At 42.5% G+C, this 115868-nt stretch overlaps 10 protein-coding genes and 1 long non-coding RNA gene across 20 annotated transcripts; 4 read left to right on the forward strand and 7 right to left on the reverse strand.

Moving 5' to 3' along the window:
* Positions 1-906: 906 nt before the first annotated feature.
* On the reverse strand, positions 907-12244 carry LOC102783481 (myosin-6). The gene is made up of 39 exons (XM_035916242.2): positions 12119-12244; positions 11993-12034; positions 11531-11742; positions 11263-11406; positions 11006-11162; positions 10887-10914; positions 10675-10780; positions 10504-10596; positions 10210-10273; positions 9913-10011; positions 9609-9712; positions 9377-9515; positions 9171-9289; positions 8615-8764; positions 8348-8518; positions 7961-8270; positions 7796-7872; positions 7506-7711; positions 7038-7161; positions 6822-6958; positions 6480-6735; positions 6151-6393; positions 5624-5800; positions 5392-5537; positions 5209-5299; positions 4728-5117; positions 3974-4100; positions 3752-3870; positions 3473-3669; positions 3193-3376; positions 2943-3108; positions 2729-2853; positions 2310-2618; positions 2004-2207; positions 1633-1929; positions 1437-1541; positions 1247-1342; positions 1027-1161; positions 907-921 (listed from the first exon to the last, which is right to left on the reverse strand). The coding sequence occupies exons 3-39, from the start codon at positions 11732-11734 to the stop codon at positions 907-909; spliced, it is 5814 nt and encodes a 1937-aa protein (XP_035772135.2). The 5' UTR covers positions 11735-11742; positions 11993-12034; positions 12119-12244.
* A 9077-nt stretch (positions 12245-21321) lies between these two features.
* On the reverse strand, positions 21322-39279 carry slc22a17 (solute carrier family 22 member 17). 2 transcript variants are annotated; one of them, XM_006809414.3, is made up of 10 exons: positions 38726-39279; positions 36622-37182; positions 31970-32073; positions 30017-30171; positions 29486-29651; positions 28915-29039; positions 26818-26923; positions 26372-26595; positions 25587-25698; positions 21322-24071 (listed from the first exon to the last, which is right to left on the reverse strand). In XM_006809414.3, exons 2-10 carry the CDS (start codon positions 37093-37095, stop codon positions 23795-23797), a joined length of 1743 nt encoding a protein of 580 aa, XP_006809477.2. In that variant the 5' UTR covers positions 37096-37182; positions 38726-39279; the 3' UTR covers positions 21322-23794. The 2 variants fall into 2 exon arrangements, with proteins under 2 accessions (XP_006809477.2, XP_087702158.1); XM_087846032.1 differs by lacking the exon at positions 38726-39279 and adding an exon at positions 38267-38495.
* A 2843-nt stretch (positions 39280-42122) lies between these two features.
* Positions 42123-44855, reverse strand: cebp1 (CCAAT/enhancer binding protein (C/EBP) 1). The gene is made up of 3 exons (XM_006809423.3): positions 44780-44855; positions 43771-44070; positions 42123-43667 (listed from the first exon to the last, which is right to left on the reverse strand). Exons 1-3 carry the CDS (start codon positions 44780-44782, stop codon positions 43362-43364), a joined length of 609 nt encoding a protein of 202 aa, XP_006809486.2. The 5' UTR covers positions 44783-44855; the 3' UTR covers positions 42123-43361.
* Positions 44856-46527: 1672 nt separating this feature from the next.
* Positions 46528-50123, forward strand: ngdn (neuroguidin, EIF4E binding protein). Its single transcript, XM_087846033.1, has 11 exons — positions 46528-46666; positions 46937-46996; positions 47104-47175; positions 47412-47549; positions 47640-47724; positions 47873-47925; positions 48057-48171; positions 48370-48544; positions 48998-49151; positions 49723-49786; positions 49894-50123. The coding sequence occupies exons 1-11, from the start codon at positions 46646-46648 to the stop codon at positions 49911-49913; spliced, it is 957 nt and encodes a 318-aa protein (XP_087702159.1). The 5' UTR covers positions 46528-46645; the 3' UTR covers positions 49914-50123.
* Positions 50124-52243: 2120 nt separating this feature from the next.
* pabpn1 (poly(A) binding protein, nuclear 1) lies at positions 52244-66920 on the reverse strand. Of its 3 annotated transcripts, none has more exons than XM_006809410.3 (7): positions 66438-66920; positions 62893-63001; positions 61846-61913; positions 59539-59645; positions 59183-59270; positions 58391-58542; positions 52244-52960 (listed from the first exon to the last, which is right to left on the reverse strand). In XM_006809410.3, exons 1-7 carry the CDS (start codon positions 66570-66572, stop codon positions 52765-52767), a joined length of 855 nt encoding a protein of 284 aa, XP_006809473.1. In that variant the 5' UTR covers positions 66573-66920; the 3' UTR covers positions 52244-52764. The 3 variants fall into 3 exon arrangements, with proteins under 3 accessions (XP_006809473.1, XP_006809475.1, XP_006809474.1); XM_006809412.3 differs by lacking the exon at positions 66438-66920 and adding an exon at positions 66000-66149; XM_006809411.3 differs by having other exon boundaries at positions 52817-54174; positions 66438-66919.
* A 387-nt stretch (positions 66921-67307) lies between these two features.
* Positions 67308-80844, reverse strand: zfhx2 (zinc finger homeobox 2). 2 transcript variants are annotated; one of them, XM_006809409.3, is made up of 5 exons: positions 80765-80844; positions 78477-78635; positions 75966-76023; positions 71460-75637; positions 67308-70869 (listed from the first exon to the last, which is right to left on the reverse strand). In XM_006809409.3, exons 1-5 carry the CDS (start codon positions 80768-80770, stop codon positions 70465-70467), a joined length of 4806 nt encoding a protein of 1601 aa, XP_006809472.2. In that variant the 5' UTR covers positions 80771-80844; the 3' UTR covers positions 67308-70464. The 2 variants fall into 2 exon arrangements, with proteins under 2 accessions (XP_006809472.2, XP_006809471.2); XM_006809408.3 differs by lacking the exon at positions 80765-80844 and adding an exon at positions 80183-80388.
* A 682-nt stretch (positions 80845-81526) lies between these two features.
* thtpa (thiamine triphosphatase) lies at positions 81527-84463 on the forward strand. Of its 2 annotated transcripts, none has more exons than XM_006809406.3 (4): positions 81527-81644; positions 83325-83394; positions 83663-84142; positions 84243-84463. In XM_006809406.3, the coding sequence occupies exons 2-4, from the start codon at positions 83325-83327 to the stop codon at positions 84341-84343; spliced, it is 651 nt and encodes a 216-aa protein (XP_006809469.2). In that variant the 5' UTR covers positions 81527-81644; the 3' UTR covers positions 84344-84463. The 2 variants fall into 2 exon arrangements, with proteins under 2 accessions (XP_006809469.2, XP_006809470.2); XM_006809407.3 differs by having other exon boundaries at positions 83666-84142.
* LOC118455956 (uncharacterized) lies at positions 83678-88871 on the reverse strand. Its single transcript, XR_004844297.2, has 4 exons — positions 88642-88871; positions 85930-86206; positions 84203-84358; positions 83678-84108 (listed from the first exon to the last, which is right to left on the reverse strand). It is a non-coding gene; the product is annotated as an uncharacterized LOC118455956 (long non-coding RNA).
* On the forward strand, positions 88262-102602 carry dcaf11 (ddb1 and cul4 associated factor 11). Its single transcript, XM_087846034.1, has 15 exons — positions 88262-88483; positions 88770-88971; positions 90129-90256; positions 90837-90955; positions 91073-91137; positions 91332-91432; positions 92043-92189; positions 97038-97092; positions 97451-97519; positions 97772-97829; positions 99002-99187; positions 99381-99534; positions 100083-100235; positions 100349-100455; positions 101456-102602. The coding sequence occupies exons 2-15, from the start codon at positions 88784-88786 to the stop codon at positions 101564-101566; spliced, it is 1641 nt and encodes a 546-aa protein (XP_087702160.1). The 5' UTR covers positions 88262-88483; positions 88770-88783; the 3' UTR covers positions 101567-102602.
* A 775-nt stretch (positions 102603-103377) lies between these two features.
* On the forward strand, positions 103378-107420 carry fitm1 (fat storage inducing transmembrane protein 1). Its single transcript, XM_006809401.3, has 3 exons — positions 103378-103402; positions 103704-104094; positions 105255-107420. The coding sequence occupies exons 2-3, from the start codon at positions 103808-103810 to the stop codon at positions 105922-105924; spliced, it is 957 nt and encodes a 318-aa protein (XP_006809464.1). The 5' UTR covers positions 103378-103402; positions 103704-103807; the 3' UTR covers positions 105925-107420.
* psme1 (proteasome activator subunit 1) lies at positions 106115-113498 on the reverse strand. Of its 5 annotated transcripts, none has more exons than XM_006809405.3 (12): positions 109847-109896; positions 109675-109718; positions 109421-109453; positions 109270-109332; positions 109093-109191; positions 108340-108397; positions 107932-108029; positions 107742-107810; positions 107591-107658; positions 107094-107148; positions 106809-106895; positions 106115-106358 (listed from the first exon to the last, which is right to left on the reverse strand). In XM_006809405.3, exons 1-12 carry the CDS (start codon positions 109857-109859, stop codon positions 106278-106280), a joined length of 768 nt encoding a protein of 255 aa, XP_006809468.1. In that variant the 5' UTR covers positions 109860-109896; the 3' UTR covers positions 106115-106277. The 5 variants fall into 5 exon arrangements, with proteins under 5 accessions (XP_006809468.1, XP_087702163.1, XP_087702164.1 ...); XM_087846037.1 differs by lacking the exons at positions 106115-106358; positions 109847-109896 and adding exons at positions 113271-113387; positions 113481-113498 and having other exon boundaries at positions 106551-106895; positions 109675-109720; XM_087846038.1 differs by lacking the exons at positions 106115-106358; positions 109847-109896 and adding an exon at positions 113271-113282 and having other exon boundaries at positions 106551-106895.
* Positions 113499-115868: the final 2370 nt, after the last annotated feature.

A 115868-nucleotide genomic window follows, 5' to 3' on the forward strand; every position in this document is an offset into this window, starting at 1 on the left:
ATATTGTTTTTTCTTCTATTGTTTTCTTTATGAGATTATGTTGTAAGGTAGGTAACCTGTATATCATGTAATTAATACATTTACTTTGACCCTATTATATCATCAATATTGTAACCCTCCTGACAAGCAGTCAGTTTTTGAAGTATTTCCACTCATTGTTTTTTCTGTTTTACTTGGATTCAGGTAGAATTTAAGGTTTATTCACAAATTCACCCTAAACTTTGTAGTTTAGAAAATTTAGAGAGGAAAAAATAATGTTTTACTTCCTTTCCTCTTTCAGTATCATGGAGAAATGAGTCCATGTTATTTGGCTATCCAGTGGTGACTATGTGCTCTTCATTTCATGCACTGCTTTGTGTGTGAGACTGCAGCGCCCTCTGGGGGAGTTATCCGTTACTGTTAGAAAGAAATGCCATGAAGTCGTAAGATAAGCATGGCCGTTATCGTGCTTTAGTTCCGGGACTGGTTTGCAAACATGTCATGGATCACAGGTGAGCAAAGACAGGCTTTAGTTTATGAGCAGAATAAACTTGAGGTTCAAAGTTCAAGTTCATCCAGAGACTTAATATTCAAATCTTCACGGCCGATGCATAACTAAAAAGAAGTTTATTCGATTTCTTTTTATTGGTCGTGTCTGACTAGCTGTGTTGTTTTTACAAGTCTGCACTCTTATTATCTTATATTTCAGAAACATCCAAAGGTTTGTGGAGGCTCGAAGACTAACTCAGTTGTCGTTTCACGGTTGTGTTACTGTGGTGGAGGTTTTGCATGCTTTTAACTGTATTATACAAATACACAGCAGAGAATAGTGGTGCATTCAGAACTCGTTTATTCTTTACTGCACTCAGGCTACATGGACAATAAGAGCTACAGCACTACATTTTAACTGCATCCATGAAAACCCGGTTACTCTTCTCCTTTCTGTAAAGACAGAAACGATAATCACATTTTAAAGTGTTTTCTGTTTGTTTTCAAAAGAATTAAAGCTTTTTAAATAAAATTTTGGACCTATTTTGCATGACTGACCTTAGCTCCGGAGTCACGGCTCTTTGCTCTCAGCTTGTTGACCTGAGACTCTGCTATGTCGGCCCGCTCCCCTGCTTCATCCAGCTCGTGCTGCAACTTGCGCAGCTTGCTAAGGTTTGCATTGGACTGCTCCTCCTGAAAATGAAGACAGGAGTATGTAAATCCAGTGGAGGCTCATCCATGAATATTCCATAAATAAAGCTTCTATAATTTTGCTTACAGCCTCCTCTGCAGCCCTCTTGTAGGATTTCACTTTCAGCTGCAGTTTATCCACCAGGTCCTGCAGGCGGTTCAGATTCTTCTTGTCCTCCTCGGTCTGTTAAATCATTACACAGGACGTGCTGCTCATTATACCAGAACCTTTATTTATTTATTTTTTGCATCACAGAGGAACTGAGCCTGGAGTTTACCTGGTAGGTCAACTCTTTGATGCGCCGCTCATACTTCCGGATGCCCTTCACAGAGTCGCTGCTCTTCCTTTGCTCCATTTCCAACTCATTTTCCAGCTCTCTCACCTGGAAAAGAAGCCATGAATTTATCCTTTGTAAGACTGTTAAAGTCACCAACTCCTCTATTTTACAGCACTCCAAGTTCTGAAACATTTACCCTGGACTCCAGCTTCTGGACCTGCTTCTTTCCACCTTTCATAGCTATCTGCTCGGCCTCATCCAGGCGGTGCTGCAGATCTTTTATGGTTTGCTCCATGTTTTTCTTCATACGCTCCAGGTGGGCACTGGTGTCTTGCTCCTTCTTCAGCTCCTCCGCCATCATGGCAGCATCAGTAACGGCCTTCTTTGCCTTCTCCTCAGCATTTCTGCATTCCTGCACAGCCTCCTCCACCTCATTCTGAAGCTGAGCTGTGTCACTCTCCAGCTTCTTCTTTTGGTTCAAGAGGCTGGTGTTCTGCCGGGAAAATCAGGCAGCTTTAGCACGCAATATTATCTTGCAGGATAGCGTTTGCAGTGTTGCAGACATACCTGCGAGTGCAGCAGCTGAACTCGCTCGCTGACATCCAGCAGCTCCTGCTCGGCCAGCTTCCGACCCCGTTCGGTCTGCTCCACCAAAGCCCTCAGCTCATCGAGCTCAGCCTGCATCAGGTTGTTACGTCTCTCCACGATGGCAATGTTCTCCTTCAGGTCATCATTGGCACGGAGAGCTTCATCCAGCTGCAGCTGTGAGTCCTGTCGTGATAGAATTTAAAATGATAACATTTTCCAAAAATGTATCTCAGGCTTTATCTTGTTTCTCGGTTTAAAAATGCAAGTAAGTAACTGAAGCATCACCTTCAGGTGAGCGTGGACTCCCTTGAGCTGCTTCTGGGCCTCTGCTGCCTGCCTGTTGGCCTGGCTCAGTTGGATCTCCATCTCATTTAGATCCCCTTCCATCTTCTTCTTTAGTCTAAGAGCCTCGTTTCTGCTGCGAATCTCAGCCTCCAGCGAGCTCTGCAGAGTGTCCGTCACCCTCTGATGGTTTCGCTTGGCCTGCTCCATCTCCTCGTCCTTCTCCGTCAGCTTGCGCTCCATGTCAGCTTTCACTTGATTGAACTCCAGCTGAGCTCGAAGGATCTTACCCTCTTCATGCTCAAGGGTACCCTGTCGGAAATAGTAGATGATGGTCTCTCTCTCATAGCATTCAGAGTGAGAAAATTTAAGAAAAGCAATAAAGCTCATCCATAAAGTCATATTTAAAAGAAAAAAATCACCTCAGCTTCCTCCAGAGCAGTGTGTATCTCTGCCTTCTCTTGCTCCAGCTGTTTGCGGATCTTCTCCAGCTCATGGATGTTTTTTCCTCCCTCACCAAGTTGCTCAGTCACGTCAGAAATTTCCTCTGTTGAGCAAAGATTCATTTAGTGGTACCATTTACGCTGTCCACTGTCACGTGAAAGGATAAATCGTGTTCAAATGATATCTTCCAACCTTGGAGATTCTTGTTTTCTCGTTTCATGGTCTCCAGATGTTCCAGAGCCTCTTCATAGGAGTTCTTCAATTTGAAGAGTTCAGTGCTGAGACAACGAGCATCCTTCTGGGCACCTTCCAGCTCAGCTTGAGACTCCTCATACTTCTGCTTCCACTCAGCAAGGACCTGAGTGAATACCAGAAAAAGTAGTTCATTTTATATGTTCAATTTTTAGTGGCATGCTAGTTTTTCTTTCTCGTGTGATGTTACCTTGTCAAAGTTTCTTTGCTTCTTGTCCAGAGCAGCAGCAGCAGCATTAGATCTCTCCACATCCACCATCAGATCCTCGATTTCACCCTGAAGCCTGTGTTTGGTTTTCTCCAGGGAGGAGCATTTTGCATTAGCAGCTTCCACAGCTTCCTCAGCATCCTGTAACCGTTGAGCTAGCTTTTTCCTAATAACAAACATGCAACAGAAGTTTCAGATCATCACAGATAAGATGGATAAGATACTAATAAGATATCACAGTGAATTCATGCAGAGTCCTTACTTTGCTTCTTCCAGCTCCTCTGTTCTTTGGATGGCATCAGTTTCATACTTGGTTCTCCACTGAGCCACCTCAGAGTTGGCCTTGGACATGCTGCGTTGGAGCTCAGCTTTGGCTTCCTGCTCTTCCTCAAATTGCTCCCTCAGCAAATCACAGTCATGGCGAGCAGACTGCACTGCATGGGCAAGTGCATTCTTGGCCTAGGATAAAGCAGCAGTAAGTCAAGTCATTTTGCCAATAGATATTTAGTTTTGTATTTAAAAAGAAGCAGTTCTTGAATACCTTGACTTCCTCCTCCAGCTGCCTCTTGAGGTCTTCAATCTGCTGGGTATATGAGAGCTTCGCTCTGGTCAGCTGGGACACAAAAGAGTTCTTCTCCTCCAGCTGCCTGGTGAGCTCACCTGCAAAATAAGGGTTTATTTTAGTTGTTTTTCTCGCTCCTATCCCCATTGTTCCGAATGTAATGGTGCTCTAGCAACTTGGACCTCTTTAGGATCACGTTACCATTTTCAGTTTGAAACTTTGCTTTTTGCATTGTGAAGTCATTGATGGAACGTTGGGCCTCCTCTGATTTTGTCCTGTATTCGCTCACTTGATCCTCCAGAGTGCGACACATTTTCTCCAGGTTGCTCTGAGTGAAAGGATTTCCATATTAGAATGTAAGCTGTACCATTATACCACGAATCACATTAGGAAAGCTATTTTTTCCTTATTTACACCAGTAAGATTGTCAGCAAGTTAGAGCTAAACCCAAGACAGTTAGCCTAGCTTAGCATTAAAACTGTAAGCTGGTAAGCTTAGCATAACAATGTGCTGAATTACACACTGATCACAGAAGGCTAATGGGCCTGTAATGACAATGTAAGCATGCTAACATGTTAAGAAAAAAGTTTACTATATAAGTTTAGTTTGTCACCGCAATAATCACAACTGAAGAAAAAATACAGAGGCTAAGGGAACTGGTGTCAGTTTTGGAGGGAGACTGTTTAAACACCATCTTAACAGCCATCATAAACCAAAGTACTGAACATGTCAGTATGTTTTGACCTGCTTATGCTTATGCAATCAGTGTATAAACACTCTTATGTAACTTAACAGTCACTAATATTAAAATTGGAAATGCTCATCACACTGATATAAGAGTGATTTTGGTCTTTTGGGGTTACATTTAGTAAGACAAATTAAATTTTTACAAAAAAAGACAGCAAAAACTGTAAAACATTGTCAAAAAACCATTTGTTTGCTTTGGACATCTTACTTTAGCTTTGGCAAGCTGCTCCATGTTGGAGACGACATCATCCAGCTCCAGTTTGAGCTCGCTCTTCTCTTTCTCCAGCTTCTGCTTGACTCTTTGCAAGTTGTCGATCTGCTCACCCAGATCAGCCACGCTGTCGGCATTCTTCTTTCTCAGTGCGGCAGCAGTGGCTTCATGGTGCAGAGTGGCCTCCTCAAGGTCCCTGCGCATCTTCTGGAACTCGGCCTCCCTCTTCTTGTTCACCTCGATCTGAGCAGCGGTGGCTCCTCCAGCCTCCTCCAGCCTTTCGCTGATCTCCTCCAGCTCCCTGGCCAAGTCAGCCCTCTGTTTCTCCACCTTGGCCCGGGCAGCTCGCTCTGCCTCCAGTTCTTCCTCTAGCTCCTCAATGCGGGCCTTGATTGAATTCACCAGATTCATTAAAAAAATTAATATAGGACTCACAAAATAAAGACAAAATAAGACATAAATAAAAACCCGCTGTTACCTGTAACTCCTTCAGTTTCTTCTGGAGCTGAGCACTCATTGCCTGCTCATCCTCAATTTTACTGAGATGCTGGCTAATTTCAAAATCCTTCCTACATTCAATGACACAGTGTTTTAGAATTAGTAAGCAGCTTTTTTTGTCAAACAGTGGGTTATTTCTGTGATTTTTAAAGTGTAGTGTTACTTTTTGAGTTTTTCCTCTAGCTGCTGCTTGTCATTCTCTAGATCCATTATGTTTTCTTGGGTTAGCTTCAGGTCCCCTTCCAGTTTTCTCTTGGCTCTTTCTAAATCCATCCTCACCTTCTTCTCTTGCTCCAATGATCCTTCAAGCTGAAGGGCAAAAGAGTTACTCCGTAATCTCATTGCAAGAATTTGACAGCTTATCTCAGTGAAATATCTGCGTTTAATAGGCTTACGTCATCGACTTGCTGCTCCAGCTTGACTTTGGCCTTGGTCAGAGAGTTGACTTTGTCTTCCTCACTCTGCAAGTCATCCAGTGTTTGCTGGTGGGCCTCCTGAAGAGCTTTCTTCTCTTTGGTCAGCTTAGCAATGATTTCATCCAAAGCTGCCATTTCTTCAGTCAGATTTTTCACCTTAGAATAAGATCACAGAAAGAGTATTTACTCTGGTACATGGAGACGTTTTTCACCACATAAAAACTCTTTTAAACGCCAATAAATGATTTGTAGTCCATCCATGATAACAATAATCTGTGGACATTGACGTGACAATTCCACCTCATAGCTGAAGACAATCAGTATAAGCATTCATTCAAATATATGTTTATGGCAACCGGATCAAAGTCCAGTGATCACTCGCTATCGAATCTGAGTCTTAGTTAGTCTGAGACTCTATAACACTGAGCTAAAGGGTGGTAAAATACTCATCATTATAAGTCGTTTTATATTTTGGCATTGTGAACATGATTGGATGTGTTTCATACCTTGTTCTCAGTGGCATGCTTTTCCTTTTCCACTTTAGCCAGAGTCAGCTCTAAATCATCAATGTCCTTCTTAAGCTCTGAACACTCATCCTCCAGCTTCCTTTTCTTAGCAGTTAGCTCTGCATTCATCTCCTCTTCATCCTCGAGTCTCTCTGTCAGCTCTTTGACTTTAGCCTCAAGCTGAATCTTGCTCTTAATGAGACCCTCACAGCGCTCCTCAGCATCTGAAAGATTGTCTTGCTCCTAAATGCAAGAAATTAAACAGGATTGTTATTTATTACAGTTATGTATCACGTCCACGTACGTTTTAGGTGACTAATGTATCTTACAGATTGGACTTGGAGCTGTAAGTCATTCTTCTCTTGGAGAAGGGTGACCATTTTTTCCTCCAGCTCCTTCTTGCGGGCTTCAGATTTGGCATATGCCTCTTTGAGCTTTGTAAACTCCTCTTTCATGTTTGCCATCTCCTTCTCAGTCTCAGCTGATTTCAGCAGAGGTTTAATCTTAAAGAACATCTTCATCCAGGGCCAATTTTTGACGCCCATGAAGGCACGAATGTTCCACTGGATCACGAGTAAGGCATCCCTGTGGGATGTATCAGACAGTTCAGGTTCATTTTTATCTTAATGTAATGTTATCTTCATGTTAAATATGAAGACTTTGGCACCAACCTGCGCTCAACAATTTTCTGGAACTCAATCCTGGCGAGCAGTCCTCTGGATCTTGCTTGAATTCCAGTAATGATGAGAGCGAGACGATCATCTCTCATCTCTTCAAGAACACCAAGCAGACCAGCTTTGAAGAACACCTGATAGTGACAGAGTGGTTTTTACCGCACAGGAAAAAAGTTCAACCTTTTCTTTGTTAATATAGCTGGCGAAACAAACCTTCGTGTGCCCCAGCCTGTACTGCTCGTGATCAATATCCAATGACCCCAGAAGTTTTTCTGAGGCTTTTTTGTTGTCAATGAACTGCCCTTCAGGAATAGCACTGGGGTTCAAGATGCGATATCTGAAACGATACAGCCATAGCATTATTACAATAACTGAAGGAAGTGGGAAAAAATAAAGAAGAATAACAATAGGAAGGCAAACAACCCAAAGTGTGGGGTTATAATGTTTTTCCCAGCATTTGCCAGCTGTGCCAGAGAACAGGATTTCTGAAAGTTAGTGTTTTTGTCTAAAAGCCCCTTGAGAAGGGAAACTACAATGTTGCAAACAATTGCTAAAAGCAACCAATAGGGAAAACGTGTCAACCTTAAGCTGCCGGGGAAAAAACATTTAAAGACTAGAAATATATGAAAACCTTCTATCACTGCTATTGTATGAAAGAACAACAGATAATGTTTTTCTTGCCTTTGTTTGAAGTCTCCATACTGAATCCTGTTGGGAAATCCCTTCCTGCAGATCCTGATCCCCTCCAGCACACCGTTACAGCGTAGCTGGTGCATGACCAGAGGATTCTCCATCGCCCCAGGTGTCTTGGTCTCATTGGGGATGATGCAGCGCACAAAATGAGGGTGAGTTGACCTGAGGTTGGTCATGAGTTTATTCAGATTCTCCTGTAAAAGTAAGAAGGAAATCATCAGTACGTCCGCACTGTAGGCTAAACCTACAAAACCTTCCCAACTTTAGGCATTTTTTACCCTGTGCAGCGCAGACACAGTCTGGAAGGAAGAACCTTTCTTCTTTCCTCCCTTTCCTTTGCCTCCTCCATCTTGGGCTGCATGGAGTTACAAGTTATATAAATATCACTGTGATTTTATTAAATGATGGAAAATTTACAGAGCAAAAAACCCAAAAGTGCTTACTGGACTCTGAACCCGCATACCCCATGAACAGCATTGAGAGTAACTTCAGAGTGGACTTCTGATAGAGTCCAACCACGGTCTCATTGAGCGGGTCCTTGTTCTTCTCCAGCCAGTTAGTGATGTTGTAGTCAACAGTACCAGCATAGTGGATGAGAGAGAAATGAGCCTCTGCTTTTCCTTTAACAACTCTGGGCTTCTGGAAGTTGGGACTTTTACCCAGATGGTTGTCATACAACTTGGCTTTGAATGTCGAATCTGAAGCTTTGGGGAACATGCACTCCTCTTCAAGGATGGACATGATGCCCATGGGCTTTAATAAAGGATGGATAAGATGTTAGACTATTATACACAAAAGCTGTCAAAATGACCAAGTTTGAACACACCAACCTTTTCAATGAGTTCAATGCAGGCTGCCAAGTCCATGCCAAAGTCAATGAACTCCCAAACGATGCCCTCTTTCTTGTACTCTTCTTGCTCCAGTACAAACATGTGATGGTTGAAGAACTGCTGCAGCTTCTCATTGGTGTAGTTGATGCAAAGCTGCTCGAAGGTGTTGAACTAAAAAAGTGAGAGTCAGATTTCATATACATTATACAGGAAGGACATTTTTCCATAAATATTGTGTAAGATGTCCTTAAACCCTTTAACACTCACATCAAAGATCTCAAATCCAGCAATATCAAGCACACCAATGAAGTACTGACGAGGTTGTTTGGTATCCAGAGATTGGTTGATTCTCACCACCATCCACAAGAACATTTTCTCGTACACTGACTTGGCCAGAGCACCGATAGAGTAGTACACCTTAAAAAAAGAAAACATGAAAGCAATTAAATCAAAGTTTAACTTCCTAAGACCCGAACTTTTCCACGGCATGCATTTTTAATTATTCTTTGATATTTGGGCTGATTGGGACCTGATGAATGTAAAAACAAACAATTACCAGATTTTTTTTTTTACCTAATTTTTGTTTCTAAGAAAAATGAGAGCCACAAATGAGGATATTCGTTTAAAAGTTCGATAGAACAGTAGCAGTGTAATGTCCTCGTAAGTGGATATCAGGCCCTTGTAGAGCAAAATTTAGTATTTTGGTCTAAATAACCCAAAATGTGATGTCCACATATGTGGACGCCAGGTCCTAGGAGGTTAAATTTGTTGTATTCTTTAAGTACTCACAGAACTCTGTGAGGTTCCTTTTATTTCATCTCACCTGCTGCACACTTTGACCTTTGGTGACCCACTCGTTGCCTACTTTAACTCTTGGGTGGCACAGCCCCTTGATGAGGTCAGCAGAGTTTAGACCCATAAGATATGCCGCTTTGTCGACATCTGTAAATGGATGTTGTATTAAAGCATTATTTTCTGTAGTTATACTGTTATATAGTTACTCTGCTGAGGTTTTATTTCTGTTCTGACCCTCAGTGCCATCAGGCTCCGCTTGTTCTTCTCGCTGCTTCTGTTTGAATTTCATGTTTCCATAATGCATGATGGCACCGGTCAGCTTGTAAATGCCATTCTTCTCCTCTTGGGTGAAGCCCAGGACATCAAAAGCTTCCTAAAACAAGAAAATTGCATTTTCGTTTGTTATTGCTGAATATCTATATAGATTTGAGGATTTGCATTTTCCACTATGCTCTGTTTAACTCACATCAGTAGCCATCAGCTCTTCAGAATCATTGATAGAAGCTACGGTTGTTTCTCCTTGGGAGATGTAGGCGTAGTCATAGGGGTTGTTGGTGATCAACAGCATTTCTGCCAGAGAAAAGAAAGATTGCAATCTATGTGACTACGTTCTGCTTTATTCTGGTATGGACAGTGGATCAAAAGACAGGAATTACACACAGAATACACGGGTAGTTTGCAGTGGGAAAATACACCCATGCTATTGGATCTGATCCTGACCACTTGGATTTTGGGTCACCCTACTACCCAGCCTATTATTCAGCACTCACCCAGCAGCTCTGGTTTCTGCTGGGACAGAATCTGGTAGAAGATGTGATAGTCCCGCTCAGCCTTGAGCTGATAGGTGACACGAGACTTCTCCAGCAAATCTAAAAAAGAAAAAAAATTTAAAAGTAGAACAGTAATTGTATGCCACTTTATTGAAACCTACAGGAAATCTCATCAAAATAGGAAACTAGAAAACAAAGTTAATGTAATTAAGTAGAACACATAGTGTGCTCTAAACACAGCACCATGCAAATCTTGAAAAAATTATTTGGCTTATGATGATGTCACAGCATACTCACATGTCTCAATGTCAGCAGAAGCCAATTTTCCACTGACTCCGAAGTGGATTCGAATAAATTTACCCTGTCAGGATATATAGGATTGAACCCAGTGAGGACAGTGAAGAATGAAGAGGATATCCAGGATTTTGAAAAGCCTGCCTGAAATGTTCACTTAACTCACTGTTGGTGTTTTGTACTCTGTACTTAAATGTGTTGATATTTGTTAGCATAAAGAATGAAAGTGGAGCTGGCATGAACTGTTAATGTTTTGAAGGAACTGCTCTACAGTTCCCTCAAAACAAGTGAACTCACAAATCTGGAGGAGTTGTCATTCCTGATGGTCTTGGCATTTCCAAACGCCTCCAGAGCAGGATTGGCCTGGATGATCTGATCCTCCAGGGTGCCCTGCAGATGTAAAGCATAGAAAGTTTTAGTCATCTAAACTGTATTTATAACGCTTTCAAAATATCACATCACACCGACCTTTTTCTCCTGTTTTTCATCCTTCTTGCCAGAAACCGCTGCAATGCTGGCAAAGTACTGGATGACTCTCTTGGTGTTCACAGTCTTTCCTGCACCAGATTCTCCACTGGGGATAAAAACCAGTTATGTATGTGAGCTTGTGAGACATCTCTGTAACAGCTTAAACACAGTCTTAATAATAAAAAAAGATCTGGTTATCGGGACTGACTTACGTGATAAGGATTGACTGGTTTTCTCTGTCTGCAAGATTTATGAGAATAAATGTTAGAAGTTATCTTTTTAAATGTCTCAGAGAGACCGTTACAAAGTCCTGTATACAAGGTGAACATACCAGCAAGCATATACTGGTAGGCATTGTCAGAGATGGAGTAGATGTGAGGAGGAGCTTCACTCCTCTTCTTTCCTCTGTAGGCAGCGACCACCGACTTATCGTATACTGGCAGCCACTTGTAGGGGTTGACAGTTACACAGAACAGTCCTGAGTAGGTCTGTGGAAGAAGATTTACGCAAGTTTTATTTGGTTTCTTTTAGATTAAGCTACAGATTTCATGCTATGCAGATATCTCCGGGCTTGTGGTTACTACTCACGTAGATCATCCAGGCTGCGTAACGCTCTTTGAGGTTAAACAGCACAGCAGGTTCATGGAGGAAGGTGAACATCGCCATGTCCTCAATTTTATCGAACTTTGGCGGGTTCTGAGGATGGATATCTGCCTCCTTATGGGTGACGGTCTAAAAGGGTTTAACAAAAAGCAGTGACCTTAAATCAAACTGTAAAACCCGTCAGTGGTGTAAGTTCATAATCTCAACTAATGTTTCAGTTTTTATTCAGCTGGTGTAAATATGACACACTAACCTTTCCAAACTCAGTTTCGACGGTAACTTTGTCACCGTCCCTGCTGATGACTGAGGCTTTGACGTACTCCACCTCGGGGTCGGGTACAAAACAAAACTTTTTCATGTCGAAAGGTCTGGTCTGAGCTTCCAAACGCTCCTTCTCCGACTTTCTCAGGAAGGAAGCTGCCGACCCAAACTCCGCCATGATGGCGTCACTTGACATCTTGAAAGCTGCGAGGCAAGAGTGTGGGTTTAAAAGCGTGTTGGTTACATCTTTCTTGGATGGTATTGGGATCATTTGTAAGCTGATTTAATTGTAATGTATTTCTGAAAATAGTTTAAAGGTAATAATTAGTAATTATATCATAAAAATGTTGTTAACTAAGAACTAGGACCACAGGCTGCAGTAGTACAGACATAAATGTCATTCTGAGTCTAGTATAAGTTTGTTTTGAAAAAGGAAAAGCATGGAGCTGTTTACCTGTTTTCTCTTCCTTTCCCTTGATGAAAGTTTACTGGGTCTCTAGAAAGACAAGACGACAAAAGTAAATGCATTTTCAGTACATGTCCCTATAGTTATGTTATTATAAAATGTGTGTATGCTTACCTGTAGATGGTGTGATTCTGTCCATTCTCCCGTCTCTCTGACCTCCTCTTTTTATACATCCAGGAGGCAGTGCCTCAGCACACAGCCGCCCCAAAAGGCATGATGCCAGAACACAATGGATCAAAAAAGAAACACCTGTATTTGGAGATAAAGGTGTGGACAAATATAGCCATTGGCTATTGTAGCCGAAGCTTAATTAGCTTGTCCTCTATCAGCATCTTTTTTAGTTCTGTCCTTCAATTGTGAGAAAAGCAAGAAAATCACTTAAAAAAAACTAAAAATAGCTCTGACTCTTATATGAATCATTTATGTTAATTTCATTTTATTAAAGCCATTTCCACACATTTTATTGTCTTAAATGAGAATCATTGACTCATGTTTTTTTGTTATTAAAGTCTAAATTCTGTTATTAGTTTCTTATGTGCCTCGTCACTGCTACTGTAAGCACTGTCTGAGTGTCTTGTGACTGTGGTATTGTCTTCTATTGTCCTGAGGACAAAGATAAACCCTGTGAATTTTTGACTTGGATTCCTTCTGGTAGTCCTTTGCCTCCCAGTGGGCCTCAGATGACCCTCCTCCATCTATAGTAAAAGGTCGGGAGTGACAGCTGCTTGCTTTCAACGGTCTAAGTGGCCATGCTGTAAGGAAATGCATTTAGCACACAAAGGACACTTACTACCTCCCCCATATAGGCATTACTAATGACACCGCAGCCAGTGCTGTAAATAACTGTCACATTAGCAAGAGAAGATCCTTAAATCATTAATAAACATGTTTATTGAATGGACCACCTGAAGCCCTCCTCAAGAAGCACAAAACCTTTCGACATTAACAACTTCACACTTTGAGGTTCACCGTGACCTTGTGGGCTGTCTTGGCTGTCTGCACCCAGCGCACCACTCCTCGGCACATCGCAGGCGGTGCTGAGTTTCATTCCCAGCTGTCTTGTGTCCTTCTGCAGTCAACACTTATGAGGGAGCTTGACGCAGCAGCCGCCCTGGTGGGTTGTTCGAGCTGCTGCTTGAACATACAGGGTGGGCCATTTATATGGTTACACGGTAATAAAATGGGAATGGTTGGTGATATTAAAGTCCTGTTTGTGGCACATTAGTATCTGTGAGGGGGCAAACTCCTCAAGATGGGTGGTGACCATGGTGACCATTTAGAAGTCGGCCATCTTGGATACAACTTTTGTTTTTTCAATAAGAAGAGGGCCATGTGACACATCAAACGTATTGGTAATGTCACAAGAAAAACAATGGTGTGCTTGGTTTTAACGTAACTTTATTCTTTCATGAGTTATTTACAAGTTTCTCTTTGTTCACAGCCATTGACATGTCGAAGAGGTTAACACGTGAGGAGTGGATCGAAATCGTGTTGATATCTGGTGAACGCAGTAACCGGGTCATTGCAGCAGATTTCAATGCAAGACACCCTACAAGACCACCCATATCCCATGCTACAGTTAGCAAACTGCTTGCTAAGTTTGGTGAAACTGGTTCAGTGTTGGATTTGCCAAAATGTGGACACAAGAAAACTGTCACTAATGAAGAAACATCAGTGGCTGTCCTAGCTTCATTCAGCAAGAGCCCACAGCGTAGCACTCGCCGCATGTCACTGGAGAGCGGCATTAGTCGAACATCCCTTCGGCGGATATTAGCTACTCACAAATGGCACCCTTACAAACTCCAGCTACTGCAGCATCTCAACGAGGATGACCCAGATCGGCGAACAGAATTTGCAGAATGGGCAAAACAAAAATTGGAACAGGACCCTCAGTTCACGCAGAAGATTTTGTTCAGTGATGAGGCAAACCTTTATGTGAATGGTGAAGTTAACAAACAAAACCACCGCTATTGGTCTGACACTAACCCACACTGGATGGATTCTTCCAAGACTGTTGGAGCAACAAAAGTGATGGTTTGGTGTGGTATATGGGGTACAACGATAGTGGGTCCATTCTTCATCAATGGAAACCTCAAAGCCACTGGATATTTGAAATTGCTACATGATGATGTGTTTCCCTCTTTATGCACTGAAGCTGGCACATTCCCTGAGTTTTTCCAGCAAGATGGTGCACCACCACATTATGGGTGCCAGGTCCGAGCATTCCTAGATGAACAGTTTCCTGGAAAGTGGATTGGTCGTCGTGGGCCAGTTGAATGGCCCCCAAGGTCTCCCAATCTGACCCCCTTAGACTTTTATCTGTGGGATCATCTGAAGGCAATTGTCTATGGTGTGATGATACGAGATGTGTAGCACCTGAAACTACGGATACTGGATGCCTGTGCTGGCATTTCTCCTGCGGTGTTGCTATCAGTGTGTGAAGAGTGGGAGAAGAGGGTTGCATTGACAATCCAACACAATGGGCAGCAAATTGAACACATTTTATAAGTGGTCAGAAACTTGTAAATAACTCATGAAAGAATAAAGTTACGTTTAAACCAAGCACACCATTGTTTTTCTTGGGACATTACCAATAAGTTTGATGTGTCACATGGCCCTCTTCATATTGAAAAAACAAAAGTTGTATCCAAGATGGCCGACTTCTAAATGGCCACCATGGTCACCACCCATCTTGAGGAGTTTGCCCCCTCACATATACTATGTGAGGGGGATATTAAAGTCCACAAACAGGACTTTAATATCACCAACCATTCCCATTTTATTACGGTGTATCCATATAAATGGCCCACCCTGTACAATGAGCAGCCGAAACATCAAAGCCTGACAGGTGACGTGAATAGCGTCAGTGTTAAAGTGCATTGTTGTGGATGTTACTTGACTACCCAACTAAGCATTGTTGCAAACCAAACATACACACACAAACCTGAAGGATATTGTACCAAAAAGTTAAAAAAGAAGAAATTTTCATGAAAATTCAAGGAACACAACAAAGAGCTGTAGGCCCACACTCCCCAGACCCCAGTCCAATCAAGCATAGAGATGCACTCTGCAGCCCACAGCACCCAGCAGGCCCGATGCCAACAAACTGGTGCTAGACACCACATGACAGGTACATTGTCCATCAGTCAGAATAATATTACACATGTTCTTGCTCCTCTTGTTCTGCAGATTAAAGGCCTCTAATCAGAATTTCAGGTGTCTATGAAGCATGCATTCTTTTAAGATAGTGAAAGTGCTGGTAAGCATTTTACATAAATTCATCATGAATGTTTGAATAATTTGAATTTATTTAGCATTTTCTTCAATCCACAAAGAGTAACTTTATACAAACACTCACTTAAATATTATAATGAAAGGTGCTGAAGGTTGCACATTGCCTGTTAACTTTATCTTAGTGATCATGATCGACTACAACTCGTAGTGTTTCTTTAAAAAAAAAAGGATTGGTTGGCAGCACTCATTGGATTGACCAATACTCAGAAACATGCAAAAGTCCAATGAAACCAGTGAAGATCTAAGAGGGAGAATTGTAGATGCACAAAAGTTTGGATGGTCTCTATGTGCCATTTCTTCTTCACTGAAGAAGAAACTCCTGCTTCAAGCTCGACTGAAATTTACGACTGCCCACATGGACGAGGCAAATGGCTCGTGGAGAAAAGATTTATGGTCAGACCAGACAAAGGTTAAGCTATTTGGCCATAATGGCAAGAGGCATGATTGGAGAAGTAAAGGTGATGTTTTCAGTCCTAAATACACTGTACCAACTGTCAAGCATGGTGGTGGTCCTGTTTTGCTGCCAGTGGTACATTGCACATTGCAAGTGGATGGAATAATAAAAAAGGACTACCACCAAATTCTTGAGCTTCAACACCTCAAATCAAATGCTAAATAGTTTAACCACAACCAATGTTGGGTATTCCAAGAGGACAATGATCTCAAACTCAAACCAAAACTGTTTTAGGATGGATAAAACAGGCTAACATTAAGCTTCTCTAATGGCCTTCCCAAAGCCCCGACCTCAACCCCTTTGAAAATGTGTCAACTACAATCATTCCACCCTATGACATTCCTGCCCAGGACACTTCTCCAGTCCATCTTTAATAACCTGAAAAGTTGGTTGATTCCCACCTGACTCCAGTCTTTAAACTCTGTTATTTTTATTTTGCTTTACTATCAAGGAATATACAGTGCCGGCATATTACAAGTGGACATCATGGCATTCGAAATACAATAAATATACGTCAGCTTTTACTATTAGTTGCTGCTTCCCCAGCACAATATCTTGAAAACAAAGTGGGCAGGTGTTTATAGCCTGTTGTTTTCTTCCTTTTGTCCTTGAGCTCTGAGATGGCCGCATGACGTTCATAAAGCCTCTACAAATGTCACTGGCACTGAAACTAACAGCCAAGGCATAGTGACACGCGATGTCAGACTTACTTAGACCCTCACACTCACTGGCTTTGTGCCATTTCTCTCCACTTTGCATAACAATCTAGCTAAAAGAGGAGTCGATGAGGATGTTGAGATACAAAAAAGAATCTGTTTTATATTCAAGTCAAGCTTTTGTTCATTTTTCTGCATGTTCACACTCTAAATCCAATCCAAATTTGAGTGTGAGCATTATCGTGTTCGCAGCTGTTGTTCGGCAAGGCCAGGTCACCACCCTATATACTGGTACCATAACTGCTACTTCATTCTGTCACCCCCACGCTTCATCTTATTGGCCTGACATTGTTTCCTTCCATTTACCCTTGAGGACAAAGATAAACCTGTGAAATTGTTTTGGGATTCCTTCTGCCGAGCTTAAGTCAAAGCAGGCACTCCATACGGCCACAGCCCCTCTCAACAGTGACGCAAACCATCGTGTGTGTGAGCGCGTGAGTCCTTTTCACTAATCATCACAGCCTCTTGAGTAAAAGATCAGTTTCTGTCATTGTAAAGAGAAATACCTGATATATGATCATGGTGGAGAAATCGTTTGAATTCACAAGTGTCTGCTGCTGTCACCAGGATCACAAGAAGTATTTCTTCACCGTGCAAAGTGTGAGACTGTCTACACAGTGATAATTTCTCTTAGACTTAGAGAAGGAATCTTCTCTTCCAAGACCCCTGCACTGTATAACAAGACTCTTTCAACACTTGAATGCTCCACATTCAAGGTCCTCACCTCAAGTAGTCTTATTAGCCCTTACATAATGTTCCCTGTCAGTTCCACACTCAGCTCTCAGCTGTCCTGTACTTCTGTTTGAAGGGTCAGCTAACATGCTCTGATGTTCTCCTTACATCAGCTACCTTGGCTGTCTGCTTTATGTACAGCAGCTTCAACTTCACCTTGTAATGCACCTGAGTGATGATATACAGTTGTTTGGAGATAATACAGGATGTCAGAACAGGGACTAGGAGTGAGGATTGTCAGGTCTCCAGTTTTCCAGTGGAATTTAGCTGCTTTAGGCATATTAAATATTTCCTTTTTGGGATGTATTTCATTTACATATCTATTATTTTCTTAAACGCCAATGACATTAGATACTTTATGTAACCTTTTGTTGTCTAAGTCTTCAAGAATGAAAACCCCAACTGGAACACTAGGTGATCAGAATATATTATTTTTGTTTATCAATATTCTTACCAAGTCTTAGCAATTAGGGAACTAAGAGCACATCAAAAAGTCCTCCAGATTATAGGATTATGATCTATGATGAAGTTTGGAGGCTTAAACCCCAACTAACTTTGCACAAACACAAACACCTGCATGACATTTATACTGGCAATATATAACTCACAATACCAACTCTGAGTATCCATTCATTTATTTTTCTTAACTGTTATTGATTAAGAACAGCAGGTGCATGAGATCCCAGCTTTACTGGATGAAAGGCAAAATCTGGATGGATCCCCAGTCCACCACAACGCTAACACAAAGTAGTCCAACTGCAAGTGGTGTTATCAATCTGATCCCAAGTAAATACAGGGCGAGTGCTGCCAATAACAATACAGATAGCATTAGTATTAACTACTAAAGCCAGCTTGAGTAGGGCAGAGCCATGTGAAGGACTTACTTATTATTATTATTATTATTATCAATTTGTATGCCAATGTCATTTTTACTTTTCACAATATTTGCCAAATATTCAACAAATAAGCTTTTTTATCTTTTGCCAGATAAAAAATCTGCTATAGTACATCCTACAGAAATGCACTGCAATTGTGTGTCCATTTGGAAGAACTGAGTAGTGAAAAGAAGTGAGCAGTGAGAATGTGCAGTCACTTTATGAGGTGATAACGTGGTCCTGTGGGCAGAAAGGATGACAACCTGTGTTCCCCATCTTGCCCTGAGTTCTTCATAAGACAGCGTTAACAGTGTATGTTTAGAGCAACACTCTAACCTTGAGGGCATTGTTGCACTACAAGGGTGGAACATACCAATCTTTGTTAAGATCCTCAACCTCAGCTGTCATCATAGGCCTCTGGTGCCGGAGCTGTCTGTCTGCAGAGACAGACTGAGCCAGGTGACGTGCTCAGAGACGACTGCCTTTCTGCGGCTGCACTGGGATGCATGTGAAGTGAGGTTGGGTACGACAGAGTATTAGGGCCACATTAGTTAGAAAACTATATTGCTGATCATTTCGAGATTAAAATCGAAAATGTATTTTGAGAAAAAAGTTGAAATGTGGAGATTACCTTAGTTGATTCAAGATAAAATTGCACACTTGCTGTACACTCTACAAAATGCCTTGTTTAGGTGATTTAGTGAAACAAATCGATCCTCTTTATTGGGTGTAACCATCGACAACCTTTCATCTGTCCATTATAAGCCATTTCCAGCTTTTATGGTTTTAAAAGCAGGTCTGTTCACAAACCAGAACCTGATCAGCCTGCATCCCATTATATTCACACAGTTTCCAAAGTTGTATTTTGTCATTTTGATATTATATTGAAACCCATAAAGGCTGATGCTCCACACACTCAATAAACTACATTTATTGCTTTTTTTTTTTTTTATTCAGCATGACAGCTGTTGTAGCTGTGCTGAAGTGATTGGAAAGAGATTTTTCTACTGATCAACTTAGATTAGGAAGCAGTGTTTCTTTTAAAATCCAAGTGTTTTTGTTCTGAGAAATGAAGCCTGTTCCACTCAGCAAGCTGCCCTTCTGCACAGCTCAGCCAGATGACAAATGACTGCAGTCAAACCCACAAGGGCTGAGGCTCCATCCAGCCAAATGCATTGCTTTTTTAATCAGCACAGGTATCAATTAGCCGTGATGAACTTTGAGAGGCAACACAAACACTGTCTCTGTCTCTTTGGTCGATATTCCACAAAAAAAATCATTCACATGTCATTTAAAACATTTATTATATAGAATTAAAATATGTTTTTCTGTTAGTACACAAGACCATTTCTAATGGATCATAACAAAAATCTTTTGATTTGATTTTCCTGTTACTAACATTAAATACTTCAATGTAAAATGTGTTTGTGCTTTCAGAATAAATTGTGATTTTAAAAAATGCTGTAACTGATAAGAGTGGCTCACTCTTGGAACATCTCCATCTTGTGGTCACAGATTGCATTTGAGCTGATCTGAGGAGGAGCTTTCTGACAGATTTGTTGATGAAATAAGTGGAATATTTGGTCCCATGCACATCATAGGTCAACAATAACAAACAGTTAAAATTAAAGCAGCTGGTTTGCAGCTTTAAAAATCAGTGTTTTATAGTAAAAATGAGAGTTTAAAAAGACTTAAACTGATCCATCACCCTGTCCAGCCACCTTAAAGGACCCAGAGGATTAACAAGTTGTTGAGAGGCTAGATGACGATAGCTGTCACTGTCCAAGGAAACAACTTACAATGTGCTAATTGGGAATAATGTAAAGGGATTTCTTAGCAGGATCATGTTGTATCACTTGAGAAAGTCTTTCAATGCCACAAATTCACACCTCGGGTTTAGCTTTGACCTGGCCTCCCAACAATGTCTCAGCTGTCTGCATGCTTCTTTGTAGCCTTATACATGAAAACACTGTGTTGTGGTATGGTATACTGAAGAGAGGACTGTGTTTGACTTGGGATTTTAACTGATGTTGAGGGTTTTTTTATTTATATATATTTTTTCATTTTATATATTTAAATTTTCATCAGGCTAAACACACTAGTAGTAAGAATATCATATCCCCAGGCAAAACGAAGCCTTGAACCTGCATTCTCGCTTTAAGCCACCAGATGGCGATAGCCGTGGTTGCAAAAAGACTTGGTCCTATAGACGTCTAAAGGGGAGAATAGCTTTCTCTCTTGACCTCTGTAAACATTTTCCTGCTGAGCTGACCATTCTTCCAGAAGCACATGTGTGAGCTCAGACTCTGACACTTGATGAGAAGGCCTGGCTCGCACTCTCCGCTCTAATTCATCCTAAAGGTGTTCTGTCAGGTTGAGGTCAGGACTCTGTGCAGGCCAGTCAACTTCTTCCACATCAAACTTGCCTTAATGGACCTTGCTTTGTGCACTGGTGTGCAGTCATGTTGGAACAGGAAGGGGCCGTCCTCAAACTGTTCCCACGAAGTTGGGAGTATAAATCGTCTAAAATGTCTTGGTATGATGAAGTAGCAAGAGTTCTTTTCACTGGAGCTGAGGGATGAGTCCAGCTCCTGAAAAATATTATTGATGCAGGAATAAATAACAAGTTACCGTTTCAACTAATTTTAGGGTGTCTTCCTTTGCTTTCCTTTTCAGATTTTTGTAGGAATTTGACTTTTTCTAATATGCTGTTATCATTTTTAGTTTGCATGTCCTGCCTCTAACTAAAGAAGACCAACTATATACTGCATAGACTCATAAGGATCAAACCCTTACACTATAAAGTATATTGTGTCTCATGCTATCATCTTATGTGCCCTTGCTACTCGTCCTTTCTTGTCATAGATGGGTGGTCAGCCTCTTGGAGAGCATCGCTTCTAAGCCAGCTGGCAGATCAGATTTTCAGAGACAGCGAGAGGGCTTTCCAAAACAGATCAGAGAGATTAAACAGCAATTCACACTGAGATATGATCAGGCCACCGCTTTATGTGCCGTCACCCTTCGCAAAATATAGACCCAGCAGAAATAGTCCTGTAGACTGATGAGCTTACATTAATGGAAAAATGTTTTATACCTATAATCACATAATTCAATTAAACATCAAATTTAAGACTGTGTGTGTATTTCATTGTTTTTCTATGTACATACTATGTATGTCAGAGCAGTAAGGCTGAAATAATCACTCAGTTTTCACTAAAGACCATCGCTTTATTTTCACGACTCAGCCACTTATTTAATTTGCTTAGTGAAGCAGCACAAAGAGACAACATCTGTTATACAACCCTGCGCATAATGGGAATTACAACGATTCGTTAGTATTTTAATCAAACTTGTTTGATTGTTTGCTTGGGTTAGCTGAAAATCCTTTCTATCTGCATTTCAAGAAAATCAGTTTTCCACACATCCATTTTACAAATATGCCTCCAAAATGTGTACAGAATAGGAAACGTGGATCATTGGGGTTTTGATTTGGATATAGATAAACCGAAAAAGCCTTGTTAGCAACTGTGAGGGGAATATGTGAATAATATGACTTTAAAATCACCAAGAAACTTCTAGGCCAACTAAACCCAGAGTTACATGACCTCTAAAACATCAGGGAGCACAGGACAACGAGGACAACATGCATGAAAAAGGAGATGCTGAAATTCCTGCAGAACAAACAGACAAAGAAGAACGGACAGGAAGAAACTTCCAAAGTGATTCTTCAATTGAAGTGTATACATCAAGGTGCCCGAGTCAAAACTGCTCACATCATACTTTTTTTAATCAGTTTTATTTGACATGAAATCAGGCTATAGTTAATTGCATCACACTCATCGTTGAACACATCATCAATGTTGTCAGACATAACATTATTCGAGCCAAGTTTAATCATAGTGATAATAATTATCAGTGTATAAGTGTTAGGATTTGAGTGCAACGTACACAGGAAAAGAAAAAAGATGTACCAAAGGCTGACGGGGAAAGAGACCATCAGCTGAGGTGTGCGTCCTTCATAATTAGTGCTCAGTGCTCAGAGTCCAAATTAACCAAAACCTCCGTCCTGTTTAAAATCACACACACACAGATTCACACAGGTGTGAACTTGAGGGGGGTAAAATACACTCATACACACACGGTTGAATTTGTGCCATACGTGATACGGCTTCAGCCAGCATACAGACTGAAAACCTCGCAGGAGCGTGCTTGAGGAGGAGGAGTCAGGGGTTAATTTGGAGCTCCGGGGCCCTCTGCAACTCCCATTCAAATCCAATGGAGTGTAATCATCAGGTCCTTTCTCCAGCATGAATAAACATTCATTTAAAAATAACAGACAACCTCCGTCATAACTCCACGTTCAGCTTCAGAAAAAATAAAGTAAGCGTGCCGGTTTAAAGCACGTCACCGTTTAAAAACTTCTACTACAGTTTGTGGTACCCGTCTGTTCTCTTACAGCTGAGACTGGTCATCTAGAGACGTATTGACTAACTATTAGCTTCTGAGGACATACATAAAAAAAGCCCTTCAGTGATTTCAGACATGCAGATAGGAATGTTGTGACGGTCAACAGCTTCACTGTTATTGAATAATGACACCAGAGAATGGAAGGTTCATTCCATGTCAACCCAATTTAGCTTAATGCTTCTGGATAATTTACTAATTAAGCTTAAGAACAACATAAATATAAACAGACATATAAATACCGCTGGCTCCAGGCCAGAGTCAGTGAGTGGATTTCCACCATTTGTTCTCTGCTCAGAGAAGTTTTAGCCTTTGTTCCAAATATTTATAATAGCTGACTTGTTCTTCCCTTGATTTTGAAGACTTCAATCAAATGATTCAACATTATTTTAAAAAAAAAAAAAAAAAAAAAAGGAAGAGAGAAAAAAGATTCAAAGTGCTTTTCCCCACTGCATAGCGTACTGTACTGTAAGGATCCAGCCACAGGGTCTGCTTTAACAAAACTCAGATGCCCCAGGAAGTTAAAGAAACTAACTCTAGAGTATTTACAAGGCGTTTAACCCCGACAATCCTGTCAAGTGTTACATCACATGTCTGAGAACTGTGGTTCCTCCTCCGCTCGGAGAGCTAGACGGTTTTACGACAAAGCTCACAGAAAATGGTACAAAACTGACTTTTGTACAGCTCTGAGGACTTGTTGTGTCGTCATACGCAGCAAACACACGCAAAAAAAAGAAAACAAACACATGATTCCAGGTTAAAACAAATGCTAGGAATAACCGACGACTACTCTTCAAGTCAAATATGCTAAGCAGCTAGCATCTCTGTGATGGACACACTCAGGATGGAGGATGGCGTGCAGCAGTGGGTGCTGGTGTGTTTCACGCGGCGGGGGCGGGAGCCGCCGTCTGGCCAGAAAGAGATCGAGATGCGTGTGAAGATTGTGTGTCTTCACAAGGACATTAACGCACATCTGAACGGCGGGAAAAAGTGAAACACTAAGATGACGGCAGCTCCACCCAATCGCTAACGTCTGTAGCGATGATATGTTAAAAAGCTGAAAGTCTGATCGCTGTCATCAGTGTCGTGGATGCTGATCGGTGATGATCTGTTGCAGCCCTTTTCTCTCCGTCGCTCTGGGTTACCTATTAGGTTTTTATATTGCTTTGTCTGTCCTCTACATGAACATGATTGATGAAAAATGTCCTGGCTGTAAAAGTGAGTGGTGTTAACAGAGTCCGTCCCTCTGTGTATTTTAGGTCTCTGGGTTGGGGGTTGCCAGCAGCGGCACATTGTCCCGTCTCCTCCTGCCCAGCGGGGGGCGTCTGTACTGCTCACCGTCGGCCAGCGTCTGGGGCAGCGGCTTCCTCTTGCTCTCGGGCAGCAGCAGGATGGACAGCACGGCCAGCAGAGCCAGAGAGGAGTAGACGACGTGGTGCAGGAAGTAGCCGTAGTGATTTCGCAGGTCCATGAGAGGGGAGCTGAGACGGCCCACGCAGCCCAGAGCGAGCACGGCTCCTACACCGCTCCCTCTGCACACACACACACACACACACACACACACACAGTTAACTGACAAGATTTACTTACACTTACTACAATTTCTGCTTATCCTTTTATCAATTATCATTTTTAATAATAATAATAATAGATTGCATTTATATAGCGCTTTTCTAGGCACCCAAAGCGCTTTACAATTCCACTATTCATTCACACACTGGTGCAGGCAAACCACAGTTGTAGCCACCGCTGCCCTGGGGCAGACTGACAGAAGCGAGGCTGCCATATCGCGCCATCGGCCCCTCTGGTGAACACCAGTAGGCGTTAGGGTAAAGTGTCTTGCCCAAGGACACAACGACCAGGACAGAGAGAGATGGGGGATCAAACCAGCAACCTTCCAGTTACAGATGAGCTTCCCAACCCCCTGAACCACAGTCGCCCCATTTTTCTAGTTTTCTTTAATGGTAAACATGCTGACTCAGTTAAGCCTTTTGTTGATGACTAACTAGGTTCAGCTAACAAAGCTGTTGTGTTAGCCCAAGCTTATTGTAGTTAATTACAACTAAACTAAATGTGAAAAAAACATTTTTATTCAAAAATAAATTTAAAAAAATGTGAAAAAAGAATCTAAAATTAAAATTTTGTGAACTTAAAAACTTCTTAGTTTTAGTATTTTAATTTATTATCCCACCTTGCCTCATAAGGCCGCCACGCTCATGATTATTGAGACTTTGGACGCGAGCTTTCAAACTGTGTGTTTTTTGTTATGCCTGTACTGATGTTTCTAAATCTTCCCTCTGGTATGATCGCTGAACACATTAATACTTGATAAATAAATAAACAAATAAATAAGCAAAAAATAAATAAAACTAAAGGCTAAACTGAAATGACTAAAGCTGCTCTGGAAACCAAATGAATTAAATTTAAGTGAATTAAAACAAAAAGTCGAAAACGAAAGAAAAAATATTTACAAAATGCAAAACGCACAGCTATAATAACTATAAAGATTTGATGAACCCAAACTCATTAAAAGTCTCAGCTTATTACATCTGTTACAAATAATGATTTTTTTAAGGGGGAACCAATGCCTCCTTTTCAGGCCTCGGGGAGGTTTTCGGAGCAGGTCGTCCTTCCCGTCGTCTGTTGGGCGCTGATTGTTTTGCCCCCACACAGAGTTAGAAACGATGCTTGTTTGTAGCTCTCACTGTATTTCAAAGTATTCTCATCTCTCTTCTCCACAAAGTCAATTATTTTCTTAGATAACAGATCGATTTTTTATACTAAATCTGGAAAAATATTTTCATTGTTTTTGAAACTCCTCCTACAACAAGACAGCTGTTGTTGTGGTATCAAATTGTTTCATTTCCTCTCTTTAACATTTGCTGCATTTCACATGTTGTGATTCATTCTGGCAGCTCGCACACGCTCTTACTGACAGAAAAACATCAACGCCTTCTACGCTGGCATTTGTTTTTCACCTACACTACAAGAAGGACAACATCGTAGTAAAAGAGCTGCAGAGTGACTGTAGAGTGCTGCTGTGTTACCTGATGATGGTAGGCATGACCTCTGCAGTGAAGAGGATGCAGAGGGAGGCGGTGGCTTGGGAAGAGAAGAGACCCAGCACTGAGAAAATCGTGATGGCCGTCTCACTGAGATCTAACAGGGAGGAGGAGAGCAGGGATAACCTTTGAGGTGTAGCATTTCTACCATGCAGATAATCTATCATGACATTAGTTTTTCTAATTTATGAATCAAACTGCAACATCTTGCTTCCATGAGCCTTCGCAGACTCAATAAACATCCACTGAGAGGATCCACTCGAACACTCACCACTGTCCTCTCAGGCTTTGATGCATGATTAAAGCTCAGGGCCGGACACAGCTTTGACTTTGCTGTCACTGCAGTGTCCTACATAAACTGAAAGCTTTACTCTGTTTCAGCCACAAGGGGGAGACCAAGATTTGAGCAACAGCAGATGCAAGTTTCCACAGACAATGTTGTGGAGGGGGAGCAAAAATTAAAAAACACAGGTCGGGTTTTTCCATTAACAGGGCTGAGTGGTTTGCTCCTAATACACTTCATAATGCCTGAAGTGAGAGCAGTAGGATGTGTGAGAGGGGTGGATCCAACATGGCCCCAGAATCAGCATCAAATTAAATTCCAGTCAGGATTTAAACAAACAAAGATTTTAATCCGAACATAATGGCTCTCTAACAACAGGGTACTGAAGTGAAACTGTGCCCACCTTGACTTTTATTAATAGCCTTCCTTACTTGACTCTAGATTTACTTGGAGAAAACTATTCTGCTACCAACTAAAGCCGGCTTACACTCCATGAGTCCCAGGAGGATCAAAGAGGCCAGCCCCGTCATCGTCATGGAGAGAAGCAGGATGCCGCGGCGACCGCACCTGTCCACGGTCGTCCAAAGCAACAGCCAGGCCCCACCGCCTGCACACACAGAGAGCAGGTACGTCCAATAGAAGCTGGGGGCGGTGCCCCTGACGTCACCTCGGAAAGAGCTGTAACAGTGACTAATGCCGTGAGAGATGAATCTGAGGGAGGAAGGGCAGAGAAACAAAAGAGTAAGCACTCGTGTTTCCAAACAGGTTTTAAATAGAAAAGATGAGCGAGCAAAGGTGAGTCTCGCAGCACTTTAAGCATGAAATATGAGGCAGCGGCAGCCAGAGCTGTAAATGAGACACTGCGCAAACACAAAGGAGTGACTCCAAACTGCTGCGTTGCTGAAATAATGTCAAGAGTGTGAGATGACTTACGAGGTGAAGCCGAGCACGCACATGTTCTTCCAGATGTTCCTGCTGTGGAAGAGCTCAGGGAAGGACAGGTGGGGCTTTGAGGAGGGGGCTGGCTCTGAATCCATCTCTGCAGAGGAGAAAAGAAAAATTACAGTCGGGTAACACAGACGAGGACGGCCTGACCTGGTTCCTCGCTGATCAATCGCTCGCTGTCAGCTTATTACTAGAGGGGAAAGAGACGTGCAGGAGGACACGTGTGGAGTCTCAATCTGGCCATAAGGAGGCCATTTAATAAACTGTACAATTACAGTAGGAACCACAGTGATGTGTTCATTACATTAGCATTTGTAAGCTGTGCAGAAATGTTTAATAAAGGATCCAGAACATGAGACAATTGAACTGTAAGTCAACAGCCAACTGTGAGGTTTAAGAGAAAATGTCTCGTTGATGTCAGAGATCAGAGGAGCTCGGCCAGACTGCTCTGAGTTGATATGAAGGAAACTGAAGCTCAAATAACCGCTCATTACAACCAAGGTATGCAGGAGAGCATCTGAATGACCACAGCTAAGAGCAGCAAACTGAGATTACGATTGACAAAGCTCAGCAAAACTGCCTGCTCTCATGGGACGGGATTTCTGCCGTCACATACAGAGGGACGTGTCCGAATTTGATGTAAACATATACACATCGATCCGTCCTGCCTTGTGGTGATGATGTAATGGTGTAAAGGATATTTTCTTGGCACACTTTGGACCCCTTAGTAGCAAGTGAGCATGCCTGAGTATTGCTGCTGACCCCGTCTATTCCAGAGTGTCTGACGGCTACTGATGGCTGCTTATCGCAGGACCACGTCACAAAGCTGAGAACGTCTCAGACTGGCTTCCTGAACATGAAACATGAGTTCACTGTCGTTAAATGGCCTGCACAGTCACTGCAGTCTAACAGACAAACATGCACGTTTGGCTTGTGGTAGAACTGGAAATTCACACCATGCATGTGCAGCCGACAAATATGCAGTTATCAGCCAATCAGAAACACTGAGTGTGTAAAAGCATAGGACTAAGTGGAGAGAGAAATTCAAGGCCTTTAATGGATCATATGAAACAAATGAAACATGATGTTCTTCATCACCTCATGCTGCTACACGTTTTCCGACTGCAGCGAGACCTCACTACAGAACTGTCCTTCATCTGTGTCTGCCGCTCACAGACGTCAGCTATAAAAACATAGTTCAGTCTTATTGTTAACTTTGATATGCCAATTATGTGTAGGTGGTGCCATGAAGGATTATTTTATAGCATGCCCTTACAGCACATCTTTATCATCTTGTTGTGATAAATATAGGTCAGAGTTGTGTAAGCCTCATCTAGCCTCAGGTGCTGAGATACTTCTCCAGGAGAGAAACACGGCCAGCAAATACATTCACACCATTTCTCTTTAAGACTTGTTGCTACATGAAACATTTCCGCACGTCATCAGTATTCCTGAGTGTCCTTCCTGCTAGCGTGACAGCATTACAGTAACCACCCAAATAAATCCCCATTTTAATTTGATCTGAACTGTAATCACAACAAAAGGAGATGTTCTTTGATCACTTTATCTGTGAATGAGAGCTCGACATAAAAGAATATGAACAAATTTAGGTTAAAAGCTTTGTGGGGGTTTTAATACACTCAGAATGGAAACATAAAATGTCGATTTTGCAACTATTAACAACTATCAACCTCAGTACAGCTAATGCTAGCAGAACACAGAGGTTACTGAACAGTGCAAAGTTGACACACAAACATATTTGACATGTAAACAGTGGCAGAGCTCAGTGATCGCCTGGCCTTAGGCCATCTTTTAACAGCAAGTCATTACGTCCCATTATGTTTCCATTTTAATGCAGGAACCATCCGCTCTTAATAAATCATGAATAGTAATTGAGCATCATTACCGCTCTTGGAAGTGGTGCGTGAGAGGGTCATATACATTGAAACACACGGCCACAGTTATTCCATAAATAATGCAGGCTTCGTAAGCCGAGCACCTGACGCTGAACCCTGCAGTGAGGTAAAGTGGGAATTTGTTCTTCGTTTACAGAACGAGGATCTAACGTCAGTGCTGCAAACACACCTGTGAAGCTCTCGTCGTCCCTCACGTCTCTGTTGGAGTTTCTTCTCTCGCTGAATGCGTTCATGTCTGAAGATCGCTCCGACAGAAGGAGCCATCGAGGAGATTCTGGAAACACCCCAGGAACTCTGCAGGAGGAGGAGGAATATACTTTAACTCTTTGATCTCAGGTGACCTTTACTCAGCACTAAAACTAATTAGAAGCTTTAAGGTTTTGTTGCTTTCACCTGAATTTGCTGCTTCGGTATAAAAACTAACCAGTGCGGGTCACAAAGAAGCAAAGTTTTATAATCCTCTCTTATTAAAACCTGCAATTCGCTGCCAGTAATCTTTTTATAATCTCTGATAATGCGGTATGTTACCCAGATCTGAGAGGGACTGCGGACCTTAAACAAAGGAGCTCTAATATGTTCTGACACCAGCTTAGTGTGAAAAGGGGATTGGAATCAATACCATCTAACAAAGCTTTTAGCAAGTCAGCTGGCATCAAGGCACTACGCGAAACCACTCCCAGGTTCCTTCATGATTCAGAAACTAAAAGCCTGAGTAAAAATAACAAGAGACACATTCCTACCCGTAGCTGAGAAAGAGTGTTAGTGGGGCGGACCCAGCTCCCAGCAGGCCCCTCCAAGATTGGCACCCGAGGGCCACGGCCAACAGCAGCAGCTCCCCAGCTACAGTCGTCAGGCCAGCCAGCGTGGTGGCCATCAGCCTGAGAGACGGCTCACACAGCTCCAGACCTGAACAAACAATGTCAAAGCTGACTAATCTTTTATTTACACTTTTCAGATTCTGAAAGGTTAAACATTTAAAAAAAGAGAATATAAATATCATGTGCCCCAAGACTTGGTTCCATTAAAATATAATGCAAGCTAGAAGAAGTAGATTTGATCCCTGGGCCTCATTAGCGGCACAAGGAAAAGGAGAGAGGAATTACTGAATTGAGACTCTCTGAGATTTCAGGTGAAGTTCAGGTAGGTGACTGTACTGTGGAAGAAACCATCGGTGCATGACTGTTTGCATATTACAGTGTTTGTTCCTGTGTGATGATCCGTGGGTTCTGATGAAACAAATGACGCCCATCCTTCAAGGCTGAAACACTCACGGGTGATATACAGAGTAAGATAGACTCCCGCGCTGGCCGCCGCCAGACAGAAACGCATGACGATGAAGACAGAAGGGTACGGGGAGACGCACACGAGCACCCCGAACACCACCGAGAGGGTCAGAGAGGTCAGGAGGGTCTTGGACCTGCCCAGCCTGCAGGGAAGCACAGAGATACAGACACACGATTAAAACTCAGCAAAGTAAGCAAACCCAGATTCAAATTAACAGGGATAAATTAAGACACATGTACAGGAGCAGATGCACAACAACATAAATCACACTGTACTGCTGATAATGCAGCAGCTACTCGTGTGCTTAAATATTAACACGGAGAGGGAATAGAAGAGAAAATAGGACAGGAGTCTACTGACAGAGTTTAGACACAACAGGGAGCCACCCTTTGAAGTCTACACTTTTACAGCATCATTAAGCATTAATGCTGCCATTATACTTCCAGTTTCATGTAGTTTATCAGACAAACAAATTAATCAGAACAATTTAGAGCTCATGAAAAGAGTTAAGAATAAAAAAATAAATAAAAGAAAGAGTCTAAGAAATGCTGCAATCACAGAGGCTTACGGAAGCTGCGTTTCCAAAAACAGCTCAAGTGGAAAGCACGACTGTTCACTAATGAACGATTAGCCAGGTATTGTTTGCTTGTTTAGTTTCTAACATGCAGCTTAGCAATGCTCCCTTTTCTTCTTCATGTGCCCCCAAGGAGGCACCATTAATTCACTGGTCTAAACAAACAAATGCTATGCTCAATTGGTCAGCAAATTAATGAGAGCTGTTAGCTGATTAAAGTGGCATCATCTCCCTCGCAGTTCCCCCCAAAAACTAGAGCTTCCCCTTCAAACGACACACACGGGTTCACTTGTGTGACTCATCCGAAGCCACTGAGCAAAATAAAGCATGCAAATTTAGCATAAATGTATTTGCTATTAATTGCTTGTGGGAGGTAAATTGTTTGTAATACAGCCATGAGCTTTTCTTGAGTAAACAGCAGTATTTTTCCTCCATCACAAATTATATCTTACTGTGATAAATAAAAAGAGTTTATGAAATGGCATTTGGGCTGTTTGATAATAAATTTCTCTTTTGGCCTGAGGCCACAACTTGCTGTTGGATAGAGGAGGCACTGGCAGGCCACAGTAAATCTATAGCCCATTTCATTCTGCAAACCGTGCTACTTTTTCTGAGTGTGTCTCTGTGTGCTGCATGACGACTGTGAGGTAATGAAACTGCAAAGTAAGAAGAGGACAGAGAATAATGAGGAACAAAATGATCTGACAGCACAGATGTCTGCACACAGACGGGCTGGCTTTTATTGGAACATGTTCCCAGGAAGCATGCCCATGTGGGCCCACGGAGGGTAACTGTGGGTGAACTGTGGGGCTGTGCAAAGGGCACGCTCACATTTATTGTGCACAGATGCCACAGCAGTGTTGCCCTTTTGGGGCGCATATACAGGCTAGTTCATGGAGGTCACGGTTCAGTTTTGTCCTTTTGGATCCCCACTATGGACACCCCACAGAAATGGGCCCCTTGTAGGTTAGCCCATAGCAGTTTGGGGTCCCTGTAAAGGGTTTTCTGTGGGAAACCCACAGTGGGCCTACAATGGGCCCCACTGGATGCTCCTCTCTGCTAAATGTGAGCAGCCTACAGTCAGCCCGCACTATGGGCTGCTTCACGGTGTCCAGATGTGCCCTACTAATCACCCCAGTACTCAGCCCACAATGGGCTGCCATTGTGTGCCGTGTGGGTCTGTCCACAGTGACCAAACAAGAAAGGCACAAACAATCTCTCCAAACTGCCTCAGTAACTTATTAACTCACTTTTTGGCTGTATGTTTTGTCCTTCCGGCTGCCGAGTGTTCATTCCTGATGTTTGCTTGCCATGAAAAACAGACCTGCGGGAAACCCTGATGGGGGTGTGTGTGAGCATACACTACCTGTCAGCGGCGTAGCCCAAGCAGAGACAGCCAGTCAGGACGCCCAGGATGAAACACACCTCCTCCACTGGGACCAGCCAGTACTGACCACACACCAGATCCCACTGTGGAGGGAGAGAGGTCTGTCAGTTAATATCCAATCAAGTTAGCAACAAGCAGTTTCATTTTCTTTGTAGATGGTTGGTCTTCCATCATCTTTCCAACAAAATCTGCAAAGCTTGTGACTGTTTAGTAACTTGTAACATTTCCTAATGGGCGTGACAGTAGACAGCCTAGCCTTCACTGAACTGCAATAAGCCTTCTCTGCTTTCTCCACATGCATTGGGTAAAAGGCCGACTTTAAAAAACATCCTGCAGAACTACTCAAAATGTGGGACAGGGAGACAAGAAATAAAAATGGTGACATCTGGTCAGCCTGGACAGTGGTGCAGAGTCGTGCGTGTCTTCATGTAAGGTTACTGAAAGAAAATTACTGTTAAAATTACTGTTAGAAACAATGATCCCATTATTATCCATTTTGAACCCAACCCCAAGCAATATATTTATACACCTCACAGGTTCAGGGGACTGGTTGAATGCATCAGTTGTCACAGATTGCTTCACTGCTGATATTTTGGGGGCATTTAGCAACAAGACACCTTGTTAATTATACTTTGCCCACTTAGTGCTTTTTCGCTTTTACAGTTTCATTTGGTAAATAATTGGTGTATTCAACAAAACTGCTGAATGGCAGCACAAGACAGTACCTCCTTTTTTTCCTCCTGTCCAGTTGAGCTAAATATGAATTAGGTTTGATTAATGGTTAGTACTGTACAACATGGCACCAGTGTGGAAGTCTCCATTCCTGTGTCGGACAAATTTATAAGCTGAAAAACAAAAAAGATTTTTGCTTGTATAAAAGTCTCTTTCAGTGTAGTTTAGAGAAATCATCCTTTGGCTCCTTCAACTCTAACATCACTAAACACTTTCGTAATTATTTTATGGGCTCACTCACTAGTTTCAGGTCATTAGAGGGAAAAATACTCAGCTCAGGGATTAATAATTAACCTCACTAACCAATGGATGACATCAAGGTGACTGCCTCCATCTTGTTTGTGATCTGTGTTTTTCTTTAACTCCCTGATCATTTAACAGCATCTTATCCCCACATTTGTTCATTTAGAGGCTGCATAGTGTCTGCCATCTACTGCAGTGTAAATATAAAAATAAAGAACATCACCTAAAGTAATTAAATCTAAATTGTTCACATCCCTCGGTAATAACCACCACACAGCAGTGGAGTTAAAAGTGGCTACAACACCCTCAAAAGACAGCTCAGTAGCACAGTCTAATAAATGTATAAAGGGAGCCAGTACGCTTGACTACTAATTAATAAATGTGTTATTTGACTAATTAAATTAACAAAGTCAGAGATTTTAGTTTACAAAAAAAAAACAACGTTTTTTTCTCTGACATTAGTTCTGGTCCATTTATGCATTTATGCAAAAATGATATATACACTCCCTGGTGTAAACACAGCTGTCTTACAATAGGGAAGAAAAGCCCATTAGACAAATACTAGAAACACAGGAAGACGTAACGACATTACACACATGCATGTGTGTGGTCACGATACATAAAGCATAGTGGGTGTATTGCTATAATCACTGGTTAGCACCGCAACAATAAAACGGTACGAGGTTCACTGAGTGGATTAGAAAACAAATGCCCGTGTGACTGCATGAAGCAGTTCAGCCACACAGAAAGTCAGCACATCTGTTAAAAAGGAAATAAAAAAATAAAGATCTCTGCTCTCAGATCCGAGTTTAATCACATTAAGCCGACCCACTGATTTGCATTTACAGCTGAGTCCTGCTAACGTCGCTTCCTGTTGGCTGCTGAAAGCAAAATGGTTTTAATGATCTAGAGGGAGACTGAGCAGAGGGCCGTGACTTTTTTTTGTTATTTAAGCGGCCTTACATAATTGGAACCCGTGCACAGAAACATTAAAGCCCGTCACATAACATCAGCTGTCCCGTTGCTGAGACACGCAGTCACAACAGTGAACACCATGCAACCCGGAGCGCTCGTACGCGTGGAATGCTGTGGAAGACGAGGATGAGGAGAAAATGCGCACAAACAAGTCCTGAAAGCTACCAGGCTGGTTTAGAGAGAGAGAGAGAGGACCAGAAAGCAGCAGGTTTGTGCCTCCAGTAATGAACAAAACCTGCAAGCATGTCCTCATAACCATCAGCATGAACAACCGCTCTAACAAACTCGCAGCTCACACGTCACAAATTCATAGTTTTACATTAAACCAAAGACAAAGGATGTTAAATATCACTGTTTTATATTTCAACAGGCATGGCAGTTTGTGTGCATTAGTTTATAGATGCACAGCATAGAGGTGGTAAGTAAAGTTTGCCTGTATTAAAGTGATGGTCTTTATTGACCCGTGGCAGCGATGAGGCTGATCAGAGGCGGTCCTGCTTCCTGCTTGCCAGACTGCCAGCAAAGCAAAGCAGCTCTGGAGGAACGCTCAATCACCCTGTCAGCTAGCCTGATGAAATATGTTAGCCTGACTCTAAAAGCTCAGGGACAGAGAAGACTACAGGCATACGCTTCTGCTAAAGTCTTCCAGTGTCTTCAGCTTGCTGCAGTGGTATGGGGTGGGTTACAAGCTAGCTGCCCTTACATCATAAATTAGAGCTGGGTGTGGTTCCCCACACGTGGGCACAAAAAAAGAAACAGGCCAAATCGTGATCAGCCTGGTGAGAAAGGTTAGCTGCCATCAAGGCTGCTAAAGACATTAAAAAGACTGGGCTGACAGTCTTTGAAACAGAGGTCTGGGTGAAAACGCACATCAGCGTATGTCAGAACATCACACACAGAGTGGCTGATATCATCAAAAACGACCGAGACAGGTAGATAACAGTAGTGATGCCGATAACTGGCTTCATTTTTGTGAACAAAACGAGCGACATCAGTGAGAAACAAACCTCCACTAGCATAATGAGCTGAAGATAATCTTTCAGCCTGCCTGCTGGCTGTGTACACACAGATTACATGAGACGCAAACTGCAGTGTAAAGACTGGAAGTTGTTCTCACAGCAGAGAAACAAATGATCAAGGCTACTCAGTTTTAACATCATAAACACTTTAAAAAATGCACTCCTGTGCTTGTGCACAGCTTGTTCCGTCAACTTAACACTGGATTATAATGTTACAGCATACAATACGCTGTAATAGCCTTAGTTTCCGATCATTTTCTTCTCCTTCTGTGGCAGAGTTAATCTGATTGTAAGCAGGGTCTGTTCTCCTTTAGCGAGGTGCTGATCTCTGACATTCTAGGCATGTTTCTCTGAAGAAACATGTCTTACAACATGCCAATATGACGTGGGTTAACACACATTTCTGAATGAGTCACTGGATTGTCAAAACTTGCTTTGCAACCATCATGTCAAGCAAATTGTAAAAAACAAAAACATCAAGGTGCTCTTCTCCTCATGGTCAAACTGGTCAAATGAAAGAGGAATAAGCACTGGCTGCTTAAAGATCCACAAAATAGGCTTTGATGTGTGAAATTAGCACCTTTGAGGTCTGACCTCTGACAATTCAGACAAGACATCCCTGAAAGCTCTCTCTCTCTCTCTCTCTCTCTCTCTCTCCACCTTGATGGCATCGATTGAACTCACATTTGTCAAAGACTCTGTGTCTATTACCCATCTTGGCTCAACAATCCTCCACACGGCCAGAGCTAAATGAAAGTCTGATGATGCTGTGACATCATAGCAGTGGCCAAAACTCATCCCTAGCAGAGCTGCGAGGGCTTCGAAATGATACCAAACTACTCAGCTTTACCAGTGATTCAACCAGAGAAGGATGAAGACCCAGAGAGTGAAAATGCTGTACTTGAACACGAAAGAAGTAATAGGTTAAGCAGTATTGCATAAGGAGCAAGAGCAGACTGGGATATGCTGAACACAGGTTATGGTTACAGTTATGACCAATCAACAAGCTCTGATTTCTTCACACACATGCATGAAGAAAACCTGCATAAAGCAGACCTCTGAAGGGTCAAAGTTTCTGCTCCGGGCTCTACGACCTTCTGTTTGGCATTTTTTCAGAACTAAGCTGGTTCAAAGGGAGCGGTGCTAAAAGTGTTTGTTCTAGATAGAAGATAAACTGCACTGAGGCCAAGTATAAGATACGGAAGGATTCTTTTTTTAACATAAACCATGCAAAGCTACTTGAGGAGGCCCGGTAAAAAAAATCCTCCGAGCATAACCGATCCATTTAAGTGTGCAATGTTGTCAACATCATGCTTTGAAAAACGGTGAAGGTAAGAGAACAGAGGTGCCATTTAAAGTTAACAAGACGACGCATTAAAAAAAAAAATGTGATCCTTCAGAGGAGCTGCACGGCAGCTGTCAGGAGACTTTTTGTCCAAGTCGTCAGTATATGTGCAGCTGTATCATAGTTTTGCACGGCATTGCAAAATAGTGAGCGTTCATGATCTGCAAGGCTATGGTGAAAAAATATAGTATCATTTTTTTTTTATGATTTTAAGGCCCTTAAGCTACACCTGAAAAGACCCTTCACCAAGCTAAAACAATCATCCAGGCCAAGACCATAATTAGAGAGCTTCAAAGGATCCCACAGTAAAGCTTTACCTCAGTGACGATGTTGTTCTTCAGCCCCTCTGTGACGTTGTAGTCCCATCCATTCTCGCAGTCCACCACAGCAGACTGGCTGCTATTGGTATACTGCTTACACTGGGACGGGCCCCCGCTGTCCCCGGGCCGTCGCCCCTTCTCCCAAGGTACTGAGGCGTTCAGCACTTCAGGCGATGGCAAGGGGCCCGGCAGGTGGCAGTGGTGGTGAGGGGGGAGGGTGATGAGAGGGTCCGAAGAGAGCAGGAAGGCCAGGAAGAGGTTGGGCAGGATTGAAAGCGCAATCAGCACTCTCTGCTTCTTCCGGCCCAGAGCCAGCACCATCACTTCACCGGTGGGGGGCAGCGAGGGCGGCGCGGGGATCGAGGAGGAGGATGGCGCTGGGGAAGAGGGCACAGGGGAGGAGGGGAGGGATGGAGGGGGAGCTGGGCAAGGAGATGGGGAAACTATCGGCGGGGAGTCCGGGGATGTCATTGCCGCTGGAGTACTGAAGGCAAAGGACCAGGAGGGAGGACGGTGAGCAAGCTGGTCCCCGGGCAGAAGAGTAGAGCTTCGGTAAAACTGTGTGAGCAGAAGGTTACTCGTCATATTACAGATCAAGCATCAATATGGGAAACAGATATGACACTCTGACATGTCAACAACGACACAGTCCACTTTGCTGCTTCAGTTTCAAAGCTAAGCCCATCTTAATAGAACAAACACATCCACTGTTTATAGATAATAGATAGAGATAATGTTATCCGCCAGTGCTGCTGTGATATCGGAAGAGACTTCCTTTCCTGTGTTACAGATCCTCTCAGAGCTCTCTGCATCACGCAGCAGAGTAGCCACCACTTTGATATCATTAATATGTAATATTCACCCAATTTTTCAATATCCTGCCCTAAACATTAGCATCAGCTCAAGAAATCCAGCACTACTCAGGCTCTACCAGGAATTCTTCATCAATTCCTCTTTCAATTTCCAACAACACGAAAGAGATCCTACATTTCCCATGATGCAACTCGTAGCTGCTCTCATCGCACCTCCAACTTTCTGTTTCTGTCTTTGAACACAGGCCCAATTCATGAGAACCCCTGAAGGTATCACTGCATGCTAGTTTTGAAGTGATCACAATGTGTGTGAGTGAAACAACAGCTCTGTTGGACTGCACGCAGCATAAGCTTTGCAAAGTTTTACGATGACAGGTCAGTGAGGCAGTGCATTTACTCCAGCCACTGCATTCGTATTTATGTGATATCGTCAAACAAAACTTAAACGTTCCGTTTAACCTGAAACAATCAGAGCTCTGTGTGTGTGTGTGTGTGTGTGTGTGTGTGTGTGTGTGTGTGTGTGTGTGTGTGTGTGTGTGTGTGTGCAAACACCTGTACAGAAAAAGAACGAGATTCTTTCAAAACAAAGCCTGATTATCACGAAGCCAAGTATGTCTCAGTGTGGGATTTTTAGACAAAACCACCAATTTTAATAGCATCACATTGAGCTTTAGGGAAGTATAATATATATATCCATTACTATTATAATCCATAGCACAAGAAATGTCAACATAAGCCTCTAATTAGTGTGTAGAAACTGTCAGCTACTGGCTATAACACATTTCACAGACTTTGTGATGCCAGTCACAGCCTGACATGTTGTTGTTTACCCTGAGCTAAATGGAAAAGCGGTGGGTGTTCTCAGGGACCCCACTAGCAGTGTGCAGCAGAGTGCTCCCCCTCAGCAGCAGTCTCCTCTGCAGGTGCACATGGTGCCCCTCCGTGGGTCAACGTCATCGTGTTTTCCTCGCACAGGGCCAGGAAGTGTTGCTAAGAAAAAAAGGAATCCCACAGGGTTATATAAGAGCTTTCGCGCGAGGAGGGGAAAGGACACGGGGGGGGGGGGGGGGGGGGGGAACAAAGAGGGAGGGGGCTGGCTGGGCTGTACGCCGGACAGAAGAGGAGCAACGAAGCAACGAGGGAGAGAACAGCAGCGTGATGTAGGGGCGTTAAAGCAGCTGGGCCGGGCGGACTGAGCAGACACCTGCCCCGGCACACTGGACCAGCACACACAGTCAGTGTTACACACCCCTGTGCGGCCTCAAAACAAAGCGCACACTGTTACTCACCCTTTAAAACGACGCTAACTGTGAGCCAAAATCCTGCCACCCGTCGTCTCTCTGAAACATCCCAAACATCGCGGGCTTAAGAGAGGAGGACAGCGGATGAGTTTCACCGCGTTCACACCGTCTCCTCCGCTCTGTCTGCCACACAAACAGACATGTCTGTCCTGGAGAAGTACCGCAAGGCTCGGATGAACACAATCGTTTGCCTTTGACACAGGCAAGGACACCGGACTCTCCGTTAGTCCCTAAACACAGCCAACGTCCCTCCGCCGCGTGAGCATATGATGATGCCGCCGGAGGAGGGGTTGATGCTCCGCTTGCTCCTTCACTCCCACCGTCGGTTGCTGTGTAACGGTGTTGTTTAGTCCAAGTTTATCCCTGCCGACATGACACAGAATAATTCAACAATAACGCACAACTGTGCCCCGCATCACCTTAAAGGGGCAGGCGTCGGCAGGAAGTGGAGCGAAGGACAAAGACCGGGTGGAAAACTGCGGAGAGCCTTGTCTGTTTAAAGGGCAGTAGCTCCGCCAGCGGCGAGTCTCACTTCGAGAAGAATCGGCAAACATCGCCAGAGCGACAGCCCCCTCCCTCCGCCCGCTCCACTCAACCAAAGATCGTGTATAAAGAATGGGCAATGACTCAGCAACAGATTTAGCCACATTGGAGAAGGATTAGTTTTATTAACAAATGATTTTTTTTTAAGCAAAAGCATGAAATTATTAGAATCAGTAGTTGTATTAAACACTTCTGTTAGGAGTTATTTTATTACAGGGTTAATTAATGAATCACTCGGATAAAAGTCTTACCGGGAGGAAACTTGTTGCTCAGTAAAAGTAGCATACAAAATCAGCAGCGGAGTGAGATATCTGTTTATGAGTGCTCTCTCTCTCTGTCTCCTGCAGAATGCCTGCATGGAGCTGCCTGCCGCATGGTGGAGCCATAAATCATAGAGAAGAGGCAGGTGTGAGACAGTGGCACGGCTACAGAGCTGCTTTCAGGTGAAAAAAAAACGAGAGACAGTTCATCATAACTTATTTATGATATAATTTAAATGTGCACTCACTCTAATGGTTGATAGTCCAGAAGAAATCAGTGATCCACCATATTATCTTATCCTATTATCTTATCACAACAGATTTCATTAGCGCATCCACATGTTTCATCGTGACTCCTGATAGTTTTATATATATATATATATATATATATATATATATATAAATATCCATTGGCACACAAAGATAACAGCACTTTGTGCTGTGTCAGCCGGTAATGACTGAAAGGCTACACATGATGGCACCATCACGGTTTGTTCCTCTGGTGATGCAGCAGCAGCAGCCCGCCATTAGTGCAAGAAGTCTGACTTCAGTAGATGTCACTTGATGCTACTGTAAATGTAAAGAAGTCTGTGGCGATGCTTTAAACAACAGGGGTTCTGCTTTATTCCAAGTCACTTATTCATGCCATGCATTTGAACTGCAAGTCCTCATTAGGTTGTGTTTGTTTTAACCAAAGATGGCGACTTCCCTTGAAGTGTTACATGCGAGCTTTTCAACAGTTAGAGGGCCTCTGTTGGAAGCTGTGAATGATATCAAATAAAAACAAATGGTATAAAGTAGAAAAATTAGCCTTCGCGTCATAAAAGCACCATCTCTTATTGATTGCCCTTAGAGTCTTTCTAAAGCTAAGAAACAGCATCTCTGACTGCAGCGCTTCGCAGCGAGCGGAAGTACTGCAACAAGTGGTGAAACACTCATCCTGGCCATATATGGACTACAGATCATACTGCTTTGTGTGTGCGCGCGTGTTGATGATCTCTGGAGACAAAAGTCCAGCCAAGCCATCCAGAAAGCACACACACGCACCTTTGATCAGCAGCAACTTTGAGATTGGAGCTACTTCAGTGGGGCTGTGCGGTTCGTATGGTCTGCAGCTGTTGAGTAACGCGATAGGGATTAGGTGAAATACGGTCTTTCTTCACTCTGTGGAGATGTTGCAGTCCTGGGACCACAGATTGCCCCACACAACACTGTGGGACATTTCAACAGACATGGTCACACAAGAAATCTTCATATGCCTCTGAGGACGCAGCAGGCTTCATGAAGCCCCCATCACACTTTCACTGTCCTTTCTGATTAAAATCCAAATACATGAAGATAGTTCTACACATCCCCCCCCCCCCCCCCCCCCCCTCCCAGGGGGCATATATTTACACAACTGCTCTTTTGAAATCTTTTTAGTGGGAAACAAGCGAAATCAGGGCACCAAAGTTGGGTTACTTGTATAATCCGTGTCCACGAGATACGATCTTAAAATGATGCCGATATAATTTTTCTGCTGCCCTTACGTGTCTAATAAAGCCTTCAAGTGCTGAACTGAGGTCAGCCTCTACGAGGAGGTTATTGACACGTCCTGTTGTGTAAACATCTTTTCCCATACCACTTCATTCGGTCCCACTTATCAGTCGTGTTTTGCAAGTTCTGAATATGTGTAAAACATAAAAATACATCTGAATTTCTTCAGGGGAAAAAAAGCAAATGGTTTGTTTTTACTATTGAAATGTTATACAGGACCATGAAAAAAATTAATACATTTTTTAAGGGTCTGGCTCGTCACCCCACCCCCTCCTCCTCCTCCTCTCTGGCTCCTATCTCTGTGTCCCTTCACTACCATCACAGCCACAGGAAGGCCCTGGCAGCCCAAAACACTGATACTATCTCTGCGCTCCTCATCTCCGTCCTCCGCTGTGTCGAAATCTTTGCCCATCCCACAAAGGGAAACCGCTGGTGCACAACGGTCCATGGCAATGACGTCCGTTTCTGTGGGTAGACAACTTATGGGAAATAATGTGACAGGCGTACGCCGTGTCCCCGGGTGAAGGATGCCCCGGAGGACCAATGAGACGCATCATTTACACAACTCGGTGTTAGATAAGGCAGAAGAGGGTGAGGAGTGGCTCTGCAACTATTGCACAGAGTATCTGAGGAACCCCTCAACCTGTGTGTGTATTCAGATAACATGACATATAGAGGACAATGACTTCATATAGGCACAAGCAATCATTTATTTATTTTAAAAAAACATTTGGCAGCACTGCAACTTTTCACTTTAACAGTGTATTACTCGCTACACATTTGAAAACATTTCAAGTAGTCACACGTGTATTTACTGGGGATTGATGCTGTGTTTTAGACGAGAGAGGCTCTTTTCTCTGTTTCATCGAATCCTCTTCAAACCACAGGTTGTTGTGCAACTCCGTTGGGCAACAACACTTACAATCAGCTCTGACGAAGACGGTAAAAGTCAGGTAGATGATTAGGCAATGTTTATTAAATCAAATCATATCCTGCCGGTCCAACGCACATAGCAGGACTCTTTCCCCCCCCCCCCCCCCCGTTGTTTAAAAGGGTCCACGAGTTATACCCATATGTGAACAGGAACCACCATTTCCAATCTGCAGATAAACTAATGACCAGGTTGTGTCCTTCAGCGCACTGTTTTACCTTTTATTATATCTACGCCTGCATTTTAGTTTAAACTCAAGTCCTCCATCACATGACTAAAATTTGCTATTGACTCTGTCTCTTTTTTTTTCTTTTTTTGCTGTGTGCCTCAAGTTCCTGCATTAGAAAATAAATAGCCTCTACATTCAGACCAAAGAGTAACAGTACCTAAAAACGCTGCTGTGCGGCATCATAGCTACTGAGGCTATTTATTAGCCAAACTTTTATTATTCCAATTGATTTCATTTTATCTACTGATCTAATTTCCAACAAAACGTGCTGTTTTCCTACATTAAACTACACTCACTGACTTTGATTGTCCAATCACAGGAGGTGTATCAATAGCCAGTGTATCTACATGTTCTATATTCAATAAAAATGGAGGATGGTATAATATTATTGTTGTTATTATTATCATTATTATTATTATTATCATTATTATTATTATTAGCCTTTACAACCCCATAAACTCTTATTTTAAAGCAAAGGTTTGGTAAGGTTTAGCTAACTAACGCTTAGCTTAGCTACCAAAAGTACGACAGGATGCACTTTAACAGTAGCATCAGGTTAGCATTAGTTACATACAGATCATAAAGCCCACCTCCTGCAGCGGTCATTATAATTCACTTCAGTTCATTTTATTTATATATCACAACACGAGTTGTCTGAAGGCGTTAGTCTACTTCAGCAGATAATCTTGGGTGCTTGTCATGAGAAGCTACATTTAGTGCAGTGCTCCTTTTGTGTGACCCTGAATGTGTCAGAGTGTATCAAAGCTCTCAGCAGATTGGAAGTGTTCATTTTGCCATTTTGAATCTTTTACGCTCAACATGTGAGGTGCAGAAATGTAAAGTTTGGGGGTAAGAGAACAATTAAAAATGTGCACATCAGTGTACTAAATAGTAGCTACAACACTGCCAGTAAGCTATGGTTTCCTTTACAATATAAAACTACAGTTAACCACTTTTATACCCAGCATTACCTCCTCTAGGTGACTTTGTCATGATCACAAATGTTTGTTGGTGAAAATGCTCGAGCAGGTGCTTCACTGTGACTCTCGCAGGCCTTACTGAGGCACACTGTGAAGCCTGTAATCAGGCGTTAACATCGGGTACAAACGAGGCTTCGGGCTGTGCTCAGATGCTGGACTGCCCGGCTGCTCCCTCCTCGGCGGCCTGCAGGTGCCGCTGTGACAGGATGTGTTTCAGAGTGTCCAGCTCCTGTGTCAGCTGTGCTATCCTCATCTGCAGCTTCTGGTTTTCCTCCTGCAGCTGGCCGGCCCTCTGCTGGGTCATCAGGATCCTCCTGCGGGCTTTGTCCCTGCTCTTCCTCACCGCGATGTTGTTTCTCTCACGCCTCAGGCGGTACTCTGCGCTATCCTTGCTGATGCTCCTCTTGGTCACCGGGGCCCGCAGAGTGGGCAGGAGGAAGGGGGAGAAGTCCTGGAGTGAGCAGCACACATGCGTTAAAGCCGTGGGAGAGTGGGGTGGGTGAGTGTGGTTTGTATGAAACACTTCGTGACCTGCTGTTAAATGCTTCTCTCACCTGCTGAGTACTGGCGTGGCTCTGGTGGTGGTTTGTGCTCACCGGGCTGGCGGCGCTGCCAAGGCAGGACGGCGGGTACGGCAGGTACGATAGTCCCATCATCTGCTCGGCCCCTCTGTCATCGCCACCCCCCCTTATCATCCCCTGAGACTGGCCATACGAGATCATGTCCATCTGCGTCATCTGATTGGTGGAAGCAGCCGAGTTGGAAGCAACAGAATTCAGGGTCTGGCTGTGCACCTGACCTGGGAAGGAGCTCACCCACTCCTGGATGACGGAGGACACCCTGGAATCAGACATCTGTAGAAGAAGACAGACAACACTCATTTAATACTTTAATACTAAAAAATACATATACTGCTTGAATGTTGCTGTCAATTACTCTACAATATATAAAACAAACTTTCAGCAACACAAAACACTCACTTGCTTAATTACGCGGTCACACATTCTGTCCTGATGCTACACGTTGAACAGGCTCGTTCGTTCAACCTTACACTGCCTGCTTGGTTTTTTTGAGTGATGTAAGACGGATAAAGAAGTTATTTAGGTGTGGCATCTTCAGAAAGAAGATTTCAGTGTTTCTTCCACCGCTGATGGTAAATGGGGATGTTTCTGCCACAGAACACACATTCTTCTATTTTAAAGGTTACTACACTCAGATACACCCTAACACAAAATCAAACAGCATCATAATAAATTAAACTACGAATAAATCGTGGAAACACTCTGACAGCACTGCTGTGAGCCTTAGTTTGTGAGCTGCTATTGCCATCTTCTCTTTACCCCCCTCTTCTCTTTTAAACGTACAGTCTTTGCATCATAGACTACAAACTATATTGAAAGAGTAAATTATTTCATGCCACTGTCGAGCTCTTCTTCCTCATGATTTCAAAGAAACGTCGAATCTCTTGTGCGCTTCGTCTTCCCTGTCGCTTCGGTAAGGTTGCATTTCTCACCGATTTGCTCAAATTTCTCCACAAATTCACAAAGTTACAGTTTCACTTACCATGACCGATTGCTCCACAAACTCTCAGGATACTGTTTAGGTCCTCCTCAGGCTGTGTGGCTGACAGTGCTCTGAAAGACAGGAGATAGACAGGTGGCCCTCAATTATCACAATCACTTCCCCTCTCTCTCTCTCTCCCTGCCTCTCTCTCTCTCTCTCCCCCTCTGTCACACACACACACACACACACACTTAAATTAACAAAAAGAAACAAAGAAGTGTTCCCATTTCTTTTACATTTACACCATCTCCTCTGCACAGATACTTAAGTGATCCCATAAGGTTAAATTATTGTGTTACAGCAGCTGGATAAAGTATAAAATACTAGTGCAAAGATTTCACACATATATACACATACATAGTACATAGTAGTATGACTATGATTGTGCAAGAGAGTAGTGCAAATTGGATTAAGAAATAATGTAAACACTCTAAATGTAAGAAACAGCTGAATGAAGCTGTAATGCAGAAGTTTGTGTGTGAAGTTTGTGCCCGATAGGGGAGTTCATCCGTCACAGAAACAAGAGTTATTGCAGAGTTTTATGGAGAACAGCAGGAATAATTTCCTGAAGCCTTCTTCACAGCAATAGACAAACTTCTCTGAAGTAACTTCATCAAAACCATCAACATTTAAGGCTTTGAGGCTGGTGTTGTTTAACTCCTTCTTATAAGCCTGTTTTTGTTTTAAAGTGCTTTATAAATAAAGGTGATGATGATGATGATGAAGCCTTGATCCAGTTGCAGATCATATCTGATGGGTTTCCATCAGGAATTCTAGGTCACCATAACACGGACACAGCACACTGGACCTCAGCACAATGTCAAACCACTGGTCACAACACAATGAGAGCACAGAGAGTGGAACGTCACTGGGATTAAAGAAAATGTGTGGCACTTGTTTGAATAGATTCTAAATTGTTTATAAAGACGATGAGTCTTCTTCACACCTTAAAGTTACTCATGGTGGTTCTCGGGGTCCTGTGCTGGGCCCGGTGCTTTTCATGGTATACATACAACCCTTAGGCACTCCAATACTGCATACAGATGACACCCAGTTATATTTATCTCCACGGCCGGAGAGAAACCCAAATCACTAGCATCCAGTTAAAACCATGAAATCCTGGATGACTGCTGGATTGCTTTTATTCCATATTATGTTGTTCTAATGGCTCTCTGAAAAGCCTTCAGCGGATCCAAAATGCCACAGGGATAGTATTAACTGGGACTAGAGCGATAGATCCTACTGGTCCCCTAGCTTTATTCAGTTCTGTGAAAATCCTCACATATATGCTCGTAAATAACCAATCTCCATCATATCAGGATTACCTAATCATATCCTATTTTCAGTCAGAGCATTTTATTTGCACTTAGCGGGCTTCCTTGTGATGCCATTTTGGACACTTTCTCCACTTTTAAGATTAGATTAAATTTTCTGATTGTGATCAAACTTGTGATTGGGCTGAATCAGAGAACCCTGAACTACTGCTTGGTTATGCTTCCCCCAAGGATGCTCTGCAGACTCACAGGGCACAGCAAATCTAACAAGTTCAAATTTCAGCAGCTGTTTATGCACAGACACCAAACTTTGCTCCTTTACCTGATCTCCCCAAAACAAATACTATCAGTGTGTGCTTTAAAAATGATTGCATCAATTTGCCACTGCTGACGGGCCCTGTTGAACACCCAGGCCCAATCAGTATGTAAAACACTACACGATGGATAGATGCAATATGGAAGTGATTTAAGCTACTGGTGTCCCATTCTTTTGCCTCACTCAGTAGTAACATCTGTAACTGTTTTAGAGCTATCCCAAACTCAGTAGCACTACTGTCCCGCTGCGGCTTCCGTAGGGTACAGTGGCGTTAAAATGGCTGCTCCTGTTGACAACGTGAGTGAAATTGAGTTAGCTCCTTGTTATATATTAAGCCGTAATATCGTGTTTACATGCAGAACATTACTCCGCTTTAGTATGTACAAGTATACGAAAACGCTTCTCGGTGCTTTAAAGAGGACCACAGCGGTTTGTTAGCTAGTGGCTAGCCTGACGAGCTAGCCACTAGCTAACAAACCTTTATGTCGAATAGCTGGTATTTCAGTACGGACACTGTTTACATATTCGGATACTGTATCTCTTACATGTAATTTAACTGCTTTCTAGGATTTGATTGAAAGCGATTTGCCCAAAGCTGTAGAGCTGCTGAATAATCTCACTGAACAGGTAAGAACTTAAAAACAAAAAGAATAATCCCGTAGTGTTTAGTTTAACTCAGAAATAATGTGTGTTTGTGGCCGTAATAAAGAGATAAATCTAAGTTTTGTTTTTAGGTGGCCTCGGTGACGGGTCTTGTCCGTGAGCTGCTGACTAAAGTCAAAGATGGGGCATTGGAAACGTCGAAGGTGCGTAACGACTATTTGAAATGCTAGTTCTCCTCAGGTCCAGTCTTTACGGTAATCTGACCAAAGTGCAGTTTGGTTTGAAAGGAGCAGGCAAGACTGATGCATCCTCTTTAATGAGGCTGTGTTAAATAAAAGTATTGACACACTTGCTGCAGGATTTCTCATTTCTCTAGATCAGGGAAAGAAGTGCAGTCTGTAGGCCTTTCTGACCATCTGTCCGCCTTCTCCTCCTGCAGGGTTTGTCTTTTTTGGACCTTCGGTACCACCTGCTGCTCTTCTATCTCCAGGACCTCACTCACCTGATCAGCATCAAGACGGAAGGAGGCAAAATAAAAGACAGTGATGCTTTAGACCGAGTGGTCACAATCAGAACGGTAAGAGGCTGTAAAAGTGATGCTGTTTGTTTTCTCTGCAGTCAAGATGTGTTGTTTTAATCTTGATTTGTTGTTGTTGTTTATTTGAAGATCCTGGAGAAGATGCGACCTCTAGACCACAAACTGAAGTATCAGATTGATAAACTGGTGCGCACGGCTGTTACCGGCAGTTTAGGTAAGACCGAAGTGATCAGATTTTCAGAACTGTGCAGTCTAGGAAAGCTTTGACTGAAAGGATGCGTATCAGATTCGATGCACAGCAAGATTTGCATTTATCCACTTATGGTAGGCGTAACCGTGTCTGATGCTTTTGTTGATTTCAGCTGAAAATGACCCACTGCAGCTGCGTCCCAATCCAGAGAATCTCGTCAGCAAAGTAAGACCAGAGTAACATGACGGCTCCGGTTCCTTCTTTTACTGTCACATTATCAAACTGTAAACACATGCATCCAAACATCAGCTTCCTGTATTAGTAGGAAAGATAAATGCTTGTTTGTTTTTTTGCAGCTCAGTGAATCTGAGTCTGAAGACGAAACAGAGAACAAGGCAGCTTCAGAAAAGAAAGCAGCCCACTCTAGTGGCAAGAAATATATACCACCAAAGATTGCCCCAGTGCATTATGGTAATGTCACCGGTCTGCTTGATAAAGTACTTCAATACTGCTTTGGGTTTTTTGTTAGGTTTTTTTGTTGTTGTTGTTGTTGTTTTGTTTTTTTTTTGGGGGGGGGGGGGGGGGGGGTTGTTATAGCAAACTTATAATTTTTTTTATTTTTTTTCTCCTGCTTGTTTGTTAACCAAAAAATAAACCCGTTACATCCAGATGGTGACATGACAGAGGCAGACAAGAAGAAGGCCAAGCTGGAGCGTCATCGACAAGCAGCCCTCCGAAGTTCTGTGATCCAGGAGCTGAGGCAGCAGTACAGTGACGCCCCAGAGGAGATCAGAGACAAACGGGACTTCCAGAGCGAGCGGGAGAGCCGCGAGGAGCTCCACAGGTTCCTGCTCATTTACTTTACACACAGAAGGGTGTTAGGTGGTCATAATGTCTGCTACTTGATTTAGATGGGAAGTGTTGTGAGATAAACTTCTAATTGAATTCAGTTTTATTTATACAGCAGAATATCCCTCAGAGTGAAGGGAGAAAGACAAGTCAAAATACATTAGAGATTAATAACAACTAATAATTAAATGCATAGAGGTGTATAATCACATAAAATCTAGACTGGGAGCTGGTTTCACAGAAGAGGGGCGGGAAAGCTGAATGCTCTGCCTCCCATTATACTTTTAAATGTCCTGGGAAGTGCAAGTAAACCAGCAGTCTCAGAGTAAAGGGCTCTACTGGGGTGATACGGTGCTGAGGGGTCTTTCAGTCAAGACCTTGCAGCATCATCTTTCTTTTTTCTTTGCTTGGTGGTTTGTGTAAATGGTATGTGTTTACCTCAACACAGGAAGAACTACGAGGAGTCGATGATGGTGCGTCTCAATGTGCCGAAGCATCAGAGGAACGCCAAGAAGAGGGGCATGATGGCCATGTCCAACCAGCTGAGCAGTATAACACACTTTGGTGACATCACAGCTCTGACCGGTGGCGAGGCGGTGCAGGTGTGTTTGCGTTATTGTATTTTGGTTTTGAGCTTCTGTCTTGTTTATTGGTTAATCTCTAAACCGAACTGAGACTTCATCATTTATACTGACTGGGATTAAACCTGAGCTGCTACCAGCACACAATCGGACAGAAGTCCAGTTGGATAGTTTCAAGAGGTTTGGAATGTTTACCTTAAAATGCTGAGTGCTGTGGTGACTCAGTTGTCTGGTGCAGTACTGCTGGCAACAGCTACACTTCGTGCCTACATAGGTTTGGCATGCTGTGGCTCTGTTCTGTTTCCTGTCTTAATTAACTGTCTGCTGTCATAAAAAGCACTAATAAGTCAGAGTAATGGCCGCTCAGGCTCTTGCCGATAGTTCCTGCAGATGTGGAAAAACCCCTGTGTGTATTTAGGAAGTCTTGGAAAATCGATGTGCTATGTTTAGATTTTGTCCTGGGCACCATGAGAAGGTACAAAGTGTTGCTAACAGGCCCATCTTTGTACAGTATGAATGGGAGCTTTGTGGCTCCGTTTTATTTAGATTACAGTCTTAATGTGGTTTTGATGCATTTTCTGTGTACGTGCAGGATGGGGATAACCCACGACCCAAGAAAAAGAAGAAAATCATGAAGAAGAAAACCAAAAGAAAAGGTAAGGACTTTGAAATACCACGAGACCAAATTAACCTGTGAACTAGTATTATTAAAAATTTGTCTTTATTCAAATAAAATGCAGCAGTCCTTTTTTTTTCTCCTCAGCTTTCAAGAAACGTAACTAGACCTGAGGACAGCATGTCAGAGGATGTTACCAGCAGCTAATTGTTATAAAGTCTCTGTAAACATTGTAATAAAGAAACCATTCCTCATGACCTGTATCCTACAGTGAATGCATTGTAAGACTTTTTTTCCTCATGTCACCAGTAGAGGGCAGTCATGTTGCCCACTCAAAATAAACTGGCCCTTGTAATGTTAATTGGAACAAAAATATGGCGTTATTCTTGTGCCACTATTCTGAGTGCACGTAAAAACAAAATTGCAGTTGCGAGTGTTGCATTTTGAGGAGAAATTTATTTAGAGTGAAGGAAAGCTAAATTTGAGTGAACAAACTTCATTGCTGTGTGCAAAAAATGTATTTCAGTGTTTGCTATTATAAACACACACACATACACACACACACACACACACACAATAGCAGCCCCTGTCGCTCAGTCTTTGCACTTGCGCTCTCAACATTTCTGCCGGTGCGCGCTCCACTCTTTCTGTACACAGTTATATTTGTGCCACAAAACCAGCCAATCGCAGACTTGGATACAAAAAAAACCTGATCGGCTGTTTTGGTCTCCAATCAGCTCGAAATGATGAAATGCAATATCCCAGAATCCATTTCGTCCAAAACTCAAACGAGGCAGTGGCGCAGGAACACAGAGTGGCAGAGTTTGAAATATTAATCTTTCTGGGTCACAAAATAAACTTTTAAGATATTTTCATGCGAGAATGTTGCTGTGTAAACTTTAAATATCTGCTCGATTCATCAAGACATCACATATTTGCATAACTGCTCTAAACGTTTTCAGAGATGCCTGTTACCCACCAGCTGACCGCATACCTGGACTTGTCATTGGGCATACCGGGCATTTGCCCGGTGGGCCGATGGTGATTTTTCATTTTTATGTTTGTTTTTGTAACGGTATAAACAATGAAAGGTGGTGGATTAGCCAATTGGTCATGATCAACTCTGGGCTGGACCAATTACAACACATCCGTATTGAGGGGAAAAGGAACGCGATTCGTCCCGGACTTCAGCGAGAATGGAAAAAGACACAAAGCTGGACTTATTCTGTCTTTACGCTGTCAGCTGCCTCTTCTCCCCTCATTCTCCCCCCCCCCCCCCCCCTCTCCTGTTGCTACTTCAATCATGATCAATGATCAGCTAATCGTCTCTCTTGTTTATTGCCCACTTTGCGCCAAGGTGATACAAATCATACATATATACCAACAAGACAGTGTACATCACTGTTTTAATTCAAAGGCTTTCTGGTTTTTCCTGTAATACCTGGTGGTGTAGTCGGTGATCTTTTGTCAGTTCAGCCTTATATATTATGTTTAACCCGAGTGACAACCCGGTCAGCTGGTGGGTAACAGGCATCTCTGAAAACGTTAGAGCAGTTATGCAAATATGTGATGTCTTGATGAATCGAGCATATATTTGAAGTTTACACAGCAACATTCTCGCATGAAAATATCTTAAAAGTTTATTTTGTGACCCAGAAAGATTAATATTTCAAACTCTGCCACTCTGTGTTCCTGCGCCACTGCCTCGTTTGAGTTTTGGACGAAATGGATTCTGGGATATTGCATTTCATCATTTCGAGCTGATTGGAGACCAAAACAGCCAATCAAGATTTTTTTGTATCCAAGTCTGTGATTGGCTGGTTTTGTGGCACAAATATAACTGTGTACAGAAAGAGTGGAGCGCGCACGGGCAAAAATGTTGAGAGCGCAAGTAACACATTGCGAGCGAGCGCAAATGCAAAAACTGAGCGACAGGGGCTGCTATTGGGTGTGTGTGTGTGTGTGTATAGCAAACACTGAAATACATTTTTTGCACGCAGCAATGAAGTTTGTTCACTCAAATTTAGCTTTTCTTCGCTCAAAATAAGTTTCTCCTCAAAATGCAACACTTGCAACTGCAATTTTTTTTTTTTTACATGCGCTCAGAATAGTGGCACAAAAATAACGCCATACAAAAACAGTGCAACTTTTTGTAGTCTTACTAAACCCCTACTGAGGGACCTGTGATGATATGGGGGAAGTAGTATGCAGCCAACTTGGGTCTAACAGAAAGCCCAGTCAGCCTGGACAAAGCTGCACAACTGCTGGACATTATATATACTGTATATCATACACCCAAGTAACGTCAAGGCTCATAACCTCAGGAGCTGTTGGTATTTTAATGACTGACTAGAATTAAATGATTCATTTTGAAAATAAAGCCACACCTCCCATTACTTCCTGGAAGTACCACCTAAATACTGCATGCTGAATACTATTAATTACTTTTAAATACCTTGAATTTGTGTAAAATTCAAATAAACGCACACATGCACACTTACTTTTTACACAATTTTTTATTTTTTTTTTCTAATTACAGACTCATGGGTTAAAAATAAAAATAAAAAAAGCAAAACATTTGTTCAAACCCCCTTCCCCTTTTCAAAAAGAAAAGGAAAAAAAAAGTCTCCACACAAACCCCACCCCTGACTTCCCCCACTCTAAAATAACAACTCCAGCCCACTCTTTTCATTTAATTAATAATCGATGCTGTTAGCTCGTCGGCCTTCCTCAGACAAGCCGTGACTGCACTGCGCGTAGTCAGAGAAAGGGGGCGCCCCAAAAAACACCCTCGTCTCTGGTCCTGCCTTTCTCGCTCTCAAGCAAACCTGCCTGCCACTCAGCTATGTTGGCTTCAGCTCTCTGTATATAAATCATGTGTTGGGTTGGCTGCCTGTTAAGTGCCATCTGTACTGCCGTGTGCTGCGGTGCATGTTGAACAGGTGTGTGTGTGTGTGTGTGTGTGTGAGTGTTTGTGTGTGAGAGACATTTGAAGTGTGAAAAGGACTAAAAGCGTCATCAGCGTTTGCTGTTGTAGTAAATGCCCCCCGCGGCGGGCCTGTGATCGCCCTGTCCCCCTCCCCCGCCCCCCCACACTGACAGGATGGGGTGAGTGTGCATAGCGGGAGCAGAGAGAGAGAGAGATGCTGCAGAGACAGTGGGAGGGGCCGGCGCCACCTGGGGAGGGGTTGTCAGCCTCCACTGGTCCTGAAACCTGAAACGACAAGAAGTGGTCTAATATACAGAGAGAGGAGGGGGGAGGGGACAAGGTGCACAAAGGGAAGGAGGGGAAGAACAAAGGGGCGGGAGGGGGAGGGATTGCACGAAAATAAAGAGTAAAAACAGTAGATGCCTGTCAAAAGAATTTACAAAAAACAAAACAGGAAAAAAAAACAAAAAAAGAGCTGTAGCCATGCCCGAGTTGAAGGTGACAAGGATGGACGAGCGGCAAGGATGTGGCAGCACAACTAATAACCCCCCCACAAAAAAAACACCCCAAATCAAAAAGAAATACAACTCCACTGAACACTGAAGGTCCATCACTGTCCACAGATCAAGCTGACAGCACACAACATAATCCATGTTGTGATGAAAGGAAGAGAGGTTGGAGGGGAGGAAACGTTAGAAAAAAAAATAAATCAGGGGTGGGGGGGAGGAGGGTTAAGAGGGGGCAGAGAATGGGAGACACACAAGGGGTCGGAGAGGGTGCGAGCAGGTAATGACAAACTCCAAACCACAAACGTAACACAAATATTTGATAGATAATGGAAGTTTCACATATCTATGTTACATTGAAAAAAAAGAAGAAAAAAAAAAAGAGAACAATGTGTATTCTTGTATATGTTTTTTTTCTCTCCCCCCCCCCCCCTGCTGTGGAGGCGGTGGTGAGTGGGTGGGCTGTGTTGATGATGGTGTGAAAGCAGGAGGTCACAGCCAGACCAAAGGAGACACATCTGCAGCCTGAGATTGAGATACCATCATCGTCTCCCCCCCCCCAGATACCTCATCCCCACCTTTCCTCCCTCTTCCAAAAACAAAAAAAAACAAAACAAACAAACACTGCCATAGTAATCCTCCCCTCCCTCCCCCAAGAGGCCAACGTATACCTTACCAGGGGCGACCGCATCAACCTCTGCACAAGCACGCTCACACACAATCTCACACTGCGGCCAGCCAGTCTCTCTGTCCAGGAGAAGTGTGTTTTTGTTTTTGTTTTTTTTTTTTCCTTTTTTGTCTTTTTTTCTCTCTTCTGGGGTTCTCTTCTTTTATTGTTGGGGAAAGGGAAAGGACTTTTTCATTGTGTGTGTTTGTATTTTTTTAATATGGGAACAGAAATAGGGGGAGAGGTTTGATAGTAAGGAAGTATTTGGGATGGGGGGGGAGGGTGTTTAGTAAGGGGAATACCACGATGTTGTTCGCCCTCGGCCCCTGGAAAAGAGAGAGAAAAAGAGGGTGAGTTTTTTCTGTTTGGCTTAAGAAGACGGACACCAATTTCCTGGTGCGATGTAGTAAATAAATATGTGCATGTGTGCGACTGTGGGCAGAGGAAGGGTCTGAATTTCAATCCTGGAAGTAAAGTGAACGGGGAATGAATATATTGACCTACGTCAAAAATAAAAGAAAATAAAGAAAAACAGTGTTTAGGACAGTGTTCACAAATCACTAAATAGACATCTTTAAAAAAATGTGCCTTTGATCTTAGAAACAAATCAGTGTGGAAGAATAGTGGTGAAAGAAGCTGAAAGCAGCTTTGTCAAGAGAGGAAAAGTGTTTAATTTCCAGATAAAATGATTAGTGTGTGGGTGTGAGGGGACAGCAAAGGCACTCTCTCGCCCTCTTTCTCTCTCTCTGTGTGTCTCTCTGTACGAGAGCCGCCTCTGGGGTCACTGTGGGGAAAGACCTTGAGGACAAACAGCACCACACATATACCCCCAGCAACACAGTGCACACAAACATTCACAGTTAAAAAGCGACATAAACTGCACTATTATTCTGCACGCATCACCACCCGATACACAGCCAGGCGGCAGTGAGCCGCACACACACACACACACACACACACACACAAACGCAGTCAGCAGCACAAACACAAAGAGGTCACACTGGGACTCAAAAGTTCAGCGGTTGATGGGCTAAATGCTGAAGTCAGGCTGCAGTAATGAACCTTCGTTTCTGGGAGTGAACGCTGGAAGGCTGAAACTGAGCTGGAAGGTGTGTGCCGTGTCTGAGGAGGAGGGGGGGGGGGGGTTATGTACATGCAAGGATGTCCACAACAAAAGGCACAAACAACAGGTTCTTTCACATCATCTACTCAGTACGTGCGTCTTCTGGCTCACATCAAAATCTTGGCTTTTCACCACAGCAGCTTGGGAAGATGAGGATGATGTTAATGGAGGCAATATCAGAGAAAAGACTTTGTGCAGCCAGAAGTCAATTAAGTGCACGTTAGCATGATTGATCATCTTTGTGCTCTGACTTTCTGCTGTGGTTTCAGGTGCAGCTTAGGAACAGAACACAAAGCGGGGCTTTGATAAAATCTCTGCTTCTAAAACAAAGCCAATCGAAACACACGTGACTTACAAACGTCACACGGGCTGTGAAATCTTCCCAAGCTTACAACAGGTCAATGCAAAGACTTTTAGCTACGCGTTTGTTCACCATGGACTTTTCCCACAGCAATACAAGGCACCAGTGAAACTTGGTAGGATGACTATGAACTGCAGGCTAGTGATGAATTCACAATGTAGCAAACGCACAGCTCTTCAGCTATCAAGGCCAGTTCAGCCACTCTGTGGCTGATTGTTACACGTGAACCAAGGCTGTAAGATAATAAGATGATACACTGTAGTATTACCAGTAATACCCAGGAGGGGGGTTTCTATCACTCCGAGTCTATTAATTACATCAAATCACAGATGGAAACCACAGAAATATTTATACATAGTTAATGTGAGTCAAAATGAGCAGCATATTTAAAACCTCAGATAACGTGACTGGAACGACTGGAGGCCCAAGCTCACTTAAAGCTTTTAAAGTCAAATAACGTTTACAGGCTCCTTTTTTTCAGCTTGCAAACACTTCATTATGAGTGCTTTCAACTTCAGGAGACTTCATCTAACATACAATCCTCTCAGTTTCTGCCCAAGTCTTTGTATGCCTTGTCGTGCAACGCAGGCCAAATCCCAGTGAGTAAACTATCAGGGTTAGGGTTTCTTGGTATGTGTGGGAGTGGCTCGAGTGAGTACACAGACTGATTAGAGAGATTCTGACCTTGAGGTTCAGACACTTTCTCACACAGGAACAAATTGAGATGGAATCCTTTCCTGCGGTTATTTAAAAGCAGCCTTGCTGAAATGGGGAATCATTTCACAAATATCCCAGTTAAGTCCAAGGGCAAAAATGAAACAATAGAAAAATCACATGATAAAATAGGCTAAATAGGGCCTGTCAGAAGAACTTGGCAAATGGATTCATTGTTACAGCAGCTTTCTACTGGAACATGTTGTTTGTTAAACATCTAGTATTAAGAAAGAGCCTGGGCCCTCGAGGTTCCAGATGATTTGCAGAGCCAATCAAATCAGAATCTCTCAGTCTTAAATCTGAGTGGATGTGAAGAAGTTGGCATGCTGATCAGCGCGTTTGGCACCACACCTCCTTTCTCAGTCTCAACAGAAAAGAAAAAAATACAAAGATGGCTCCACAGACTGAGCTCTACTGTGTGGTTTCTACAGAGTTTTGTAATGAAAGAAGGCTATAAGGACTTGCTGGAGTTTATATGAAGGAACAGTAGATGACATCAATAACACAGAATATGTCTGTGAAGGTTCTCAGTCATCCAGGTCATCGTAGTCTAAGGAGCTTCGAAAGAAAAGTCTCTGGACTTCTTTGAGTTGCTTGAAGACGTTTCACCTCTCATCCGAGAAGCTTCTTCAGTTCTGAACTGAAAAAGCTTCTCGGATGAGAGGTGCAACATCGGATGAGAGGTGAAACGTCTTCAAGCAACTCAAAGAAGTCCAGACGCTTTTCTTTCCAAGCTCCTTAGACAACACTCAGAATAAACTCATTACTTTTGCAACACTAGATCTTAAAGACTTTCACCCCAGGTGGAAAATGGTAACTACAAAATGCTGCAAACTTGCACTGTGCAGAGACAGCACAAGATGCACAACAACCCACTGACAGGACCCCAAAGCAGAACTCTGAAGTGGAGCTCATCAAAATCATGATGTTGTGTGCAACTGTGAAAATACTGCATGTAGAGAGCCACCAGAATCCCAGTGCACAACACACTGATCAACACCAGGCTTTTTCTCTCATTCTTTACAGAGCCACATAACAGTAAACGGACTTTGCTGGATTTTCCAGACAACACAATCATCAGTGTGTTCACTACACCACTGCTGATAAATGCTGTGTTTAAGTAAACCAGTGCTACAGGTGAGCGAACCAACCATCACAAAGCCCAAACATCAGTTATTAAAAATGGTTTGCATGCTGCTGCACCATTAGTGGCCCAAAGAAGTTAAAAACCTCATCAGTGCAAGTGCTGCAGCTTTGCACCAGTAACTTTCCACTACAGTCAAGTTTGCAGAAACTTCATTGGCAGCGGCCCAAACAGATCCAATTTATGCAGAGTGCATGTGCAGCCTGGGAGGAAGAAGGTGGTGTGCAGCGAGTCCGTAAGCCTGTCTTGAAATGGTCGTAATGTGATGCAGCATGCAATGAATCCCACAACCAGTTAGCCCTGCTACATGTTGTGTTTTTGCCTTTATTATTACAAAATACATCAATGTGTGTCCGTCATTTATTCTATGAATGTAAGCAAATAAAATAAAGAGGAAAAAAGGGGGGGAGGGGGGGGGTATAGCAACTGATATACAAGTAATAATATCATGATGAGTGTTTTTAATTCTATGCCACAACTCGCACAGTTTTTACTTCTGTATCAGATAGGGGTGAACAATCTGATCAAACTTTGTTACTGCATTGCACGGACTTAATCCCACATGATCAATCACATGACTAGCTGTTCATATGGTTGCCAGGATACACAGCCTATATGTACAATGCAGTTGTCAGCTCTGGTACTGAGAAAAGCTGTAATCGTGAGGGGAAACGATAGTTAATGATGTCATCTTCACTAAATTAGAGTTGTACATGATAATCTTTTCAAATTGGCCACCTCTGTGTACAAGGGGCTTTTTGCCCTTTCTGTACTTACCTTCTCTGTACTAATCAATTTTAATCTGGAAGACTTAAACACTGGACAAGCACATGCTCAGATTAAGAGGGACGTGACAAATGTCACCCACCAGCCCTCTGTCCAGTCAATCCTTATTTTCTGATTTGCAAACTGAAAATCTGCCCCAAATTAATTAGCCAAGTTGTCTATTTACTTTATTATAATCCCTGTCCTCTGCCAGACTACCGGTGCCTTCTCTAACGGGCCTCCTCAGGAATTCTAAATTCCAAACATTACAAGACGCTGTAATCCATCTTTAACAGTAGTGTCCACTCTGGCTCATCATGACTGTCTGCCTTGCTTTTCCTGTGCTCCCTTTCAGTGCAAACAGTGAGTGGGATGCATGCAGGTGATGTGCTCTCCCCTGGTGTCAGACATGAGGATGTCTTTGTGTCAGCTCACCTGAAGGCCCGTCCTCTGCCTCTAGGTGGTGTGTAGCCACTGTAGTAGCGTGCACGCAAGGAGAAATTTCCTCCCCGTGATCGGAACCGAGCCCGTGGAAAGCCACGGTCTGTGGTGCTGATGCCTGGTCTGTTTGTTCTCTTAGCGCCCACCTAAAGAAAAAGGGGACCTTGCATAAACCACAATATCCAAACAGTCTTCTGTGCTTTCACACTGAAAGAAATTTGTTTCCTCTTAATTTGTAGTAAAAACTCAACAACCTTGCCTTTTAGCTTCAATTTTGTGTTTTTGTATTTTTAAAATCAGTGCTTCTAATCATCTGCCACAGCAAGAAAAACAGAGAACCTTCTAGTTTAGACTGGCCAGTCTCAATATTGGGGAAACTGACCAGAAAAGAGCCAATAAATTGAAGGTCAGACACTAAAACCACATTTCTACAAAACAAAAAAACAAAACAAAAACAACAACAAACACATTAAAATCTTCTTGTAGACATGCAACCAATCAAGACAATCCTATCCAGGACAGACAGAATGACCAGTGATTATTATGACCTCATCAGCTAAATGTAGTCAACAGTACTCCTGTTACTGCACTGGTGAGGTAGCTGCAAATTATGTTGCTCCCATTAAGTTCATGCTGCAACTGCGAAGTGTTTTGAGATGGACGATCATCATGTTTCTGTGAGAAAGTCTCAGGTTTAAACTGACACTTCTCAGATCCACACACTGTAAAAAACCCACTACCACCTCATTCAAGGAGCTGAGATATTTAACCTCGAAAATGTCTCACCTTTATCTGCCTTCCTCTGAAAAGTGACTCATCCAAAGCCATGGCTGTCCTAACAGACTCTTTGTCTGCAAACTCAATATAGGCAAACCTGCAGGGGGGAAATAAAATCAATCACTTGGCTACAGTAAAACTAATCTATCAACAAAAAAAGCACTACAAAAAAAACCTTTTGTAATTACTAAAGAAAAACAAGGATAAAACTGATTTGCAGGTGATTTATATGAAATGAATAAAAGGAATCATAATCAACTTTCCAGCGCTAGAGAAGCTTTTAAAATGTGCTCATACTCTTAACTGACTGATCCAGCTACCAATATGCAATAATATCATTTCACTGTAGAATTTCTGATCATTACCCCTTGGGATGCCCTGTGTATTTGTCACATAGGATGGTGACTCTGTTTACTGAACCGCAGCCATGAAAGTGAGCTTCGAGCTCTTCTGCTGTAGCACCGTAGTCCACCTGCAGACAGAAAAAAAATATAAAAGTGTTAGCATCAAGACAGCTGCGTCACCAGCGCTGTATTATACATTAAAAACACGACAACAAAAAAAAATATTAAAGCACAAAAGTAAAAACTAACGCTGAATGTATTTACAATGTGACACAAAACCAGGTCAAAAGTAAAAAGCTGCCTTAAAATTGTCTGAGAGATACCAGTGAGGCAGACGCCCAAAGGATTCCCACAAACCACCAGACTTGGGCTACGTTCACACTGCAGGTCTTAATGCTCAGTTCCGATTTTTTGATCAAATCTGATTTTTTTGTCTGCTTGTTCACACTACAAATAAAATGTGACAGCAAACGCGCTCTGGTGTGAACCCTCAAAGCGGCCCACATGTGCAAAAGAAGAGGTCACACAAAATGCGCTCTGTTTAGAACCAGACCAAAGTTGCAGATTTCTGTCAGAATCTGCAGATTATACAGCACAAATAAAATGTTCATGTTTCTCCAACGTTGTCTTCCCAACAGTTTCACTAACATCTACACTGGATGGCCAGGAAGCATTCCTAATGTCTTCTCCAGCACTGATAATTGGCATCTGTCTTATGTCAGTGATGTAAAAGACGGATTTAATGCGACGTGACCATTCAAACAGCAGTCGCTTTGTAAAACATCAGATATGTATCGGATTCAGGACCACATACGAAAGTGACCCAGATTGGATTTGTGCTGTTCACACGGTCATACCATGATCGGATGTGGGTCACATAGGGTCAAAAAAGTCGGATTTGATGCACTTTCGCCTGCAGTGTGAACGTACCCTTATTGTCCGAGATTGGAAACAGAAGGTGTTGCCTGGGAGCCACCAGTTTTCTGCTTTACATCAGAGTAGCAAATGGAAAGCACCAAACGCAGCACCAGGGACTCATTTTTCATCTAATAAACCATTCACTCATTTTTGGTTCATTGTTTAAAGTAGGGCTACCACGATTAGTCGACTAGTCACGATTACTAGTCATGATTTAATAGTCGACGTGTCATTTGAAGCTTTGTAAGATCACAAAAGATGCAGGAATAAGTAGTAGAATTTAAGAGTGTAATAACGGACTGAAACAGAAGATGGCAGCACTGCATGTACAAGGATGCCAGCTGCCGTTAAACCCCGAAGAAGAAGTAGCTCTGTCCCAGAATTCATAGCGCAGCCCAGCTCAGTTTCCAACAATGGCAGCAGCTAGTTAGTTTTAATATTACTCTTATTATTCTTTCTGGGTCACAAAATAAACATTTAACATATGTTCATGCGAGAATGTAGCTGTGTAAACCTCAAATATCTGCTCAGTTTATCAAGACACCACATATTTTCAAAAGCGCTCCGACGTTTTCGGAGACGCCTGTTACCCACTAGCTCGATAGCTAGCCGGGGGCAAGGCTCACTAGAGCCCGTGAGAACACCGGAGTCCCGGCAAATCGTTTTCAAACCCACTGCCGTCTTTCGCTACTCAGGTTAAACATATATAAGTCACTTAGATAACTTAAAAATGTTATTGTTTGGCTTTTTTTGTATTTTATTTGTTCCTGAGTAAATCGGTTTGGCTGAGATTAAAGTTATAGTTTTTACACAGCTGAATAAACGTCAAGCAGACTGATTATCAGAAGTGTGAGATGCTGGAGAATATACTCCGGTGTCCCGTTATATTTTAGATAGCAAGGAGTTTATTAAACTTCACCGAAACAATCTGCAAATTTCATTAAAATTTAATAAACTATCATCTTGTCTTTATTTTTAGTTAGCACATACCTTAAACACTTAAAGCTGTAAGCTAATGATAGTTATATAAGAGCAGATGCATGCTGGTGCAATAAGCTGTACGTTTTACGTCCAATGGATGCATGATGTGATTAGTCGACTATCAAATCTCTCTTCAGAGTATCATGAATGCTTAAATACTTAGTAAGAGTCCAAAGTGATAACACCTTGAATAAAGTTTGTACTGGTTGCAGGATTGATCAAAGGCACAAAGTGATTTCTATGCACAGACTCTAAAAAATAGGAAACCCACGGGAGCGTGATTGTAATAGGGCCAGTACCTATGATTCAGTGTCACAACTGGTTTTTCCCCCGTCATATTATTTCCATAATGTTATGTCAGACACGACAACAAGAATCAAGACACAATGTGGCCAAAATAGAATCTGCATGACACAAAGAGTTACTCACATTTCCGACATAAATAGATCTGCCATCTGCCTCCATCTTTTCCTCGATGGACATGATGACAGGGCCAACTGCACAGAGGAGAGAGAACAGAATAAATCTATATAGGAAACAACATTGAAATGAAACACATATTAGGTCAAATTACTGCTTTTAACTCCAAATGTGAGATGTAGCGCACCTACAATCGAAAAGTCCATGAAAAGATGAGATCAAATGGATGGTATAAAGGCAAAAATGGAGTTTACAATTGATTCACGAGTTTTGTCATTACACAAGAATGACAAAATCATAGTTTCTCCTTTACATGGGACAATTAAGCAACATAAATATACTGACACAGACACGCATTCAGATTCGTGCATTATATAAAGTTCTGATGGATGTAAACTATTTTATCATTTATTTAGATTTAACCTTATAAAATCGGACATAAGAGCATTGCAAACTGAGACTAAACATAAGTTGTTTTGTTTGCATTTAAAAACAAACAAACAAACATCCATCTCTGAGGGTTAAAAACATGGAATTGAATATTAAAATAATGTACTTTACACGAGTTATTTACAGAATACAAAATCTATAGTTGTAGATTATATAAATATGTATATATTCCTGAAGAGTATATTATCAGGCAAAGCTCATATTTTGTTCGCTTATTTCATTTTTTGCTGTCTTCTCTTTTTGTGCCTGGAAATCAGGAGAAGCAGCAGCATTTCAATTATTTTCCAAACCTTAACTGTGCTCGTGATAAACTGGGAGAATCAATAAGAACGTGTACTGAACTTGTAACCAAGCATTAAAGTGAACCCATATTTTAATGCACATCCTAAACTGGTTTGGGGTCACTGCTTGAAAATGAGTGTAGCATTTACATTTACTAAGTGAGATTATTTCTAAGCGAGCACACAACAGACAATAAGACAAATGATTATGGGGCTTTCCCCTCACTGGATAATGTGACAGCAGAACGAGACGAGAAGGCAAATGTGGACAGATGGGGGGAAAATTAAGGCGTCTGCCTTGGAGGGAAAAAAAAAGAAGACGCACCTGGTGGGGGGCTCAGATTCATCTGTTTCTCCACCTCGTTCTGTAGCTCCTTCAGCTTCTCTGCCTCTTCCTCCATCTCTCTCACTCGGGCTTTGATTGCCTCCAGCTCCTGCAGCACAGACACAGATTCCATCAGAGCCGTCAGTCCATCATGTGCACAGCTCAACGCAACACAATATCGCAATGCCAGTTACTGCTGGAGCCATCTTCACCAACTTCCAAATCTAAAATAATTTAATGAATAAATCAGAAAGAGATCTAGTGTGTGCACACCCTGGAAATATTTTTAAGCACCCATTTGGCAAACTAGCAAAAGAAATGGTGCCGTGACCGTGACATGACCTCAGTATAAAGAGAGACTTTATATCAGCTACAAGTCGTAAAATCCATATGTGCAAGATTTAGGCAGAACCACGAAAAGATTTAGGAAAAGCATGCAAGTAGTTCTGAGGACGCTGTAAGCCAAACAAATGTAAAGAGAGGACTTGGAATAAAAGTAAAAACGTTAGCAGCATGAAGTGCTTCCCCACATGTCAAAAAGGAATGTCAGTGTTTCCAGGTTCAGTGGGAGGATGAAGTAGATACTGCAGTGCATCACTGTCCAGCTTGTCTTGATAACCCAGGTATACATGAGGCTACATTTAAAAACGCCAAAAGGGCAACTTTGTTTATAAACTACAACTGGGAGAAGATGTGTGGGAGGTTGTGTGTGTTTGTGATAACAAACCTGCACTTTCTGAATAGCAACATAATACTGTTTGGACAGGAATACATATCAGGCAATAAAATCAAATCTCAGTGCAGTCATTAGTTCCTGCAATAGGCACGTATTACACACAAAGTTGGTACTCACCCATTCTATAGAAAATCATCATATGAAACAAGCTGAAACATGGTGGGAAATTGGCCTCAAAATAGTCACCAATCCGTATGACCAGGTTAACCATCTCTGTGTTAATAAACTCTGGTTGTGATGCAATTGCAAAATACTGTTTTACATAGCTTCAAATTAACTGGTCTCTCTGTGTGGATTGCTGCATTTTTAAACACCTACATCATAATTCCATCTATAAAGAACTGTAGCTGGAACTGTGTAATAATTCACATTTAAAATGGCTCACAAGTTTCTGGCTCCATGGAGGTCAGGACCAGCTCTGGGTCAAACTAATATTAACGTGTGACCGACAAGAATTACCAGCTTTAAAAAAATAAAAAAATAAATAAAAATCCAAATATGGTAACAACAACAGTCAAAAAACATGATCCAGACTTTTAATAAGACCAACATTCCAACCCCAGATCCCAGACAGGATCTAAGCCCCTTAGATAATCTCAGGGAAAACCCTGTACTGGGACTTCTTCCACGTTTAAGTGCACCCTCAATCTAGTCCTGCACTGCATGCGTACTAGTTATTCTCATTCTCATGCCCACATTTTGCAGTATACCCTGCCATCCTGCCTAAATTTAATAGTAGGTACCTCCCCCAAGTCAAAAGCAGACCTTAAAGCCACTATAAAGAGGACCGCCAGGCCAAGATATGCGTGAGCAGAAATATATATATATAAAACAAAAAGGTTACCAACCAAGGTTAAGTATCAAGCCCCAAAGCAGCGTTGGCAAACAGCACTTCAAATATCCACATGATTAAAAACATCATGTCCAAACATGGTAACATTCACTGTTTAAGTGCTTACAATGCAAAAATATATTTATAACAAAAAATGCCACCTTAGCCTAAAAATGAACTTCTGTTATCAGTTTATTTTGGAACAGCATACATCACTACATGGTCATATGCATATTAATTGCCAAGAAAATGTGTTTATTTTTGCTGGAGAGCCATTTTGGAAAGATGAAGCAGCGAGATGATGATGAGATCTGCGGTCAATCCCGCAAAACTAAATAATGCCAATAAACTTATATTATTATTAGATAAACAGTGAGCTGGCTGTGCCCTCATGTGGAATTGGACCCTCCTGTCTGACAGTGGTGCACTGCAGCACAGTGGGAGTCACTCCAGCTCGATCCAGAACTACTGACAGGATTGTAATGAAAAAGCTCTTTGTGAAACTGGGTGCAGCGACACAGACCGGACTGTAATAAATTCAGATCTTCTCACCGCAGCGGGCTATAAAACTGCACAGCGACTCGCTGCACACGCTAATAAAGACGCCATCATTTCTCGGTCGGCGTGTATTCACGCGACTGATGCTCTGACACATATCACCAACACTGAGATGATGGATGGATGGGAAGTGATCAACATTCAAAGCAAGACCGCTCGGATGAGCCATCCACCGCTGGCACGTTGCGACTCCAATTTTTCTCTCTGTCCCTTTTTTCTTTTTTTTGTCTCGTCTTGTCGCATATTCAGTGCAAGCTCTTTCACTCCCCTCCCTTCTCTTGCTCTCCTTGCTCTAGCCAAACAGTGAAGGATGCAAACCCAGCCCCTCAAATACCGCAGCCCCTTTCTTCTGCGTTGTACGCCACGCTTTCACTGGCCGACATCCTCAAAACCCTCACCTGGTCACTCAAGACAATCCCAGCCATTGTGCACTCGTGTGTTAGCTGCACGAGGAAATAATAATAATAATAATAATATATATATATATATATATATATATATATATATATGTATGTTTAAAAAAAACTAACTGGGCTGATTAATGCAAATTTTACATTTTCAACAATTACACAGGGTGTACACCAACAAGCAGCGATTCACGACTCTACCCCCATTGTCGGCCGAAAAATAGGCGACAAAGATGGTCAGGTGCACGTCTGCCACTGCCACACCAGCTTTGTTAAAATCCGCTAGCATGTTAGCCACAAAGATCCGTTATCACATGCTTAATATTCACGGCTACTAAGCCAGCTGCTGTTAGGCCCAGCAGCTTGAGGTGCAAATGCCGCATTTCATCTCGTGACTGCTGATTACAGCTGACAGGTCCGCTGGTCATTTTATCCGCAGCCTTTAATGGTCGGGCTTGCTAAGCTAATGATAACCTGCGGCCGCTCGCTCGCGTGTGCGCAAACCGGCGCTTGAAATGCAACAGCCACAGCCGGTTAAATGATAAAGGTAAAGGGAATAAAAAGAGGTCATTACCGTTAGCAGGTCGCCTTCTTAAGGAGGTAGACTCGCACAGCGGCGGCGGCTAATGGCGGCGGCCTGTCCTACCCTCGCCCCTTACTGTCTCCTGCATCTCCGTCTCGCATTTTTTCGCGACAAGGACCCCCCCACCCCCCACAAACGGCTCGAGCTGCTCCCTGGCGCAGAGAAACTGGCGTCGCTGTTGCGCCAAGATGGCTGCCGACACCACGCATGTCACCACCCATTTCTACTGCACTGCGTGAACCACAATGGCGGTTAACACCGACCTGGCGATAGCAGTAACGCACACGGCATGTGACCCAAGATTCGTGTGGAGAATGAAAAAAAAATCAACAAATTGTTCACCCGCTTTTACTAGCTGCTCCGCCACGACCACAAAGTGTCTCGGTATTCATGTGGGTTTCCACTTTAGAAACAATGCCCTTCACTTACCGGATCTTCAATTGCGGCCTCTCCCTCTTCTAATCCCGGCTCTTCGTCACCGACACCCGGGTCTTCCAGCTCGGGATGTCCGGGGTCTGAATCTAGCAGAGATTCCTCCGCCAGTCCGTTACCGAACTCCGCCATCGCCCTGTTCCAACTGTACCGACGCGCCTCGTGGCCAAACCAACGTTGCAGGCCCCTACTCACACACAAGGGGGTAGAGTGAGCGGGGCGGCGAAAAGAAAAAAAACGGCGGAAAACGCCGCTTAGTAAAGTTAAAATGGGGAATAAAATGCTAGCTTCACTTCTAGCTACTACTCAAACAGCATACCACGATGAACGGGGACTACTAATTCACGCTACCTTTAGGAAATGGTCCTAACTTACGACAGATAACCTAGTTTATTTACTTAAATGTGTGTATAAAAAAAGGCGAGGGCTATACGCGAGAGCGGCGGCGTCCCTTCAGTTCAGAAATGGAAGCCAGGGGCGGAGCCATGAATCACTGCAGGCGTAAGAATCTCCCTCCCATTCGCTAACCGAGGATTCTAGACCAACCTCTTCGGTCTTAGCCGCATTCCTATTGGTTAATGAAACAGGACGTTCCGGTTCCGAAATCGCATGTGTGCCTCTAATTGGATTACGCTTCTGCCCATTATATCGCATCAATCACAAGTAAACTGGCAAAGGTAGTTGAGTAAATTAATTCCAATCACATCTGAGTGTGTCACATAGATTGTCTCCCCCAGAGTGACCTTTGTTTTAAATATGCCACTCAAGCAAAGCTTCTTAGATGAAGTAATTCTTCCGTTAGGAGAATTAAACCTTAGTGACACACAAATAAATGCTTCAGCTGCACTTCAATCATTCGAGATATGCTTTGTTCTTCAATGATTTTATTTTCTGTATATCAAAGAAAGCATAATGGAGACCAAACACAAAAAAGGCAGGTACAAGTGAGGAGGAAAAATAAGCTTAATCAAAAATCTAACAATTCAGAACAACACTGCCACTATTATTGTTCAATATTCATAGGAATACCAGACTCTTTCTGAGCAGAGTGGTGGCATTTAAAACCATTATGAATCAATAATCAAAAACAGTGATGAGTAGTAATAATAAATCGTATAAGTAGTAGTACAGTTATAACAATAGTGATAATCAAAGTGACAATGAAACATAAGAGAATAAAAAGCAGATCTCCATAAAAACGTATCTAGTTTGGACAGTGCAACACCGTGTCTATGTGTGTGCGTGTGTAATCCCAGTCTTGAGGATCAAGCACTCCAGTCCCTGCTTTACACACAAGATACAGTTTCCAACAGGAGTAAGAAATTATTAGTTGTCAAAGGACAGCATTACCCTCCTTGTTTCAAAAAAACCACACCGAGTGACTCTTAAATGTTGTGGTGATGGCTGTGTTCATTTGAAATGCCTGTAGCTTGTGCAAAAATTGTGGACTAGTGCAAGTGTCAAGCCGTGGGACGTCCTTTACAGTTTGCATTTGCGAACACCTCTCCTGCTCTCTGTCAACCTAAAGATTGCTTTTTGGTTTTTGAATGACAGAAAGCAAAGGGAGGATTACTTTGGAATATCAGTTTTTTTTTTTAATATATTTCTTTACAAAAAAAAGTTCATGTTTAGTTTTGCATTTTGTTAAAACTATCAATAGTAACATTAATATACAACTTAAATTGAAGGAAAACATCTTTAGTATGTTAAGTGTCCTTCAACACAGCACCATCTTATTAGCTCTCACTCAACACATTTTTTTCTTTTAGGTTTCCTAATTTGCTTCCTAGATTTGAGTATCTGTTTGTCCCTTAAGGATGCTTGTAATACCCAGCTGTCTCCCTTGTTGTGGTTTCCAGATATTAGCTCTCGTTTCACAGCACAAACATTACAAGAATCACCAACTCTGCTTCAAAACTGAGGGGGGGGGACCCAAGAGGAAAACAAGTATGGGGAGGAGGGGGACAAACCATGTCAAACCCTGCTGTCTCGGTCTAGATGTTTGGCTTTTGACCTAAAAAAAATAAAAAATAAAAAAAATAAAAAAATCTGTTATGCCAGATTTGAATTGCTTTTTGTATCATTTGTATAAATATTGAAATAAATGAAATGATTACAGAAATTCGTAACTTTGCTGTCTAAAGCCCCTTTCAGTGGTGACGGCATCTGTCGGCTCCTTGTCCGAATCGACATGCAGGTCACTTGTGTGTAAAAGGTAGTGCGCCAGACTGGATAACACTCAGGTATCACTTTGAACACACACACAAACGTGAACTGCATGCTAACGGCAAGTTTTCTACACACTCAGTTTGTAATCTGCTATACATTGAAAATATTCTTCTATGGTGCATTTTCATTAATCCCAAGTCAGAAGGGATGTGTTTCGGAGCCTTTGTAGGAGGGATGGGGAATCATCAGTCTTAGCAGCACCATGCAGCACACAAAAGTGACCTACAAAATGGGGGGTTAGCCATCCTTTTTTAAAGAGACTAGTGAAGCCAGGAATTTTAAGTCTGAAAAGGGCTTTATACACAGTATTCGCAAAAAACAAAAACAAAAACAAACAAACAAAAAAAAAAAAAAACAACACACACACACACACACACACACACACACACACACACAACATGGTGAGGAAATCAGCCCAATTTGTCGAATTCAGACTGAATTCTCCAAAAGGAATCTCCCGGACTTGGACGCGTATCCCACAGTAGCCGTTAAAAAAAAAAAAAAAAAAAAAGTAATCTTCACCCACCGGTCTGAAGAGCTAAATTCCAAAATGAGACGCACACATTTGGGTAGGAAGTGAAATTTACAGCAAACGTGTGAAAGCATGATAGTTTGTAATTCTACTCCTTGGCCAAGAGGTTGGTGACAACTTTATAAACATGTGACATTCACAAATATTCTCCCAAAAACAAACAAAAAAAAAAAAAAAGGTTAATGTAAAAGCATTTTGGAATAAAGCTCTTCTTCAATACGCCCAAGTCTGCTTTTTGCACAATTATTATACTCACACCTAAAGCATGTTTCATTTGATTAGGAAAAAAAACAAAAAAAACCCCAAAACTATTTCACTTTATATTAAGGCATCCAACATGCATCAGTGTATCCTTCCATAAAAGACACCTGCATTCGAATGCTTAAAAACATTTCAAAACAATGTAAAATGTGTCAAAGTGCGGTATGCCAAAGATTCTACTTCCCTCAGCCTCTTTTTGCGCTGCCTATTTGGATTGTCATGAAACTATGAACATGAATATGGGAACAATTCAACAGCCCTATTCTCTCCAAAGTACCTCCTTTTATATCCCAAAGTAGTGAGTAGACAACACTCTTCATTTCACCCTTCTGTGGCAATTATAAAGGGTGGTGGTTAAGACCAGTTCTTTCTCTCCCAATGATTTAGTCCAGTCGTATTTTATCCAAGCAATCGTTGCCCTAAAAGTGAAAGTAGGCGTGAGAAAAACAATTCCACAGGAGCAAAGTGGGAGTTATACATGTCAGCATTTCCATGTTATCCCAAAAAGTGTTTCCCAAAAAGCCCCCCATGGCCTCTGCCAAAAAAAGAAAGAAAAAAGAAAAGGGAAACACTTGCATCAGTTTTTAGGGTACAACAGCTCAAGCGTGGCAAGCTGAGTGCCTTTACAAATTATAGGAAGGTCATAGAAGTAAGGTAATACATAACCACAGGGTTAGGACCAAAAATGTCTGGATAAAATGAGGATTAAGGGAACTCTGAGGAGGGTGGGGGTGTTATCACATATCAGACAGCAACTGATTAAGTGACAAGCAGCATGGAAAGAGTCTGCCGTTGTATTTGATACCAGGTGAGCTCTACAGATAACGGATATCAAGTCAGTGAAGGTTGAGCAAAGGATAGCGGGTGCAAGGGGGGAGCCAACATCAAAAACTAAAGAATATTAGTTTTTGAGGATTAGTGCTCAAATCTGTTTATTAAAATCTGAGGAGCCCAAATGGGTCCAACAATAGTCAGTGTGCAGACCAATCCTGATCTGAGTCTTTAACTGTTGCTGGTGGCCATCGCTGGAGGCAACTCGATTATTATCTCCCCTTCAGAACCACCGCCAGAGCTGGTTACAGTAGTGGAAAGAGCAGCACTGCTGGTTCCGCTCTTGTTGACGAGCGCCGTCGGCTGGCCAAAGTTAGTGGTTCTCAGGGTTGCCAGGTGACGCGGAGAGAAGACGTGGGCCCTTGCTGCAGCCCGGGATTCAAATGAGACGTTGCAAGCGTCACAGCGCCCCGTCAGGGTCTCCTTTGGCACCGGCTGACCGGGCACTGGGGAAGCTGGAGGTTCGGTAACCGTTAGCTGAACAGGCTTGGGCAGGATGGGTCGATTGGCCTTGAGAGCGCTGTACTGCAGGTAGCTTCCTGAGCTCATGTCTACCTTCCCGCCTGAAAGAGGAGACTGAGAATCCCACATTGGAGTGTGGAGATGCAAACAGAGAAGGAAAGGAGGTATGTTTAATGTTCAGAGTTTTAAAACGAACAAAGCAAAATTTAGGCTGTCTGGATATTTGCTGAGGACAAGTTATCAAGTTTCCTTAACTTAAATTTGAGCAATATTACTGAACTCAACCATATCAGCAACCTTATGTGTTTAAAGTGGTAATCCCAAAAGACAAGAGTCAAGCAAGCTTGTCATTAAAGTAGTGAAAGCTAGTGAGGGAATTTTAAGCTTTTATTTGTCAGATATTTTTAAGTAGGATTACTGAAATACATGCCCATTGCTTTACTTTATCCATTTATGTCTCAACTGATTTTCCAGGCTCTAAATGGTTGAATGTAATACTCCAAAACCACCTCTAAAAGCGCACAGCAGACCTAAATAAAACTCTTATTCAACATATTTTTAAAGAAAAGCATGTGTTCCTACTCTCTGCATTACATTTGCAAATATAAACAGTAAGTTTGTATTTTTAACAATGTATCAATAAAAAGGAGGGAAAAAAGTTGTTTTTTTAAATGTCATTCTCATAGAAAAACCTGTCAGCTTACCATTTTCTCCTGCTGCAGCCTCCAGCGCTTCTCCTTCGCTCTTGTGTTTTGGAACCAAATCTGCACCACCTTGAGCGGCAGGTTGAGCTCAGTGCCAATTGCCTCGCACTCCATGGCGTTGGGATGGGCACAGGTCTCGTAACATGACTGCAGAATGGACAGTTGTAGGCAGGACAAATGAGTGCGTGGTCTACGGCTGGATGAGTGGGGAAGAAAGCTGCTTTCTGTTGGGCTTGATTTAGCTACACATGGGGTGGAAGGGCTGGCCACTTTGGCAGAACTAGGGGTGTTAGGGCTGACTGGTGCAATGCTGGGGGTGGGAGGAGGGGGGATGGTACGAGGAGCTGTGTGCGTAGGAAGAGCCAGTTGTTCTCTTGATAGAGTGTTGATCTTAATGGGGACTTTGGAAGTCCAGTAGTTCAGCCCATTCTGTTTTTGTGGCACCACTGCTGTGGCTGAAGGCCTGTTGTTGATGGGAGTTGTGGGGAGCTTCGGCACCATGCGGTTAGTGGTTCCTGGTCCAGGACCAATCTCATTTTCGTTATCCCGCTCCTCATCTGTCTTTTCTTCCTCACTCTCGTCTTCTAGCTTTCGTTTCTGGGCTGGTCGTGGGGCAATTGGAATCAAATCCTTGGGTGGCACCAAGAGGACAGGGGTATTTGCTTTGGGTGCAACTTTAACCATGGTGATGTTGCTGGTGGTTTCGAGTGTGGTCTTTGGCACTGCAGAAGCACTGCTGCTCACAGGAGATGCTGTGGTGGAAGAAACGATCTCCTTCGGCTTTATAGGAACAGGGGATATTTTTTTCATCACAACTGGCGCTGGTTTGGCCAGTTCATTTACAGGCTCCCTCTCTGTCTTGATGAGGGTGCGAACAATCGGAGTAGTTGTAATTCCCCCGGTATTGTTTGTAGCAGGCTTGTTAGTGAATATGGGTTTGGAAAGAGGCCAAGTAAATTTGATGAGAGGTTTGCCAACTGCTGCCAAGGTCCCGTCACCGATGAATCTGACCTCGCCTTTTCTTTCCCTCGCCCTCATGTTCTGGAACCAAATCTGAACCACCTTCTTTGGAAGGTGAACCCACTCAGAGATCTGTTCAAACTCATGTTTCCCAGGATTTGGGTCTTTGAAATAGCAGCCATACAGAATATCAAGTTGTTCTGCTTGTATGATGGTCCTTGAACGCCGCATATCCCGGTACCTTTTTCCTTTGGACTTCCTCTGCTCCTGTTCCTGCTCCCTCTCCTTTTCTCGGTCCCTTTCCAATAGTGTGGTATTCATTTTTTCTCCAGGCCTCATATAAATGCTAGACTTGGTCACATTACTGCAGTTGACCATGTTTGAAACATTGTTAGAAGAGGGCATGGCAGTTACAGATTCCGGCTTAACCTGGACGACTACCAGACCTTTGGATGTGGGCCTCAGGCCAAGTCCGTCCAGCAACTGTCCCTTCTGTGCTGCAATTGTATCAGCCAGAGATGAGGACAGAGCAGACTTTGAGCTGTTTTTGCCCATGCTGAGATCAAGAGCTGACTCACAGTCGTCACCATTGGACAGGTAGCGGGAAGTTTGGTTTTGTGAGAAGAGAGATTGCGAGAGAAGAGAGTTGGAGAAGCGTGTGATGGTTGGTGGGTTGGGAAAGATGGGGACTTTGCTTCCATCCCCAACCACCGAAGGAGTAAGGGAGAGAACATAGGGGCTAAGAAATGGAGTAGAAAAGGGAGTGAATGACAAGGGAAGCGAGTGGAGAGCACCAGTTGGGATTTCAGAGGGATCAACTGCATTGGACTGTGAGCTTGGAGGATCACCTTGGGCCTCCAACTCTAGATCTACATCTGGGTCTTGTCTTTCCTTTTTTAGCTCCAGATCATGTTCAAACTTCTCTCTCTGTTTTTTTCTCTTGGCCCCTTGACTACCTCCGCCATCCTCATCTTCGTATTCATCCTCTGCATCGGAAAGAAACACAGTCGTGGAGCGCAATACCTTTCCTCCAACTGAACCCTTATCGCCGTGGACCTCCCGCTGTGCTTCGTCTTTAGCAGGGCTTACAGGATCATCTTTTAAAGACCCATTCTGACTTTCCTCATCTGAAACAATGACAGAAGTGTAGACCTCATTCTCTGAATCAGATGTGAGACAAGAATCTCCCTGACCCTCCCTTCCCAACTCTCTGTGTTTGCGTTTCCCTCTTGTACTAGACAAATCCATGGCCTGATTACTAAATGGTTCAGCATCATCCTCACCTTCTGCTATTATGAGGGAGCTTTCCTCGTCATCATAGTCATTATCAGAACTCTGACAATTTCTTGTAACACCGGTCAGCTGTTCCAACTCTGTCGCCCTCTGTCTTTGTTTTGTGTGTCTAGCTTGGGTCAGCCACCTTCGAACCTCTTCTTCAGAAAGACCCACCTCTCGGCCCAGCGCTTCACAGTCCTCATGGGGAGGACTTGCAGCATCAGCCTCACTACGTGACTCAAAGAAGGCCCAGAGAACCTCTGACTGGAACTCTGAAAGCACTGGAAGGTCTGGATAAATGGAATCCACTGTATTACAATGAAGACGATTTTGGCTGTTAGTTAAGGCATTGGTACTTGAGCTGGATTTTGGGGTGCCAAGAGAGCCACATGGGCTTGTGCCTGATTGGGATTTTTGAGGAGTAGAATCAGGACTAAGGGTAAGGTTTAAATTTACAGGACTGAGGCTTGAGTTGCTGGGCACAGATGCAGAAGGGGAGAGGTTGTTATTGCGGAGGCTCTTCTCTGTGCCCGCTGGGGAGAGATTCAGGCTAGCTGCTTTATCACCTTCCAGGTCCAACTGATTTGTTGAGCAGTCTCCATCTGTTGTGCTATCTTCATGTGACTTCCCATTGTTTTCATTATTCTCAACCTTTAGGTTACTTTCTATATCAGAACACTGTGAAACGTCTGTACTGTTGTCCTCCTTAGGTTTCTGGGCAGTACGGTTATGCTCATCTTTGACCTGATCAGAGATCTTTTCTTCAACAGTCTCATTTCTAGCCTCACTTTTTTGTTCTCTCTCACTCTTTAAAGTCTGTTTTTGCTCTTCCCCACAGAGCTGTATGTTTGTTGGAACTCCTGCAGAGGGCCACTGGTTCTGTAAGCTGTTAAGTCTTTGGGTTAGAAGAGCTTGCTGGGCTGTGCTGAGACCTACGAGTGGCACGCACTGGGTAAGGAGCTGGCCCTGCTGGTTCTCTTGGTGCTGCTGGGTTTGGGCTTGGAGCCCATTTAAGATCAAGGGCATAACCATTTGAGGCTGAGGCACAAGCTGAGGTGCAGCGGCACCAGGAGCAGCACTAGCTGCAAACAGGGAGGGGAGGAGGGAGTGTGACAGCGTGTTGGGACTGGAAGTGAGGAGGGTGAGAAAGGCCGAGACCGCCTGAGCTGAGGCCACAGGGGAAGTGAGGAGGGAGGGAGCCACTTGTGAAGTTGGAATCTGCTCGCCTTCTTTCGCAGCAGTCACCATCAACGTCCCAGGAGCAGCACAGTTGGTGGAGGTAGCTGACTGACTGCTTCCACTTTCCGACGTGGTAACTACTGGGTTGGCAGCGCTGCCTCTCAAACCAGCAGCAGCCACTGCGCTGTTTGCAGCATGTGCAGCAATTCCAGCATTTCTGCTGCGGGTCTGGTGCAAGACAGATTTCATATGGCTCTCAAGGGTGATGGCATGATTGTAGGAGACTCGACATACAGAACACTGGTAGGGTTTGTTTGATATATATGGCCGAGACAGGATTGGAACCGAAGGAGTTTGGGGACTATTTTCTGCACCTTGTTTTCCAGAGCCTGTTGTCATTCTCTGAATGTGGGATGCAGAGTTGTAATGAACACTCAAGGCAGTTCTGCTGGGAAAACTTTCCAAGCAGGCATTACATTTGAATGAACGGGTGTTATTTTCAGCTGGCACACCGTTTTTACCAACTGACTTTTCACTAGCGTCTGGGATTTCTGTGTTTTCAGTTGCATTTTGCTGTTTGGCTCCTGTAAGTGGATTTCCCTCCTCTTCTGGCTCGGCTTCAGCTTCACCTCCCTCCTGTTCCATTATTCTCTCTTCCTCCATCTCTTTGTCTCCAAGCGTCTGGGTAGCGTCTGAACTCTCGCTAGATTTGCAGGGGTCTGAAGTGATGTCTTCAGCGAGCTTCAGTTGTGAAGACTCAGCATCTGATAAGATAAATACACAATGAACAATCAAAATCAAATCAGTGGTGTAGTAAATAATAAATGTACATTTACATACAGCATGTAATTTGTATAAGCAAGAGGATTTTCCACTCCGAAAGCATGCTCTAACCTTACTCTTCAAGCCTCCTTTTGCCTTTACATAGTTTTAAAATAGATTATCACCATCAATCAGTAAAGGTCAACCAAGTTAAAGTTGTTGAGATATCCAATTAGTGCGGTTACGACAACAAAGGGCATGTGTTATTATCTTTTCAATTTTATAGTTTACTTCTCATGAGTTAATTACAAAAACAAGCATCACTCTCACCTGAGGACTTGTGAGCGCCTTTGTCCTCGTCTACACGGGCAGCCCGTTTTAGAACAGCCTGATAACAGAAAAGGAGAGAGTCAGCAAAATTTCCATAGCAAACTTGGCTGCGCAATGACTCTTTCGAGATGAGCTGAATGCTATAATGTAGCTTCTGTGAAGAACAACATTTGGGTGTGACTCATTGATGTGTGGTTATATTACACATAGCGAGCCTGCCTTTAATTTGCAAATTACCCTTCAGGCATAAATTAAGTAGTCTTTGATCAATTGAGCCACCAGTAAAATTCCCTTCATTTCTTAACATTATACATAACTAAACCATCATGGTTCTTTACAGACTGTCTCCAGAGATACTTACTTTTTCAAATGTGATAGCTACTTAAATACTTTCAAAGTGACATACTCGGTAACAGGCTAAGCCAAACAATGAGATATCCAAACTATTTAAACAACAATCACAGTCCTGACTACACAAAGGGGATATGCACAAACAAGTCATGAAAACAGAAATTACTTCAATCACATTTTAAACTACTATTAATTACAGTACTGTGCAAAAGTCTTGAACTAACACAGATGAAAATAGCAGTTTAAAGCAAGTTTACACAATTCTAAAAAGTTTTCAAATCAATATTTGGTATGACCACTTTTAACCTGAACCCTTATCATTGCTTTAAGTAGTATTAAGAAATAGTTCCCCAGGCATCTCGAAGGACATTCAAAGCATTTCTTTGGATGTTGTCTGACTTTGTTCCTGTTATCTACCAAGATGATCCCACACAGCTTCAATAATGTTGAGGTCCGGGCTCTGGGGAGGCCAGTCCATGACTGAATGTTTCTTTGTGTTCTTCTATCCAAATATTATTTTACTTCACCGGCAGTGTGTTTGGGATTACTGTCATGCAGCAAAAATTAACCGCTTCTTAAAATATATTGCATGGTAGCTCAAAAATCTGACATTGCTTTTCATAATTCATCATTTTCACAAGGTCCCCAACACCAATGACTGAAATGCAGCTCCAAACCATGACAGAGCCTCCACTGTGTTTTAAGGATGATCACTGTTGTACTGTCCTAGCCTCCTCTATAAATATTTTGATAATAATTTCAGTGAAAAAAATAAAATAAAATAAAAAGTGGATTCTTCATTCCTTAAGATCTGTTGACACAGATTTACAGTCTATTTGTGTACTTTGTCATACCTCAGCTTTTTCTCTCAGTTTCCGTTACTCAACAATGATTTTTTGACAGACACCCTTCCACTGAGGAAGGGTGTCTGTTTCAGATGAGGCTTCAGTGATGGATCAACTGAAGGGCCAGATGCACCTCTCAGGTTCTGTGTCAGGTCTTTACTAGATTGTCCCCCCAATTTCGTAAAGACATGACTTTCAGATGCTATTCATCATAGTTTTAGAAGGCTACCACTTCTTTTGTCCTCCACTTGTCCAGTTTACTCAATTTTTTTTTAAGGGCACACTGCACACCATGCCATGAAGGGCTCACCCTATCGGTGAAAAATAAATAAATAAATAAATAAATAAATAAGCTGGTTGCTGTTATCTTTGATCTTGGACGTTTTTAAATAGTCACCTAAAGAAATGAGAACAAGTGTGTTTTTGTGACAAGCTGCTAGTAACAAAGTATCTAAAAATAAATTTTAAAAATGGTTCTTAGTCAAATTCTCTGTTGTGTAGACAACATTCAACACAGTTTCGTCCCTTCAGTTAGGTGCTATAACAAACAAAACATTTTTGTTTGTCCATGTACTGACCATTTCCTCTGAAAATGGTCAGTACATGGACTAAAGAAAAAGTGAGTAAAAAAAATTAGCCAATGCTCAAAGAAAACCTTTCAAAGACATTCAGAAAGTCTGGGGAACTTGTGTGTGTGTGTGTGTGTATATATTTTTTTTTTCCCCTAATATTTTTCTGGTATTACAAATTAAGAATTTAACTGGCCTAGTTGTGTTTTCCATTGCTTAACAATGCCAATTTTCTAATGCATTTCATACTATGCCGGCTACAACAGAGAGGAAACTACAATACCTCAGCACTAAACACTGGCGCACTGGTTTTATTTTAACAGTAGATTACAGTCTAGCTCTGACCACTGTTCCTCTTTGACAATGTATTTTTCCTGTTTTGCATTCATCACCATGACTTCTGATACTTCTGTGCTTGCCTCGTCACTTAATTAATCATGCATTTGTTACCCCAGCATTTATAGCATCGACACTAAGGCTTGTGTAACTTTCTTGCCTCAAAAGCAACTATTAAGTTGGATGAGCATCACAAGAAATTTTTTTTTAAGAAGTTGTGAATTTGATTTAAGTTATTAGGTCTAATCCCTGTATAACAGCCAGGAAGAAGTGAGATCATTAAAAATTATGCACGTAACTGATATATTACCCAATATAATCAGGCTGTATAACAAGAGGAAGGAGGGGGGAAAAACATGAACTCAGCCATAATTTGACATACTTTGGCCATAATGCCATGCCACACTTACAATATCCAGCAACCTCTCGACACACGATGAAAGCACGCTGTGTTGTTGGGTGAGATGTAGAGATAGGGAAGATCTGTCTGATTGCCCTTTTTGGCACAGGGGGCACAACCACTCTGCCACCCCATTCCTTTCACTGCACACCGCCTCTCCAGACTCCTCCTAACAAACACAAATAGACGTTTGAGAATCCTGCCCTTCAGGAGTGGTTTCTTTGCGAAAAAGAAAAACAAAGCAAAGCAAAACAAAAATAAATGATGCATAAAGTATTTCATAGAAAAAGAAAGAAATTAAGATGTGATGCAATAACTGCAGTTTATGAAAGGGACTGACCAAGCTCAAGGAGGGAGTTAGACCAAGACAAACTGTTACTGGATGAATATCCACATCAATAAATCTAATCACAAATAAGTACCTCAGTCTCACAAGAGTTGCACTTCTAAATATCTAAAGAGATTGCTATTATTTGTCCACAACGACCAATTCAAACTGTTTAAGTGGCAGCTTTGTAATGTAAATGAGTACACCTCACACTCTTAGATGAATTTACAAGGCACTGATGCGAACTCAAAGTTGCTCCTGGATACAAGATCGACTTCCTAAACACATCTTTGTTGCCATTCTGACAACAAATCCGTACATACAATACCGAAATAAATGCAGAATAACCAGAGGAGCACACTCGATGCAAATCATAACATGCACTGCCTGAATTTACAACAAGTACACTGTCTCTCAGATCACAAATATCCCCACTGGTTTTGACTAATACGAGGAACATGTGGCCAGCATACTGCATATATTCTGATACCACACTGTACTCGCTCACCGTGCAGGATTAAAAAATAAATGAAATACTCGGGCTCCCATACATTCTTAAGGAAACCAAACAAACCGCTGGTAGTGTGAATATTACCACAGAGCTTTCATGTATACTTCGGCTAACATTCACAATCAAAGGTGCAGCGGAAAAACACGGGAATTCGTGCCCATGAGGAGAAATACCAACACAGCTCCCATCCTCACTTCCTCGTCATGCCAATTAGCAAGCTAGCAGGGTTATATGACCAGATAATATTTCGACGAGTCTACATCTGCGGAGTGTATCGCGTTTAATAGCTCCTCGTCACGAGTTTAATCATCAAAAGCAGAAGACCTACCTAAACTGGCATCTTCTTGGCCGTAGTTGGCTAATTAACGAGCAGCCTAATTAGCTATGCCGAGCAGAGACGAATCAATTAGCTAGCAAGCTAAGCGCTGTGAAGCCCCCCCTGTAACGTCGCATTACAGTGGTGTTTCTGGAAACGCTGGCTGCCAGTTAGTTTACTGAAAATAAAAACCTGCAGTCACAGCCACACTTCTCCGAAACTGTAAAAGACGAGGCAGGCGTCCGCGTAATCTCGCTCCTGGCTCTCTCGGTTAAGGCTGAGCGATGATTAAATTAATAAACAAAAAGGAGGGGGGTGGGGGGCTGTGCTATTAACAGTCGTGTCACTTTGCTAGCTAGCCTGTTAGCAGGCAGAGATAATTAACCGCTCCTCAAACTGTCTCCCAACTGGCCGCTCTACACTCCCTACAAAACTCTGCCTCGGCCAGGTGGGGAAACTGCAGCTTCAATAACCGAGCGAGTTTACCAAGGATAGACGATAGACTCATAGGCTTCATATTAAAATAAAAAACAAAACCTCGGCCTCGAGTTATTTCCTTACCCCTCTGATTATAGGCTGCCAGTCGGGCATCTAGTGTTGCACTGCCCGCCGCCTGCTGCTCAACAGCGCAAATTGAGGCCTAGCCGGACTAAAGCCATTTAATTAATGAACGTGGGCTCCGCTTACAGATGTGTTAGAAGCACTCGCACCCCCTCCTCCCTCGCCGCCCAGCAAGACCCCCTTTTTGGACGCGTCCTAGCGCTCAAATCCATACCTTAAACACTCACGGTGCAACACATGGCCATTTAAACTAGCGTTTTAAGAGCTCCGAGCCGTAATTGGCGAAAGAATTAGACGCCGAAAAGCGAGTTGAAAAAGCACAGTACGTGCGCGGCGGTCGCCTCGACGATGGGGGTGGTGTAGGGAGAGCCAGGCAAAAGAGAGAGACGAGAGGCGAGAGAAAAAAGTTTGGGATTTAATGTTGGATTTCTATGAGGGATCGGATTAGTATGGGGCACGATCCGTCGTTTGCTCGATCCTGTAGCAGTCGCAGGCCACTCTCCCCGCTCAAATCGGCACAATTAACCGATCGCGAATGGCGTTTAATTAAGTTCGGAGCAATTAGCTAATGCGTTTTTTTACCTGCATGGTCGCCGCTCCAGCACACGCACGCACACACACACGCTTCCTCTGTGGCTCCTCAGAAGTGAAAAGTTTTCTTGCCTGCCCTCCCTCCCTCTCTCTCTCTCTCTCTCTCCTGTTCTCCCCCTCCCTTCATTTGCCCTATCCCTCTCTCCTTCCCCTCTTCCCTCTAGTAAACAGACCACAGCTCCCCCCGAGGCTGATTGCTGACATTCAGAGGGGACAGACACGGCAATCAAATCCCTTATGTAACCCCGCAGATATTACAGATAATTAATGTATGTTCAAACACTGATCGCTTATTATTGGGTAATAGAAGTAATTAAGACAAAGAGAAAAGGGGGAAATGGAGGATGAATGATATATTCATTTAGAGAGGTGGTGGGGGGAGAAAGAAATATCTTAATGCTCAAATTACACGGAATTCCCCTTAAATGCGAGAGCTCTTCCTCATTTTCACATTAAAAGGTGAATAATAAATGAGTCCCCATTCTGCCAACTTAGATTGTCACAAAGAGTGTGACGACTTAATTAAAGCTGAATAATGGAGATGTGACCGCGGAGCTTCCCTTCGCCGGCCTCCTCACACCCTCCTCCGCACGAATTCTGACATGTTTTCACTCAAACTATAGGTGTGGCGCACATCAACAGCCGACTATGTGGGATAAATATTTATGAAGCGGAGCGGATTAAAACTGCACCATCTGTATGTCCCCTGCGTTTCTGGGACAGGAAGTGATTTTCCTGAATATACCAATAGGTGTCCTTAATTGCGCCTGTGCGAAATCAAACGTTGCTGACGTGTAGAGGTCGCACGGATTGAGCTTTTTCTCTGATTTCAAAGCCGAATTGTTTGAAGTGAAGGAGCTGATGCGTGAAGGTGTGTGACGGTACACTTGGTGTTTTTTGGAGACTCTGTGGTTCATATTGGTGATTTTGAGATGTAGCTCCCGCACGACTCCACAGCAGCTGCACCGCCTGGGCTGAACGGCTCGAGTGTGATAATTAGACCGGTGTAACTTACTAATGGAGATACGTTTTTTGTTATTTTGTAAAATACATAGGTTACATTGTAACATTAAGAACAGTCAGCAGTAACTGGGGTGGCTGTTTAAGTGGGAGAAAGTTAGCATATCATTAGCAATAGCACAATGTAAACATAACCTTTTACGAGGAAAGACATTTATGTATATAACCTAATTTTAGTCAAAATATAGATAACTAAAGGTTATATAATTTTCTTAATATTATTATATAACTGTATTATTACTGATGCTTGTACTGTATTTCAGTGTAGAGCAGGTTAAATTACAGGCTGAATTTTGGCAGTACTTGTCAGCCACTTAGGTATACCTTGCTAGTACTGGATTGGAGTGTTTTTTACATTTAGAGCTGCCTTAATTCTTCATGGCATACATCCAACAAGCTGTGGAAACATTCCTAAGAGATTTTGCTCCACAAAGACATGAAAGCATCACACAGTTACTGCCGTTTTGTCCAGCTGCACTTGCGTTCCTCCAAAGGTGCTCTGCTGTATTGAGATCTGGTGAGGGCATTTGAGTACAGTAAACTCACTTTTATTAAGAAAAAAAAAACACTTGCTTGCTCGTTGTTCACGCTAAATTCTGACCCCACCATCGAGCAATGGAGGGCCATCAAATTAGTTAACATTTTTCCCGTAGTACTCAGGTAGGCTGTGGTGTTTAAGCCATGTTCAGTTGCTACTAAGAGGTTCAAAATGTGGCAACAAAATGTTCCCTTCACCATTACACTGCCAGCAGCAGCCTGAACTGTTGATATAAAGCAGGATGGATCCATGCTTTCTTGTTTACACTAGTTTCTGACCCTACCATCATGATGTCACAGAAAAAATCGAAGCTCACCAGACAAGGCAATGTTTTTCTAGTCCTGTTCTTAGCTTGATGTAGCCTGTCTACCTCAAGGTTTGACTTGTTGTGCATTCAGAGATGCTCTTGTGCATACCTTGGTGGTAGCAAGTAGTTCTTTGACTTTTCCCTTCCTATTAGCTCAAAGCAGTCTGGCGATTCTCCTCTGACCTCTGGCATCACCAAGGTGTTTTCACCCAGTGAACTACTTCCCTCTGGATGTTTTCTCTTTCTCAGAAGGTTTTTTTTTTTTGTAAACCCTAGAGATGGTTTTGTGTGAAAATCCCAGCAGATCATCACTTTCTGAAATACTCAAAGCAGCCTGTTGGCTAATTAACAATCTTGTCACATTCAAATTCACTTTAGTCACCTTCCTTCCCCAGTCTGTTGCTCTGTTTGAACCCCCAACAGGTCATCTTCACCACCACTTTTAAAACTCATCAGCAGTGGCGTTACAGCAACATAACAAAATGTTTCCCATAACGCAGCCAGTCTGTGCTTTCTGCCCACCAATGAGAGCATTAATTCATCGTATACAACATACACCATTCTATTTATATCACTCCTACAGTGACTTTAAAGTAGACGTGGGCGTATTTGCAATCACATTACACTGTCACTTTGGATCTCACCATGTTTTCTTTCTTGTTTTTCTTGTTTGTTTGTTTTTTTAGATGAGTGTTGAAGTGGAAAGGAAATTTTCATGCAGTGCCGACACCCTGAAAAAACTGGAGGAGATCGGGGGTATGCGTTTAATTTGTCCGCCACACATTTACACATGAATCCAGTCAGATCGGAGGCATTTATCTGATGCTCTGATCCACGGCGAATTATAAACAGCCACTGAAAGGCTTTTCCAGCATTTAATGGCACTAATTGCTGTGGTTGTTGTGTAACTGTAGTGACACTGGCCATCTGTCTTTGGTTAATGATGAAGTTTAATTATCTGTATCAGCCTTTTTACATTTTATTTATTAAATTATCTATTTTAAAAAATCCCTTTTTCCATCAGCAGTTTACGTTGGCCAACAGCAGATTCACGACCAGTATTTCGATACTCCTGAGTTTCACCTGACTTTGAGGGACATGTGGCTGCGTAAACGTAAAGGATGCTGGGAGCTCAAGTGCCCGACAGCGGAAGCACAGAGCGGGAAGCAGGGTGAAGCAGCAGCATCGCTGTGCACCCGTTACAAGGAGATAACCAGCCTGCCTGAAATTCACCTGAGAGTCAAAGAGGTCATAAAACAGGACAGAGAGTCAGAGGCGGGCTTCTCACAGGAAGATGAGTCATGGCTGAGCAAACTGGACCTGGTGTGCTTTGCAGAGTTTACAACAGCACGGCGCTCGTTTACTTTAAAGGAGGAGGGCGTGCAGATCGATCTGGACCAGGCTGACTTTGGCTATCACGTGGGGGAGATAGAAGTCCTCATATCAGAGGGAGGAGATGAGCAGGCTGCACTGGAGAAGATCAGAAAAACGGCGGAAAAGCTGGGTATACGCTCTCAAACATTTAACACATCCACTGCCTTATACTGTGTATTATTAAGCGTACCTGTGAAGTAGTGAATACCTTTTTCTCTTCTTCTTCACAGGGCTTACTGGAGATCAGCGAGTTAAAGGAAAAATGGATGTTTACCTCAAAAGAAATCACCCTGAGCACTATGCAAAACTGCTTAGTGAACACATCCTGTAAGAGATCATACTGCATCTGTACAAATATGGGAACAAAAAAGGTCTTATTTACTATAAAAGGTAATATTCTTTAATAAAGTATAGATTTATAAACTCAATAAACTCTAAACTGTAAAACCTACTGGATGGTCCATGGCTGCTGTCATTGCTACGTGAACTTTTTGTATGTGAGGTTATGTTTTAGGGGGTTTTGGGAAGGGTTTGGGCATTCGATCAGAGTTTATATTAATTTATCGCTAATGATGACAATGTTTTCTTACCGAGAGTAAAGATGTGTACTCACAAAGAGGCTCAAAGAGGAGGAACTGGTTTGTGACACGTGGCAGAGGATCTTCTGATTGCTCGGCACACATTTTTAGAGTGATGAAACCGTCCCATTGTCTTTTCACAAAAACTTTCTTCACAGTATTTAAATCTGAATGTCTCACTAAAAACATTTGCACTCGAATGTTCTACATAGCGTTCAGAATTTGACTTGTTATATGTAGATACATATCTTTTGACGTATGCTATGCTTTGCAAGCAGTCACCTTTACGGGAGACTGTTTTTGGAGGCACTAATTAGTTTGTCATGTCCACGTCATTATTAAGTAACTATTAAGTAATTACACAATGATAAATGAATACCTACAGTTGGTTGTGTGTATGTGGGCGGAGGATGCAGGTATGTTTGTATTCCTGTCTGTATGACAACATTTAGTGACATTAATACATTGCCCATCCTCTTAATCCTAAAAAAAACCATCAGGTGCCAAACCCTACCCAAATTCTAAACAAAAGCCTCCTGTGCACAGCCACGTCTCAAACAGGCACAATCACACACATTTAGTGAGTGTATCCTTGTAGCTGCACTCCTTCCAAAACAGTAACTTCCCTGCATGTTGCACGTTCAGGTCACATCTGTAAGTGGGAGCTATGGATAAATAGGGTCCAAATAGCCAGTTTTAGATCCAATTTAAGACCCAGGAAGCACAAGAACAGGTTGCAAAGAACAGAGTGAGGACTGCAACCTTTCAACTAAACAAAAACATGTCCTGCCACTTATGTCAAAATAGCTATTGCGCAGCATCTTGATTGTCCCAGAAATATTTCCTCCTTCAACCTACTGTTTACGGTTACAGTTACATGCATTGTTAGAGTTATTATCATCTTAAATCTGATCTTGAGAAAATGTTTGCCTGCTGCAGAGACACACAAGGGGCTGCACTGAGCGTGTTGTTCACGGTGAGAAAAAAAAGTGCTCCAGTGATGTCATTAAAAAGCTTCCCGCCTCATGACTACCTGTTTGTTTTCTTCAAAAAGATTTCTTTGTTATGATGTGTACCAGAGATTAGCTAGAAATCAGTCAGTTCAGTGATGGTTACAGAAAAAGGAGGGGAAACACACAGTTAGAGGACAAACTGTGACTTTAAGTTTGGCTCTTTAAGCTCCATCAGTACTGTCTGTTAACGACAACATTTCTAATAGTCCTGTGCAATGTCTACTTAATGGTGATATATTCATTAGCAAGAGGAAAACACTGTATATTTTAAGCTGCAAAGAAAAATTCATGTTCTTGCACGTCAGCTTGTATCAATGATAAATTACCAGAGTTATCCATGGATAATCCTCTTTCATTTTGGGTCATGTCCAGTCAGGTGGATGCAATGGAGGAGGATTCTCAGAGGTGTAGACTTGTTCTCCTGCTGATTAGGTCTCCGCACCTGTTGTAGGCAGATCCACCTGGACACCTGGAATTCACACACCATGGCTTCTGCTGTGCACAGACAGCTGGTCTTGTTCACAGGAAGACTGCACAGGAGGCCAACTTCATGCAGGAGTTGTTACACAGGCAGTCCTGTGTCACGCAGAATGTAGATGATCCCTTTATTTAAAAAGAAAACAACCCATCATCATCAACCAATCAGACATGCAGTGGATCAATTCCCAGCTAAAAAAGTATCCTTGAGCAAGTACTAGCCCTTTGAGTTTCCCCTGATTCATCCATCAGACTGTGAGTGTGTGAGAAATTTAGCTAAAGGTGTGTAGGTATAGATGAAAGCACTGCATGACGCTGTATGTGACTGGGTGAATTAGATTTATTATACAAAGCACTTTGAGTGCTCAAACTGAGTAGAAAGGCGCTGTATAAGCACCAGTCCTGTTATCAGAGGCGGATCTGGGGGGGAGGGGCTTTGTTTTCTTAGAAGAGATAACGATATAATAATTAGTTATTATACCTCTGTACCATTTACAGAGGTATGTGCTACCCTGTGTAGATCTCTTGCTTCTCCTTTGTCCTCACATGTAAAATTTTCTAGATCAGTCACTGTCTGTTACCATTTACAGTTTCCATGTACAGTGATCACAACAGAAGTCTGAATGTTTCAAACTGCAACAACACTTATTTAATGGACACCACGGCCCATAAGTCAGGAGGTCATACTTGTAGCAAAAGAAACACAGAGTAAACCTAAGGCAGTCTGCATACGCTTACAATGTGATAGATGTTGGAGCAGAAATTTATTAGCCAGACATCAAAACCAAGAGTAAATTCTGCTGAGGTTGTTTGCATTTTATATCTGGTGAAAAATAATGAGTAGTTCACTCCTATGGGCAGTTTAGAGTCACCAATCATCATTTAAAACAATAACTCTTAAACCAGTGATTATTAAATAATGGATGATTCCTAACAATATTATAGCCTGTATCCGAGGCTGTTTTGTGCCTATAAATGTCCCTTCTCAGATATAACTTGTATGATATCCACTGGTGTTTGGTAAATAATAAAATAAATGTACTGTAAAACATGTAACACATGAAATGAGTCCGTTTTCAGCCCATGGCCCATCTGTAAGTGAGAGGCCCTGGATTAGTGGTTCAGCTGTCGGTATGTTGTTTGAATCTTCCTGTACGCTGTCAGCAAATTGTTTAGCGATAAAGAGCTTGCAGACATGTCATGAATTCAGAAGTCACATGTTGTGGGCTTTGATGACTCAGACCTTCTTCTCTTCATATTTATACATTATTTGTTGTGACACCCTCTGGAACACATTCCAAAATGTAGATTTTAGAGGCTAAGTTAGTTCAGTTAGTTGAGCCCCACATCCACACAGTGGCCCTGGCAGCCAAATCCTGGGGGACTGGTAGACTGTTTTGTGGGACCTAAATAACGCAGGTGTCAAAAAATAGACGGGTTATTAAATTATAGGACCCTCCGCCCCTCGGGAATAGATGACAAACACCTTCTTTACCATGAGCAACCTCAGACTTGATTCATTACGTTGAGGTGACACAGGAATGAGCAGTACAGTCGTTCACAATAAATAAAATAGATTGCTCAGTGGCACTTTAAGTTGCTTAGCTTGACATGTTATCATTTTTAGTTTCCTTCCACTTTACTCTGTGTGCTGTTTTCATTTTAGTTTGAAGAGAAGAAGGTCGCCCCCCCCCCCCCCCCACCAGACACACACACCCAAAAAAATAAATACATAATAATATGAAAAACTAAATTTACTAGCCAGAAGAGTCCGAGTCCATTCATTACGAGCGCCTTCAGTGTACGACTACAGTCTAATGTTTATCGTTATGTTAAAGTTATGTGAAGCCTATATGGGCTGTACATGCTCTGGACATATAAATATACGACATACATTACGAAATATTCTAATTCAATTATATTATATAATCCATATAGATTATATTTATTATATTTCTTTCACAAAATAAAATAATAAAATGATAAAATAATATATTTGAGTAAAAATTCCTGTAGATGGCAAAAAAAACAACAACCCAAAAACCCATCTGGTTTATCTTCTACTCTAAACTTTATTTAAACCTGTCAATAAATATTTTAATTTTTTTTAACAGCTGCACGGTAAACTGTTGCTGGCAGCTGGTCACGTGACGTTGAAAGGGCAAGCGGGGGGGCACGCGCAGGGTTTTTTCACACTTTTGTAAACAACATGGCGATTCACGGACCTGCTCTGCTAGCAGACTGATCAAACACTGTGTTCCCAGACCTCCGGCTCTCTAGCTTTGTGAGGGGTTTCTGTTAGACGGTGCGGAAGTTGTACACCGATCACACGGTCCAGTACGCGGAGAAACGACAAAGAGGTGGACCGACGAGCTGTCAAGAAGATCGTTTGACAGTCCAACGGTAGCCAAATGTTATCGTTAGCATTATCAGCTAGCTCGAACTAAATCTTCCCCAAGCATTTTAAACACGACGAGCTAATGTGCAATACACGGATGGTTAGTTTGTATTGAAGGAGTGGAGAGGTTTGCGCCAGTAACTTTAGCTGTTATAGGGCTTACGCCGTATCCAGGAAACATTATTTCCTAGCTGCTGTGCTTCCCGTCCCTCTCCAAGGTGTCTGGGATCACGTGACGTTGTCAGGTAACCCTGAAATTGTTGTTACACGTCTCGTTATTCTCTCTGGTAGGCCATCTTCAGTCTATGGGCTCACAGTCCAGTTCTGGGATGTCTGGTGGAAGGGGCTCTTCCAGTGGCAACCCAGGAGAGCAGTCTGAAGCGACAGAATCAAACCAGGGCGGCAGCAGCAGCCGAGGCCGCAGGACGGACAGGCAGTCTTCATCAGAGGAGGACGTTGACTTAGCAGAAGTGCTGGCTTACTTACTGAGAAGGTGAATTTCACAGTTAAAAACGCTCAAACTGATACCACGGAGGGCCTAGGTTTGTAGCAGAGGTACTATGGAGTTGTTTTGGTGAAAGTGGGCCATAACTAGCAGAAGTAAAAATGAGCAATTAATACATAAAAACACAAGTGCAATAAAGTCAAAGTCCTTCTAGTAGCAAGTCATACCATCGATCCACCACTTGCAGTCTTAACCTCTTAAGCCCCAAGCCTAACTGATCTCCTGCCTTTTGCCCCCGTATCAGGGGGCGTTGGGGCTTAAAAGGTTAAGCAAGCGCTCCTCTTTCTAGCCGAGAGACGTAATCGTTATTAAAGACGATGGCACTCAAAGCATTCCACAATTAAATCTGTGGGAGAGTTCTGCAACAGCAAAAATGTTGATAGAAGTAAAACTTGTTGGGAGCGAGGGAAGAAAGCTTTTTATTAACACGTGGCTGGTGATTCTGTGTGTGCAGTTTATACGTCCTGCTGACAACTGAAATTAAATTGGATAATTCTTCAAAATTACTGCCCAGAGGCATTTCGTGGTGAGGACTACATGTTTTTGGACTGCCCCGGGGACTTGTAGCATTAGTTCATTACTTTCTAATTTCTTGAACTCAGAACTAGGACAGAAGTCTTTGTCACGTATGTGTGTAGTTGCTGCAGAGAAAGGGACTTGTGTGTGGCGTCGTATCAGGCACTTATTAAATGACATTTAGAGGCAAATAGAAGTAATGCATGCAGTATTCTATCTCGCTGCCAAAGAGCAAATAATTGAAACGTCACATCACATTCCAGCGCTGCAAAGCTAAGTGGGGGGTTAAGGTTTTCCCATTTCAGTTTGATTTAATTGCACTTGGATAAGCTTGGAATTTTTTTGTATATCCCTCTGTAATAGTTTCTTTAGTGAACCGTGACATTGGCAGGGCCTGCTCTCGTGACCAGAGGGAACCGAGATCTGCAAGAAAAAACATTTGACATTTCTCACTTCTTTAGCGTTTAAATGTTGTCATTGCTACATGTTGTACAGCTGGACCATTTAGCTTTGGTTTCCACCTGTCAATTTTTTTTTTTTTTCCTTTTCCAAGGTACATCTTTGCACTAGGGCAATAGATAATTGGATTAATCATAACTGATTAATTGACTGGTTGCTTGCATGTGCAGGGGTCAGGTAAGACTGGTCCATGGCAGTGGAGCCACGGGGCTGCAGCTGGTCCAGTCGTATTCTGACTCTGATGAAGACAGCGATGGAGCCTGGGATGGACGGCTGGGTGACCGCTATAATCCACCAGGTAACCTCCCACTGACACTGGGCAGGAAACTAAGCAGTTTTTTACTTGTTGGTTTACTCTTCATTTATACCCTTAAATACATCGTTACAATGATCACATAATATGGAAAGCTAACAGATCTATTTAGAGTGCAGCCACTGCAGTGCAGAAATACATGTAATTATGTTAGGACGATGTCTTCTCTTTCCAAGTAGTGAAGCAGTGAATGAATGTCAGTAAGGTTTCATTTAGAGACATAATCGTGTTACAGTAATGTTATTGTCTTGTTTTCACTGCCATCCCAAAAATGTTATTTATGGAAACTTCAATTCAGTTTTTTTTGTTTTCTAGAACTATTGAGGCCTAAATACTGTTTCTTCTTCCCTTTGTGTGTTTCTTCTTTTCCTCTCGTTGCATGTCTGTTCATCGTCTGTCAATCAGTGATGGATCAAACATAAAACAATGTTTCAGTTGTCAAAAATTTCCATGGATTGTTCTCTCAAATATGTAGGACAGCTAATCAGAGCATGCCTGAAGTTCTGAGAGCTTGTTGTTGAATGTGAGCTCCTACTGAGGCTTGTTCTTTGTGTTCTGTCTTTAGTGGACACCCAACCTGACACACACGAAGTGGACCGGAGTGAGATCCGCACTCAGATCCTGCTGGCCACCGCCTCCTCTTCCTTGAAAGGCTATCGCAGTTTCACCCGCATGCTAGCAGAGGTCAGACCCCAGAAATAAATTCAAAATGGAAAATAATTGCGGCAGTGCAGTTTTATTAGTTTTGTTTATAGAGTTCAATGAAGTTATGAAACTGCAAATAAATGTTTTTGTGTGCAGAGAGAAAAAGGCAGATGTAGAGGCTCCAGTTTTTCCCACGGAGAGTGCAGTCGTATCCGTACGCAGTAAGTAACTTTGGAGTATTTAAAATCTAAATTAGAATTAAGTAGCAATTAGTTTAGCGTGACTAAAGCCTTGATTGGACCATTGTGCTCTGTTGGAGCAGAGGGATAGCTGCACAATTGCTGTGAAAATATACAATGCATTGGACATGACGAAGACGAAATTTTAAAATTGTGACCCCAGTGTTCTTCTGCAGTTTCCTGCCAAACTATGTGTCCCACAAGGATACATACCAGCAGAAAGCCTTCTGTGGAGTGTACAGCGAGGATGGCAACATGTTCCTCTCCGCCTGCCAAGGTAAATAGCACGATGTCCAACTTGAGGATCGAGAGGGGCTGAATCAGGTCTGATTTTTATTCTGAGTGTTTGTTTAAAGCTGCTGCGTGGATCACCAAATCATGCTGTGTTGTGTACAGACTGTGTTCAGGCAGAGGGGAGTATTGTTGGACTTTTCTCATGTTCTAAAAAACAAATATCAAGCGCATCATCAGTTCCTATTTCCTGATTTAATGATTAATGGATGAAGTTACTGTTTTGTAAGCAAACTAAACAAGCGGAGGACAACATGTCTCACCACGTCTCACCTACGCTTGCCTAACTGTCACGACTATTCTTCATGTATTATGTCTGTATTAGAGATCAGCAGCAAGCCCTGAACAACAAACCAGAGGCTGGTGACATACACGTGTAAATGAGTCATTATGTTAGTTCAAACTGATTAGTCTTACAGATAAAATGGAGAAAGTGAAATAAATCACTCTGTTTGTACCCAAGGAATAAATTTAAAAAAGAAAAAAGAAAAAAAAGGACTTTGTCACAAACTCTGAGGGACCTGTAAAAAAAACCCAAACAAAAACAAATGCGAGTCTTTGTGTTTTGTTTAGTTTTATTTTTTTTCTTGCTGCAGACCAGAACATCCGCTTGTACGACACCAGTAGGGGGCGTTTTCACCTGTGGCGAACGGTGAAGGCCCGTGACGTGGGCTGGAGCGTGCTGGATGTCTGCTTCACCCCCGATGCACACCACGTGCTCTACTCCAGTTGGTCTGACTACAGTAAGGCTATGGGACCAGTAAAATATTACATGATGAAATGAGGAAAACAGTTTGCCATCATTAGAATAACTAATTCTGTAAAGATTCAGCAAACCTATCTTCAAGATTGTCTCTTTTTTTTTTAGTTGGGATTATAAATCCACTTTTCCTAAAAAAAAACCCAGAAAATCTGGGACTGTTCGTGAACTGTAAATCAAACACATAAAAGGATATTTGTACCATTAAACAGAGCAGACACAAAAAATCTGAATATTAGGTAGGGCTGCACGATTAATCGTTAGAAAATCGTGATCTCAATTCATACTTATGTGCGATCTCGTTTCCAAATGACAACGATTTTAAAAAAAAAAGAAGAAAAAAAAGACGCGACGATTGTACCGCATTTTGATCCGAAATGTAATCTGCATAAAAACAAGCGCTCACTCTTCCTGCTCAACAAATGACAAGGGCGGAGCCTTATACCACGTGATACAGAAGCTGGCTGCTAAAATTGGCAGGGAAAAAACGACGGAGAGCATGTCAGGGATGACGAAAAAGTGACTGGAGAAAATCCGTCCCGGTCAACCACCCAAACATCAATAACGGGAACCTTTATGCGCTTCCCTATACCCGTCGAACTCCCGCAGGCACAAAGAAATTACGGAGGCTATTACTTATCACCTGACCAAAGGTATGGCTCCCATCAACACTGTGCAAAATGAGGGATTTAGGAAAATGATCAACACCCTAGACAAACGCTACACAGTGCCGTCCCGCAACTATTTTTCTATTGTTGCACTACCTGCTCTATACACGCAGTGTCGAGCAACGGTGGAGACGGAATTTCAAGCAGTACAACATTTTGCGGAAACGACAAAATGTGAGACATTTGTTGTTTTTATGTTTATTTATTGTTTTTATGTTCAGTCTCAACTGTTTCGAAGTTGATGTGCAGTTAATAAGTGCAATAAATATTTATACTGGAAAAGAAAATCGTGAGAGAATCGTGATCTCAATTCTAAGCAAAAAAAATCGTGATTCTCATTTTATGCAAAATCGTGCAGCCCTAATATTAGGCTGGGTTTTTGTTTCTTTTTTTTTTTTTTTTAAACAACAGAGGGAATTTTTTAGAACTATAAAACTAATCATTTTGAAAAAGTATTGTTTTATATTCTTGTTCAGTACAGAACTGTCATATTTTTCCCTTCCTAGTGTGGCAGATGTTTATATTATATTATAGATGTGTGCAGAATGTGGTTTAATATTGATTTGCTGAACTCAGCAAGGTCTTTGCTGAAAAGCCCATGGCTGCATAGCAGCATATATTTTTCCAAACCCTTACTATTAAGCATTAATGGTGCCTTCACAGATGTGTAAGTTATCCAGTATTACCATCAAAGATGTTGCTTTTTGAACTGCCAAGGCAGATGATCCCTCTCCTTTGTGTCGTTGATATCCAGAAAGACTTTCAGAATCTGATTTGTTAGACCACTGGTTGTTTTTGTGGCTTTAAAGAAGAAATTATATTACATTTATTTTTAAAAATGTTCAGAAAAGAAAGTATTTTAAGGTACTAAATAAGAGTAAATAACACTTAGCTTTACTGTATACACAGCTGCTTATTGTATTGGTGTGTCTTATATCCTAAGTGCAAAATACATTTACCCACCACTTCATAAGCTATGCCTGTTCAGCTGCTCATTAACGCAAATGTCTAACCAGCCAATGACATGGCAGCAACTTGGTTCATTCAGGCATGTAGACATGGTCAGGGTGGCCTGTTGAAGTTCAAACTGAGCATCAGAATGGGGAAGAAAGATGATTTCAGTGAGTGAACGTGGCATAGTTGTTGGTGTCACGCAGGCTTGTCTGAGTGTTTCAGAAATGGCTGATCAGCTGGGATTTTCCCACACAGGGTTTACAGAACATGGTCTGAGAAACTGAAAATATCCAGTGAGCAGCGGTTCTCTGGGTTAAGATACCTTGTTGATGTCAGAGAAGAATGACCAGACCGTGACTCAAATAACCACTCATTACAAACAAGGTGTGCAGAAGATCATTGCTGAATGCACAACATGTTAAACCTTGAAGCAGATGGGCTACAGCAGCAGAAGACTCTACTGCGTCACTGCTGCCAGCTAAGAACAGGAAACACAGACTTACCAAATTTGGACAGTACAAGATTGGAAAATGTCTTAATGAGGAGTTTCACTTTCTGCCATCACATTTGTACGGCAGGGTTAGAACTCCATGAAAGCATGGGTCCCCCTATATCATTGGTTTAAGCTGCTGGTGCTGCTGTAATGGCGTGTGGAATATTGTCTTGCTACACTTTGGGCTTCTTCCAGCAGGATAGCATGCCACGTCACGAAGATTCAATAATGTCAAACTGGTTTCTTTAACATCACAATGAGTTCATTGTGTTCAAAATTTGACAAATCCGCAGCAACTGTGTGATGCTGTCATATCGAGATAGACCAAAACCATTGAGGAATGTTTCCAGTATCTTGTTGAGTGTATGCCACAAAGAATTGAGTCATTTTTGAAGGAAAGATGGGATTCAACCCAGTTCTAGTAAGGTATATCTAATAGGGCTGCCACAAACCATTATTTTGATAGTCGACTAGTCACCGATTATTTTTGCGATTAGTCGACTAATCACATCATGCATCCATTGGATGTACAGCATACAGCTTATTGCACCAGCATGCATCTGCTCTTATATAACTATCATTAGCTTACAGCTTTAAGTGTTTAAGGTATGTGCTAACTAAAAATAAAGACAAGATGATTGTTTATTAAATTTTAATGAAATTTGCAGATTGTTTCGGTGAAGTTTAATAAACTCCTTGCTATCTAAAATATAACGGGACACCGGAGTATATTCTCGAGCATCTTACACTTCTGATTATCAGTTGTCTGCTTGACGTTTATTCAGCTGTGTAAAAACTATAACTTCAATCTCAGCCAAACCGATTTACTCAGGAACAAATAAAATACTAAAAAAAAGCCAAACAATAACATTTTTAAGTTATCTAAGTGACTTATATATCATGTTCAGTTTTGGACAAGTTACTTGAAAAAGTAATCAGTAACTAATTACTGATTACTTCCCCAAAAAGTAATCCTGTTACTTTACTGATTACTTATTTTCAAAAGTAATTAAGTACTTAGTTACTTTTTAAAAACACGATTTAAAACCTGAATAGGTGATAAAGCGATAGATCTTTCAGCCCAATTCTACTTTTTCTACATAATCCATCATACAAAATGTAATCAAATGGAAAAGTCCCTTTTTAAAACTTGTTTTATTAGTTTTAATCTTTTAACTTTATGCATCAAGCAAAAATTTAATTATATGCAACATTCTCTGACTGGAAGAAATTTGTTTAATATTTAAACATATTTTCTGCACATTCCAGCACATAAAATATTTTTTTGTGTGTGTTTACACTCAGTCTTTCAAATAGATGCAAGTAAAACACAGCAGAAAATAAATAAAGTCCTTTGGTCTAGCGGTCCTTTTGCTCTATTTTTACCTGTAAAGCAGGAGTGGGGTAGGTGGAGGTTTGCCCTGGTGCAGGTGTGCCGCAGCAGTCAGTAGAAGAATCCGCGAGTTTCTCTGTGAATTTCCCATTACGTCGTTGCGCACTCGTTGCTTGTTTAGGGGGGTTTTTTTGCTGTAAAAAGAAGTTTTCTTCCCACGCACAACGGACACTAATGTTTTTGTCACTTTTTATGGAATCAAACTTAAAGTAAGGTCAGTACTTCCACGCTTTAAACGCTGCATGCTCAAACTCTCTCCCGCACTCGATATATTATCCATTGTTGATCTGCACACAGCTGTTGTCACAAACGTCGCACTCGCTTACGTCACTGTCATGAGACATTCTCACAAAAAAATCAGTTTTAGTAACGCAGCGTTCCTACGAGAAAGTAACAGTAATCTAATTAACGCTTTTGCAATAGTAATCCCTTACTTTACTCGTTACTTGAAAAAAGTAATCGGATTACAGTAACGCGTTACTGCCCATCTCTGATCATGTTTAACCTGAGTAGCGAAAGACGGCGGTGGGTTTGAAAACGATTTGCCGGGAGTCCGGTGTTCTCCTTGCCCCTGGCTAGCTATCGAGCTAGTGGGTAACAGACGTCTCCGAAAACGTCGGAGCGCTTTTGAAAATATGTGGTGTCTTGATAAACTGAGCAGATATTTGAGGTTTACACAGCTACATTCTCGCCTAAAAATATGTTAAACGTTTATTTTGTGACCCAGAAAGAATAATAAGAGTAATATTAAAACTAACTAGCTGCCGCCATTGTTGGAAACTGAGCTGGGCCGCGCTATGAATTCTGGGACAGAGCTACTTCTTCTTCTTCGGGGTTTAACGGCAGCTGGCATCCTTGTACATGCAGTGCTGCCATCTTCTGTTTCAGTCTGTTATTACACTCTTAAATCCTACTACTTATTCCTGCATCTTTTGTGATCTTACAAAGCTTCAAATGACGCGTCCACTATTAAATCAGTCGTCGACGATTTTGATAGTCGACGTAATCGTGACTAGTCGACTAATCGTGGCAGCCCTAATATCTAATGAAGTGGCAAGTGAGTGTGCAACTACAATGTAGTGTCTAAACATTTCTACAATAGAACAATGAAAGTAGAGCCTTTAACAGCATCACTTGTGAGAAATACGAAGAAGTGAATAAATGAATCAGGAAGTGATTTCTTTCATATTGAAAGTGCTTTCACATTAGCCACAGCTTCCAGGAGTTTTCTGGTTTTTGTTTTGTTTTTTTAGCAGCATATCAACCACGTTTTTAGCTGTGATGTTTTAGTCATACGTGTCTCTCTCTGTTCCTCCCCCACAGTTCATATGTGCAGTATAGATGGAGACAGTGAAAACCACACCGCCCTGGACCTCAAGTTAGTGTTTCCCCTCATAGTAACTTATAACATTACGGAGCAGGTAATCTATCATTCCTTACCAGCAGGCCCTCCTTTCCCTTCATTACCACCTGGATGAATGATGCTGTCAGAACTTGTCACCCCAACATCCATCCTCTCGCTCTGTGTGCGCTCCTTTTGTTAAAAATAGATTATTAATTCAACAAAGCACTGCCATTAAACTCACAGCTCTCCTAACAAAAACATTGTTTAAAAGGTGATGCTTGCCTTCATAAAGCCTTTATGTTATCCCACACCAAAAAAAGTAGATCAGCAATTGTGCTCTTACTGCAGTGTCCAACCTGTGTGTGTGTGTGTGCGCTGTTGTGCTTTGTAGTCCAGATGAGAGGAGGTTCTGTGTGTTCTCGCTGGCTGCGTCCACAGATGGCAAAGAGATCCTGGGAGGGTGAGTACAATTTGCTTTTATGTTTCAAGGCAGTGACTGACGGGGCTGAAATGAGTACTGAAGGCTCTTTATGAAATTTGAATTCAAGCACAACTCTGCTTTTCTTCCATTTGTTGGCGGTATATTCGAAATATGTTTATTAGAGCCTGTATTAAATTTTGAAACGGTTAATATGAACTTGAAGCACGTTTAAACCTCAATTTGGGGGAGTTTTTAAATTTTTTTCTCAGCCTCTCTTCTCTCTCATTTCAGAGCAAACGACGGCTGCCTTTACGTTTTTGATCTTGAGCAGAATAAACGAATGTTGAAGGTTAGTGTGTCTTTGTGTGCATTTATGTCTTTTTGCTCACGCGCCGCCTTGGCCGTGCCCGTTTCAGCATCACGTTTGTCTTATTTGCGCTTCATCCTTCGGTCAAGGTTAGCCAGATACAGCGGAGCAGAAACTACATAAAGTTTTACACCATCCTGTAGTCTAATATAGCAGCGAAGAGTCCAGCTCCGCCACACAGTGGGACGGTGGGGGTTAAACCTACCGCCCTCCCTCCTCCCATAACCGCCCCGTGCGCAGAAGTCAGCATTCGACCTCGACCATCTGCTTCGTCTCTGTCGTCCGCCGTTTCTCTGTCTGTCCGTCCTAATTACCTCAGTGTTGTGGTGTGTTTCTGTGCTTTTATCTCTCGACTTTTTATTAGTTGTTTGTACTTTCACTGTCACTTCCTCATGTGCAGCACTAGACTTTCCACGATTCAGTGCAGTGATGGGAAACTGAAGTCGGGGCATTTTGCTGCTGTGGTTCCGGTTAGTGTTTTTCCCCATTGGAGGGGAGGATTTCTGCAAATCAATAGAAAGCTGTTGAGGCTGATTTGTGTCTCATAATGAGACGTTCATATTCCCTCTCAGGATGACGGTCATCTCGTCCACTGAATGGGTTTAGTGATTATAAAATGATGTGAATCACACGCTGTGGCCTTCACAGTAACCTGTTAGAGATGGCCTCCACATCATTAAAACGGTAAATAATGAAATGTCTTATGAAAGAAAGCAGTTCAGTTGTTCTGCTAGAGCCGTTCATCACCATGCTTCATGCTGAGTTATCCTTTCATTTGTGACACATCCTTTTATCTAGCGATTTATTTCGTCTTCTTGCACATATAAAGAACTAACAAACAGTTGTACTGCTGTAATTACTAACAGCTAAATCTTTGCATTTGGAGACTCACAACCATGCCGCGTGTATAAAGCCTGTTTGTAGCACAGCCTTGGACTGAAAAGTCTGAGTTTTAGTGTGCAGCAGCCTTGAAGAAAAATGCTCCTTTCATTACTTCTGCGTAGGCACAGACATGCATAAGTGCGCACACACACACACACACTTTGCACAACAACATGTAAATAGCCCACTTGTAAATAGCACATTCTTGCACACATGTGCACACGCTCCATACAGTAAACACTGACTCTTTCTTTTGCTGCCGTCCTCATCAGATTGATGCCCACGAGGACGACGTGAACGCGGTGGCGTTCGCCGACAGCTCGTCCCAGCTGCTCTTCTCTGGCAGCGATGACGCACTGTGCAAGGTGTGGGACAGACGGACGCTGCGGGAGGACAGACCGCAGCCTGTTGGACAGCTGGCCGGCCACCGAGACGGCATCACCTTCATCCACAGCAAGGTGGGTGCGAGAGTGTGTGTGTGTGTGTGTGTGTGTGGGGGGGGGGGGGGGGTGTCTCTCAGTAAAAAGTTTTCCAGTTACTTGGAAATGGTTTAAATGAGAACATTAATCGTACAGGACGTTTATTCAATCACATGTATTGTTCTAACACTCAGATCTCGGTCTCTTTTTTTCCATTTTGTCACGGTGCCAGGGTGACGCTCGCTACCTGATCAGCAACTCGAAGGACCAGTCCATCAAGCTGTGGGATGTCAGGAAGTTCTCGCCCAAAGAGGGGCTGGCAGCTTCCCGTCTGGCTGTCACCCAGCAAAACTGGGACTACCGCTGGCAGCAAGTTCCCCAGAGAGGTGAGGAGGGGAGGGGCCGAAGAAGGGCGAAAGGGAGGTACTCGTGGTAAATGAGTCAGAGGGGAAGTTGGAGGACGAGAGGAGGAGAGGTCACACAGAGGAGGAGATAAAGATGAAATGATGATATTAAAAAAAGAGAGAGAGGAGGCAGTAACAGGGAAGGTGTGTGTGTGTGTGTGTGTCTGTGTCGTGAGGATAAAAAGACTGTAAAGCCACACGTAGGGAGAGTGATTACCATTACAAGCCAAAGAGGAGGGAAGGAGTGGAGGAGAGGTGAAGGATAGGAGTTTGGATAATGAGATAGAGCAGGAAGAGAGGAGGAGGAGATGAGGCGGTAAAAAACTAAACAAAATGAAACGATCTAGTTCAGGGTGCAGTTTCTTCTAAGCTTGATATAAATCTACATGTTCTTTTGGATTAAAGTTGAGGACAAGTGTGAGGAAAGAGCATAAACAGTAAAAAAAAAAAAAACATTTATAAAATGGAGAAATCCTTGTGCATCTTTTTGTTATTTAGCAGTTTTGTGTTTGTTTACTTGCTCTTCGCAGCCCTGAAGAGACACAAGCTGACAGGCGACACCTCAGTAATGACCTACCGAGGTCATGGTGTCCTCCACACCCTGATACGCTGCCGTTTCTCACCAGAGTTCAGCACCGGGCAGAGATTCATCTACTCCGGCTGTTCTACGGGCAAAATCGTCAGTAAGTGACTGTGTGTGTCTGTCAGTGTGTAAACGGCGACAAAGTCTGCGTGAGCTGATGCACAAAGTAATATTTGAAGAATCTAAAATCAGTTGAACCCTGTGTGTGTCCAGTCTACGATGTGCTGACCGGCACGGTGGTAACCAGACTGGTGGGCCACGACGCGTGCGTGAGAGATGTCAGTTGGCACCCGTACGAGGACAACATCATCAGCAGCTCTGTGAGTGCGGTTAATGCAGAAAGTGTCCTGCTGGAATCAGCATGTGAAAGCTCGTCATCATAAATATCACATTAAACCCAAAAGAAAGCCCTTTCCAGAAGTTGTAAAAAGATTTAATAGAGTGGCGTTAATCCCAGACACTGTTTCCTCTACTAATGGAATAAGGCGTAATTTAGAAAAGTCTGAGACAATTTGATACGTTTTCTGGTAATTACGGGGAAAAAAATGACCATTTGCAGAAATAAACGACTGTTTTTCCCCCTCACATATTCCATTAAATTAGACTTTTTAGCAATTTCACTACTACCACTACTTGATAAAATGGAAAACAACATTAAAGCAGTGCAAATGAACTGAGCTGTTTCGACTTGAAGAAGGAAGCAGACATGAGATGCAGAGTACTTTATGTTTATACTTTACACCGCTGAGGCCTGGACCTAATCACACACAAGCAAAGCTGGATTTATGGTCGTGCAGTGCTGCTTCCTTGCGTAGCTCTTTGGGTGTGCAGAGTGGAGGATTGTGGGAGTTCAACCAGCAGAGAGGCTACAGTAAGGGTGCAGTCCTGCAGAAAGTAAACGCAGCTTTGCCCCCGAGCAACGCGTCAGAGGAAAAAGTGAATTAAAAATCCCAAAAAGCAAAATAAGAAGCGCAGAAATTGGAGGTTTTCCACATATTTTGACTCGGCCACTAAGTGGGTCTGCAGAACTCTGTGTAGCACATATGCGCTATTGATGTAGTAGCATATCAAGACCATAAATTTAGCTCTTTGCTTGGCTAATAAAAATGCTGCTTCTTTTCCATTTGTGGTTAAAAGCTGCCGCTTGTTTTGTTGGCATAAAGCATGAATCATGTCACCGTTATTTAACAGAGCAGACAGGCTCAGCAGCTGTTTTAAAAGTGATAACAAGAGTCCATCCAGCTTAAGGACATTAAACTACGGGGCTTAGATGGCACAGTTATTATTTTTTAACCTCTGATCTCCATCCTTTCTCTACAGTGGGACGGAGCGGTTCGAATGTGGGAGCACAGACAAACTCATCCCCTAGACGAGGAGCGAGACACGGCAAGGGGAGGAGGAGGAGAGGAAGGGAGCTGTTGGAGGAAGTGATGTCACCACAGAGGAAGGCAGTGAGCTCAGAAGGCCTGGGAGAGACTTGAGTATCTGCTAACGTTAGTGCGGAATATTAGTGATTCAAATGAAAGCGTGGCTGAGAAAAGTTCACTGGGAAGGCGCCTGAGCCTCGTGCTGTCCAGTGCCGATCAGAACACGGCGGGATGGCTGTTGCCGCCTGCAGCTGTTTTTCTGTTTTTTCCCCCTCTGTTTTTTTGTTTTTTGCCTCATGTCTTGCACAGAATAAGGAGGCCAGAGCTTTTTCAATCCAGCCTGGGACATTTTACTCAAAATGCGCTGAAGCTGCACTTAACGAGCTGTTGGAATGAAACAATAAGTTAGTGATTATATACATATATATATGGAAAAAACTTTGGATGTTGCAGGGGAACGTAATGATGATAATTTTGTAAAAATGTATAGAATTTTAATTTGTTTGTGTGTGTGTGCGTGCGTGTGTGTTCAGGGAGTGTATTTAGATTGTCGTCAGTGTCCTGAGTCTGTTTGGACTCTGCTGTTATGAATAACACAACACAGGTTGTGTCCTATTTTAGGGAACATCTACCTTTGCAGACTCAACATATAGTCATAAACATTTTTTTTCCAGTTGCCAAACTCATGAAGCTGATAATTGCGTTAGCTTTCCTGAGTTTATTCAAAACTCGACAGGCTCAAGGAAGTTTCACAGTCATTATTCGACCTGGTCTGCCTCATCAGAAAGAGTTTGAAAGTTTTCGCTGTTATTCTGAATCCTCTGTAGGCTTCCTCAAGGCTAATGTTAACTCCCTGTCCCTCAGACACAGCAATATTCTCGTTCCAGGGTCAGCACTCAGTGTAATTTTTGGCTAAATGTAAGCCTGTGATTTGATTCAAAGATTTGATTGTGTGTGATTAATGTGTTCAAGTCAGCACTTTGGGGAACACGCACATGGTTTCAAAATGATCTGTATATGCAATTTTCAGGTGTTTATATCAAAGCTCATATTTCACTCTCAGACTTTGCAGTTATAATAAAAACCTTTCTTCAAACGTATCACGAAGGGGCTGTTGGTCATTGATCAGATGTTTCAGGCTTTAAAAGTGTGGGAGCTGCAGGAGAAACTAGAACGACACTTCAAACAAGACACACGACTCACGGGATGGGATTTTTAAACATTTGTCATTGAGCTTCTCTGTGTGTTTTATAGAGCTAACTGCAGCTGCCAGATATGCACACAGTTGACAATTAGCTGCTACAGGAGCCATAGCAAAGTTGTCTGAAGGTCATTGTAATGTCAGCAGTGCACTTACCGGCCTAAAATTAGACCTAACATACTTTGGCGTGCCTGGTTTCACTTACACCTACTGTTCTGACTTCTTACAAAAGACTCCAAAGCTCTGCTGGAAAAGTGCATCATCACAGTGAATTTCAAAAGTTTGCGCTCATCATTTATTATTTACTACACTGGAAAGCTTTCTCTGAATAACTTTGAAGACTAACGAGAGAAACCAAAAATCCACCACCTCATGGAAGTTAGCAGCCCGTCTGCCATTAGTCTGCACTGGCTTGTGAAAACGGCATCAGTGTGCTTTATGTGAGCATGAGTACCATGGAAAGACTAAATGCAGTCCATTTGGCTCAGACGGTTGAAGGGGGGCTTTAAGAAGCTCCAGTCTGAGTACTGAGCCTGGAAATAAAGCAGACTGAACGTGCTGTGAGAAATGCAGCTGTCCATGGCGCCAAATGCAAGCTGGCAACCGCTTATAACTTAAATTAGTTTTGGCTCCAGCAGCTGATTCTTAGACTGGAGAGTCCTGAAGGAGAGAACCGGAAAAGGAGCTAAATGATCCAAGGTCAGAATGAGACTACTATTATTATTACTTTTCCTAATGCAGGAAATGCAAATATAAGTGAGCAGCATCACACGAGAGCTATTTTAAAAGAACTGGGAGCTTTGTCATGAACTAAAGATCCATTTTCTTTACTTTTTAATTGTGTTTGAGCATTGCTGTGAAAATAATGGGGTCAGTTACAGCAGCAAGCATTACTGCATCTCCTCTTTCTGCCTACGGGGGAGGGGTTTTGAGGGTAAAAGGGACATGAGGGGGGGGGGGGTATTTTTGTAAACCATGTGTTCTCTCGCGTGCCTGACAGTGATAGAATAGAAAGGTCCTGGAGTGGGACGGGTGTCCTTCTCCCAGACAAAAGCAAGCGAGGCAGACTCCACAAAGAGGGAGGACGAACGCGGGTCAAACAACATGAATCTAAAGACAGGAAACTCCTCAAATGGCTTCACACCAGAGATCAGTTTGGATAAACTACACCGGATGGCTGCAGAGCTGATACTGCCTGGACGATCCATCTTGAGGCTCCTGAACACTGTTCTGGAGTTTGTTACAAACTTTCTGGCCCGAGTTTTAGGAAGCAGCCTGATCAGAAGACACTTCCACCTGCTGCTGTCTGGGTTGGTCCTCTTTGGGCCTGTGCTCAGCTTCTGGGTGTCAAAGTATAGCATCTTTGCAAACAGCAACCACTACCTGTACAGGTGAGGACTCCGGGAGACAATGAATTACTGCTTATAGTGCTTTGCGTACACCAGGGGTGTCAAACATAAAGCACAGGGGCCAGAATTGGCTATTAGGTGGAGATAGGTGGAGGACCTGTTTGTGGAGAGTTTAGCAATGATTTATCATGATTTAATTGGATGGAAATAATTGACTGAAATAGCTGTAGTAACTGCTGTCATTGCTAAAGGAAATAAATAATAAAATAATGATAAAGGCACTGCTCCTTTAATAAACTCTTGACTCTGTAATAAAGCCCAGCGCTCACTGTAGTGCTCGCTGGGCTTTTACTGCTTCAGCCCTACTTAATCTGTTTTGGTGGCAAACTTTCACTGAGTCTTTATTCTGAGTCAGCTTGTGGAACAATACAGTTCAGCATTTACAATCATCATAATGTCATTTGGCCGACTGTTTTAGGTTCATATAATCCATCACATATTTTTAAAATCCAGTTATATTAAATTATTCCTCATTTATTTTTGTGGATGCTTTGCTGACCACTCATTTGTCACATACACTGAGTAAACCCCCCACCCAAAACCCAATGCAATATTAATATACCACTTTTGAAAAACAAAAGCAGCACATAAATATTGTATGATAATGTCATTCTGAGGTATGATGGCAACTATGAGGCAGTAGCAGAATTAAAGTCTTCCTCAGACTTTTCAGTGCACTTACATGGAACTAATTAAGTGAAACCACCGGCTCATCAACTTTGATACCTCAAAGCAAGTTTGAGTGAACTGAAAAAGTTAAAAAGACTCAGCTTTGCTGTAAAGGTTGGATTTTTATGCATATCAAAAATAGATTTACTTTCTGAGCACTGTGGTTAGCAAGAAGCTCCTGGATCTGACCTGCTGGCTGGCTGAAGTCTTTGTGTGTTCTGTGTGGAGTCTGGATGTTCTTTCTCTGGCTTTCGCCGCCAATTCAAAGACATAAATGTCAGGGTAACTGGTGAATCTAAACTGCTCCAAAGTGTGAATATGAGCATGAACGACTGACTTTCAACCTCCCCAGGATCCTCCTGTTGCTGTGACTGTGAGGGAAAAGCTGTAATTTTACACTTATTTCATTACTGCGTGTGTTTTGCTCATATATATGGTGTGTACTGATATCCTTATTCATCACGCTCTCACAGGAAGTTCCTGAGGTCCACTTGGGGTTGGACCTGCATCTTTACGGGCGCTTTCATCATCCTTCTCTCCCTCTCAGTCCGTCACTCCACCTCTCTTTCCCTCCGCCACCTCTCTCGAGTAGGCCTCGCGGGTTTGCTCTGGTGGAGTTGTCAGCGCCTCCTGACCCTGCTGGAGGATGCAGCGGGGACCTGTTACGAGCCCATGACCCCAGGCCAGGACGGCCAGAGCCCGGCCTCACCAGTACAGCCTCTGCTGCTCCTGCATGAAGACCAGAACAAGGCCTCCTGCCTGAAAGCCCACATGCTGTGGCGAGGCTACGAAGTCTCCCAGGACGTCCTCATCCTCTGCTTCTGCTGTCTGCTGCTTGTCGAAGAAATGTGTGTCTTTGGTCATCACTTGGAGCGACAGAAGCCTCTGCAGAGGTCACCCGGGACCCCGCTGAGAGTCGTCTTCCTCCTGTGTGTTCTTCTCCTCCTTGTTTGGATGTTTCTGCTGCTGTGTTTGCTCGCATACTTCCCAAAGTTTCCCTCCCAGCAGCTGGGTGGAGCTCTGGGCTACCTGGGGTGGAGAGGACTCTATCAGGGATTGTATAGACTCGGATCGAGATGGGGTTGTCCTGGTTTGCCCAGAGAGGGACTTTCTACCACGGTGCACACCAACAAACAGCCTTAGTAGTGTGGCACGCTTAATGAAAATGGTTAGATTTTGGCACTGAAATGTCCTTCAAAGCTCAGGAACAAACTTCCAAACCCTCTTTTAAGACTGCATGCTGTAAATCTGACATCACGTTAATAGTTTGCTTTCTTTAGAGGTCAAAATTAGTCCAAAAAGAAGCTTAGAAATCTCATTCAGACAAAGTAAGTGAGAAAAACTGCTGCTTTATTGTGTAATCTGAACCAAAATGCAGGCACAGTTAGAAAAAGATTTCTGAGAGCAGGTGTATCATTACTTGATGAAGAGTGTCATTCTACACTGGTTGTTGCTTATTTAAAAAAAAAAAAAAAAAAACGAGCCTGGAGTCTGTCTCAGTAGATGAGCGCTTTCCCATCTCCTCTGGGTCTCTTAATCTTGTCAAAGTTCTTGTTAATGATGTCAAACAACACAGCCTGGAGAGAGAAATAAAGACACAGAGTGTGATGCAGGAGCAGGATGATATAGGGAAGACAGACAGTTTACAGGGAGTCATAAAAGAGAGGGACGTCCAGATATGGAGCTGTAATCACGTCAAACAGCTCCTTTCATCATCGCCCGCAACGCCTTGTTCATTAGCGGCATCAAACACGGAGGACAATGGCCGAAGGAAAGAGACGGGGCGCCAATCAATTTAACACAAGCACTGCAATTAGTTTAATTACCCTCCTATTAAGAAGGAATGGATTCCATTTAAGCTGCCGCTCCCGCCGGTGGACACGACGGGCATATTTTACACCCAAGCCGCTCAATTTAAAGTACAGAGCATGAAAACAGCAGATGGTACACGGAGTGCGGATCATGAGATTCAGGATACACGCAGTCAGAGAGGGCCAACTGTAAGCAAGAGGCAGTGGGTGTCTTACGTATGTATTGCGGACGTCCAAGACCACAAGGCGGAGCTCGCAGTATTGATATTGGTCCAGCTCGTGGACCAGCTGTCTGTAGTCTCCCTGCAGCACAAAACACACACCACAAACAGCGAGCGTATAAGCAAAACAATGTGTAGTATGATAAGCACATGACACAACAGCATCTAATTTATGCGGGACAGAATGTCCTCATAAGTTTTTTTTTTCAGCGCACCGGCACACATTTTTGCCATTCACACATTAATATGCTGATTAGGATGCACAGCGGGAAACACTGACCACGTGGGGCGACTTGGAGGCTTTGGCCACAGCGTCACCCCTCTCGTTGTAATACCTGCCAAAACAAGGAGAAGAGAGGAGTTACAGTACCACCCACCTGTTTTAAAATAGCCCCCAGCGTTTCGCTAAATGTCACATCCAATGCCATATTCAACACATCAGTCTGGTTTTTAATAAAAAGACGAAGCAGAAGACTGCCTCTCATTGTCTCTGTTAAGATTTTCTCACTTTTAAATGTGGAATTGAAGCCTTTCACACGGATTCTGCTTATATCTATATGACTTTTTTTCTGTTTGACTTCACTAAATAAAGATGGATGAGACCCTCTGACAGCCTGAATTGCTGTTTATCTGTGTAGATTTCTCAGTAATTGTGGATATTCTTATGATACTGAGCGCAGCAGGTTTTGTGGTTTTCTCTGCCAAATACTTTTGATGGAGTAATGTCAGGTCTGTTTTCCTGTGCTGTACACTGGCTATGTCAGTGCAGGCTCTTACTTTGAAATCTGAGTCTGGAATCCTTCGATCTTGGTGCGTGTGTTGGTCAGCAGCTCAAACACTTTCTCCTGGTGGACACGAAGGAAGATTTAAAATGCAGCTGGATAAATTTCACCCTAAAGATAGACTCCACATGCGATTGTTTACTAACCTGGACAGCCACTCCAAAATTGTTCCCATCCTCAATTTTAGGAATCTGGAGTTGCACCCACATTGACACCTTCCAGGAAAATAAAAAGAAAAAAACCCACTAGTATAATATACAAGACTTTTTATCACATTAATATTTTCTGCACATAAAACCCGACACATTTTTCTCCACATAAAGTTCTGAGACTGACCGTGTTGAGCTTCTCCTTCAGTGTCTGGATCTCAGTTTTGACCTTCGGCAGGAGGCTCTCCACCTGCTCATTGGTGCAGATGGGACCACATGGAGGGCCTGGAGGACAGAGGATAGCACTCCTTCACTTAGTGAGCTGCAGATTTGCTTTTCTAATATAGAAAAAGTTCCTTATGCCCTTGCTTTCTTCCAGTTAGCTAATTCGTGTGTAAACGGTGTTTAAACTTTGTGTCGTCAGCTCATGAGCCACAGTAGACTCATCAGTTTGTTACAAAGGAGCCAGAAAAGCAGTGATATGTTTCATACATGGGTTTGGAGCCTTTCTTCCTGCAGTTTTTATTGTCCTTATTTACAGGAATACGGTTACTGCTAAACGGATTCATCTTTCTTTCTATTTTTCCCCATTTACCTGCATCTTCATCCTCTTTATCACTGTCCTTGTCTTTCTTCCCCTCCTTAGCCTCCTTCTGTAAAATAAGAATAGAAGGCATCGGGTCACAGTTTTTGCTGATGATTAATCTCCAAGACAGCTAGGCTGCACGCCTTTTTCTTTTCTGGCTTTTCAACCTTGGGATCTCTGTTGGATTCTTTTTCTTTGCTTAAGACATGTAACCCAGTTGCAGCAATCTGTGCCCCTTGATATTCTACGGAGACTCTAGAAGCTCCCGAAAGTTGTGCAACCACCCCAAATATTCTCCTAACCCTCGTTAAAAAAAACCCAGTGGCATTAGCTACACGGCTCTCTGCCCTCCTCCCTGCATGAGCATTAGTTCAAGACACACAGCCTTTGTACGGTTTATAAAAATCTGAAATTCACAGCCGACTGAAGTAACATAAAACACCCGCTTGCTGCCAGTTTGTAAAACAGCCCTTGGAAATTGCACAGTGATTGGTTGTCATGGTAACTGGGGACTCAGCATTGTGTCTTTATATAATGAAACACTAAATATAAACCCTGAGCTGAGGACCCCAGTTGAGAGGAGGCTCTATGAAGAAATTCAAAGGTTAGACAAATAAAACACAGATGTGAGGCTCCCTGATATGAAAGCCATTACATCTGGGTAATGGAAAAACAGCCGTCCTTCATAAATCACCCCGAATGCTCTTTTATTGGATTTATATCACAGTTTTAAAGAACAGTCTTCTGGGATGGAGTCCCCACCTGCTCTTTTTTCTTGCGCTTGGCCTCCTCTTTCGCCGGATCGGGTATCGGGATGTCGAGTGGAGCCTTCAAAGAAGGCAGATCGTTGCATCTGAAAGACTGACGCACAAACACAAGTCACCCAATGTGAGAATCAAGAGCCCAGTGGTATGTGCCCACAGTCACACAGGTGGATACCTTCAGCAGCTCCTGCAGCTCTTCGAGCTTCTGAGGGAAATATGTTGACACCAGCACCTCCGCCTGTTAAAACCAAGTAACAAAATCCACATTAACAATTCAAACTTGTGAAGCAGAGCTGGGAAAGATTTCTCATTTTCGTTTGAGTTACCTCCTTGGTGAGCTTTTGGCAGAAGTCGTCCACCTAGAATAAAGTCACAGATTTTAGGCTTGCTTATAAATGACCATTTTATTTAGACCCTGCTGCTGCTCACCTCCCGTGACCCCTGCTGTCCGTAGACACAAACCCCATGAAAACAAACACTTATGTGGACACTAGCTCGCCTGCTGACACACTAACCATGCAAGTGAAGGGAAAGGAGAGTTAGCTTGCTGCTACATAACACTTTGTGCTAGCGGACTCACCTGTTTCTTCGACTTGAGGCGAATATCCACAGCAGCCATGTCGTCTCTGGAGAGCAGAAGTTGTTTATTAGAGTTTAGTAAAGGCTTTGACTTCACAGGAGGCGGTTAGAAATAAGAATATGCTCTCTTTCTGTGTAATTCAATTCCGTGCACGACACGGACAAATACTCACAGTTACTCAGCATAAAAAGCGAAAATGAAAGTAAAGAGTGTTTTAGACAGTTCCGTACTTTCCTGCAATAATAGCGAATGGACGTGTTGCATTGTGGGCCATGTAGTTTTATTTGACTTTATTTTATTTTATAAGGAGCAGTCGACTTCTCATTTCCCAGAAAATGGGGCTGTGATGGGAACAGAGTGGGGAAGTCTACAAGCAAAAAACACTCAGAGAAATGCGTTTCTGTGTGGCAGTAGTTATTTCTTTGTCTTCGAAGGGCTAACCCTCATCCCAGAATAAAAAAAAAAGTCACCTAACTCAAGGGATGAACCAATGTTGAGTCTAAACATTCACAATTTAGCCTCAAGAACCAATTCTTAAGGCACTTTAGTACGAGCAGCCTGTCACAAAAACATATTTTGCCCCCTCGTCGTTAAATTTGCAGAAATACCAAAGATAACTCAATTTGACAGGCATAAAATTATATTTTTGGACTAACAAGGTGATTCCTAAAAAGCTATTAGCTGAAAACCTGACATATATCTGAGTATTGTGCAGTATGTCCTTAAAGAATTGAGGAACCTATCCTCAAAAACAGGATGATAAACCTAAAAATAGATAGACCTAAAAACTGTCTACAGCAGAAGAACAGTATCTGAAAGTCATGTCCTTAGAAGCAGGAAAAACAATACATCAAAAACCTGACACAGGACCTCCGAGACGCATCTGAGACTTTTATTCATCTATTGTTCACTGAAGCCTGGTCAGAAATGGCCTCAATGGCTATCAGTAAGCCTCTCTTAAAGAAGGGGGAACAACGAGGAAAAGCTGAGATTACACAAAAATTCAATCACAGTGATGTCCTTCAAAGCACCTGGACAACTATTCCTGAAGACTACAGAAGAAAGCTGTCAAATAGAATTCAGGCTGTGTGGATCTTATATATGCTGACTAAAGCTCGTTAGATTGCACAAACTCTGTTTTTGTCTCATGTTGTCTCATATTCTGATATATTCTGTATTTATGAAGAAACATATGAAGAAATGGCTCAAGACTTTTGCATAGTACTATATATCAATTTTTGTGTCCATAACTATTATATATATTGTAATATTTAATACTCGGTTTATTTTATTTTATTTTGTCTTCTTTTTTCCTCTTCTTTATGTTTTTGTAAAAGCAAAAATCTTTGCACCCACTAACACAACCTAAAAATCAGAGCAATATCTGAAAAATAATTTAGAAAAAAAAAATCCATCTTAAATCTAGTTAATGCTCAGATTGACCATAAGACATATTCCTGTCCTCTCAGTTATGTGTGTTAGATGTTAGATGAACAAATTCTGTATCAGCCCAGTCTGTGAGTTATGAGTGCTTCCACTGGTGGGTGCTGTTGTTCAGTGTGGAGTAAAGAAAAAGGATTATGAAGACAAACGACAGCTTTATGTTCCTCTAACCCAGTGGTTCCCAAACTTTTTTCGCTGGGCCCCCCTTTGTTTTACAGAAAAATGTTCGCGCCCCCCTCGCGCGCGCACACACACACGCACGCACTAACACATCCTCCAACCACACACACACATATTTTGCTCAATTGCGGTTTATTTCACACCTCAAACATTTAGTAAACAATTAAGCAAATACAAGTAATCTGCACTAAATTACAGGTAGTAAGAAAATAAACTACTAACTCTTTTACACTACGTCCACACTTTTGAAAACGCAGCTGTTTCGTCCACACGTAAACGGCGTTTGGAATCACCGAAAACTGAGATTTTTTAAAACTCATTTTTTGCGTGTATGTGTGGACGAGGAATACAGATTGTACAGTTCGTCAGGCAACGTCAAAGGTATGTGCCTTTTTTCACGTCACGGCGTGCGCACGTTATTGCTTACATGAGAGGAATTGCAGAATGGCTGATAGTCAGATTAACAGTATTTTGTCTCTATCTTCAGGTTTTACAGGCTTACATATAAACAAGCAGTTACTGTCCCTCCATTTACAAAGTCAGAGGCGTCACGGCGTAATTATTTTACATGTAGTTGTTTTTTTTCCTGTGTAATAATATTCAACATTTTTTTAAAAAAAATGCCTCTCTGTGCAAAATGGGTTTAAAGACATAAACAGCTGTGGGATACTGTTTGTCCGTGATTTGAACCGGGGAACAAATCGTGGCAGGATCAGCCTGATATTATTTGTATCCCACTGTAACTTTACTGTATAAAGAGCAAACATCTCCAAAATTTCAGGAGTAGTTAGTCATTACAAGAAGTGTTGGTGAACTAAAAATCAAGAATGTGGGATCCTGTTTGTCCGTGATTTGCTCCCGACGCAGGGAAAACCAATTTTGCAGGGGAGACCTGCCTCGGCACTTGTGCAGGTGAAGCCAAAGGAAGATATGCTTCACCATATTTTCTAGTCTTTGGCTTAGAATAAAGTTGGTTTGGAAGCATATTCAGCGATGCTTCATCTCCTGCTTTGCGTTTGAATAGGCGCCCCGTGCTAGCAGTGTCCAAGCGTTGTTTTGTTTTTTCCCTTTTCATGCCCCTGCAATGGCTCTGCCCCACACTTTGGGAAGGTCTGCTCTAACCATTGGAAATTGTGCTGAAGTGTCTAAACTACAGTCTTGTCTATATGCAATTAGGGACTGGTTATCGGATAATTTCCTGCTCCTTAATACTGATAAGACAGAGTTGATGGTCACTGGACCACAAAAATTTCAGTACTTATCCCAAAATTTCAACTTGAAATTGCAGGGACAAGGTTGAAAACTTGGGCGTCTGGTTTGACAGGGTGCTCTCCTCGAGTCTCATGTAAAAGAGACAACAAAGACCGCCTTTTATCATTTAAAGACGTTTTGTCAAGCGACACTGCAGAGGTTCTTGTCCATGCATTTGTGTCTTCATGTATCGATTATTGTAATGCTCTTCTTTCTGGGCTACCAAAGAAAAGTTTTAGAGGTTTACAGATGGTGCAAAATGCAGCTGCTCGCATTTTAATGAAAACTGGGAAATTTGAGCACATTACCCCTGTACTGAGACCTCTTCATACGCTACCTTGTCGGGTTCAACAGATTTTAAGGTCCTGCTGCTCACCTACAAGGCCTTAAATGGATTGGCTCCCTCATAACTCTCTGACCTTTTGCACCTTTATGTTCCACCCCGTGCTCTCTGATCTCAGGATTCTGGCCTTCTAAAAGTTCCTAGAGCCATGAAAAATCTACATCAAATCATCAAATAAAGCTCAAATGAACCTGAAAGATGCTTCTAAGCTTTCTAACTTTTGAAAAAAAAGAAAGAAAAAGAGCACTACTCATTATTGATGAGCATCTCTGCTGCTACACCAATATTCTGCTGTTACAATAGCTCTTTCATCAGGAGCTGTGTGGACAGAGGCATTGGCTGATCCAGTCAGTGTAAAGAGTAAAACAAATAAAGATACCTGAGTGAAGAGACGACACGTCAGAGCCTCCCACTGTAAGCAGGATACCGTCCAACTACAGGTCATCCTGTGCCAGCACACTCTGAGTTGGGACATTATCAGGTAAACCTATCATGTCTAATGACAAAAAGACAGTAAAAACACCACACAGCTTTAACTACTTTGTTAAATCCTTCTCTTATTTCCCACTGTTGGAGTGTTGGAGCGTACATAACTGTGTAGTTGTTTTCTCCTCACCTGTAGTATATGGCACCATAACATGTAACACTAGAAAAACAATCACTCAGCAGACACGAGGGGACAGTTCAGAGCAAAGGGCGGCGGCTGCACTCGACTGAACTCCATTACCTATTGCAGCTTTGATTTTGACTGGGTGAGCGATTAAAGGTCTGCACTGTGTTATTCAGTTTGGGGAGGACGTTAAGAAATGATCCAGACAAAGTTCATGCAACTAAACAGGAGTGTAGAAAGAGAGAGGTGGCTTCATGAATGGCTGGCGTGAATGTAAACAACTTTATTTACAGACCTGTCATATGTACATACACTAATGGTGTATGTGTGTCAGAAAGAAAGCACGCAGCGCTGAGCCTTTGAAGTTCTTGCAAACCATTATTTATGCAGACTGAGAAGAGTAAAGGATTATGTTTTCAGAGCTTTCAAATAAATCATTGTAATTTTCTTAATTTACTTTTCCACTCCCTCACAACCCTAAAAAAGAAACCACGCCATCATCCCAGCCTGTCCTTGTTTTTTTGGACTTTGAGTTTACTGGTGAGGCTTTTGGGCCACAACAACATGATGAAAATACCTTAGCAGGACAAAATGTGCCTGACAGAAGTTACAACACGCTCGTGTACACACATAATTGATGCTGCAGCTCAGAGATGCCGTGCTTCTAGCATGTTAAAGATGTCACAACTTGAAATGGTTTTGTGTTTGCATGGGGAGAGCATACCTGTAATCCACAGGAAAGGTGTGTGTGTGTTATATCAGTTGTCTGCTGACTCTGCAAGCCCTATCAGACAACATGAGACATGAGGGGTGAAGTTTAACCAGACATATTGGATTGCTGTGTCTCTCTTTATCTCCCAGTGTCCAACCCCACCCTTTTACTTGCCCCTCTCTCACAGTTTCATTTGTGTGTGTGTTCCCAGAGAGAGGGAAATGTAACAGGATAACGTCTACAGCTGTGCCATGTCTTATAAATATGATCGGTGTAGTGAAAAGTGATAATTACAGCCATAGTCCATTAAACATTGTAAATAAAACCTAAAAACTCAGCAGCTTTGAATTTGTCGCACCACTCAAATAACATTTATTATAGTGTCATATCTGCAAATCCTTCATTTACATTTCTTTCAGAGACAAATGATGTGATGGTTTTCACTTCTTGGTTTGAATGAAATCCAATTTTGTGCCCTGTTTCAGGGTGTTGAATCTCAAACCTGCTAACTGCTCTTTGTATTCACCAATGCTGACAGAAAGTTAATTACAGGGTGTCAGGTATTCAGCCTGAAAGGTTATGGCTTTTCTTTATTTCCTACAATGGTTCTTTACTTCAACGTGGACCATTGTGGGAGGTCTTTATCCTTCAAAAAATGTCTTCTACCAGAGGCCTGGGAGCTTGAGGGTGCTGCCCAGTATCTTAGCTGTTTCCTAGGACTGTGCTCTTCTGGACGGAAATCTTGGATGTTGTTCCAGGGATCTGTTGGAGCCACTTAGCCAGTTCTGGGGGGTCATTACACCACCATACCACTGGAACCACTGTTGCCTTCACCCTCCACATCTTCTCGAGCTCTCCTCTGAGCCCTTGGTGTTTCTCAAGCTTCTTATGTTTCTTCTTCCTGATGTTGCTGTCTTTTGCTAACCCTATCACTACAGCTGTCTTCCTCTGCTTGTCCACCACTAATATGTCCGGTTGGTTAGCCATCATAATTTTGTCCATCTGTATCTGGAAGTCCCACAGGATCTTAGCTCAGTTATTCAAAACCACCAAAAGTCAAAAGGTCTCCCATTTTGACCTTGGGACTTCCAGGCCATACTCAGTACAGATGTTCCTGCATACTATGACTTGGTTATGGCCCTGCCTGCTAGCATCTTGCACCCTGCTGTTATTTGCTGGATTGTCTCAGAAGAATCTTTAATGTCTATCAATCTTGTGCTTATACCTTGTTCCTGTGCTGGCATGGTTAGTGCCTTTGTGTTGTCTTTCAGTCCAGCTCAGTGTGGTTCACTGGAGTCCCGGAGCCTTAGAAATGGCTTTGTAACCCTTTCCAGACTGGCAGATGCCAGTGACTTTATTTATTGGCTGTTTCTTTAGATCCTGGTGTGATGTGTTGCGTTTTGAGATCTTTTAGCCTACTTCGCCTTCCTAGCCTTATTCTATCTTGATTCAACCAGCCTGGCAGTAATTAGGCCTGGGTGTGGCTTATGAAGCTGAACTCATGTTTCCAAAAATGTGATTAGAATAAAATAGAATAGCCCTTTATTGTCATTGTACATGTACAACGAGTGTGAGTGGCCTGAGTTATGGGGTTTCTCTAACCATGGCTCTGATTAGTCAGGTGAGTGGCCGTTGGTGTTGTGGGTCCAAGTGAG

This window comes from Neolamprologus brichardi, chromosome 9, assembly GCF_056152115.1.
Source record: "Neolamprologus brichardi isolate AB-2024 chromosome 9, ASM5615211v1, whole genome shotgun sequence".
NCBI classification, from domain to species: Eukaryota; Metazoa; Chordata; class Actinopteri; order Cichliformes; family Cichlidae; genus Neolamprologus; species Neolamprologus brichardi.

Excerpts from the sequence above, each read along its gene's own strand:
- LOC102783481 (XM_035916242.2), bottom strand. The coding sequence starts at position 11,734 with ATGTCAAGTGACGCCATCATGGCGGAGTTTGGGTCGGCAGCTTCCTTC. Across the intron at positions 7,873-7,960 it reads GTATGCGGGTTCAGAGTCCA|CCCAAGATGGAGGAGGCAAA; the intron begins GTAAGCACTTTT and ends AACTCCATGCAG. Across the intron at positions 3,871-3,973 it reads AAAGTTTCAAACTGAAAATG|GTGAGCTCACCAGGCAGCTG; the intron begins GTAACGTGATCC and ends CTTATTTTGCAG.
- slc22a17 (XM_006809414.3), bottom strand. The coding sequence starts at position 37,095 with ATGACATCCCCGGACTCCCCGCCGATAGTTTCCCCATCTCCTTGCCCA. Across the intron at positions 26,924-28,914 it reads GGACGACGAGAGCTTCACAG|AGATGGATTCAGAGCCAGCC; the intron begins GTGTGTTTGCAG and ends TCTCCTCTGCAG. Across the intron at positions 25,699-26,371 it reads CCTCCTGGGACTCATGGAGT|ATCTCAGTGAGACGGCCATC; the intron begins GTAAGCCGGCTT and ends CCTCCCTGTTAG.
- cebp1 (XM_006809423.3), bottom strand. Across the intron at positions 43,668-43,770 it reads GCCACGCCAGTACTCAGCAG|GACTTCTCCCCCTTCCTCCT; the intron begins GTGAGAGAAGCA and ends TGCTCACTCCAG.
- ngdn (XM_087846033.1), top strand. The coding sequence starts at position 46,646 with ATGGCTGCTCCTGTTGACAAC. Across the intron at positions 47,550-47,639 it reads GAGTGGTCACAATCAGAACG|ATCCTGGAGAAGATGCGACC; the intron begins GTAAGAGGCTGT and ends GTTTATTTGAAG. Across the intron at positions 48,172-48,369 it reads GATTGCCCCAGTGCATTATG|ATGGTGACATGACAGAGGCA; the intron begins GTAATGTCACCG and ends CGTTACATCCAG.
- pabpn1 (XM_006809410.3), bottom strand. The coding sequence starts at position 66,572 with ATGGCGGAGTTCGGTAACGGACTGGCGGAGGAATCTCTGCTAGATTCA. Across the intron at positions 59,646-61,845 it reads GATCTATTTATGTCGGAAAT|GTGGACTACGGTGCTACAGC; the intron begins GTGAGTAACTCT and ends TTCTGTCTGCAG. Across the intron at positions 58,543-59,182 it reads TCAGAGGAAGGCAGATAAAG|GTGGGCGCTAAGAGAACAAA; the intron begins GTGAGACATTTT and ends CTTTTTCTTTAG.
- zfhx2 (XM_006809408.3), bottom strand. The coding sequence starts at position 80,212 with ATGCCCGACTGGCAGCCTATAATCAGAGGG. Across the intron at positions 78,636-80,182 it reads GGCAGCCTATAATCAGAGGG|GAGGAGTCTGGAGAGGCGGT; the intron begins GTAAGGAAATAA and ends TGTGTTTGTTAG. Across the intron at positions 70,870-71,459 it reads GGCTGCAGCAGGAGAAAATG|TCTCCTCTTTCAGGCGGGAA; the intron begins GTAAGCTGACAG and ends TGGGATTCTCAG.
- thtpa (XM_006809406.3), top strand. The coding sequence starts at position 83,325 with ATGAGTGTTGAAGTGGAAAGGAAATTTTCATGCAGTGCCGACACCCTG. Across the intron at positions 83,395-83,662 it reads AAAACTGGAGGAGATCGGGG|CAGTTTACGTTGGCCAACAG; the intron begins GTATGCGTTTAA and ends TTTTTCCATCAG. Across the intron at positions 84,143-84,242 it reads AAAAACGGCGGAAAAGCTGG|GGCTTACTGGAGATCAGCGA; the intron begins GTATACGCTCTC and ends TCTTCTTCACAG.
- dcaf11 (XM_087846034.1), top strand. The coding sequence starts at position 88,784 with ATGGGCTCACAGTCCAGTTCTGGGATGTCTGGTGGAAGGGGCTCTTCC. Across the intron at positions 88,972-90,128 it reads CTGGCTTACTTACTGAGAAG|GGGTCAGGTAAGACTGGTCC; the intron begins GTGAATTTCACA and ends TTGCATGTGCAG. Across the intron at positions 99,535-100,082 it reads GCAGCAAGTTCCCCAGAGAG|CCCTGAAGAGACACAAGCTG; the intron begins GTGAGGAGGGGA and ends TGCTCTTCGCAG.
- fitm1 (XM_006809401.3), top strand. The coding sequence starts at position 103,808 with ATGAATCTAAAGACAGGAAACTCCTCAAATGGCTTCACACCAGAGATC. Across the intron at positions 104,095-105,254 it reads AGCAACCACTACCTGTACAG|GAAGTTCCTGAGGTCCACTT; the intron begins GTGAGGACTCCG and ends ACGCTCTCACAG.
- psme1 (XM_087846037.1), bottom strand. The coding sequence starts at position 109,713 with ATGGCTGCTGTGGATATTCGCCTCAAGTCGAAGAAACAG. Across the intron at positions 107,811-107,931 it reads TGAAGGAGAAGCTCAACACG|GTGTCAATGTGGGTGCAACT; the intron begins GTCAGTCTCAGA and ends TTTTCCTGGAAG. Across the intron at positions 107,149-107,590 it reads TTCCAGACTCAGATTTCAAA|GTATTACAACGAGAGGGGTG; the intron begins GTAAGAGCCTGC and ends TTGTTTTGGCAG.